At 41.4% G+C, this 141,171-nt stretch overlaps 16 protein-coding genes and 1 pseudogene across 16 annotated transcripts in view; all 17 read left to right on the top strand.

The window, feature by feature from the left end:
- The window catches only part of LOC142971980 (major histocompatibility complex class I-related gene protein-like), a 4,193-nt gene extending 1,681 nt beyond the window's left edge, over positions 1–2,512 (top strand). Inside the window, exons 3-6 of the mRNA XM_076112731.1 lie at positions 11–289; positions 1,487–1,789; positions 2,073–2,116; positions 2,387–2,512. Coding sequence (XP_075968846.1) covers positions 11–289; positions 1,487–1,789; positions 2,073–2,116; positions 2,387–2,512 — 752 coding nt within the window. The remainder of the gene's footprint in view (positions 1–10; positions 290–1,486; positions 1,790–2,072; positions 2,117–2,386) is intronic.
- Positions 2,513–4,617: 2,105 nt separating this feature from the next.
- On the top strand, positions 4,618–7,786 carry LOC142971979 (major histocompatibility complex class I-related protein 1-like). The gene is made up of 5 exons (XM_076112730.1): positions 4,618–4,666; positions 5,380–5,646; positions 5,890–6,168; positions 7,085–7,387; positions 7,671–7,786. The coding sequence occupies exons 1-5, from the start codon at positions 4,618–4,620 to the stop codon at positions 7,784–7,786; spliced, it is 1,014 nt and encodes a 337-aa protein (XP_075968845.1).
- Positions 7,787–31,440: 23,654 nt separating this feature from the next.
- On the top strand, positions 31,441–36,180 carry LOC142971978 (major histocompatibility complex class I-related protein 1-like). Its single transcript, XM_076112729.1, has 6 exons — positions 31,441–31,545; positions 32,270–32,536; positions 32,780–33,058; positions 34,173–34,475; positions 34,759–34,802; positions 36,133–36,180. The coding sequence occupies exons 1-6, from the start codon at positions 31,497–31,499 to the stop codon at positions 36,178–36,180; spliced, it is 990 nt and encodes a 329-aa protein (XP_075968844.1). The 5' UTR covers positions 31,441–31,496.
- A 1,020-nt stretch (positions 36,181–37,200) lies between these two features.
- On the top strand, positions 37,201–41,439 carry LOC142971977 (major histocompatibility complex class I-related protein 1-like; annotated as a pseudogene).
- A 604-nt stretch (positions 41,440–42,043) lies between these two features.
- On the top strand, positions 42,044–44,983 carry LOC142971976 (major histocompatibility complex class I-related protein 1-like). Its single transcript, XM_076112728.1, has 4 exons — positions 42,044–42,155; positions 42,868–43,134; positions 43,378–43,656; positions 44,589–44,983. The coding sequence occupies exons 1-4, from the start codon at positions 42,107–42,109 to the stop codon at positions 44,981–44,983; spliced, it is 990 nt and encodes a 329-aa protein (XP_075968843.1). The 5' UTR covers positions 42,044–42,106.
- Positions 44,984–50,273: 5,290 nt separating this feature from the next.
- LOC142971975 (major histocompatibility complex class I-related protein 1-like) lies at positions 50,274–53,192 on the top strand. Its single transcript, XM_076112727.1, has 4 exons — positions 50,274–50,289; positions 51,088–51,381; positions 51,625–51,903; positions 52,831–53,192. The coding sequence occupies exons 1-4, from the start codon at positions 50,274–50,276 to the stop codon at positions 53,190–53,192; spliced, it is 951 nt and encodes a 316-aa protein (XP_075968842.1).
- A 1,833-nt stretch (positions 53,193–55,025) lies between these two features.
- LOC142971974 (major histocompatibility complex class I-related protein 1-like) lies at positions 55,026–60,989 on the top strand. The gene is made up of 5 exons (XM_076112725.1): positions 55,026–55,098; positions 58,444–58,737; positions 58,981–59,259; positions 60,285–60,587; positions 60,871–60,989. Exons 1-5 carry the CDS (start codon positions 55,026–55,028, stop codon positions 60,987–60,989), a joined length of 1,068 nt encoding a protein of 355 aa, XP_075968840.1.
- Positions 60,990–63,303: 2,314 nt separating this feature from the next.
- Positions 63,304–67,563, top strand: LOC142971973 (major histocompatibility complex class I-related protein 1-like). Its single transcript, XM_076112724.1, has 5 exons — positions 63,304–63,401; positions 64,122–64,388; positions 64,632–64,910; positions 66,862–67,164; positions 67,448–67,563. The coding sequence occupies exons 1-5, from the start codon at positions 63,353–63,355 to the stop codon at positions 67,561–67,563; spliced, it is 1,014 nt and encodes a 337-aa protein (XP_075968839.1). The 5' UTR covers positions 63,304–63,352.
- Positions 67,564–70,002: 2,439 nt separating this feature from the next.
- On the top strand, positions 70,003–74,036 carry LOC142971972 (major histocompatibility complex class I-related protein 1-like). Its single transcript, XM_076112723.1, has 5 exons — positions 70,003–70,051; positions 70,767–71,033; positions 71,277–71,555; positions 73,332–73,634; positions 73,918–74,036. The coding sequence occupies exons 1-5, from the start codon at positions 70,003–70,005 to the stop codon at positions 74,034–74,036; spliced, it is 1,017 nt and encodes a 338-aa protein (XP_075968838.1).
- A 2,673-nt stretch (positions 74,037–76,709) lies between these two features.
- LOC142971970 (major histocompatibility complex class I-related protein 1-like) lies at positions 76,710–80,805 on the top strand. The gene is made up of 6 exons (XM_076112722.1): positions 76,710–76,814; positions 77,542–77,808; positions 78,052–78,330; positions 79,880–80,182; positions 80,466–80,576; positions 80,780–80,805. The coding sequence occupies exons 1-6, from the start codon at positions 76,766–76,768 to the stop codon at positions 80,803–80,805; spliced, it is 1,035 nt and encodes a 344-aa protein (XP_075968837.1). The 5' UTR covers positions 76,710–76,765.
- A 2,288-nt stretch (positions 80,806–83,093) lies between these two features.
- Positions 83,094–86,448, top strand: LOC142971969 (major histocompatibility complex class I-related protein 1-like). Its single transcript, XM_076112721.1, has 5 exons — positions 83,094–83,321; positions 84,043–84,309; positions 84,553–84,831; positions 85,744–86,046; positions 86,330–86,448. Exons 1-5 carry the CDS (start codon positions 83,147–83,149, stop codon positions 86,446–86,448), a joined length of 1,143 nt encoding a protein of 380 aa, XP_075968836.1. The 5' UTR covers positions 83,094–83,146.
- Positions 86,449–95,236: 8,788 nt separating this feature from the next.
- On the top strand, positions 95,237–98,424 carry LOC142971968 (major histocompatibility complex class I-related protein 1-like). The gene is made up of 5 exons (XM_076112720.1): positions 95,237–95,285; positions 96,002–96,268; positions 96,512–96,790; positions 97,723–98,025; positions 98,309–98,424. The coding sequence occupies exons 1-5, from the start codon at positions 95,237–95,239 to the stop codon at positions 98,422–98,424; spliced, it is 1,014 nt and encodes a 337-aa protein (XP_075968835.1).
- A 4,697-nt stretch (positions 98,425–103,121) lies between these two features.
- Positions 103,122–106,997, top strand: LOC142971967 (major histocompatibility complex class I-related protein 1-like). The gene is made up of 5 exons (XM_076112719.1): positions 103,122–103,233; positions 103,950–104,216; positions 104,460–104,738; positions 106,293–106,595; positions 106,879–106,997. The coding sequence occupies exons 1-5, from the start codon at positions 103,185–103,187 to the stop codon at positions 106,995–106,997; spliced, it is 1,017 nt and encodes a 338-aa protein (XP_075968834.1). The 5' UTR covers positions 103,122–103,184.
- A 1,851-nt stretch (positions 106,998–108,848) lies between these two features.
- LOC142971966 (major histocompatibility complex class I-related protein 1-like) lies at positions 108,849–115,464 on the top strand. Its single transcript, XM_076112718.1, has 5 exons — positions 108,849–108,990; positions 109,592–109,732; positions 112,827–113,120; positions 113,364–113,642; positions 115,103–115,464. Exons 1-5 carry the CDS (start codon positions 108,849–108,851, stop codon positions 115,462–115,464), a joined length of 1,218 nt encoding a protein of 405 aa, XP_075968833.1.
- Positions 115,465–124,550: 9,086 nt separating this feature from the next.
- Positions 124,551–130,879, top strand: LOC142972077 (major histocompatibility complex class I-related protein 1-like). The gene is made up of 5 exons (XM_076112872.1): positions 124,551–124,655; positions 125,364–125,632; positions 125,876–126,154; positions 127,085–127,405; positions 129,124–130,879. Exons 1-5 carry the CDS (start codon positions 124,579–124,581, stop codon positions 129,162–129,164), a joined length of 987 nt encoding a protein of 328 aa, XP_075968987.1. The 5' UTR covers positions 124,551–124,578; the 3' UTR covers positions 129,165–130,879.
- Positions 130,880–132,224: 1,345 nt separating this feature from the next.
- LOC142971965 (major histocompatibility complex class I-related protein 1-like) lies at positions 132,225–136,105 on the top strand. The gene is made up of 5 exons (XM_076112716.1): positions 132,225–132,336; positions 133,056–133,322; positions 133,566–133,844; positions 135,401–135,703; positions 135,987–136,105. Exons 1-5 carry the CDS (start codon positions 132,288–132,290, stop codon positions 136,103–136,105), a joined length of 1,017 nt encoding a protein of 338 aa, XP_075968831.1. The 5' UTR covers positions 132,225–132,287.
- A 1,712-nt stretch (positions 136,106–137,817) lies between these two features.
- Positions 137,818–141,171, top strand: part of LOC142931398 (major histocompatibility complex class I-related protein 1-like) — a 3,458-nt gene continuing 104 nt past the window's right edge. The window contains exons 1-5 of the mRNA XM_076075298.1: positions 137,818–137,929; positions 138,643–138,909; positions 139,153–139,431; positions 140,460–140,762; positions 141,046–141,171. The exon at positions 141,046–141,171 is cut by the window's right edge and continues 104 nt beyond it. Coding sequence (XP_075931413.1) covers positions 137,881–137,929; positions 138,643–138,909; positions 139,153–139,431; positions 140,460–140,762; positions 141,046–141,134 — 987 coding nt within the window. The 5' untranslated portion in view covers positions 137,818–137,880 and the 3' untranslated portion in view covers positions 141,135–141,171. The remainder of the gene's footprint in view (positions 137,930–138,642; positions 138,910–139,152; positions 139,432–140,459; positions 140,763–141,045) is intronic.

The raw sequence follows: 141,171 nt of genomic DNA, 5'->3' as shown, positions 1-141,171 counted from the left end.
CCTCTCTCAGGTGCCCACATTTTACAGAAGATTAACGGCTGTGAGTGGGATGATGAGACTGGAGAGGTGATTGGTTTTAGTCAGTATGGTTATGATGGAGAAGACTTCCTTGCGTTGGACCTGCAGACGATGACGTGGACTGCACCAAGACAGCAGGCGTTCAGCACCAAACTTATATGGGATGCTGACGAAGCCACATTAGAGTACGAGAAATATTTCTTCAACCACAGATGTCCTCACTGGCTGAAGACGTATCTGGACTATGGGAGGAGCTCTCTGCAGAGAACAGGTAGATTCACGTGACCTGATGCTCTTTAAAGGACACTAAAGTGTTCACACGCCTCTTCTGTTTTAATGTACAGTAAATATGGACATAGTTTCACTCACCTCACTTCATCTCTTTTATTCTTGGCGTCCTCTCCACTTTTATTTCATAACTTTATTCACTTAAAGCTACTAGAAGGAACTTTAACTTTGTGTTGATTCTGGCGGTCCATGTGGACAAAAGCGGTCGTGTTTGTGAGCACCAGGGTCCCTTTAGAAAACCTCTCATTTTACTGCAGCAGATGTCTGACAGTGTGCTCCATGCACTCCTGGTTCTGGTTCTCCCGTGACTCCATTCCCTCCAGTGGGCCCAGTAACACGGCCTGGGCCTCCAGCAGCATGGTCTGCTACATGAACACATTTAACTCCCAGTACTTCATGTTGGGATGTTAATATTAAGATAAATAATAATTTATTGATGATTACTGATACTCCGGAATATCAATGAATAGATTATTGATTTAATGATGAATGGTCCTTAAATTAAAATTCAGTACATGAAAAACATGGTTATTAAACAGTATTATTTTCACTGATTTACATATCTTTACATTTAATAAATAACACATGTTCAGCTTATAAAATACAATGCATTGTAAGGATTAAAGGCTTTGGTTTAGATTCATTACAAACAGTTGTGTCTCGGTGAGAGAGACAAACACAAAGAGACACTTCCTGTCTGAACCTCTCAAATAATTTATTTTAAATATAAACCCTCAAAATAAAACAAATTCAAATGAAATGTTCAAGGATTTTAGAGTTCAAACTATTATTCATTATTTCACAAATAAACACAGATTACAAAAACATTCTCAATGATTAATAGAGATTTGTGTAGCAGGACTTTATTTTTACTCTCTATTTACATCTCACAACCCCCAGATGTTGTCATTGTTTAATATTAAATATACTATGTATTGCAGTGCCTCACTAGTAGTAATTCGGTGTGTAGTATTATCATGAATAAGGCTCCCCCTGGTGGTGTAAGTAGACTGCATGATGTGCATTTGAATTAAATCACATGACATGTGTACTGTCCAGAGTAAGAAAGTAACGTGCATCAATATTTACTGATGCTTTTAAACTGATTTATTTCTATTGATGCATAACATGCCAGCCTAAGTCCTATACACAGTTTTCTTGTTTGTTTTTAAATCCCTAGACCTTCCCTCAGTGTCTCTCCTCCAGAAGACTCCCTCCTCCCCAGTCAGCTGCCACGCTACAGGTTTCTACCCTGACAGAGCCATGATGTACTGGAGGAAAGATGGAGAGGAGCATCACGAGGACGTGGACCACGGAGAGATCCTCCCCAACCACGATGGATCCTTCCAGATCAGTGTGGACCTGATCCTTTCATCAGTCGCACCTGAAGACTGGAGGAGGTACGACTGTGTGTTTCATCTCTCTGATGTGGAGGACGACATCGTCACCAAACTGGACAAAGCACAGATCAGGACCAACTGGGGTAAGACTGAGATCAGATGTGATGGAAGTTTAAAAACTAACGCTAGACCTGGATCATAACTTCAGAGGTTATGCCCAAAAGCATTTTGTTGTCAATTCAACAGATGAGTTGTTGTGACTTTTAAATCTTTAACCCTCCTCTTAATCCTGATAGAAGAATCAGGTTTGCAACCTCTTATCCTCTTCTTCTGACTCTTATTTTCATAGTTTGGGCAATTATTTCTATGATAACATTGTTCTCATCATCTGTGGTAGAGACAACGTGTGAATGTTTTGTGTTCCAGTTTCTCCGTCAGAGTTTCCTGCTGCTGCTGTTACTGGAGTTGTTGTAGGACTGCTGCTGCTTCTGGCACTCTGCATCGCTGGACTCTTCATCTGGAGGAGGAACAATAATAGTGAGTGAAGCCATTTTTACTCCACTGTTGGATTCAACACAGTAGAAGACGTACTGCGTATACTGTATGAGCTCTCCCACATTTACAGTCAAAGCAGAAATCAGTGAAATTAATACAAAACATGCAAAAGTGTTTTGTTGGTTTCTTTTCATAAACTCTGTATTTTCTTTAACATTTAATATTGTAACGTCTCTTTATTTCAGGATTCATTCCTGCAAACGGAGAAAAATGTCCAGAGGTGTCGTGGCAAAGTCTGCAGCATCAAACAGGTCTTCAGTCACACTGATGAACCAATGGTTGGCTCACCTTTTATCTGTTCTGACCTGTGACAGACCGGATGATGGATGGGTCCTCTTCTGTCCATGGTCCTTGAGGTCGACACGCAGACAGTATTTTGGAGGGTTTGGGGATATTTGAAGGCATACTTTGTTTTTTTCTCTGTCAGCTGCCTTTTCCAACATGAGAGAAGATATAATCAATATGTTCCTTCTTTGTTTGTGATCTTCCTGTGTCGGAGCACTCCTATGAAGTTAATGGGAACTCTTCTATGAGGTCCTCCAAGTGCTCTGAGGTTGGGTGCTTTCCAGATGTCCTCTCCTTTTTCTGGTTCAGTTTTTTGACAATGTTTACATGAACGGTCGTCAGCTCACCCCTGATGGTCCAGCAATCTATTAATGCATAAGTCAGCTTATTGATATCTTTAACAGTTTTGCAATATCACAGTTTACATTTGGTGCTGTTTTCAGAACTTTTTCTACATGTTTGATGGATGTGTAATGCAAACTGCATTATATTTTGGGTGGCCAGTTATGGCTGCATGTTTCAGTGGGATTTGCAAATTGTGGGTTATATTAATTCAATCACTGAGTGAACCTTTCTAGTTGTATCAACAATAATAAAGACATCTCTGTTACGGTACAACTGTTGTGTTGGTGTCTTTTCTATTGACTGCATCCAAAAGGTGCGCTTTAGATCAGTGCTACTTTTAAAACAGCATCACCAGGTTATCCATTAATCTGAGTCTTTGCACGCTAACATTTTCAACAGACTTGGCAAGTTTAACCATTAAATCATCATGCCCGGTGCATTTTCTTCATTATTTAACGAGCTGAAAACGTCTTTGTGGTCTTGGAAATGTTGTTTATCATATACTTCCTATGTGTAGGAATTGCCTCCATGTTGGTGTCATTACTGGGGTGCATTTTCTACAATACTCTTCTTGCCTGGGTGCAAAACGGCTTTGTGATGACAAAAGAGGTCTCACTGGAAATATCGCGAGATTTGACTCAACACACTCCCCTCAGGCTGCTGGAGGCAGCAGCAGCGGCATCCTGCAGGAGAACAGGATGTAGGTCCGTTTGTCTGCGACTTTAACAACAGCATTACAATACATTATATTTTGTATAAATATGTTTGCAGTGCTGGAATGTAACTCAGTAGTAGTAGTTACATATATTTAAGTACTGTAGGTCCTATAAGTAGTATTTGAAGTTGCCTACTTGAGTATTTCCATGTTATGCTACTTTACTCTTCTACTCCACTAGATTTCAGAGGGAAATACTGAACTACTGTTTACTTCACTATGTGTTTGACGGTTGTAGATACTTTGCAGATTACAGTTAATACAAAGTATAAATCAACTTATTATGATGTGTTATCTATTAAGCTTCCCAGCAGTATAAAGTAGTTTGACTCCATCTTTACCAGCTGCAACATTAAAGAGATAAATCAATGCATCAATAATTATAATCCAGTAATATAATATATGATTCTAAAATGGACCATTCTGCATAGAGTACCTTTACTTTTGGTACTTCATACTACAGATTGTGATGCTAATACTTTTGCACTTTTACTAAAGAAACAAATTGAATGCAGGACTTTTTACTTGTAACAGTATTTACACACTGTGGTATCGCTGCATTCACTAAAGTACAATATATGTACTTCTTCCATCTCTGTATATTTGTAGAAATATGTAGAAACATCAGAATACAAGTTTTGTAAACATATGTTTTAGTCAATAGCTGCATCATGAATGTAAAGTTATTTTAGTTGTACCTTTGTACCTGTCTATACAGAATTAGTCAAACACATAGTTACATACAAATTTGAGGTACTTGTACTACTTGAGTATTACCATTTAGAAGTATAAAGTTGCATACACTTCTACTCCACTAAATTTAAGAGGGAATTATCATACTTCTTATTTGTCTGACAGCTATAGTTACTTTTCAGATTTCAATTTCATATCTTTCCTGTCCATTGAAAACCATGTACTGTATGTCCATGTGTGGTGATGTCGATTTCGACTATTTTTGATGTTATCACTTTAATGGACACGCCACGCCTACACTGCGCATGCCCGGTATCAAAGGTGAACGTTCAATCAGCTAAGTCGCTCTTCAGCTTGATGTTTACTTATCATAACAACATGAAAACGTTATTTATGTTGCTGCTCTTCTGTCATGTTGCATCTACAGGTAAGATCACACTGTGACTCTCACCGTTACGCTGTTTCCTGTTATTATTGTCGCTGTAAAACTCGTTGCAGTCACTTTGTAAAGTGCGACATCAGGAGTCATAGTTTCACTTTCACTCCGTCACACTGTGTTTATAATAATTCCATTATTCAAACGTGTCCATCTGACACTGACTTCACATGATCAGCCTATGTATTGTTCTCATGTAGGTTACTCGTCAGTGCGTTACAGAACGACACATATGCTGCATTCATGCTTTAGTGGAGGAAAGTAAAAGTTGTTCATAACCTCTGTGTGAAGTAATGTCCGTATCTTTAGGGAGGATAGAGGCTATCCCCATATATTATTGTTTGTAAATCAAATTATATACAACTATTACAAGACGTTGACTAGCTAATAATAATAATTCCCTAAAGTACACAATCACAAATGAACAAATATCTGCTGTAAGAAGGCCAAAGTTACATGATTTAAAATAAGGCAACAATAAAACATATATTATTATTGTACACGGGCCATCTACATGACTCGTTGCTCAATGCACAAAGTCACAACATAAAATTAGTAACGTTAGTGGGTCTATGACATATTCTTCAGGTAGCTCATTGTCATTTAACATATTTTTAAATGCTCCTTTTTTTTGTAATTGACGACCATTAATACCCCCAAAATGTATACAAATGAAGTTCCAATAAACCTTCTTTGTCCTCCAGTGAAACATTCCCTGAAATATGTCCTGACTGCAACTTCTGGAGTCACAAACATTCCAGAGTTTGTGGGTCTTGTGATGGTCGATGAAGTCCAGCTGGGTTACTGTGACAGCAACAGCAAGACTGCGGAGCCCAAACAGGACTGGGTGAGAGATTTAGCAAAGGAAAACCCAAAACACATGGAGTGGTATGTTCAGAAGTGTTCTAGCAGTCAGCAGGTCTTCAGAGCCGACATTGACGGCTTGAAGCAGCGCTTAAACCAAACTGGAGGTAGGTCTGTTTATGTTCATGTTTAACGTTTAGCTGGTGAGATGTAGCTTCCTGTATGAACACATGCCAGTGCTTTTTGATGAAGAGAATATGGACTTTCACTCTGTTTTCCAGCAGATGTTGAGTGGCTTCCACAGAGCCAGTAATTGGTGGATCAGCGTGTCTCTGTGGTGAAGATGTGATGTTATGTGTTAATAATCGTCTGTGCTGCGATGTCACTTTCTCCCTCTCTACCTCTCTCAGGTGCCCACATTTTACAGAGGATGAACGGCTGTGAGTGGGATGATGAGACTGGAGAGGTGATTGGTTTTCATCAGTTTGGTTATGATGGAGAAGACTTCATTGTGTTGGACCTGCAGACGCTGACGTGGACTGCACCAAGACAGCAGGCGTTCAGCACCAAACTTAGATGGGATGCTGACAAAGCCAGATTAGAATACGAGAAATATTACTACACCCACACATGTCCTGTCTGGCTGAAGGAGTATGTGCACTATGGGAGGAGCTTTCTGCAGAGAACAGGTAGATTCACGTGACCTGATGCTCTTTAAAGGACACTAAAGTGTTCACACGCCTCTTCTGTTTTAATGTAGAGTAAATATGGACATAGTTTCACTCACCTCACTTCATCTCTTTTATTCTAGTACTTCATGTTGGGATGTTAATATTAAGATGAATAATAATTTATTGATGATTACTGATACTCAGGAATATCAATGAATAGATTATTGATTTAATGATGAATGGTCCTTCAATTAAAATTCAGTACATGAAAAACATGGTTATTAAACAGTATTATTTTCACTGATTTACATATCTTTACATTAAATAAAAAACACATGTTAAGCTTATAAAATACAATGCATTGTAAGGATTAAAGGCTTTGGTTTAGATTCATTACAAACAGTTGTGTCTAGGTGAGAGAGACAAACACAAAGAGACACTTCCTGTCTAAACCTCTCAAATAACTTAATTTAATATAAACCCTCACAATAAAAAAAATTTAAATTAACTGTTCAAGGCTTTTAGAGTTCAAACTATTATTCATTATTTCACAAATAAACACAGATTACAAAAACATTATCAATGATTAATAGAGATTTGTGTAGCAGGACTTTATTTTTATTCTCTATTTACATCTCACAACCCCCAGATGTTGTCATTGTTTAATATTAAATATACTATTTATTGCAGTGCCTCACTAGTCGTAATTCGGTACGTGTAGTGGTATTATCATGAATAAGGCTCCCCCTGGTGGTGTAAGTAGACTGCATGATGTGCATTTGAATTAAATCACATGACATGTGTACTGTCCAGGGTAAGAAAGTAACGTGCATCAATATTTACTGATGCTTTTAAACTGATTTATTTCTATTGATGCATAACATGCCAACCTAAGTCCTATACACAGTTTTCTTGTTTGTTTTTAAATCCCTAGACCTTCCCTCAGTGTCTCTCCTCCAGAAGACTCCCTCCTCCCCAGTCAGCTGCCACGCTACAGGTTTCTACCCTGACAGAGCCATGATGTACTGGAGGAAAGATGGAGAGGAGCATCACGAGGACCTGGACCACGGAGAGATCCTCCCCAACCACGATGGATCCTTCCAGATCAGTGTCGACCTGATCCTTTCATCAGTCGCACCTGAAGACTGGAGGAGGTACGACTGTGTGTTTCATCTCTCTGGTGTGGAGGACGACATCGTCACCAAACTGGACAAAGCACAGATCAGGACCAACTGGGGTAAGACTGAGATCAGATGTGATGGAAATTTAAAAACTAACGCTAGACCAGGATCATAACTTCAGAGGTTATGCCCAAAAGCATTTTGATGTCAATTCAACAGACGAGTTGTTGTGACTTTTAAATCTTTAACCCTCCTCTTAATCCTGATAGAAGAATCAGGTTTGCAACCTCTTATCCTCTTCTTCTGACTCTTATTGTCATAATTTGGGCAATTATTTCTATGATAACATTGTTCTCATCATCTGTGGTAGAGACAACGTGTGAATGTTTTGTGTTCCAGTTTCTCCGTCAGAGTTTCCTGCTGGTGTTACTGGAGTTGTTGTAGGACTGCTGCTGCTTCCGGCACTCTGCATCGCTGGACTCTTCATCTGGAGGAGGAACAATAATGGTGAGTGAAGCCATTTTTACTCCACTGTTGGATTCAACACAGTAGAAGACGTACTGCGTATACTGTATGAGCTCTCCCACATTTACAGTCAAAGCAGAAGTCAGTGAAATTCATGCTAAACATGCAAAAGTGTTTTGTTGGTTTCTTTTCATAAACTCTGTATTTTCTTTAACCTTTAATATTGTAACGTCTCTTTATTTCAGGATTCATTCCTGCAAACACAGAGTGAAATGTCCAGAGTTGTCGTGGCAAAGTCTGCAGCATCAAACAGGTCTTCAGTCACACTGATGAACCAATGGTTGGCTCACCTTTTATCTGTTCTGACCTGTGACAGACCGGATGATGGATGGGTCCTCTTCTGTCCATGGTCCTTGAGGTCGACACGCAGACAGTATTTTGGAGGGTTTGGGGATATTTGAAGACCACCCTTACTTTCGCAAGGCATACTTTACCGACTATTTATGCCTTACAAAGCATTTATTGGTAACACACTATGAAGCATTAGTTAAGTATGAGTAAACACTTAATTCATCATTTATAAAGCATTGTTCCTACATTAATAATTCATTAGTATGCAGTTCATAACAACAGTAACAAATGTTTTATTCTTGATTAATAAGCTCGTCTATTATGTGTTTCATTATTGTTAGTGGTGTATAGTGACGAAGTAGAAATACTTAGTTGCTGTACTTAAGTTGTTTTTTTTGGATATCTGTACTTTACTTTACTATTTATATTTCTGTTGACTTTCACTTTTACTTCACTACATTTTGCAAAGAAAACTGATACTTTTACTCCGATACATTTCCCCTGAAACCTTCGTTACTCGCTACAAAATCAAATCTATCTTTAGAAACAAAATGAATCATGAGACCAGCGTCGGGGACTGTGGTGGAACACAGACTGTAACAAGCAGGTTTGGTGAATCAGTGGTCCTAGCTTGCAAGTTAAATCATTGGTTAATCACGTTAATGCGCAATTGCAAACAAGTGCTCTCAAAGCCGCGGTGTTTAGGTTCCCAGTGATGCCCAGGATGCTATATGCTATAGCTAGCGAGACGACATGAGCAGAATTCCACTCTGCGATGACTGATTTCATGACGGAAGCAGAAATGGAAGCACCTGCTACTCCCGCAACACCGACGGTGGTGACGAAGACCAACACCCGTGGCCATATTTGCAAGAAATGTTTTCTTATGTTGGAGTGAAAGATTCTTCATGCCGGATGAAGTGCCTCTTATTACCCAAATCTACTGAAATATTGGCATTCAAAAACTCCCCATCCAACCTCAGGAAACACATTGAGGTAAATTAAGATGAATCCCCACAGGATTGGAGTATATCTTTGGCGGGGGAGGGGGGGAGACAGGTGTCTGATCTTCTGATTTAGCTATACATGGCGTATGTTAGGCTAACGTTCGCTAGCTATCGTAAATCAAATGAGACAATTCGTGTAGTAGACAGATCGCTGGCGAGTTAGTGAGCTGAGGAAGTGTTGACAGTTGTGAGATTGTGTTGATTTGAGTCATCTTAGCTATAATCATTGCAGCACTAGTTGGCTAACGTTAGCTAACTTAACGTTAGCTAGCCACCACACCATAGGATCGACAGGAGCCGCGAGAGCGCAGCATTAGGGTTAGCATTAGGGTTAGCATTAGGATTAGCATTAGGGTTAGCATTCGTGTTAGCATTAGTGTTAGCATTAGGGGAATCCTTCCCAGCTGTGCGCAAGCTGTGTGTGAAGCTGAACACACCTCTACCTGCCTCAGCGGCCTGTGAAAGGCTATTTAGCATCGCAGGACTAGTCTTCAGCCCAAGAAGAGTGAGACGGAATTCTCGCAATTTTGAAAAACAACTTCTTTTGAAGATGAACAGGACATTGTTCAGTTTCCAGTAATGACTGGGTTGTTACTTTGGTATTGATCATGTTTTGATATTTGAGTCATTTTGTGGATGATCAGATGGAGTTATGATGGTAGCAGTCGCCCAATTGCAGATTCAGCTTGAGACAAACCTTTGCCTATTGTGTTCAAATCAGGCCCATCAGAGTTCACAAGGCAGGTGTCCTTTCTCACAACACTGACCTGATGCATCAAGTGGATATTTTTTGCTGAACACAACATTATGCATTTGCCCTCTACATCCTCTAGTCGGAATGAGCATACTTATAAACGCACTGTTACAACTCCTTCATAGTGTCATATTGCTTTTCGGAGATTTATGATGATAAGTTCATAGTAGATGCAAAAGTATATTTATGTACAATATATTATGTTGAACATTGTTGCTCCTGGATGGATCACAGCCAACACAATTATTGTCAACACAGCTCCATGTCCTTGGTCATGGTGCCACAGCACTTAAAAGAATAAACTTCAAAATTCTGACCCTTTGCTTTTTTATTAACAGCATTTACTTGTACTTTTACTTTCAATACTTAAGTACATTTAATATCAGAAAATTACTTTTGATACTTAAGTACAATAAATATCAGATACTTTAAGACTTTTACTCAAGTAGTATTCTAACAGGTGACTTTTACTTTTACTGGAGTCTGTCAGGATCCCTGTCAGACCAGACACCTCCCATTGCCACACAGCTGCAGCCACTCCAGCCAATTCCCTCCTGCAGCCTGACACACCAGACTCAGGTCCCACTAACGATTACCTCTGGCAATATATAAACTCTGGTCCTGCAGTCTGGGGTTGTCAGGTCGTACCGTCTTTAACCGTCTTTCACCGTCTTTCACCCGCTTCAACCCTGTTGCAGCTACTCCCTCGAGCGCCTGCCTCCGGTGTCCGTCGGTCCGGGAATTCCCCTGTGCCCTCTGTGTTAACGGTCTACTCACCGCCGCTCTGCCCTCCGTGGTGTTAACGGACTACTCACCGCCGCTCTGCCCTCCGTTGTGTTAGCGGACTACACACGCCGTCAATCCGCCTGCCCTCCGGTGTGACTACACACGCCGTCAAGCTGCCAGCTCTCCAGTGTCGAGCCACGGGACTCACACCGTCGATCTGCCTACTCTCCAGTGTCGAGCCACGGGACATCTCGCCGTCAAGCTACCAGCCCTCCGGTGTCGAGCCACGGGACATCACACCGTCGAGCTACCAGCCCTCCGGTGTCGAGCCACGGGACTCACACCGTCGATCTGCTCTCTGGTGTCGGACCACGGGCTCCACACCTTCACACACCTCCTAAATAAAGTCTGTTTTGCTGTACTCTGTCTCCTGTGGTCTTGCATTTGGGTCCTATCCGTGAACTCCCGTGACAGAACGACCTGACCATAATGGACCCAGCAACCACAGGAGCAGCTACGCCGTACAGGCCTAACAGTCTGCTGGAGGAGATGAGAACTGTCACTGCTGAAGTTTCTCGGATTCGCTGTTTCATGCAGGAACTAGCCCGGACAGTCAAGTCTCCACCAGTTCCAGCACCCGCACTATTCCCTCCTGTCCTCGCTCCGCCGGTCTGGGAATCCCCCGTGCCGGCTCCGGATCCCTACGACGGAACACTGGGGAAGGGCCAGGGCTTCCTGTTGCGATGCCAACGGGTATTTGACCGTCAGCCTCAGACTTTTGACTCGGACGGGTCCAAGGTCTCCTACGTGGTTGGATTACTGCGGGGAAGGGCTTTGGACTGGGCCGTGAGAACATTGGGGTTTGATCGGCCAAATGCTGTGCTTTTCGTGGACTTTGTGGAGGATCTGAGGAGGGTTTTCGACCCTCCGGTGGACTGGGATTATATGGCTGAGCACCCTCTCAGCCGGAGACGGGGCCAAGCAAGTGTAGGGGAGCACTCGGTGGTCCGGCCAAGTCCGGCTCCCCGTATTTGGACGGCATCTCCCGTATTTGGACCGCAGCGACCTCCAGTCCCGGCCGCCGCCGTCTCCGAACCGCAGCGACCTCCAGTCCCGGCCGCCGCCGTCTCCGCACCGCAGCGACCTCCAGTCCCGGTCGCCGCCGTCTCCGCACCGCAGCGACCTCCAGTCCCGGTCGCCGCCGTCTCCGCACCGCAGCGACCTCCAGTCCCGGTCGCCGCCGTCTCCGCACCGCAGCGACCTCCAGTCCCGGTCGCCGCCGTCTCCGCACCGCAGCGACCTCCAGTCCCGGTCGCCGCCGTCTCCGAACCGCAGCGACCTCCAGTCCCGGCCGCCGCCGCCTCGGAGCAGCAGCGACCTCCAGTTCCGGCCGCCGCCGCCTCGGAGCAGCAGCGACCTCCAGTTCCGGCCGCCGCCGCCGCGGAGCAGCAGCGTCCTCCAGTTGCCGCCTCGGAGCAGCAGCGTCCTCCAGTCGCCGCCTCGGAGCAGCAGCGTCCTCCAGTCGCCGCCTCGGAGCAGCAGCGACCTCCAGTCGCCGCCTCGGAGCAGCAGCGACCTCCAGTCGCCGCCTCTCAGCAGCAGCGACCTCCAGTCGCCGCCTCTCAGCAGCAGCGACCTCCAGGGCCGGCCTCGGAGCAGCAGCGACCTCCAGGGCCTGCCGCCGTTGGACCAGCATCCTATTCCCCGGAGCCCCGACTCAGAGAGTCTGAGTCCAGGCCGCCTGAGCACCCGTGTCCGGAGCCCTTCTGCCCGCCCGGCCGTCCGCCGGAGCACCCGTGTCCGGAGCCCTTCTGCCCGCCCGGCCGTCCGCCGGAGCACCCGTGTCCGGAGCCCTTCTGCAGCCCCGTGGCCAGTCAGATCCAGTCCCCCTCCGCCCACCCTTGTTTGTTGTTCTGGACGGTGTACGTCTGGAATCCGTTCCTTGAGGGGGGGGTACTGTCAGGATCCCTGTCAGACCAGACACCTCCCATTGCCACACAGCTGCAGCCACTCCAGCCAATTCCCTCCTGCAGCCTGACACACCAGACTCAGGTCCCACTAACGATTACCTCTGGCAATATATAAACTCTGGTCCTGCAGTCTGGGGTTGTCAGGTCGTACCGTCTTTAACCGTCTTTCACCCGCTTCAACCCTGTTGCAGCTACTCCCTCGAGCGCCTGCCTCCGGTGTCCGTCGGTCCGGGAATCCCCCGTGCCCTCTGTGTTAACGGTCTACTCACCGCCGCTCTGCCCTCCGTGGTGTTAACGGACTACTCACCGCCGCTCTGCCCTCCGTTGTGTTAGCGGACTACACACGCCGTCAATCCGCCTGCCCTCCGGTGTGACTACACACGCCGTCAAGCTGCCAGCTCTCCAGTGTCGAGCCACGGGACTCACACCGTCGATCTGCCTACTCTCCAGTGTCGAGCCACGGGACATCTCGCCGTCAAGCTACCAGCCCTCCGGTGTCGAGCCACGGGACATCACACCGTCGAGCTACCAGCCCTCCGGTGTCGAGCCACGGGACTCACACCGTCGATCTGCTCTCTGGTGTCGGACCACGGGCTCCACACCTTCACACACCTCCTAAATAAAGTCTGTTTTGCTGTACTCTGTCTCCTGTGGTCTTGCGTTTGGGTCCTATCCGTGAACTCCCGTGACAGAGTCATTTTCCAGTAAGGTATCTTTACTTTTACTCAAGTATGGCTTTTGGGTACTTTATACACCACTGATTATTGTGTTTTCATATTTTATAAATAATGGATTCCCCATTTGTAAATGAAGTATTATATATTTTACAAACCAATTATTAAGGAGTTGTAGATGATTAATAAGATAATTTAGTATTTTTGATATCTTTAACAGTTTTGCAATATCACAGTTTACATTTGGTGCTGTTTTCAGAACTTGTTCTACATGTTTGATGGATGTGTAATGCAAACTGCATTATATTTTGGGCGGCCAGTTATGGCTGCATGTTCAAGAGGGATTTGCAAATGATGGGTTATATTAATTCAATCACTGAGTGAACCTTTCTAGTTGTATCAACACAAATAAAGACATCTCTGTTACGGTACAACTGTTATGTTGGTGTCTTTTCTATTGACTGCATCCAAAAGGTGCGCTTTAGATCAGTGCTACATTTAAAACAGCATCACCAGGTTATCCATTAATCCGAGTCTTTGCACGCTAACATTTTCAACAGACTTGGCAAGTTTAACCATTAAATCATCATGCCCGGTGTTTTGACAGGAAATCCCGGTGGTCTGATTTCCTCTGAAAAAACAATAAATTCTGTAACCGTGACTCAAAGCTGCTACTGATTAACCAACAGTCCATGAATCATTCATGTCATATGCATTGAATGTGTTGTAACTCTATTATGTTGTTCATTCTGTACACTTCCCTCCTCTGTTGCTCTCCCTGAGGTTTCTTACTTTTTTCTCGGCGTTAAAGGTTTTGTTTGGAGTTCTTCCTGTACCGGTGTGAGGGTCCTGGGACAGAGGATGTCGTGTGTGTACAGATTGTAAAGCCCTCTGAGGTCAATTTGTGATTTTTGGCGATACAAAATAAATTGAATTGAACAGTAAAGACAGCCCACTAAAGGGAGGAAGACAGAGACGAGCTGGGATTGTGCTTTTTGCCGGCTGAGGATGGGCAAAGCAGAAGACTCTGGGGTGGAGGAGAGACCCAAATGGGACAACAAGGTTCAGTACCTGCTGACATGTATTGGCTTTGCAGTGGGGATTGGAAACGTCTGCCGTTTTCCTTACCTGTGCCAAATCTATGGAGGAGGTGAGATGCTATAATATGATGCACCAGATTAATTAAATGTATTATATTATTGTGATATATTGTGATGCTAATACTTTTGCACTTTTACTAAAGAAATATTTTAAATGTAGGACCTTTTACTTGTAACAGTATTTACACACTGTGGTATCACTACATTGATAAATCCTCTTAAGCCCGAGAGCCCCCAAATTTGGGGGCTCTCGGGCTCACAACCCCTGAAAATCAAATGCGGAAAATAGCATGATTATTAGCCAGTAGTGTGGACGTGGCTACTTTTTTTTTTGGATGAAACAGCAACTTATGGACAACACCATCATATAAGTCACTTCGTACACACTCCAAACACAACTATAGGCTACTCATATAAGCATATATAAATCGTGGCATAAAAGCACGAAATCCTGGCCAGAAATCGGCGTTATGAGTACCGCAAATCAATGTTTGTACCCTGATGCTAGCGGCTACCAAGTCATGCAATGCATTTATTAGCATTAGCACACGTGGCCAAACACGTAACTAACTTCTGTTTTCCGATCCGTGTGAACACTGGACAGCTGTGAGTGGTCAAACGTACCTTCGTGCTGCCCTCCGCCGAAAAAAATCGTAGGTATGCGGCCAAGTTTTATGAAAAATATGGATAATAACGTCGCAGAATTTCCGTTTCAAAGCTGGAGTCATTGTTGCCAACTGCATACTGTTGACTTCCGACTTGTTTCCAGAATAAGAGCGGTCAAGCCAGCTTGGGCGAGTGGTCAGACTTCCTGCGAGCGGAAATTTACACCGGGGTACACGTGTCACTTCTGGCAACTTTATTGCTTGAAACTTTTGCCGATCAACACCAAATTCGACAGAGGCCTTCCTGAGACTCTGACGCGTCGGAGGAGGGCTTATTTACTGAAATCGACCGAGGATAGGCTGAGATCCAGCCACATACACACACATGAACTGAGAAAATCCTACAGATGACAGCCAAAACAGGCTCTGATGATGTTATGAATATGAATATGATTCCTATTATCTGTATTTGGATGTATTGAATCATATGAGTGATAAAGAAAGTGAAATATATAGTTATATAGTATATAAAAGTACAATGTAAGAGCTGCAACAGCTGGTTCGAAAATGATGACCTCGCTTGACCGCTCTCTACTAAAGCCTCTTATTCTTCACTTTATTCCACTTTATTCCACTTTAACCTTTATTCAATAACTACTGATCAGTTATGCTATGACTTGGGAAGGTTTTAGGGAGCTAGCTGCATTATTTCAATAACCTTTTATCAATGAAAGTGCTTTTTTTCCAGGCGAACCTGAATATTTTCAATTTGAGCTGTGTAATGTCTTCTTTTACTATATTAACCAGCAACATATACACAATATTACCTATCTAAACTATCTCACAGGTGTTGTGATCTGATTATATCAACAAAAATTATTAAAATCGACCTTGTAGTTACAGAACTATGGTCAGTTTTGTAGGGCTATGCCATTTTCGCTCAGAGACCTACAAATAGGCTCCGAGCTTAAGTTAAGTACAATATATGTACTTCTTCCATCTTTATATATTTGTAGAAATATGTAGAAACATCAGAATACAAGTTTTGTATAAAAATGTTTTAGTCAATAGCTGCATCATGAATGTAAAGTTATTTTTGTTGTACCTTTGTACCTGTCTATACAGTGGAGGACTGTACGCTAACTAAGCAATATTATTTAAACACAGTTACATACAAAGTTGAGGTACTTGTACTACTTGTAGTATTACCATTTAGAAGTATAAATTTGCATAAACTTCTACTTCACTAAATTTAAGAGGGAATTATCGTACTTCTTATTTGTCTGACAGCTATAGTTACTTTTCAGATTAAAATGTCATATCTTTCCTGTCCATTGAAAACCATGTAGGGGAGAGCGGGGTAATGTGAGACACTTTTTACATTTGCTCCCCTCTAGGATTACTTAGGTTTAGGTTACTCGTCAGTGCGTTACAGAACGACACATATGCTGCATTCATGCTTTAGTGTAGGAAAGTAAAAGTTGTTCATAACCTCTGTGTGAAGTAATGTCCGTATCTTTAGGGAGGATAGAGGCTATCCCCATATAGTATTGTTTGTAAATCAAATTATATACGACAACTATTACAAGACGTTGACTAGCTAATAATAATAATTCCCTAAAGTACACAATCACAAATGAACAAATATCTGCTGTAAGAAGGCCAAAGTTACATGATTTAAAATAAGGCTACAATAAAACATATATTATTATTGTACACGGGCCATCTACATGACTCGTTGCTCAATGCACAAAGTCACAACATAGAATTAGTAGCGTTAGTGGGTCTATAACATATTCTTTAGGTAGCTCATTGTGGTTTAACATATTTTTTAATTCTCCTTTTTTTTGTAATTGATGACCATTAATATCCATAAGTTGTATAACAATGAAGTTCCAATAAACCTTCTTTGTTCTGCAGTGAAACATTCCCTGAAATATTTCCTGACTGGAACTTCTGGAGTCACAAACATTCCAGAGTTTGTGGGTCTTGTGATGGTCGATGACGTCCAGATGGGTTACTGTGACAGCAACATCAAGATCGTGGAGCTCAAACAGGACTGGATGAGAGATTTGCTAAAGGATAACCCACAACACAGGGAGTTGTATACTCAGATGTGTTCTAGCAATCAGCAGTTCTTCAGAACCAACCTTGACGACTTGAAGCAGCACTTAAACCAAACTGGAGGTAGGTCTGTTAATGTTCATGTTTAACGTTTAGCTGGTGAGATGTAGCTTCCTGTATAAACACATGCCAGTGCTTTTTGATGAAGAGAATATGGACTTTCACTCTGTTTTCCAGCAGATGTTGAGTGGCTTCCACAGAGCGAGTAATTGGTGGATCAGCGTGTCTCTGTGGTGAAGATGTGATGTTATGTGTTAATAATCGTCTGTGCTGCGATGTCACTTTCTCCCTCTCTACCTCTCTCAGGTGCCCACATTTTACAGAGGATGAGCGGCTGTGAGTGGGATGATGAGACTGGAGAGGTGATTGGTTTTAATCAGTATGGTTATGATGGAGAAGACTTCATTGTGTTGGACCTGCAGACGCTGACGTGGACTGCAACAACACAGCAGGCGTTCAGCACCAAACGTATATGGGATGCTGACAAAGCCAGATTAGAATACAATAAATATTACTTCAACCACGAATGTCCTGACAGGCTGAAGAAGTATCTGCACTTTGGGAGGAGCTCTCTGCAGAGAACAGGTAGATTCACGTGATGCTTTTTAAAGGACACTAAAGTGTTCACACGCCTCTTCTGTTTTTAATGTAGAGTAAATATGGACGTAGTTTCGCTCACCTCACTTCATCTCTTTTATTCTTGGCGTCCTCTCCACTTTTATTTCATAACTTTATTCACTTAAAGCTACTAGAAGGAACTTTAACTTTGTGTTGATTCTGGCGGTCCATGTGGACAAAAGCGATCGTGTCTGTGAGCACCAGGGTCCCTTTAGAAAACCTCTCATTTTACTGCAGCAGAGGTCTGACAGTGTGCTCCATGCACTCCTGGTTCTGGTTCTCCCGTGACACCATTCCTTCCAGCGGGCCCAGTAGCCTAATACGGCCTGGGCCTCCAGCAGCATGGTGTTTGTGTTGGCTCCCAGCGGAGCAGCAAGATGAAGCGCTTCTACTGGCTGGAAGAGAAGCCGCCACTGACGGGTGCAAAGTTCTCCACCTTCCACCGACGCTGGCACAAGGCCAAAGGCTGCAGGGAAGCCGGATCATGGTCTGTCTGTGGAGCTTCTGAGGAACCTGCATGATTTCGTCTAATTTTGCGCTAAATCTGACCCGGTGGCTCAGATGACAAGCATTAAGATTCACTATATAAAAATAGCCAATGTTCCCACTCAGAGGCATCAGTATTAGACTGAGACTGTTTCATAATCAGTTAAAGTTCCTCGTTGTGACTTTAAGTGAGATCATTCACATCTGCATCTGCTACATGAACACATTTAACTCCCAGTACTTCATGTTGAGATGTTAATATTAAGATAAATAATAATTAGAGCTGGGACCAATATTTATTGATGATTACTGATACTCAGGAATATCAATGAATATATTATTGATTTAATGATGAATGGTCCTTAAATTAAAATTCAGTACATGAAAAACATGGTTATTAAACAGTGTTATTTTCACTGATTTAGATATCTTTACATTTAATAAAAAACATGTTAAGCTTATAAAATACAATGCATTGTAAGGATTAAAGGCTTTGGTTTATAACCCCTCAAAATAAAACAAATTTAAATTAACTGTTCAAGGCTTTTGGAGTTTAAACTATTATTCTTTATTTCACAAATAAACACAGATTACAAAAACATTACCAATAATTAATAGAGATTTGTGTAGCAGGACTTTATTTTTATTCTCCATTTACATCTCACAACCCCCAGATGTTGTCATTGTTTAATATTAAATATACTATTTATTGCAGTGCCTCACTAGTAGTTGTAGTGGCCATTTGTCGACTTAATCAAACTTAAACAAACAATAATCAAACGCCACTGATGCACCGTGGTCGGTATTCTTACGCAGCCAGAAGAGAGTGGATTGTCCATGCAGGATTCCGATTTTCGTGTTTATTAAATGAAGCAAACAAAACAAGCAAACGAACTAACTAACAAAACTCCTGTCGTGCTGTCTCTCCTGTGATGCATGCTGGTCCTATCCTTCTACTCATATATATAGCAACAGGTGCCCACAGTAATTACCCAAAAAACAATATAACTAAACAAATTACTATTAAAGAGAAAAATGATCTTAATATATAAAACATCTACAATAATTAAACAATACTACTTATAAATGAAATAACAAAATACAATATCAAATAAATAGCTCCAACATGTACTTCATCATCAGTTTCCAATCTCACATAAGACACAGTTCCATAGCCAACTTGACTGGCATCAGAAAAGTGGTGAAGTTGTGCTGTAGCAGGTTCTCCAAAGTCTCTGGGTTTAATACAGCGGTCCACTTTGAACTCAGACATCCTTTGCAGGTCCTCAAGCCAATTAGACCATTGTTCAGAGAAAGAGTGGGGAATAGCATCATCCCACCCCAGGTTTCTCCTACAAAGCTCCTGCAGTAACAGCTTGGCTGGCATACTGAATGGGGCTAGAAATCCCAAAGGGTCATAAAGTGAGCTGACCACTGACAAAATGCCTCTTCTGGTGTTTGGCTGTTCTTGTAATGATGTCCTGAACTTGAACTTGTCAATTTCAATGCACCACTCTAGTCCTAGTGCTCGCTCCATTGGAAGTTGGTCTGTATCCAAATCCAGTTCCACCATTTCTTTTGGTCTTTTGTCCTCAGCGATTGACAGCAGCACTGTGCGGCTGTTGCTGATCCATCTTGAAAGATTGAATCCTCCTTTATGACGGAGAGCATTCAACTCTTTGATCATTTGCAGTGCCTCCTCCTCTGACGCCATGGATTTCAGGCAGTCATCCACATAAAAATTATGTCTGACTGTATTTGTCACTTCTGGAGGGAAATGTTGGACATTATCATCTGCAGTTCTCCTCAAAGCATAATTTGCACAACTTGGTGAGGATACAGCTCCGAACAGATGTACTTTCATCCGATACTCCAGTGGAGACTGCAGTGTCACCATCAGACCACCAGAGGAAGCGGAGAAAGTTGATGTGCTTTTCTGAGACATGAACTTGATGAAACATGGCTTGGATGTCGGTCATTACTGCAACGGGCTCTTGCCTAAATCGGCCGAGGACTCTAATAAGAGTGTTAGTAAGATCAGGTCCCTGCAAGAGCTGGCAGTTCAGTGATGTCCCTTTAAAAGTTGCTCCACAATCAAAAACAACTCTGTTTGCCTTTTCTGGGATGATAGACTCCATGATGAGGGATGTACCACACCTCTCCATCACTTTGTTCGAGTTGATCAGCAGGTACCATCTCGGCATATCCTTGAGTTATCATGTTTAGGAATGCGGTGTATTCCTCCTTAAATGGAACATTCTTGACAAATTTTCTTTTCAGGCTTCGGAGGCGCTGTTCTGCAACACAGCGATTGTTAGGCAAGACACAATTTTCCTGTCTGAAAGGTAAGTCAATACAGTAATGGTCTCCAGTTAATACTGTTGTGTTGCGCATAACATTCATGAACTTGATGTCTTCTCTGGACATTTCAATCTGCTCCTCTGATCTCTCATTAAAGTCATGGTTATACTGTTTAACCAGCATTCCTTGCAGATGTTCCACAGAGATTCGGTTGGCTGTTACAGCTGGGCAGCCACTCTTACTCCTACTGCTTCCGCCACGAAGTGGACCATTAATGACCCAACCAACTCTGGTTCTGACCGCATAAGGTCCTTCATCCTGGCTGTTTATCAGCTCCCAAGGCTCCATTACTTTTGGAGCATCAGTTCCAATTAGTAGCTCCACACCTGCGTCAATGTCGTGGAGCTTAACATCCTTGAGATAAGACCATTGATCAAGATCCTCCTCTCGTGGAACCTTGAGTATAGAAACAGGCATGCTCTTTTGCGTCAAAACATCAGGTAACTCAATGAAATAATTTGTGCTCATACCAGACACTTCAATACCTGACAGAATATGTGCATTTACAATCTTCTTTTGACTCATTGTTCTCAGCAGAATACTGGTCTTTTTACCCTTCAAGTTCAGTTTTCTTGCCAAGTTCTCTGTACAGAATGTGCGGAACTCCCTGGATCCAAGAAGGCATATGTCTGCACCGTTTTGTTACCCCTCTGGCTCTTGACTTTGACAGCGACAACAGAAAAGATGGAATTATCTTCATAACCAGCCCCAATATGGCCGCATGTCTGAGACATGGTGGTTGAGACACTTGGATGGCTCACAGACTGTTGGGTTTGTTGAAAGGTTGTTATTTTATCTTGCCACTCTATGTGAAGGACTCATGGGTGCTTTTGGTGACACACATTGCAATCCAAGCGACTCCTGCAGTCTTTGCTTGTGTGGCCTACTTTCAGGCAACCAAAACAAATACCCTGTTCCTTGATAAAGTTGATTTTATCACGATGTCCTTTCACTTTAAACTGTGAGCATTTATCCAATGAGTGAGAACTTTGTGTACAAAACAGACAGTTGTGAAGAGAGGAAGACTTGGTCTTGTTTCCTGTGTACTGAGTGATGACTCCTTCTTTTACTGCAGTAAACGTTGGTGGCAAAGCTGCTTCCTTTTTTCCTTTGCTTCAAGTGACTAACGTTGGGGACCTTCAAGTTAGTAGGTTGTGAGTCCTGAACGTTGCCAAAAAGTGGATCTGAGGCAATTCTGACTTGTTTTTCAATGAAAGCAACAAGATCCTTAAACAGTGCTCTCCGGCCACTTCGCTCTTGCAGATCACAAGCAACATTTCTCCACCGTTCCCTTAATTTATAAGGAAGTTTCAAGACGATGCTCCTCATATTAGATGGTAGGTCCAGTTCCTTCATATGCATCATTTGCTCTGTTAGATTTGAGCATCAGGGAAAATGATTGCAATGCTTTAATATCTTCACTTTTAACAGGCGTCCAGCTGAGAATCTTTTCCATATTGCAGATGCAATTTTGTATTCGTTTCCAAAGTGCTCTGCTAGAAGATTTTTGGCTCGGTGGTATCCCTGATCTGAAGGTAGATGTTGACAACTGCACACCAAGTCTCTTGGCTGCCCCCTGGTGTATTGTTTGAGAAAGTGTAAACAGTCACTCCAATTAGTTGTCTTCTCCTCCACTCCATTTTCAAAAGCTCTGATGAAAGACCTGTACTGAAGAGGGTCTCCATCAAACACAGGAATATTTCTTACAGGAAGGACAGCACAGATTTTGCTGGACCAGCAGAGCAGCGATGTCATTTTGTCTTTGCATCACATTTACAATGTCATTCTGATGGGGTTGAGGTTGCACAAGTCCTGCTTGATTTTCATTCAGTTTGTGTTGCTTGAACTGGAGCATCAGTCTTTAATAGCATCTCATCAATTTGTGTGTTTGACCTTCGTTTAGGCCTAACAACTTGTGGTTGTGTTATGGAATCAGACACAGAAATAACATCCACTTTAACAGGAACAAAGGTGTAGGCATGGGGATTTAATATTCTTGCTTCTTTGGACTTGTTCCTTTCAAAATAAGAGTTCATTTTGAGCCACGCTGGGATGAATTGATTTCCAAGACATGAAGCTTTGCATTTGTAGCTGCCAATTCCGTTTCAAGTTCCAATTGTTCCTTTTCTCTCTTCAACTTATCAGTTTCTTTCTTCAACTTTTCCTTTTCTCTCTCCAACATTTCCTCTTGAGCTTCTATTAAATGTTTCCTTTTTAGAGCAGCAACACGCTCCGTCAGTGCTGCCTTGTCGGCCTCAGCTCTAATGCGTGCAGATGATGTTGATGAAATCCGTGATAGCTGGGAATGTGTCTTTACAGATGTCCTCTTTACACTTGACACATTAGAAGCACTATCTTCAGGGTTTATTTCATCTGCAACACTTTGGTCGTCGAGAGTGTCTTTATTTGGCTGCACATATGGGTGACCCATTTCAGACAGCCAGCTTTTTACCTTTTCAGTGAAGTCACAGAACATTGTCATTTTTTCTTTGAAGTACTGATTTTGCCTTGTAACTTCATCTTGAGGTAAAGGTAAGCTCACAAAAGATATGTGCATGTCATTTGCATCTTGGTAACACTTGATGAATGTAGAAAGCTCAGCATTCACTGAATTTACATTTTCATTGGAAGTCATTGAATCACTTGTGTTTCTCAAACACTTTTTGGCTTGTTTGCATTTTGCAGTCCTTTTTTTGCTGGTACATTTCCGTGTAGAACTCCAAGCCTTTAGAAGTCATTTTAATGTCTCTTCTTGCTGAAGGCTGTTGGCAACGTAGAGGAGCGTGTTTGGTTATCAGCATCTAAGAAACTAAATTCTTGACATCAATAGAATTATTAATGTCAGTAACAATTATTAATGATTATTAATAACGGGGCACCACCCTGCGAACAGGGACCAATAACCAAACAATAAAACTAAGTCTCATAATTAGCGTTCACTCATAATGTCAATAGTCTGAGTACTATTACACATTCAGAGTGAAAGTGAAGGTTTAAGTTTGAGCACAGGCCACTACATCCAGTTATTATTACACACATATGCACAAGTAATCACAGACGACTGCTCTTTAAAATATAACAGTTTATTAAATAAAATAATAAATGATCAAACCAAGTACTATCAAAATCAACAAACACTATCATACAATTATATGTCTAATACCTAAAGTCAAATGAATAAAGTGGGGTAAGGATATGTATATAGATATATGTACATGTGTGAGTGTGTGTGTGTGAGTGTGTGGAAACGAAGGGGAGGGGGGGCTACTCAAACAGTGATGGTACGTAACCTAAAAAGGGGCGTGTGAGCCTACAAGCAAAGATGGCGGAGTCTATTGACCCGCGACAAGATAGCTGAGAGGTGGCTACGTGTAACCACGTGGGACGAGAGCGAGAGCGAGAGCGAGAGCGAGAGCGAGAGCGAGAGAGAGAAGCTCCGAGCGCGGTGCTCAGCGCTGCAGTGAGAATGTGAGGAACAGCTGATCACTCGTAAACTCTGCGGTCGGATTCTGAACCGACCGGTCACGCTTGTACGGTGATAGTTGCGGTTCTAGATCTCACTCACAGAGCCGATTTAAAGAAGAGAGAATAAAACCAAACCAAATAAAATAATCCCCAAAACAAAACACATCTTTATCACTGCGGTGAGATGAGAGTATTGCTCTCTTATCACCCCGAAACTCGGTCGGCGAGACGAGGCTTCGCCACCGTGGTTTTGGTCTTTGAAGTGATAAAATCACAACCTCCACATCCACTAGCAGCGACGGATCTAATGCAAACAGTTACAGCAGGAAATACACAATATAACGGGACTCCGTGGTCCGCGATGCTTGCGCAATAACACGTTATAACACGACAGTAACTTAACGTAACAAGATGCAGGAATAACAACGACATAACGAATAGGCTAAATTAAGCTAATGCTAAGCTAAGCTAAGCTAGGCCCAGATACCAGTAACTCTTACTTGTAGAAGCTTTGCTCGGTGGGGTACGTTTCCCGTGGTGGGGATCACTCGGTCCTCGAGTAACCGCTGGCTCTCGGTGGCGCGGCCTCGGGGCTGGCTGGCGCAGACTCGGCCTCCTCGCTGCAGAGAGGGGCTTTTTAACTTCGGCTGAGGGGCGAGGTTTGGGTCGTCCTTCCCGGAAATCTTCGGCGAGGAAAGATTGTTACCTTCTGCCGGCGGTGTGTACACAAAAAGGGTGAGAGAACGGGGCATAGGAGTTATCCGTTCTCGCATTACAGGATCCAAACTCAAAATAAAACACAGTCTGTTCGACCAGCGAATGTTGCACGTGACCTGATAGGATTTGATGAGGCCGCGGTTCCTCGTGGATCTTCTTGTCCCCTGGACGAGTCCGGAGTGAAGAGGCCTTGTGGACCTCCTGACACCAGCGCGTGTCCGGGGTGAAGAGAGCCTTGTGGATCTCCTTACACCAGCGGTGTGTGGACGGAAGAGAAAGAATTCTAGCTGTGCTCAGGCTTATAAACCAGGTGGCACAACCAGTGGGGGGCCCTTTCTTGGCCAATGAGGGACCAGCATCAGGTTTCTGCTGGAGCTGGGGGGTGTGGTCATCTGGCATGAGGTTTCTTGTAGACCCCGTGTCAGGCGTTTTGGTGAAAGGAAGGAACATGGCTGCTCCTTTGTTTGAAAAGCACGTGTGAAGGTCTCAGCCAGCCAGGACAGCAGGGTCAGATCCCAACATCCCCCCTTTGGTCTGAAGAGCGGGGTGATGGCCACGGTCTTTAGAGCAAACCAAGGGCTGGCACGTGCATCCAGGTGGTGGGAAACACTGTCCAGGTATTCCTGAGAACCTGAAGAGGTTATACAGTCCAAGTATTCCGGGAACCAAAAGCAGTGGTTAAAACAGTCAGTGTTCAGAGTTCATAGGGTTCAGAGTTCATGGGGTTCAGAGTTCATAGGTTTCAGAGTTCATAGGTATCTGGGCTGATGACTAAGGTGGCATCTGGGCAGATGACTTTAACTACCTCTACCTACATCTGCTATCATACACAATTCAAATCATAGGTGAGCAAAAACATTATTCCCAAATAATTCAATCGCTAATCATGATTTTGTGATAATCCTAGCATTGCGGTATAGTGTCAAAGAAAGTAACAACCCAAATAAAACAAAACAAAACACAAAGGAGAGAAGAGAAGAATAGTTAGAATAGAAGCAGATGAGGGGAGGGGAACAGTGGTTACTGGTTCTACTCCTAGACGGGACTGGAGTCCGTTGGTGGAGCAGTCGCAGGTTGGTTAAAACGTGGGGTTACGAATAGGAGGGAATCCAGTCTGGTCTGTAGCTTCTGGATGCATTTGTACATAATATGTGCGTTTATCTCTCTCTAATCGGTAGAATTAGAGCGAGTTCTATGTCTAAGTTTTAGGATCTATTGGACTTGCGCTGCCAAGACTATAGGCCAGAGGTACCTGTGAGGGTTGCATAACAGTAGTGGTAGCAGATTTACGGATTTTGTTAACACAGTCTAGGGTGACCAGCTAGGCTGGGGTTTAGAGCGGCTCAAGCTGTTGACAGATGAGCTGTTCTTTGATGAGGTCCTGCATTAAATTTGACTGCTACGGCATAGGTTATGTCTTCCTTGGTCACTTCTGGTAGAGTCTCTAAAGCATGCAAAGGGTTATTTATGAGAGTGGAGCATAAGTTTACAGTCACAATGAAAGTTTTTCAGGTCTTGTAAATGTTCTGGTTGAAGTTGGATTTGTTAGCGGTTAGTGCATGCCTACAGGGCGAGTTGAAGCATGCAGTTAAACGTTAGTAGTCAATGATAAGCCGGATTTTCTGGTTGGTTTCAACACTGGCTAGATTGGCGAGTTGCACTCCCTGCGAAGTGCATCTCTCTAAGTTTCTGTTGTCAGAGCCTTCACCCCTCGAGCTGTTCAAGTGGCGAAGGCGCATACCACCACGTCACCGCCAGCACTCAGGGAAGCGTCGCGAACGGCTTCATTCTGTAGTGTGTCGTGGCGGGCAATGTTGACATTTCCCCCGCCCCTCCCCCCTAATTAGAGATGGAGACAGGTCCCCCGTGCAAATCAAGTTCAGTTCCCTAAAGCGGGGCAGGAGCTGGAAGAAAAACCTTGTGCACTAGGCATCTTCTGTCCCCTGCGGCACTGGCGACTTGACACGCCCGGTCGATGACTCGGCTGAAAGAAGGCGGTGGCTTCGTTGAACAAACTGGAGGTGGATCACGCTGACAGAGCAGGATAAACAAGGCTTAGCTGACAAAGGATTTTCCGAACTAGGGTGCTGGAAGGGCCTCTAAGGTTGTGGTACCCTAGAGGTGAATGCGAAAGGTGGGGGGGGACACATTAGGTTCGTTTCTGACCTGGAATCGAGTAGAGCAAGTGTGTTCTGGCCCCCCAGTACGACTGAAATATATATATATATATATATATATATATATATATATATATACACACAACGGGCATCGTCTTTGTGAACAAGGTCGCCCAAGAAGGTTAAAGAACAGGGGGGGGCGCGCAATTGGGAGTGGTCGTTTCAGGGAGTGTGCTGAGTTCTCTTCCCCACCCTACTAAGGTAGACTTGGCAGCAGAGGGGAAGGTCACTTGGCTTAGTCAGGTGGGCTGCGAGTCGGTGTCGGGTTTTCTGACGAGTGCGGTGGCATTACCTGATTTGGACCCTGAGACAGTCATCAATACTCGAGTAGCGAATATTTGGATCGAAGCGCTCTACGTCCTTCGTGCGGGACTCTATGTGATAGGTGCGCAGGCCCTGCGCGCGGAGAGGGCCTAAACCGTCTGAATCGCCATAATTATTAAAATCAAGGGGAGGGTGATCTACCTCTCCCCGCGTGGGAGAGGGCGTTCGTTCTAGGCGTACACTTGACATATGCGGAATGTCTTGCTCGCCTGTGGAAGTGGGCTCGGACCCACTTAGGTCACTCAGGACCTGGGAGTACTCCCCCTTAATGTGTGTGTGTGTGAGAGAGAGAGTCAGAGTGAGAGTGAGAGTGAGAGTGAGAGAGTGAGAGAGAGAGAGAGAGAGAGAGAGAGAGAGAGAAGCTGAGAATGTGAGGAACAGCTGATCACTCGTAAACTCTGCGGTCGGATTCTGAACCGACCGGTCACGCTTGTACGGTGATAGTTGCGGTTCTAGATCTCACTCACAGAGCCGATTTAAAGAAGAGAGAATAAAAACAAAATAAAATAAAATAATCCCCAAAACAAAACACATCTTTATCACTGCGGTGAGATGCGAGTATTGCTCTCCTATCACGCCGAAACTCGGTCGGCGAGACGAGGCTTCGCCACCGTGGTTTTGGTCTTTGAAGTGATAAAATCACAACCTCCACATCCACTAGCAGCGACGGATCTAATGCAAACAGTTACAGCAGGAAATACACAATATAACGGGACTCCGTGGTCCGCGATGCTTGCGCCATAACACGTTATAACACGACAGTAACTTAACGTAACAAGATGCAGGAATAACAACGACATAACTAATAGGCTAAATTAAGCTAATGCTAAGCTAAGCTAAGCTAGGCCCAGATACCAGTAACTCTTACTTGTAGAAGCTTTGTTCGGTAGGGTACGTTTCCCGTGGTGGGGATCACTCGGTCCTTGAGTAGCCGCTGGCTCTCGGTGGCGCGGCCTCGGGGCTGGCTGGCGCAGACTCGGCCTCCTCGCTGCAGAGAGGGGCTTTTTAACTTCGGCTGAGGGGCGAGGTTTGGGTCGTCCTTCCCGGAAATCTTCGGCGAGGAAAGATTGTTACCTTCTGCCGGCGGTGTGTACACAAAAAGGGTGGGAGAACGGGGCATAGGAGTTATCCGTTCTCGCACTACAGGATCCAAAACTCAAAATAAAACACAGTCTGTTCGACCAGCGAATGTTACATGTGACCTGATAGGATTTGATGAGGCCGCGGTTCCTCGTGGATCTTCTTGTCCCCTGGACGAGTCCGGAGTGAAGAGAGGTTTCTGCTGGAGCTGGGGGGTGTGGTCATCTGGCATGAGGTTTCTTGTAGACCCCATGTCAGGCGTTTTGGTGAAAGGAAGGAACATGGCTGCTCCTTTGTTTGAAAAGCACATGTGAAGGTCTCAGCCAGCCAGGACAGCAGGGTCAGATCCCAACAGTTTTGTGTTCCAGTTTCTCCGTCAGAGTTTCCTGCTGGTGTTACTGGACTTGTTGTAGGACTGCTGCTGCTTCTGGCACTCTGCATCGCTGGACTCTTCATCTGGAGGAGGAACAATAATGGTGAGTGAAGCCATTTTTACTCCACTGTTGGATTCAACACAGTAGAAGACGTAGTGCGTATACTGTATGAGCTCTCCCACATTTACAGTCAAAGCAGAAGTCAGTGAAATTCATTCTAAACATGCAAAAGTGTTTTGTTGGTTTCTTTTCATAAACTCTGTATTTTCTTCAACATTTAATATTGTAACGTCTCTTTATTTCAGGATTCATTCCTGCAAACACAGAGTGAAATGTCCAGAGTTGTCGTGGCAAAGTCTGCAGCATCAAACAGGTCTTCAGTCACACTGATGAACCAATGGTTGGCTCACCTTTTATCTGTTCTGACCTGTGACAGACCGGATGATGGATGGGTCCTCTTCTGTCCATGGTCCTTGAGGTCGACACGCAGACAGTATTTTGGAGGGTTTGGGGATATTTGAAGACCACCCTTACTTTCGCAAGGCATACTTTACAGACTATTTATGCCTTACAAAGCATTTATTAAGTATTTTCTGATTTTCTCTCAATCCTGTTACCCCTGATGGTCCAGCATCTATTAATACAAATTAATACAAATTAATAAAAACCATCCTGTTACTTTTGGGGTCAATTTGACCCCGTTCAATGTTTAACGTCTCCAAATAAATGATATACATAATTTTGTTTGCTTTATATTTAATGACTTTTCCTAATTTAATGGGGACAACTGGGTATACATAAAATGAACATGATAATATGTTTTCAATGTCCTGTACACATGCTGTACGCATCGGTGTTCTTTGGGGTCAATTTGACCCCAGGCTGTTTTAGCTGTATAAAACTATAAGAAATATCAACATTTTACACACATTTGTTTTGGTTGTTTTGGATGATATTGAGGTCACTATAACATGCAATTTTATAATCTTCAAAAAGCTTTAGGGCCCTAACCTAACATAAGCATAACTGTAGTAGTGCGAGAACCACTGATAGTTCACACGAGATGGGGGCGGAGCAAACACTTGCACACTAAACCCTTTCTCTTGGTGCTCTGTGTGCTCTCTCTTTCTGCTCTCTCTCAACTGAAAATTAATTGTAAGGAAAGGTTTTCTGTCAATGAGGTGTTGTCTCATCTCTTTGACCATGAAAGTGACATAGAGGAGAATGTGTCTGAGACAGAGCATGATGTTGAGGAGGACCCTGATTATGAGGCATCCTCCTCTGATGAGAATGAGACCCTCAGTGTTGACCCTCCTGTTGTCTCTCAAGCACCAGCAAACACATTCAACTTCCAAAAATGGAAAGTTATTACGGTCCGTCTCCCCACTTGAACAACAGGGTAGACTTAGTGCTGCTAATGTCATCAAAATGGTTCCAGGCCACATGATACGCTGTCAGCCATGTCCAAGACATACAATCAGCATTTGAGCTCTTCATAACACCATCAATCGAAAAGGATATACCTGAGATGACAAATTTAGAGGGGAGGCACGTGTATGCGGACAGTTGGAAAGACTTGGATGTGACCCACTTGCAGGCCTACATTGGGTTGCTCATTTTGGCAGGAGTGTACAAGTCAAAAGGCGAAGCAGCAGCAAGCCTTTGGGCTGCTGACACTGGAAAGGCAATATTTACAGCCACCATGTCTCTAAACACATTCCATGTTTTCTCCCGGGTCATACGCTTTGATGACAGAGAAACAAGGCAGGGCCGACGAGAGCGTCACAAACTCGCAGCAATACGGGAAGTGGGTTCAGCGATTACCCTTTGTTTACAATCCAGGCCCTCGCATGACTGTGGATGAATGTCTGGTTGCGTTTCGTGGGCGCTGTCCATTCAGACAATACTGAAATTGTGTTTGTTTTTCCTGGGGTCAACTTGACCCCGAACATAATACATGTTACTATTCTTGATAACAGAAATTGTTTTTCATTCCAAATGTTATAGATAAGAATATGTACTTAGAAATAATATAAAGCCATTAAAACACCAAAAAGATATCTCTTTCCAATTTTAGGTCAATCAGTGAGATTTTATGGTGATCTGCATATTTCTCCAGAGTCACATAACAGGTATTCTGGATGTATAAGGGAGGTGGGGGGGGGGGGGGGGTATTTAAGGCTATTTAGGTAGTCAACAAACAAACATAAAGTACCTGACACATAAACTTGGGAAACAATTTTAATTATGATAATTTTCTGGAGGTTTAAATTGCTGGGGTCAAATTGACCACAAGGATAACAGATGTTAATAAATTTGAAGGTAACAGGAGGGTTAAGTACAATATATGTACTTCTTCCATCTCTGTATATTTGTAGAAATATGTAGAAACATCAGAATATAAGAATTGTAAAAACATGTTTTAGTCAATAGCTGCATCATGAATGTAAAGTTATTTTTGTTGTACCTTTGTACCTGTCTATACAGTGGACTGTACGCTAACTAAGCAATATTATTCAAACATATAGGCTTCATACAAAGTTGAGCTACTTGTACTACTTGAGTATTACCATTTAGAAGTATAAAGTTGCATATACAGTACTTCTACTTCACCAAATTTAAGAGGGAATTATCATACTTCTTATTTGTCTGACAACTATAGTTACTTTTCGGATTAAAATTCTTCATACTTCCTGTTCATTGAAAACCATGTACTGTATGTCCATATGTGGTGATGTTATGACTCTAAAGGTAACGCCACGCCTACACTGCGCATGCCCGGTATCACAGGTGAACGTTCATTCACCTGACTCGCTCTTCAGCTTGAGGTTTACTTATCATAACAACATGAAAACGTTATTTATGTTGCTCCTCTTCTGTCATGTTGCATCTACAGGTAAGATCACACTGTGACTCTCACCGTTACGCTGTTTCCTGTTATTATTGTCGCTGTAAAACTCGTTGCAGTCACTTTGTAAAGAGCGACATCAGGAGTCATAGTTTCACTTTCACTCCGTCACACGTGTTTATAATAATTCCATTTTTCAAACGTGTCCATCTGACACTGACTTCACATGATCAGCCTATGTATTGTTCTCATGTAGGTTACTCGTCAGTGCGTTACAGAACGACACATATGCTGCATTCATGCTTTAGTGTAGGAAAGTAAAAGTTGTTCATAACCTCTGTGTGAAGTAATGTCCGTATCTTTAGGGAGGACAGAGGCTATCCCCATATATTATTGTTTGTAAATCAAATTATATAGACAACTATTACAAGACGTTGACTAGCTAATAATAATAATAATAATAATTCCCTAAAGTACACAATCACAAATGAACAAATATCTGCTGTAAGAAGGCCAAAGTTACATGATTTAAAATAAGGCTACAATAAAACATATATTATTATTGTACACGGGCCATCTACATGACTCGTTGCTCAATGCACAAAGTCACAACATACAATTAGTAACGTTAGTGGGTCTATAACATATTCTTTAGGTAGCTCATTGTGATTTAACATATTTTTAAATACTCCCTTTATTTTGTAATTGACGACCATTAATATCCATAATCTGTATAAAAATTCAGTTCCAATAAACCTTCTTTGTTCTGCAGTGAAACATTCCCTGAAATTTTTCATGACTGCAACTTCTGGAGTCACAAACATTCCAGAGTTTGTGGGTCTTGCGATGGTCGATGAAGTCCAGGTGGGTTACTGTGACAGCAACATCAAGATCGCAGAGCCTAAACAGGACTGGATGAGAGATTTTATAAAGGATAACCCACAACACAGGGAGTTGTATACTCAGATGTGTTTTAGCGAGCAGCAGTTCCTCAGAGCCAACCTTGACGACTTGAAGCAGCGCTTAAACCAAACTGGAGGTAGGTCTGTTTATGTTCATGTTTAACGTTTAGCTGGTGAGATGTAGCTTCCTGTATGAACACATGCCAGTGCTTTTTGATGAAGAGAAAATGGACTTTCACTCTGTTTTCCAGCAGATGTTGAGTGGCTTCCACAGAGCCAGTAATTGGTGGATCAGCGTGTCTCTGTGGTGAAGATGTGATGTTATGTGTTAATAATCGTCTGTGCTGCGATGTCACTTTCTCCCTCTCTACCTCTCTCAGGTGCCCACATTTTACAGAAGATGAACGGCTGTGAGTGGGATGACGAGACTGGAGAGGTGATTGGTTTGAGTCAGTTTGGTTATGATGGAGAAGACTTCCTTGTGTTGGACCTGCAGACGCTGACGTGGACTGCACCAAGACAGCAGGCGTTCAGCACCAAACTTATATGGGATGCTGACGAAGACAGATTAGAATACGAGAAATATTACTTCAACCACGAATGTCCTGACAGGCTGAAGAAGTATGTGGACTATGGGAGGAGCTTTCTGCAGAGAACAGGTAGATTCACGTGACCTGATGCTCTTTAAAGGACACTAAAGTGTTCACACGCCTCTTCTGTTTTTAATGTACAGTAAATATGGACATAGTTTCTCTCACCTCACTTCATCTCTCTAATTCTAGTACTTCATGTTGGGATGTTAATATTAAGATAAATAATAATTAGGACTGGGACCAATATTTATTGATGATTACTGATACTCAGGAATATCAATGAATAGATTATTGATTTAATGATGAATGGTCCTTAAATTAAAATTCAGTACATGAAAAACATGGTTATTAAACAGTATTATTTTCACTGATTTACATATCTTTACATTCAATAAAAAGCACATGTTAAGCTTATAAAATACAATGCATTGTAAGGATTAAAGGCTTTGGTTTAGATTCATTACAAACAGTTGTGTCTAGGTGAGAGAGACAAACACAAAGAGACACTTCCTGTCTCAACCTCCACAACCCCAAGATGTTGTCAATGTTGTCAATGTTTAATATTAAATATACTATTTATTGCAGTGCCTCACTAGTAGTAATTCGGTAAGTGTAGTATTATCATGAATAAGGCTCCCCCTGGTGGTGTAAGTAGACTGCACGATGTGCATTTGAATTAAATCACATGACATGTGTACTGTCCAGGGTAAGAAAGTAACGTGCATCAATATTTACTGATGCTTTTAAACTGATTCATTCATTCATTATCCAAACCGCTTATCCTGTTCAGGGTCGCAGGGCGCTGGAGCCGATCCCAGCTGACATTGGGCGAGGACAGGTTGCCAGTTCATTGCAGGGCACATGTAGAGACAGACAAACATTCACGCTCACATTCACACCTACGGGCAATTTCGAGTCTCCAAATAACCTAAGCTGCATGTCTTTGGACTGTGGGAGGAAGCCGGAGAACCCACGCTGCAACGGGGAGAACATGCAAACTCCACACAGAAGGACCACCCGGGATCGGGGATCGAACCCGGGCCCCTCTTGCTGTGAGGTGATAGTGCTAGCCACTACACCACCGTGCAGCCCTGCTTTTAAACTGATTTATTTCTATTGATGCATAACATGCCAGCCTAAGTCCTATACACAGTTTTCTTGTTTGTTTTTAAATCCCTAGACCTTCCCTCAGTGTCTCTCCTCCAGAAGACTCCCTCCTCCCCAGTCAGCTGCCACGCTACAGGTTTCTACCCTGACAGAGCCATGATGTACTGGAGGAAAGATGGAGAGGAGCATCACGAGGACGTGGACCACGGAGAGATCCTCCCCAACCACGATGGATCCTTCCAGATCAGTGTGGACCTGATCCTTTCATCAGTCGCACCTGAAGACTGGAGGAGGTGCGACTGTGTGTTTCATCTCTCTGGTGTGGAGGACGTCATCGTCACCAAACTGGACAAAGCACAGATCAGGACCAACTGGGGTAAGACTGAGATCAGATGTGATGGAAGTTTAAAAACTAACGCTAGACCTGGATCATAACTTCAGAGGTTATGCCCAAAAGCATTTTGTTGTCAATTCAACAGACGAGTTGTTGTGACTTTTAAATCTTTAACCCTCCTCTTAATCTTGATAGAAGAATCAGGTTTGCAACCTCTTATCCTCTTCTTCTGACTCTTATTGTCATAGTTTGGGCAATTATTTCTATGATAACATTGTTCTCATCATCTGTGGTAGAGACAACGTGTGAATGTTTTGTGTTCCAGTTTCTCCGTCAGAGTTTCCTGCTGCTGGTGTTACTGCAGTTGTTGTAGGACTGCTGCTGCTTCTGGCACTCTGCATCGCTGGACTCTTCATCTGGAGGAGGAACAATAATGGTGAGTGAAGCCATTTTTACTCCACTGTTGGATTCAACACAGTAGAAGACGTACTGCGTATACTGTATGAGCTCTCCCACATTTACAGTCAAAGCACAAATCAGTGAAATTAATACAAAACATGCAAAAGTGTTCTTTTGGTTTCTTTTCATAAACTCTGTATTTTCTTCAACATTTAATATTGTAACGTCTCTTTATTTCAGGATTCATTCCTGCAAACACAGAGTGAAATGTCCAGAGTTGTTGTGGCAAAGTCTGCAGCATCAAACAGGTCTTCAGTCACACTGATGAACCAATGGTTGGCTCACCTTTTATCTGTTCTGACCTGTGACAGACCGGATGATGGATGGGTCCTCTTCTGTCCATGGTCCTTGAGGTCGACACGCAGACAGTATTTTGGAGGGTTTGGGGATATTTGAAGACCACCCTTACTTTCGCAAGGCATACTTTACCGACTATTTATGCCTTACAAAGCATTTATTAAGTATTTTCTGATTTTCTCTCAATCCAATTACCCCTGATGGTCCAGCATCTATTAATACAAATTAATGCAAATTAAGATATGGCTGCATGTTCAAGTGGGATTTGCAAATTGTGGGTTATATTTATTCAATCACCGAGTGCACCTTTCTAGTTGTATCAACAAAACAATGTTCACTTTAGTCACAATATTTTTAACAAATACTATTTGGTTAAATTGTAAATACCTTCTTCCCCTTTTTTTCTCTCTGTTTGTGCAATAAATGTACATTTTTTCTTTAGTTTGTCACCCGCATGCTTTCACTCTTGTTAAACACTCCCTGTTTAATTTCAATGTGTAAACTTTGCTGTATGAATTAAGTTTGATTAATTCAATAAAGACATCTCTGTTACGGTACAACTGTTGTGTTGGTGTCTTTTCTATTGACTGCATCCAAAAGGTGCGCTTTAGATCAGTGCTACATTTAAAACAGCATCACCAGGTTATCCATTAATCTGAGTCTTTGCACGCTAACATTTTCAACAGACTTGGCAAGTTTAACCATTAAATCATCATGCCCGGTGCATTTTCTTCATTATTTAACGAGCTGAAAACGTCTTTGTGGTCTTGGAAATGTTGTTTATCATATACTTCCTATGTGTAGGAATTGCCTCCATGTTGGTGTCATTACTGGGGTGCATTTTCTACAATACTCTTCTTGCCTGGGTGCAAAACGGCTTTGTGATGACAAAAGAGGTCTCACTGGAAATATCGCGAGATTTGACTCAACACACTCCCCTCAGGCTGCTGGACGCAGCAGCAGCGGCATCCTGCAGGAGAACAGGATGTAGGTCCGTTTGTCTGCGACTTTAACAACAGCATTACAATACATTATAATTTGTATAAATATGTTTGCAGTGCTGGAATGTAACTCAGTAGTAGTAGTAGCTACATTTGCTTAACTGTAGGTCCTACTTAAGTAGTATTTAAAGTTGCCTACTTGAGTATTTCCATGTTATGCTACTTTACTCTTCTACTCCACTAGATTTCAGAGGGAAATACTGAACTACTGTTTACTTCACTATGTGTTTGACGGTTGTAGATACTTTGCAGATTCAGGTGATTACAAAGTATAAATCAACTTATTATGACAAAAGAGATAAATCAATGCATCAATAATTATAATACAGTAATATAATATATGATTCTAAAATGGACCATTCTGCATAGAGTACCTTTACTTTTGGTACTTCATACTACAGATTGTGATGCTAATACTTTTGCAATTTTACTAAAGAAACAAATTGAATGCAGGACTTTTTACTTGTAACAGTATTTACACACTGTGGTATCGCTACATTCACTAAAGTACAATATATGTACTTCTTCCATCTCTGTATATTTGTAGAAATATGTAGAAACATCAAAATAAAAGTTTTTTAAACATATGTTTTAGTCAATAGCTGCATCATGAATGTAAAGTTATTTTAGTTGTACCTTTGTACCTGTCTATACAGAATTATTCAAACACATAGTTACATACAAATTTGAGGTACTTGTACTACTTGTAGTATTACCATTTAGAAGTATAAAGTTGCATAAACTTCTACTCCACTAAATTTAAGAGGGAATTATCATACTTCTTATTTGTCTGACAGCTATAGTTACTTTTCAGATTTCAATGTCATATCTTTCCTGTCCATTGAAAACCATGTACTGTATGTCCATGTGTGGTGATGTCGATTTCGACTATTTTTGATGTTATCACTTTAATGGACACGCCACGCCTACACTGCGCATGCCCGGTATCACAGGTGAACGTTCAATCAGCTAACTCGCTCTTCAGCTTGAGGTTTACTTATCATATCAACATGAAAACGTTATTTATGTTGCTCCTCTTCTGTCATGTTGCATCTACAGGTAAGATCACACTGTGACTCTCACCGTTACGCTGTTTCCTGTTATTATTGTCGCTGTAAAACTCGTTGCAGTCACTTTATAAAGAGCGACATCAGGAGTCATAGTTTCACTTTCACTCCGTCACACTGTGTTTATAATAATTCCATTATTCAAACCATCTGACACTGACTTCACATGATCAGCCTATGTATTGTTCTCATGTAGGTTACTCGTCAGTGCGTTACAGAACGACACATATGCTGCATTCATGCTTTAGTGGAGGAAAGTAAAAGTTGTTCATAACCTCTGTGTGAAGTAATGTCCGTATCTTTAGGGAGGATAGAGGCTATCCCCATATATTATTGTTTGTAAATCAAATTATATACGACAACTATTACAAGACGTTGACTTGCTAATAATAATAATTCCCTAAAGTACACAATCACAAATGAACAAATATCTGCTGTAAGAAGGCCAAAGTTACATGATTTAAAATAAGGCTACAATAAAATATATATTATTATTGTACACGGGCCATCTACATGACTCGTTGCTCAATGCACAAAGTCACAACATAAAATTAGTAACGTTAGTGGGTCTACAACATATTCTTTAGGTAGCTCATTGTGATTTAACATTTTTAAATACTCCCTTTTTTTAATTGACGACCATTAATATCCATAATCTGTATACAAATTCAGTTCCAATAAACCTTCTTTGTTCTGCAGTGAAACATTCCCTGAAATATGTCCTGACTGCAACTTCTGGAGTCACAAACATTCCAGAGTTTGTGGGTTTTGCGATGGTCAATGAAGTCCAGATGGGTTACTGTGACAGCAACATCAAGACCGTGGAGGTCAAACAGGACTGGATGAGAGATTTTATAAAGGATAACCCAAAATACATGGAGTTGTATACTCAGATGTGTTTTAGGGAGCAGCACGTCTTCAGAGCCGACATTGACAGCTTGAAGCAGCGCTTAAACCAAACTGGAGGTAGGTCTGTTTATGTTCATGTTTAACGTTTAGCTGGTGAGATGTAGCTTCCTGTATGAACACATGCCAGTGCTTTTTGATGAAGAGAATATGGACTTTCACTCTGTTTTCCATCAGATGTTGAGTGGCTTCCACAGAGCCAGTAATTGGTGGATCAGCGTGTCTCTGTGGTGAAGATGTGATGTTATGTGTTAATAATCGTCTGTGCTGCGATGTCACTTTCTCCCTCTCTACCTCTCTCAGGTGCCCACATTTTACAGACCATGAGCGGCTGTGAGTGAGATGATGAGACTGGAGAGGTGATTGGTTTTAGTCAGTTTGGTTATGATGGAGAAGACTTCATTGCGTTGGACCTGCAGACGCTGACGTGGACTGCACCAAGACAGCAGGCGTTCATCACCAAACTTAGATGGGATGCTGACAAAGCCAGATTAGAAAACAGTAAATATCACTGCATCCACGAATGTCCTGTCTGGCTGAAGAAGTATCTGCACTATGGGAGGAGCTCTCTGCAGAGAACAGGTAGATTCACGTGACCTGATGCTCTTTAAAGGACACTAAAGTGTTCATACGCCTCTTCTGTTTTAATGTACAGTAAATATGGACATAGTTTCTCTCACCTCACTTCATCTCTTTTATTCCAGTACTTCATGTTGGGATGTTAATATTAAGATAAATAATAATTCGAGCTGGGACCAATATTTATTGATGATTACTGATACTCAGCAATATCAATGAATAGCTTATTGATTTAATGATGAATGGTCCTTAAATTAAAATTCAGTACATGAAAAACATGGTTATTAAACAGTATTATTTTCACTGATTTACATATCTTTACATTTAATAAAAAAACACATGTTAAGCTTATAAAATACAATGCATTGTAAGGATTAAAGGCTTTGGTTTAGATTCATTACAAACAGTTGTGTCTAGGTGAGAGAGACAAACACAAAGAGACACTTCCTGTCTAAACCTCTCAAATAACTTAATTTAATATAAACTCTCAAAATAAAACAAATTTAAATTAACTGTTCAAGGCTTTTTGTTCTGCATTTACATCTCACAACCCCCAGATGTTGTCAATGTTTAATATTAAATACACTATTTATTGCAGTGCCTCACTCGTACTAATTCGGTAAGTGTAGTATTATCATGAATAAGGCTCCCCCTGGTGGTGTAAGTAGACTGCATGATGTGCATTTGAATTAAATCACATGATATGTGTACTGTCCAGGGTAAGAAAGTAACGTGCATCAATATTTACTGATGCTTTTAAACTGATTTATTTTTATTGATGCATAACATGCCAGCCTAAGTCCTATACACAGTTTTCTTGTTTGTTTTTAAATCCCTAGACCTTCCCTCAGTGTCTCTCCTCCAGAAGACTCCCTCCTCCCCAGTCAGCTGCCACGCTACAGGTTTCTACCCTGACAGAGCCATGATGTACTGGAGGAAAGATGGAGAGGAGCATCACGAGGACCTGGACCACGGAGAGATCCTCCCCAACCACGATGGATCCTTCCAGATCAGTGTGGACCTGATCCTTTCATCAGTCGCACCTGAAGACTGGAGGAGGTACGACTGTGTGTTTCATCTCTCTGGTGTGGAGGACGACATCGTCACCAAACTGGACAAAGCACAGATCAGGACCAACTGGGGTAAGACTGAGATCAGATGTGATGGAAGTTTAAAAACTAACGCTAGACCTGGATCATAACTTCAGAGGTTATGCCCAAAAGCATTTTGTTGTCAATTCAACAGACGAGTTGTTGTGACTTTTAAATCTTTAACCCTCCTCTTAATCCTGATAGAAGAATCAGGTTTGCGACCTCTTATCCTCTTCTTCTGACTCTTATTTTCATAGTTTTGGCAATTATTTCTATGATAACATTGTTCTCATCATCTGTGGTAGAGACAACGTGTGAATGTTTTGTGTTCCAGTTTCTCCGTCAGAGTTTCCTGCTGGTGGTGTTACTGCAGTTGTTGTAGGACTGCTGCTGCTTCTGGCACTCTGCATCGCTGGACTCTTCATCTGGAGGAGGAACAATAATGGTGAGTGAAGCCATTTTTACTCCACTGTTGGATTCAACACAGTAGAAGACGTACTGCGTATACTGTATGAGCTCTCCCACATTTACAGTCAAAGCACAAATCAGTGAAATTAATACAAAACATGCAAAAGTGTTTTGTTGGTTTCTTTTCATAAACTCTGTATTTTCTTTAACATTTAATATTGTAACGTCTCTTTATTTCAGGATTCATTCCTGCAAACACAGAGTGAAATGTCCAGAGTTGTCGTGGCAAAGTCTGCAGCATCAAACAGGTCTTCAGTCACACTGATGAACCAATGGTTGGCTCACCTTTTATCTGTTCTGACCTGTGACAGACCGGATGATGGATGGGTCCTCTTCTGTCCATGGTCCTTGAGGTCGACACGCAGACAGTATTTTGGAGGGTTTGGGGATATTTGAAGACCACCATTACTTTCGCAAGGCATACTTTACCGACTATTTATGCCTTACAAAGCATTTATTGGTAACACACTATGAAGCATTAGTTAAGTATGAGTACTTACTTAATTCATCATTTATAAAGCATTGTTCCAACATTAATAATTCATTAGTATGCAGTTCATAACAACAGTAATGTAACACATGTTTTATTCTTGATTAATAAGCTCGTCTATTATGTGTTTCATTATTGTGTTTTCATACTTTGTAAATTAAGTATTATATATTTTACAAACCAATTATTAAGGAGTTGTAGATGATTAATAAGATAATTTAGTATTTTTGATATCTTTAACAGTTTTGTAATATCACAGTTTACATTTGGTGCTGTTTTCATAACTTTTTCTACATGTTTGATGGATGTGTAATGCAAACTGCATTATATTTTGGGTGGTCAGTTATGGCTGCATGTTTCAGTGGGATTTGCAAATTGTGGGTTATATTAATTCAATCACTGAGTGAACCTTTCTAGTTGTATCAACAATAATAAAGACATCTCTGTTACAGTACAACTGTTGTGTTGGTGTCTTTTCTATTGACTGCATCCAAAAGGTGCGCTTTAGATCAGTGCTACATTTAAAACAGCATCACCAGGTTATCCATTAATCTGAGTCTTTGCACGCTAACATTTTCAACAGACTTGGCAAGTTTAACCATTAAATCATCATGCCCGGTGTTTTGACAGGAAATCCCGGTGGCCTGATTTCCTCTGAAAAAACAATAAATTCTGTAACCGTGACTCAAAGCTGCTACTGATTAACCAACAGTCCATGAATCATTCATGTCATATGCATTGAATGTGTTGTAACTCTATTATGTTGTTCATTCTGTACACTTCCCTCCTCTGTTGCTCTCCCTGAGGTTTCTTACTTTTTTCTCGCCGTTAAAGGTTTTGTTTGGAGTTCTTCCTGTACCGGTGTGAGGGTCCTGGGACAGAGGATGTCGTGTGTGTACAGATTGTAAAGCCCTCCGAGGTCAATTTGTGATTTCGGGCGATACAAAATGAATTGAATTGAACAGTAAAGACAGCCCACTAAAGGGAGGAAGACAGAGACGAGCTGGGATTGTGCTTTTTGCCGGCTGAGGATGGGCAGAGCAGAAGACTCTGGGGTGGAGGAGAGACCCAAATGGGACAACAAGGTTCAGTACCTGCTGACATGTATTGGCTTTGCAGTGGGGATTGGAAACGTCTGGCGTTTTCCTTACCTGTACTGTATGTCCAAATGTGGTGATTTTGATTTCGACTATTTTTTACGTTATGACTCAACGGACACGCCGCACCCTACATACACTGCGCATGCCCGGTATCACAGGTGAACGTTCATTCGCCTGACTCGCTCTTCAGCTTGAGGTTTACTTATCATATCAACATGAAAACGTTATTTATATTGCTGCTCTTCTGTCATGTTGCATCTACAGGTAAGATCACACTGTGACTCTCACCGTTACGCTGTTTCCTGTTATTATTGTCGCTGTAAAACTCGTTGCAGTCACTTTGTAAAGAGCGACATCAGGAGTCATAGTTTCACTTTCACTCCGTCACACTGTGTTTATAATAATTCCATTATTCAAACGTGTCCATCTGACACTGACTTCACATGATCAGCCTATGTATTGTTCTCATGTAGGTTACTCGTCAGTGCGTTACAGAACGACACATATGCTGCATTCATGCTTTAGTGGAGGAAAGTAAAAGTTGTTCATAACCTCTGTGTGAAGTAATGTCCGTATCTTTAGGGAGGATAGAGGCTATCCCCATATATTATTGTTTGTAAATTTAATTATATACGACAACTATTACAAGACGTTGACTAGCTAATAATAATAATTCCCTAAAGTACACAATCACAAATTAACAAATATCTGCTGTAAGAAGGCCAAAGTTACATGATTTAAAATAAGGCTACAATAAAACATATATTATTATTGTACACGGGCCATCTACATGACTCGTTGCTCAATGCACAAAGTCACAACATAGAATTAGTAACGTTAGTGGGTCTATAACATATTCTTTAGGTAGCTCATTGTGATTTAACATATTTTAAAATTCTTTTTTTGTAATTGACGACCATTAATATCCATAATTTGTATAAAAATTAAGTTCCAATAAACCTTCTTTGTTCTGCAGTGAAATACTCCCTGAAATTTTTCCTGACTGCAACTTCTGGAGTCACAAACATTCCAGAGTTTGTGGGTTTTGGGATGGTCGATGAAGTCCAGGTGGGTTACTGTGACAGCAACATCAAGACCGCGGAGCCCAAACAGGACTGGATGAGAGATTTCAATAAGAATAACCCACAACACAGGGAGTTGTATACTCAGAGGTGTTTGAGTGAGCACCAGTTCTTCAGAACCAACATTGACGGCTTGAAGCAGCGCTTAAACCAAACTGGAGGTAGGTCTGTTTATGTTCATGTTTAATGTTTAGCTGGTGAGATGTAGCTTCCTGTATGAACACATGCCAGTGCTTTTTGATGAAGAGAATATGGACTTTCACTCTGTTTTCCAGCAGATGTTGAGTGGCTTCCACAGAGCCAGTAATTGGTGGATCAGCGTGTCTCTGTGGTGAAGATGTGATGTTATGTGTTAATAATCGTCTGTGCTGCGATGTCACTTTCTCCCTCTCTACCTCTCTCAGGTGCCCACATTTTACAGAGGATGAACGGCTGTGAGTGGGATGATGAGACTGGAGAGGTTACTGGTTTTCATCAGTATGGTTATGATGGAGAAGACTTCATTGTGTTGGACCTGCAGACGCTGACGTGGACTGCACCAAGACAGCAGGCGTTCAGCACCAAACTTAGATGGGATGCTGACGAAGCCAGATCAGAATACGATAAATATTACTGCTTCCAGGAATGTCCTCACTGGCTGAAGAAGTATGTGCACTATGGGAGCAGCTCTCTGCAGAGAACAGGTAGATTCACGTGACCTGATGCTCTTTAAAGGACACTAAAGTGTTCATACGCCTCTTCTGTTTTAATGTAGAGTAAATATGGACATAGTTTCACTCACCTCACTTCATCTCTTTTATTCTAGTACTTCATGTTGGGATGTTAATATTAAGATAAATAATAATTAGGACTGGGACCAATATTTATTGATGATTACTGATACTCAGGAATATCAATGAATAGATTATTGATTTAATGATGAATGGTCCTTAAATTAAAATTCAGTACATGAAAAACATGGTTATTAAACAGTATTATTTTCACTGATTTAGATATCTTTACATTTAATAAATAACACATGTTAAGCTTATACAATACAATGCATTGTAAGGATTAAAGGCTTTGGTTTAGATTCATTACAAACAGTTGTGTCTAGGTGAGAGAGACAAACACAAAGAGACACTTCCTGTCTAAACCTCTCAAATAACTTAATTTAAATATAAACCCTCAAAATGAAACAAATTCAAATTAACTGTTCAAGGCTTTTGGAGTTCAAACTATTATTCATTACTTCACAAATAAACACAGATTACAAAAACATTCTCAATGATTAATAGAGATTTGTGTAGCAGGACTTTATTTTTACTCTCTATTTACATCTCACAACCCCCAGATGTTGTCATTGTTTAATATTAAATACACTATTTATTGCAGTGCCTCACTAGTACTAATTCGGTAAGTGTAGTATTATCATGAATAAGGCTCCCCCTGGTGGTGTAAGTAGACTGCATGATGTGCATTTGAATTAAATCACATGACATGTGTACTGTCCAGGGTAAGAAAGTAACGTGCATCAATATTTACTGATGCTTTTAAACTGATTTATTTCTATTGATGCATAACATGCCAGCCTAAGTCCTATACACAGTTTTCTTGTTTGTTTTTAAATCCCTAGACCTTCCCTCAGTGTCTCTCCTCCAGAAGACTCCCTCCTCCCCAGTCAGCTGCCACGCTACAGGTTTCTACCCTGACAGAGCCATGATGTACTGGAGGAAAGATGGAGAGGAGCATCACGAGGACGTGGACCACGGAGAGATCCTCCCCAACCACGATGGATCCTTCCAGATCAGTGTGGACCTGATCCTTTCATCAGTCGCACCTGAAGACTGGAGGAGGTACGACTGTGTGTTTCATCTCTCTGGTGTGGAGGACGTCATCGTCACCAAACTGGACAAAGCACAGATCAGGACCAACTGGGGTAAGACTGAGATCAGATGTGACCAGGATCATAACTTCAGAGGTTATGCCCAAAAGCATTTTGTTGTCAATTCAACAGACGAGTTGTTGTGACTTTTAAATCTTTAACCCTCCTCTTAATCCTGATAGAAGAATCAGGTTTGCGACCTCTTATCCTCTTCTTCTGACTCTTATTTTCATAGTTTTGGCAATTATTTCCATGATAACATTGTTCTCATCATCTGTGGTAGAGACAACGTGTGAATGTTTTGTGTTCCAGTTTCTCCGTCAGAGTTTTCTCCTGCTGGTGTTACTGGAGTTGTTGTAGGACTGCTGCTGCTTCTGGCACTCTGCATCGCTGGACTCTTCATCTGGAGGAGGAACAATAATGGTGAGTGAAGCCATTTTTACTCCACTGTTGGATTCAACACAGTAGAAGACGTACTGCGTATACTGTATGAGCTCTCCCACATTTACAGTCAAAGCTGAAATCAGTGAAATTCATGCTAAACATGCAAAAGTGTTTTGTTGGTTTCTTTTCATAAACTCTGTATTTGCTTCAACATTTAATATTGTAACGTCTCTTTATTTCAGGATTCATTCCTGCAAACACAGAGTGAAATGTCCAGAGTTGTCGTGGCAAAGTCTGCAGCATCAAACAGGTCTTCAGTCACACTGATGAACCAATGGTTGGCTCACCTTTTATCTGTTCTGACCTGTGACAGACCGGATGATGGATGGGTCCTCTTCTGTCGAGGATCCTTGAGGTCGACACGCAGACAGTATTTTGGAGAGTTTGGGGATATTTGAAGACCACCCTTACTTTCACAAGGCATACTTTACCGACTATTTATGCCTTACAAAGCATTTATTAAGTATTTTAAATAGACCTCATCTAAAGTGAGGACTATTTATGCCTTACAAAGCATTTATTGGTAACACACTATGAAGCATTAGTTAAGTATGAGTAAACACTTAATTCATCATTTATAAAGCATTGTTCCTACATTAATAATTCATTAGTATGCAGTTCATAACAGTAACAAATGTTTTATTCTTGATTAATATGCTTGTCTATTATGTGTTTCATTATTGTTAGTGGTGTACAGTAACGAAGTAGAAATACTTCGTTGCTGTACTTAAGTCATTTTTTTGGATATCTGTACTTTACTTTACTATTCATATTTCTGTTGACTTTTACTTTTACTTCACTACCTTTTGCAAAGAAAACTGATACTTTTACTCCGATACATTTCCCCTGAAACCTTCGTTACTCGCTACAAAATCAAATCTATCTTCAGAAACAAAATGAATCATGAGACCAGCGTCGGGGACTGTGGTGGAACACAGACTGTAACAAGCAGGTTTGGTGAATCAGTGGTCCGAGCTTGCAAGTTAAATCATTGGTTAATCACGTTAATGCGCAATTGCAAACAAGTGCTCTCAAAGCCGCGGTGTTTAGGTTCCCAGTGATGCCCAGGATGCTACATGCTATAGCTAGCGAGACGACATGAGCAGAATTCCACTCTGCGATGACTGATTTCATGACGGAAGCAGAAATGGAAGCACCTGCTACTCCCGCAACAAACTACGGTGGTGACGAAGACCAACACCCGTGGCCATATTTGCAAGAAATGTTTTCTTATGTTGGAGTGAAAGATTCTTCATACCGGATGAAGTGCCTCTTATTACCCATCCATCCATTATCCAAACCGCTTATCCTGTTGAGGGTCGCGGGGCGCTGGAGCCGATCCCAGCTAACATTGGGCGAAGGCAGGGTACACCCTGGACAGGTCGCCAGTTCATCGCAGGGCACATATAGAGACAGACAAACATTCACGCTCACATTCACACCTACGGGCAATTTCGAGTCTCCAAATAACCTAAGCTGCATGTCTTTGGACTGTGGGAGGAAGCCGGAGAACCCGGAGGGAACCCACGCTGCAACGGGGAGAACGTGCAAACTCCACACAGAAGGACCACCCGGGATCGGGGGTCGAACCCGGGTCCCTCTTGCTGTGAGGTGACAGTGCAGCCTCTTATTACCCAAATCTACTGAAATATTGGCATTCAAAAACTCCCCATCCAACCTCAGGAAACACATTGAGGTAAATTAAGATGAATCCCCACAGGATTGGAGTATATCTTTGGCGGGGGAGGGGGGGAGACAGGTGTCTGATCTTCTGATTTAGCTATACATGGCGTATGTTAGGCTAACGTTCGCTAGCTATCGTAAATCAAATGAGACAATTAGTGTAGTAGACAGATCGCTGACGAGTTAGTGAGCTGAGGAAGTGTTGACAGTTGTGAGATTGTGTTGATTTGAGTCATCTTAGCTATAATCATTGCAGCACTAGTTGGCTAATGTTTGCTAACTTAACGTTAGCTAGCCACCACACCATAGGATTGACAGGAGCCGCGAGAGCGCAGCATTAGGATTAGCATTAGTGTTAGCATTAGGGTTAGCATTAGTGTTAGCATTAGGGGAATCCTTCCCAGCTGTGCGCAAGCTGTCTGTGAAGCTGAACACACCTCTACCTGCCTCAGCGGCCTGTGAAAGGCTAGTTAGCATCGCAGGACTAGTCTTCAGCCCAAGAAGAGCGAGACGGAATTCTCGCAATTTTGAAAACCAACTTCTTTTGAAGATGAACAGGACATTGTTCAGTTTCAAGTAATGACTGGGTTGTTACTTTAGTATTGATCATGTTTTGATATTTGAGTCGTTTTGTGGATGATCAGATGGAGTTATGATGGTAGCAGTCGCCCAATTGCAGATTCAGCTTGAGACAAACCTTTGCCTATTGTGTTCAAATCAGGCCCATAGGAGTTCACAAGGCAGGTGTCCTTTCTCACAACACTGACCTGATGCATCAAGTGGATATTTTCTGCTGAACACAACATTATGCATTTGCCCTCTACATCCTCTAGTCGGAATGAGCATACTTATAAACGCACTGTTACAACTCCTTCATAGTGTCATATTGCTTTTCGGAGATTTATGATGATAAGTTCATTGTAGATGCAAAAGTATATTTATGTACAATATATTATGTTGAACATTGTTGCTCCTGGATGGATCACAGCCAACACAATTATTGTCAACACAGCTCCATGTCCTTGGTCATGGTGCCACAGCACTTAAAAGAATAAACTTCATAATTCTCAAAATTCTGACCCTTTGCTTTGTTATTAACAGCATTTACTTGTACTTTTACTTTCAATACTTAAGTACATTTAATATCAGAAAATTACTTTTGATACTTAAGTACAGTAAATATTAGATACTTTAAGACTTTTACTCAAGTAGTATTCTAACAGGTGACTTTTACTTTTACTGGAGTCATTTTCCAGTAAGGTATCTTTACTTTTACTCAAGTATGGCTTTTGGGTACTTTATACACCACTGATTATTGTGTTTTCATACTTTATAAATAATGGATTCCCCATTTGTAAATGAAGTATTATATATTTTACAAACCAATTATTAAGGAGTTGTAGATGATTAATAAGATCATTTAGTATTTTTGATATCTTTAACAGTTTTGCAATATCACAGTTTACATTTGGTGCTGTTTTCAGAACTTTTTATACATGTTTGATGGATGTGTAATGCAAACTGCATTATATTTTGTGGGGCCAGTTATGGCTGCATGTTCAAGAGGGATTTGCAAATTGTGGGTTATATTAATTCAATCACCGAGTGCACCTTTCTAGTTGTATCAACAAAAAAAGGTTCACTTTAGTCACTATATTTTTAACGAATACTATTTGGTTAAATTGTAAATACCTTCTTCCCCTTTTTTCTCTCTGTTTGTGCAATAAATGTACATTTTTTCTTTAGTTTGTCACCCGCATGCTTTCACTCTTGTTAACCACTCCCTGTTTAATATCAATGTGTAAACTTTGCTGTATGAATTAAGTTTGATTAATTCAATAAAGACATCTCTGTTACGGTACAACTGTTGTGTTGGTGTCTTTTCTATTGACTGCATCCAAAAGGTGCGCTTTAGATCAGTGCTACATTTAAAACAGCATCACCAGGTTATCCATTAATCTGAGTCTTTGCACGCTAACATTTTCAACAGACTTGGCAAGTTTAACCATTAAATCATCATGCCCGGTGCATTTTCTTCATTATTTAACGAGCTGAAAACGTCTTTGTGGTATTGGAAATGTTGTTCATCATATACTTCCTATGTGTAGGAATTGCCTCCATGTTGGTGTCATTACTGGGATGCATTTTCTACAATACTCTTCTTGCCTGGGTGCAAAACTGCTTTGTGATGACAAAAGAGGTCTCACTGGAAATATCGCGAGATTTGACTCAACACACTCCCCTCAGGCTGCTGGAGGCAGCAGCAGCGGCATCCTGCAGGAGAACAGGATGTAGGTCCGTTTGTCTGCGACTTTAACAACAGCATTACAATACATTATATTTTGTATAAATATGTTTGCAGTGCTGGAATGTAACTCAGTAGTAGTAGTTACATATACTTAAGTACTGTAGGTCCTATAAGTAGTATTTGAAGTTGCCTACTTGAGTATTTCCATGTTATGCTACTTTACTCTTCTACTCCACTAGATTTCAGAGGGAAATACTGAACTACTGTTCACTTCACTATGTGTTTGACGGTTGTAGATACTTTGCAGATTCAGGTGATTACAAAGTATAAATCAACTTATAATGATGTGTTATCTATTAAGCTTCCCAGCAGTATAAAGTAGTTTGACTCCATCTTTACCAGCTGCAACATTAAAGAGATGAATCAATGCATCAATAATTATTATACAGTAATATAATATATGATTCTAAAATGGACCATTCTGAATAGAGTACCTTTACTTTTGGTACTTAATACTACAGATTGTGATGCTAATACTTTTCCACTTTTACTAAAGAAACAAATTGAATGCAGGACTTTTTACTTGTAACAGTATTTACACACTGTGGTATCGCTGCCTTCACTAAAGTACAATATATGTACTTCTTCCATCTCTGTATATTTGTAGAAATATGTAGAAACATCAGAATAAAAGTTTTGTAAAAATATGTTTTAGTCAACAGCTGCATCATGAATGTAAAGTTATTTTTGTTGTACCTTTGTACCTGTCTATACAGTGGAGGACTGTAGGCTAACTAAGCAATATTATTCAAACACATAGTTACATACAAAGTTGAGGTACTTGTACTACTTGTAGTATTACCATTTAGAAGTATAAAGTTGCATAAACTTCTACTCCACTAAATTTAAGAGGGAATTATCATACTTCTTGTTAGTCTGACAACTATAGTTACTTTTCAGATTAAAATGTCATATCTTTCCTGTCCATTGAAAACCATGTACTGTATGTCCATGTGTGGTGATGTTATGACTCTAAAGGTAACGCCACGCCTACACTGCGCATGCCCGGTATCACAGGTGAACGTTCATTCACCTGACTCGCTCTTGAGCTTGAGGTTTACTTATCATATCAACATGAAAAAGTTATTTATGTTGTTCCTCTTCTGTCATGTTGCATCTACAGGTAAGATCACACTGTGACTCTCACCGTTACGCTGTTTCCTGTTATTATTGTCGCTGTAAAACTCGTTGCAGTCACTTTGTAAAGTGCGACATCAGGAGTCATAGTTTCACTTTCACTCCGTCACACTGTGTTTATAATAATTCCATTATTCAAACGTATCCATCTGACACTGACTTCACATGATCAGCCTATGTATTGTTCTCATGTAGGTTACTCGTCAGTGCGTTACAGAACGACACATATGCTGCATTCATGCTTTAGTGGAGGAAAGTAAAAGTTGTTCATAACCTCTGTGTGAAGTAATGTCCGTATCTTTAGGGAGGATAGAGGCTATCCCCATATATTATTGTTTGAAAATCAAATTATATACGACAACTATTAAAAGACATTGACTCGCTAATAATAATAATTCCCTAAAGTACACAATCGCAAATGAACAAATATCTGCTGTAAGAAGGCCAAAGTTACATGATTTAAAATAAGGCTACAATAAAACAATATATTATTATTGTACACGGGCCATCTACATGACTCGTTGCTCAATGCACAAAGTCACAACATAAAATTAGTAACGTTAGTGGGTCTATAACATATTCTTTAGATAGCTCATTGTGATTTAACATATTTTTAAATTCTCCCTTTTTTAAATTAATTGACGACCATTAATATCCATAATTTGTATAACAATTAAGTTCCAATAAACCTTCTTTGTTCTGCAGTGAAACACTCCCTGAAATATTTTGTGACTGCAACTTCTGGAGTCACAAACCTTCCACAGTTTGTGGGTCTTGGGATGGTCGATGAAGTCCAGGTGGGTTACTGTGACAGCAACATCAAGACCGCGGAGCCTAAACAGGACTGGATGAGAGATTTTATGAAGGATAACCCAAAACACATTGGGTGGTATGTTCAGAAGTGTTCTAGCGAGCAGCATATCTTCAGAGCCAACCTTGACGCCTTGAAGCAGCGCTTAAACCAAACTGGAGGTAGGTCTGTTTATGTTCATGTTTAACGTTTAGCTGGTGAGATGTAGCTTCCTGTATGAACACATGCCAGTGCTTTTTGATGAAGAGAATATGGACTTTCACTCTGTTTTCCAGCAGATGTTGAGTGGCTTCCACAGAGCCAGTAATTGGTGGATCAGCGTGTCTCTGTGGTGAAGATGTGATGTTATGTGTTAATAATCGTCTGTGCTGCGATGTCACTTTCTCCCTCTCTACCTCTCTCAGGTGCCCACATTTTACAGAGGATGAGCGGCTGTGAGTGGGATGATGAGACTGGAGAGGTGACTGGTTTTAATCAGTATGGTTATGATGGAGAAGACTTCATTGTGTTGGACCTGAAGACGCTGACGTGGACTGCAACAAGACAGCAGGCGTTCAGCACCAAACTTAGATGGGATGCTGAGAAAGCCAGATTAGAAAACAATAAATATTACTTCAACCACACATGTCCTGACAGGCTGAAGGAGTATGTGCACTATGGGAGGAGCTTTCTGCAGAGAACAGGTAGATTCATGTGACCTGATGCTCTTTAAAGGACACTAAAGTGTTCACACGCCTCTTCTGTTTTAATGTAGAGTAAATATGGACATAGTTTCTCTCACCTCACTTCATCTCTTTTATTCTCGTACTTCATGTTGGGATGTTAATATTAAGATAAATAATAATTGGGACTTGGACCAATATTTATTGATGATTGCTGATACTCAGGAATATCAATGAATAGATTATTGATTTAATGATGAATGGTCCTTAAATTAAAATTCAGTACATGAAAAACATGTTTATTGAACAGTAGTATTTTCACTGATTTACATATCTTTACATTTAATAAATAACACATGTTAAGCTTATAAAATACAATGCATTGTAAGGATTAAAGGCTTTGGTTTAGATTCATTACAAACAGTTGTGTCTAGGTGAGAGAGACAAACACAAAGAGACACTTCCTGTCTCAACCTCTCAAATAATTTAATTTAAATATAAACCCTCGAAACAAATTTAAATGAAATGTTCAAGGCTTTTTGAGTTCAAACTATTATTCATTATTTCACAAATAAACACAGATTACAAAAACATTCTCAATGATTAATAGAGATTTGTGTAGCAGGACTTTATTTTTATTCTCTATTTACATCTCACAACCCCCAGATGTTGTCATTGTTTAATATTAAATACACTATTTATTGCAGTGCCTCACTAGTACTAATTCGGTAAGTGTAGTATTATCATGAATAAGGCTCCCCCTGGTGGTGTAAGTAGACTGCATGATGTGCATTTGAATTAAATCACATGACATGTGTACTGTTCAGGGTAAGAAAGTAACGTGCATCAATATTTACTGATGCTTTTAAACTGATTTATTTGTATTGATGCATAACATGCCAGCCTAAGTCCTATACACAGTTTTCTTGTTTGTTTTTAAATCCCTAGACCTTCCCTCAGTGTCTCTCCTCCAGAAGACTCCCTCCTCCCCAGTCAGCTGCCACGCTACAGGTTTCTACCCTGACAGAGCCATGATGTACTGGAGGAAAGATGGAGAGGAGCATCACGAGGACCTGGACCACGGAGAGATCCTCCCCAACCACGATGGATCCTTCCAGATCAGTGTGGACCTGATCCTTTCATCAGTCGCACCTGAAGACTGGAGGAGGTACGACTGTGTGTTTCATCTCTCTGGTGTGGAGGACGTCATCGTCACCAAACTGGACAAAGCACAGATCAGGACCAACTGGGGTAAGACTGAGATCAGATGTGATGGAAGTTTAAAAACTAACGCTAGACCTGGATCATAACTTCAGAGGTTATGCCCAAAAGCATTTTGTTGTCAATTCAACAGACGAGTTGTTGTGACTTTTAAATCTTTAACCCTCCTCTTAATCCTGATAGAAGAATCAGGTTTGCGACCTCTTATCCTCTTCTTCTGATTCTTATTTTCATAGTTTTGGCAATTATTTCTATGATAACATTGTTCTCATCATCTGTGGTAGAGACAACGTGTGAATGTTTTGTGTTCCAGTTTCTCCGTCAGAGTTTCCTGCTGCTGGTGTTACTGGAGTTGTTGTAGGACTGCTGCTGCTTCTGGCACTCTGCATCGCTGGACTCTTCATCTGGAGGAGGAACAATAATGGTGAGTGAAGCCATTTTTACTCCACTGTTGGATTCAACACAGTAGAAGACGTACTGCGTATACTGTATGAGCTCTCCCACATTTACAGTCAAAGCTGAAATCAGTGAAATTCATGCTAAACATGCAAAAGTGTTTTGTTGGTTTCTTTTCATAAACTCTGTATTTTCTTTAACATTTAATATTGTAACGTCTCTTTGTTTCAGGATTCATTCCTGCAAACACAGAGTGAAATGTCCAGAGTTGTCGTGGCAAAGTCTGCAGCATCAAACAGGTCTTCAGTCACACTTATGAACCAATGGTTGGCTCACCTTTTATCTGTTCTGACCTGTGACAGACCGGATGATGGATGGGTCCTCTTCTGTCCATGGTCCTTGAGGTCGACACGCAGACAGTATTTTGGAGGGTTTGGGGATATTTGAAGACATACTTTGTTTTTTTCTCTGTCAGCTGCCTTTTCCAACATGAGAGAGGATATAATCAATATGTTCCTTCTTTGCTTGTGATCTTCCTGTGTCGGAGCACTCCTATGAAGTTAATGGGAACTCTTCTATGAGGTCATCCAAGTGCTCTGAGGTTGGGTGCTTTCCAGATGTCCTCTCCTTTTTCTGGTTCAGTTTTTTGACAATGTTTACATGAACGGTCGTCAGCTCACCCCTGATGGTCCAGCAATCTATTAATGCATAAGTCATCTTTTTGATATCTTTAACAGTTTTGCAATATCACAGTTTACATTTTGTTGCTGTTTTCAGAACTTTTTCTACATGTTTGATGGATGTGTAATGCAAACTGCATTATATTTTGGGTGGCCAGTTATGGCTGCATGTTCAAGTGGGATTTGCAAATTATGCATTATATTTATTCAATCACTGAGTGAACCTTTCTAGTTGTATTAACAATAATAAAGACATCTCTGTTACGGTACAACTGTTGTGTTGGTGTCTTTTCTATTGACTTCATCCAAAAGGTGCGCTTTAGATCAGTGCTACATTTAAAACAGCATCACCAGGTTATCCATTAATCTGAGTCTTTGCACGCTAACATTTTCAACAGACTTGGCAAGTTTAACCATTAAATCATCATGCCCGGTGTTTTGACAGGAAATCCCGGTGGCCTGATTTCCTCTTAAAAAACAATAAATTCTGTAACCGTGACTCAAAGCTGCTACTGATTAACCAACAGTCCATGAATCATTCATGTCATATGCATTGAATGTGTTGTAACTCTATTATGTTGTTCATGCTGTACACTTCCCTCCTCTGTTGCTCTCCCTGAGGTTTCTTACTTTTTTCTCATCGTTAAAGGTTTTGTTTGGAGTTCTTCCTGTACCGGTGTGAGGGTCCTGGGACAGAGGATGTCGTGTGTGTACAGATTGTAAAGCCCTCTGAGGTCAATTTGTGATTTTGGGCGATACAAAATAAATTGAATTGAACAGTAAAGACAGCCCACTAAAGGGAGGAAGACAGAGACGAGCTGGGATTGTGCTTTTTGCCGGCTGAGGATGGGCAAAGCAGAAGACTCTGGGGTGGAGGAGAGACCCAAATGGGACAACAAGGTTCAGTACCTGCTGACATGTATTGGCTTTGCAGTGGGGATTGGAAACGTCTGGTGTTTTCCTCGAGTGGAATTCAGAGCCACATATTCAAAATAAGTAAAATGACCAAAGGTCTGCTTGCATTGAAGAGAATCATTAAATAAAATAGCAACTCCACCTCCTTTCTTATGCACTCTTGTTTCACTCATGAAACTGAAGTTATGAGGTGTTGATTCAATAAGACCAGCTGCACTGTTATCTTGGTTTTACCAAGTTTCAGTTAAAAACAAAATGTCCAGTTTGTGCCAAACAATAAAATCATGATTTTTAAATCCAATAATAATTTCTATGAGGAATTTAAGAAACTATTAAAAGAATGCAATTTCAGTAAAGAGGTAATTATTATGGGTGATTGGGAGGACAAATCATCTAGAAAGAATCTTAAACTGATAACTGATGACTTTGACCTTGTGCAGTTGATCAGTGGGCCCACAAGAATAACAAATTCCTCCAGGACCCAAATTGATTTAATATTTAGTAATATGCCTGAGAGAGTTCTAAAATCTCTCAATATGGTAACTGGTCTTTCCACAATCTGACTCTGGTAGCCAGGAAACTAACCAGCAAGCGTTTTAGGCCTTCTGTCAGAGATGATGAATCTTTTAGAATTCCCAAAAACAATCAAGAAGATTTTAAAAACACTGTTCAACTAATTGACTGGGATGAACTACTGTTGGGAATAGACATTGAGGAAGACAGTCAAAAATTCTCAAAGAAATTAGAGAACACTATTAAGGATTTTAATCGCAATTTTACGCATAAAAATATCAAACACTGTTCCTTGGATTAATGATGATATCTTAAAATTAATGAAAGAACGGGATTGTGTCTTAAAAACTGCAAAAATAAATCGAGCCATGACAGAACATTTTGCTATGCTGAGGAACAAAGTGGTAAAGAAATTAAGAAAAGCTAAGGCAGATTTTTTCCTGACTATAATAGAAAAGGCAAGAGGTAATACTAAAATGATCTGGGATCAGTTACACAAGCTAACGGGACATTTCAACAAAGTAAGGAAGCTGCAGCAACTTAACAGAAATGGAAAGCTGTCAAATAACCCACGGAAGTAGCAACAGCTTTCAATCACTATTTCATTGATTCTGTAGCTACTATTGCTAAATGTTTCTCCTCTGAGAAAACACACGTCTGTACAGTAAATTCATTGGAGCTGACCTTCAGCATAAGAAATGTCACTCAATCAGAGGTCACGAGAATAATCAGGTCTCTTAAACCTTCCAAAGCAAAGGATGTATTTGGTATGGATGCAGTTATGCTCAAAGAACTTAACACAACACTAACAGATCCCATCAGCAAAATCATCAACCTCTCAATCTCTCAGAGCATGTTTCCCAGTGTTTGGAAGTCGGCTGCTGTTGTTCCAGTATTCAAAGATGGAGATCCCCTTTCTACCTGTAATTACAGACCCATCAGTATCCTGCCAACAATATCAAAAGTTGCAGAGAAGTTGGTAGCTGAGCAAATGATCTGCCATTTGAATACCAGTTATTTTGCCCTTCACCCAATGCAATTCGGCTTCAGAGTCAATTATTCTACTGAGACAGCCACCTGTTTCTTCACAGAAAAAAATCAAATTTCTAATGGACAAAGGGGGAGTTGTTGCAGTTGTGTTTCTTGATCTCAAGAAGGCATTTGACACTGTTAACCATAGCATTCTTTTGTCTAAGTTGCACGGCTACAATTTCTCCTCAGGTACACTTAAATGGATTGAATCGTATTTGCTAAATAGATCACAGTATGTCCAAATACAGAACTATCAATCTACCGCCCTCCACTTGTCCACAGGCGTCCCACAAGGATCTGTCCTGGGCCCACTGCTGTTCTCTTTATATATCAATGATCTGCCATCAGCATGCCCTGACACCAACATCCAAATGTATGCAGATGACACTGTGATGTACTTGCATGGAGCAAAATGGGACAAGTGGCAAATTAACTCACTAACTCCATGGTTCATGTAACTGCATGGTTAAAGCAATGCTGTTTACAACTAAATGTATCCAAAACAGTGTGTATGTTGTTTACCAAAACAAACTCTGGAAGTGTAGAGCCGGATGTTTTTGTATCTGGGAAGAGGCTACGGGTTGTATCTCACTACAAGTATCTCGGAGTACTTTTTGATTCCAAATTGTCATTCAAATCTCAGGTGAAAAAAGTCTGTAACCGGGTCAAATTTAATCTATCAAATTTCAGGTTCACACGAAACTACATGTCAACAGAGGCAGCTAAGACATACATGCTTGCTATGGTCGTTTCCCAGATCACTTACTGTTTAACAACCTGGTCACAGGCTAGCACCACTACTCTGAAGCCACTGCAGTCATTGTATAAACGAACACTCAAAATCCTTGATAAAAAATTTGTTCTTTCTCATCATTGCCCTATACTAAAAATATATAACTTGTTTAGTTGGGAGAACATGATTAAATATGTGAATGTCTGTCTCATGTACAAAATTATACATGGCTTGACCTCTCCTCCGCTTAAACAATTTGTGATCACAAGAACAACTGGATATCGGCTCACAAGAGGAGCAGCAAGAGGGGATTGCATTATCCCACTCAGGAAAAGTGCTTTCAGTCAGTCTGCATTTTCAGTACAAGCTGCACCACAATGGAACTCCATCCCAGTGACCATTAGAGAACTACACACATACAGGTCATTTAAATCTCACTTACAGAAATGGTTAGTTAGTACCCAGCTCTGTCAGCACTAGATTGTAACTGTTTCTCTGTCTGTGTTGAACTTCCCTCGATCTGTCTGTTGTCACCTTTCTGTCTTTCTTTAAATTGCCGGTCGACCGTCAACTACCTGCATGCTTGTCTTTTATTGTTGTTTAGCTGTGTCTGACTGATTTATGTATTTCACATACTCTGCATGCTTTTATGTTTTGTGCCTCTGATGTGGATGTTTTTTAGTTTCTAAACAACTACAGCATAATACTGTTTTAGTCCATGTTTCTATTTTAACATAGTTATCCTTCTTTTGATTTGCTTTGTGTGTGCTGACTTTGATAGCCTCTGTGTTGCATGTCTTGTCTGTACTTGACAATGTATAACAGTTTTATTCTCACTTTTTTCATTGTTTGTGCACGCATTGTTAAGTGTCAATATTGTATAACCTTTTAACTTTAATCTTACATTGTTTTTAGTTTTATTTTTTAACATCTGCCTCTTGGGACTACAGATGAAAAATTGCCTTTTGGCTAACTCTGGCGCATTTGCAGAAATATTTTTATTAATGTGCACTGTCCTGTTCAAATAAACCAATAAATAAATAAATATACATAATTTGAATAAAAATTCAGTTCCAATTAACCTTCTTTGTTCTGCAGTGAAACACTCCCTGAAATATTTCATCACTGCAACTTCTGGAGTCCCAAACCTTCCAGAGTTTGTGAGTTTTGGGATGGTCAATGAAGTCCAGCTGGTTTACTGTGACAGCAACATCAAGATCGTGGATCCCAAACAGGACTGGATGAGAGATTTTATAAAGGATGATCCACAACACATGGAGTGGTATGTTCAGATGTGTTTCAGCTATCAGCAGTTCTTCAGAGCCCACCTTGACGCCTTGAAGCAGCGCTTAAACCAAACTGGAGGTAGGTCTGTTTATGTTCATGTTTAACGTTTAGCTGGTGAGATGTAGCTTCCTGTATAAACACATGCCAGTGCTTTTTGATGAAGAGAATATGGACTTTCACTCTGTTTTCCAGCAGATGTTGAGTGGCTTCCACAGAGCCAGTAATTGGTGGATCAGCGTGTCTCTGTGGTGAAGATGTGATGTTATGTGTTAATAATCGTCTGTGCTGCGATGTCACTTTCTCCCTCTCTACCTCTCTCAGGTGCCCACATTTTACAGAGGATGAACGGCTGTGAGTGGGATGATGAGACTGGAGAGGTGATTGGTTTTCATCAGTATGGTTATGATGGAGAAGACTTCATTGTGTTGGACCTGCAGACGCTGACGTGGACTGCACCAAGACAGCAGGCATTCAGCACCAAACTTAGATGGGATGCTGACAAAGCCAGATTAGAATACGAGAAATATTACTTCAACCACGAATGTCCTGACTGGCTGAAGACGTATGTGCACTATGGGAGGAGCTCTCTGCAGAGAACAGGTAGATTCACATGACCTGATGCTCTTTAAAGGACACTAAAGTGTTCACACGCCTCTTCTGTTTTTAATGTAGAGTAAATATGGACATAGTTTCTCTCACCTCACTTCATCTCTTTCATTCTTGGCGTCCTCTCCACTTTTATTTCATAACTTTATTCACTTAAAGCTCATTAAAGTTCCTCACGGTGACTCTAAGTGACATCATTCACATCTGCTACATGAACACATTTAACTCCCAGTACTTCATGTTGAGATGTTAATATTAAGATAAATAATAATTTATTGATGATTACTGATACTCAGGAATATCAATGAATATATTATTGATTTAATGATGAATGGTCCTTAAATTAAAATTCAGTCCCTGAAAAACATGGTTATTAAACAGTAGTATTTTCACTGATTTACATATCTTTACATTAAATAAATAACATGTCAAGCTTATAAAATACAATGCATTGTAAGGATCAAAGGCTTTGGTTTAGATTCATTACAAATAGTTGTGTCTTGGTGAGAGAGACAAACACAAAGAGACACTTCCTGTCTAAACCTCTCAAATAATTTATTTAAATTATAAACCCTCAAAATAAAACAAATTTAAATTAACTGTTCAAGGCTTTTGGAGTTCAAACTATTACTCATTATTTCACAAATAAACACAGATTACAAAAACATTCTCAATGATTAATAGAGATTTGTGTAGCAGGACTTTATTTTTACTATCTATTTACATCTCACAACCCCCAGATGTTGTCATTGTTTAATATTAAATACACTATTTATTGCAGTGCCTCACTAGTAGTAATTCGGTAAGTGTAGTATTATCATGAATAAGGCTCCCCCTGGTGGTGTAAGTAGACTGCATGATGTGCATTTGCATTAAATCACATATGTGTACTGTCCAGGGTAAGAAAGTAACGTGCATCAATATTTACTGATGCTTTTAAACTGATTTATTTGTATTGATGCATAACATGCCAGCCTAAGTCCTATACACAGTTTTCTTGTTTGTTTTTAAATCCCTAGACCTTCCCTCAGTGTCTCTCCTCCAGAAGACTCCCTCCTCCCCAGTCAGCTGCCACGCTACAGGTTTCTACCCTGACAGAGCCATGATGTACTGGAGGAAAGATGGAGAGGAGCATCACGAGGACGTGGACCACGGAGAGATCCTCCCCAACCACGATGGATCCTTCCAGATCAGTGTGGACCTGATCCTTTCATCAGTCGCACCTGAAGACTGGAGGAGGTACGACTGTGTGTTTCATCTCCCTGGTGTGGAGGACGTCATCGTCACCAAACTGGACAAAGCACAGATCAGGACCAACTGGGGTAAGACTGAGATCAGATGTGATGGAAGTTTAAAAACTAACGCTAGACCTGGATCATAACTTCAGAGGTTATGCCCAAAAGCATTTTGTTGTCAATTCAACAGACGAGTTGTTGTGACTTTTAAATCTTTAACCCTCCTCTTAATCCTGATAGAATAATCAGGTTTGCAACCTCTTATCCTCTTCTTCTGACTCTTATTGTCATAATTTGGGCAATTATTTCTATGATAACATTGTTCTCATCATCTGTGGTAGAGACAACGTGTGAATGTTTTGTGTTCCAGTTTCTCCGTCAGAGTTTCCTGCTGCTGGTGTTACTGGAGTTGTTGTAGGACTGCTGCTGCTTCTGGCACTCTGCATCGCTGGACTCTTCATCTGGAGGAGGAACAATAATGGTGAGTGAAGCCATTTTTACTCCACTGTTGGATTCAACACAGTAGAAGACGTACTGCGTATACTGTATGAGCTCTCCCACATTTACAGTCAAAGCAGAAGTCAGTGAAATTAATACAAAACATGCAAAAGTGTTTTGTTGGTTTCTTTTCATAAACTCTGTATTTTCTTTAACATTTAATATTGTAACGTCTCTTTGTTTCAGGATTCATTCCTGCAAACACAGAGTGAAATGTCCAGAGGTGTCGTGGCAAAGTCTGCAGCATCAAATAGGTCTTCAGTCACACTGATGAACCAATGGTTGGCTCACCTTTTATCTGTTCTGACCTGTGACAGACCGGATGATGGATGGGTCCTCTTCTGTCCATGGTCCTTGAGGTCGACACGCAGACAGTATTTTGGAGGGTTTGGGGATATTTGAAGACATACTTTGTTTTTTTCTCTGTCAGCTGCCTTTTCCAACATGAGAGAGGATATAATCAATATGTTCCTTCTTTGTTTGTGATCTTCCTGTGTCGGAGCACTCCTATGAAGTTAATGGGAACTCTTCTATGAGGTCATCCAAGTGCTTTGAGGTTGGGTGCTTTCCAGATGTCCTCTCCTTTTTCTGGTTCAGTTTTTTGACAATGTTTACATGAACGGTCGTCAGCTCACCCCTGATGGTCCAGCAATCTATTAATGCATAAGTCAGCTTTTTGATATCTTTAACAGTTTTGTAATATCACAGTTTACATTTGTTGCTGTTTTCATAACTTTTTCTACATGTTTGATGGATGTGTAATGCAAACTGCATTATATTTTGGGTGGCCAGTTATGGCTGCATGTTCAAGTGGGATTTGCAAATTGTGGGTTATATTAATTCAATCACTGAGTGAACCTTTCTAGTTGTATCAACAATAATAAAGACATCTCTGTTACAGTACAACTGTTGTGTTGGTGTCTTTTCTATTGACTGCATCCAAAAGGTGCGCTTTAGATCAGTGCTACATTTAAAACAGCATCACCAGGTTATCCATTAATCTGAGTCTTTGCACGCTAACATTTTCAACAGACTTGGCAAGTTTAACCATTAAATCATCATGCCCGGTGTTTTGACAGGAAATCCCGGTGGCCTGATTTCCTCTTAAAAAACAATAAATTCTGTAACCGTGACTCAAAGCTGCTACTGATTAACCAACAGTCCATGAATCATTCATGTCATATGCATTGAATGTGTTGTAACTCTATTATGTTGTTCATTCTGTACACTTCCCTCCTCTGTTGCTCTCCCTGAGGTTTCTTACTTTTTTCTCACCGTTAAAGGTTTTGTTTGGAGTTCTTCCTGTACCGGTGTGAGGGTCCTGGGACAGAGGATGTCGTGTGTGTACAGATTGTAAATCCCTCTGAGGTCAATTTGTGATTTTGGGCGATACAAAATAAATTGAATTGAACAGTAAAGACAGCCCACTAAAGGGAGGAAGACAGAGACGAGCTGGGATTGTGCTTTTTGCCGGCTGAGGATGGGCAAAGCAGAAGACTCTGGGGTGGAGGAGAGACCCAAATGGGACAACAAGGTTCAGTACCTGCTGACATGTATTGGCTTTGCAGTGGGGATTGGAAACGTCTGGCGTTTTCCTTACCTGTGCCAAATCTATGGAGGAGGTGAGATGCTATAATATGATGCACCAGATTAAATAACTTTGCTGGTTAAGTTTTATCACACGTGTTATTTTTTCACTTTATTTAGATTGTGATGCTAATACTTTTGCACTTTTACTAAAGAAACAAATTGAATGCAGGACTTTTTACTTGTAACAGTATTTACACACTGTGGTATCGCTACATTCACTAAAGTACAATATATGTACTTCTTCCATCTCTGTATATTTGTAGAAATATGTAGAAACATCAGAATACAAGTTTGTAAAAATATGTTTTAGTCAATAGCTGCATCATGAATGTAAAGTTATTTTTGTTGTACCTTTGTACCTGTCTATACAGTGGAGGACTGTACGCTAACTAAGCAATATTATTCAAACACAAGGCTGCATACAAAGTTGAGGTACTTGTACTACTTGAGTATTACCATTTAGAAGTATAAAGTTGCATATACTTCTACTCCACTAAATTTAAGAGGGAATTATCGTACTTCTTATTTGTCTGACAGCTATAGTTACTTTTCAGATTAAAATTCTTCATACTTACTGTTCATTGAAAACCATGTACTGTATGTCTTTATGTGGTGATGTTATGACTCTAAAGGTAACGCCACGCCTACCTTGGTATATACCAGTGTATGCCCTACCGGGCATACACTGCGCATGCCCGGTATCACAGGTGAACGTTCAGTCACCTGACTCGCTCTTCAGCTTGAGGTTTACTTATCGTATCAACATGAAAACGTTATTTATGTTGCTCCTCTTCTGTCATGTTGCATCTACAGGTAAGATCACACTGTGACTCTCACCGTTACGCTGTTTCCTGTTATTATTGTCGCTGTAAAACTCGTTGCAGTCACTTTGTAAAGAGCGACATCAGGAGTCATAGTTTCACTTTCACTCCGTCACACGTGTTTATAATAATTCCGTTATTCAAACGTGTCCATCTGACACTGACTTCACATGATCAGCCTATGTATTGTTCTCATGTAGGTTACTCGTCAGTGCGTTACAGAACGACACATATGCTGCATTCATGCTTTAGTGGAGGAAAGTAAAAGTTGTTCATAACCTCTGTGTGAAGTAATGTCCGTATCTTTAGGGAGGATAGAGGCTATCCCCATATATTATTGTTTGTAAATCAAATTATATACGACAACTATTACAAGACGTTGACTAGCTAATAATAATAATTCCCTAAAGTACACAATTGCAAATAAACACATATCTGCTGTAAGAAGGCCAAAGTTACATGATTTAAAATAAGGCTACAATAAAACATATATTATTATTGTACACGGGCCATCTACATGACTCGTTGCTCAATGCACAAAGTCACAACCTAAAATTAGTAACGTTAGTGGGTCTATAACATATTCTTTAGGTAGCTCATTGTGATTTAACATATTTTTAAATTCTCATATTACTTTTTTTTAAATTGATGACCATTAATATCCATAATTTGTATAAAAATTCAGTTCCAATAAACCTTCTTTGTTCTGCAGTGAAACACTCCCTGAAATATTTCCTGACTGCAACTTCTGGAGTCACAAACATTCCAGAGTTTGTGGCTTTTCTGATGGTCGATGAAGTCCAGGTGGGTTACTGTGACAGCAACATCAAGATCGCGGATCCCAAACAGGACTGGATGAGAGATTTTATGAAGGATAACCCACAACACATTGATTGGTATACTCAGAGGTGTTCTAGCAATCAGCAGTTCTTCAGAGCCCACCTTGACGCCTTGAAGCAGCGCTTAAACCAAACTGGAGGTAGGTCTGTTTATGTTCATGTTTAACGTTTAGCTGGTGAGATGTAGCTTCCTGTATGAACACATGCCAGTGCTTTTTGATGAAGAGAATATGGACTTTCACTCTGTTTTCCAGCAGATGTTGAGTGGCTTCCACAGAGCCAGTAATTGGTGGATCAGCGTGTCTCTGTGGTGAAGATGTGATGTTATGTGTTAATAATCGTCTGTGCTGCGATGTCACTTTCTCCCTCTCTACCTCTCTCAGGTGCCCACATTTTACAGAGGATGAACGGCTGTGAGTGGGATGATGAGACTGGAGAGGTGATTGGTTTTAATCAGTATGGTTATGATGGAGAAGACTTCATTGTGTTGGACCTGCAGACGCTGACGTGGACTGCACCAAGACAGCAGGCGTTCACCACCAAACTTAGATGGGATGCTGACAAAGCCAGATCAGAATTCAATAAATATTACTGCTTCCACGAATGTCCTCACTGGCTGAAGACGTATGTGCACTATGGGAGGAGCTCTCTGCAGAGAACAGGTAGATTCACGTGACCTGATGACACTAAAGTGTTCACACGCCTCTTCTGCTTTTAATGTAGAGTAAATATGGACATAGTTTCACTCACCTCACTTCATCTCTTTTATTCTTGGCGTCCTCTCCACTTACCTTTTGGTGACGACAGAACCCTAGCCCTATTTTTAGGCCTCTGCTCGAAAATTGCATACCCATACTCAAGAGAGTCCACAGCTCTAACTACAAGGTCTATTAGAATAATCTTGATGCTAGAATACAGGTAACACTTGTGACATGTGTTGAGATGTGTAAATATTGTGTATATGTTACTGGTTAATATTGAATGAAGATGGTACACAGCTCAAATTGAAAAAGTTTCAGGTTCACCTGAAAAAAAGCACTTGTATTGAAAATATTTATTTGAAATAATGCAGATCAAAGCCTAAAAATACGCCACAGTCATAGCACAATGTGTTTTACAGTCTCCACAACAAATCTTACTTCGATTGAGTGAAGCAGGCCAGTATAAATGAGGTCTGAGTCAAGCCAAATTCTCATTTTTGGAACCAGCTGTTGCGCTGCTCTATTCTAATTTGATATACTATATAACTATATATTAACTATACATTCACTTGTCTTATCACTAAGAGTGTTCAATAATCCTAATAAAGCAGTTTAGCATCATTTTGAGTCATTTTCAGCTGTCATATCTCTCTTCCATAAAATATTCTCCTCCCAGTCCGTGTCTCTTTAAGCCTTTGTAAGGCCTGTGATTGGCGTATTTCATCATGTGAGACCTTGTTGAATGCGGAAGAGCCTAACAAAAGCAGTAGGCGCGTTATTTAGAAGATTGACAGCCTTTTTGCCACTACAAATCTCGATATGCTTGGCACAACCCCCATGTCTAAATTCATTGGTCAAGCTGACTGAATGTTGGCCATTTAGTCCCAGAACCTCCCAGAAACGCCATTTTCACACGGGCAGACAGCCGGGTGGAGGGACTACATTCTGGCGTGGATTTGAATGGATTAGCTGCGTTTTTCTTCACGAAAATCACCAAAAGGTACGCTGAGTTCCAATTTCTTTTTCTGTGGATGGTAGTTAAAGTTCTTCAAAGTGACTCTAAGTGAGATCGTTCACATCTGCTACATGAACACATTTATCTCCCAGTACTTCATGTTGGGATGTTAATATTAAGATAAATAATAATTGGGGCTGGGACCAATATGTATTGATGATTACTGATACTCAGGAATATCAATGAATAGATTATTGATTTCATGATGAATGGTCCTTCAATTAAAATTCAGTACATGAAAAACATGGTTATTAAACAGTATTATTTTCACTGATTTACATATCTTTACATTTAATAAAAAACATGTTAAGCTTATAAAATACAATGCATTGTAAGGATTAAAGGCTTTGGTTTAGATTCATTACAAACAGTTGTGTCTAGGTGAGAGAGACAAACACAAAGAGACACTTCCTGTCTAAACCTCTCAAATAATTTAATTTAAATATAAACCCTCAAAATAAAACAAATTTAAATTAACTGTTCAAGGCTTTTAGAGTTCAAACTATTCATTATTTCACAAATAAGCACAGATTACAAAAACATTCTCAATGATTAATAGAGATTTGTGTAGCAGGACTTTATTTTTACTCTCTATTTACATCTCACAACCCTCAGATGTTGTCATTGTTTAATATTAAATATACTATTTATTGCAGTGCCTCACTAGTACTAATTCGGTAAGTGTAGTAGTATCATGAATAAGGCTCCCCCTGGTGGTGTAAGTAGACTGCATGATGTGCATTTGAATTAAATCACATGACATGTGTACTGTCCAGGGTAAGAAAGTAACGTGCATCAATATTTACTGATGCTTTTAAACTGATTTATTTGTATTGATGCATAACATGCCAGCCTAAGTCCTATACACAGTTTTCTTGTTTGTTTTTAAATCCCTAGACCTTCCCTCAGTGTCTCTCCTCCAGAAGACTCCCTCCTCCCCAGTCAGCTGCCACGCTACAGGTTTCTACCCTGACAGAGCCATGATGTACTGGAGGAAAGATGGAGAGGAGCATCACGAGGACGTGGACCACGGAGAGATCCTCCCCAACCACGATGGATCCTTCCAGATCAGTGTCGACCTGATCCTTTCATCAGTCGCACCTGAAGACTGGAGGAGGTACGACTGTGTGTTTAATCTCTCTGGTGTGGAGGACGTCATCATCACCAAACTGGACAAAGCACAGATCAGGACCAACTGGGGTAAGACTGAGATCAGATGTGATGGAAGTTTAAAAACTAACGCTAGACCAGGATCATAACTTCAGAGGTTATGCCCAAAAGCATTTTGTTGTCAATTCAACAGATGAGTTGTTGTGACTTTTAAATCTTTAACCCTCCTCTTAATCCTGATAGAAGAATCAGGTTTGCAACCTCTTATCCTCTTCTTCTGACTCTTATTTTCATAGTTTTGGCAATTATTTCTATGATAACATTGTTCTCATCATCTGTGGTAGAGACAACGTGTGAATGTTTTGTGTTCCAGTTTCTCCGTCAGAGTTTCCTGCTGGTGTTACTGGAGTTGTTGTAGGACTGCTGCTGCTTCTGGCACTCTGCATCGCTGGACTCTTCATCTGGAGGAGGAACAATAATAGTGAGTGAAGCCATTTTTACTCCACTGTTGGATTCAACACAGTAGAAGACGTACTGCGTATACTGTATGAGCTCTCCCACATTTACAGTCAAAGCAGAAGTCAGTGAAATTCATGCTAAACATGCAAAAGTGTTTTGTTGGTTTCTTTTCATAAACTCTGTATTTTCTTTAACATTTAATATTGTAACGTCTCTTTGTTTCAGGATTCATTCCTGCAAACACAGAGTGAAATGTCCAGAGTTGTCGTGGCAAAGTCTGCAGCATCAAACAGGTCTTCAGTCACACTGATGAACCAATGGTTGGCTCACCTTTTATCTGTTCTGACCTGTGACAGACCGGATGATGGATGGGTCCTCTTCTGTCCATGGTCCTTGAGGTCGACACGCAGACAGTATTTTGGAGGGTTTGGGGATATTTGAAGTCATACTTTGTTTTTTTCTCTGTCAGCTGCCTTTTCCAACATGAGAGAGGATATAATCAATATGTTCCTTCTTTGTTTGTGATCTTCCTGTGTCGGAGCACTCCTATGAAGTTAATTGGAACTCTTCTATGAGGTCCTCCAAGTGCTTTGAGGTTGGGTACTTTCCAGATGTCCTCTCCTTTTTCTGGTTCAGTTTTTTGACAATGTTTACATGAACGGTCGTCAGCTCACCCCTGATGGTCCAGCAATCTATTAACGCATAAGTCAGCTTTTTGATATCTTTTACAGTTTTGCAATATCACAGTTTACATTTGGTGCTATTTTCAGAACTTTTTCTACATGTTTGATGGATGTGTAATGCAAACTGCATTATATTTTGGGTGGCCAGTTATGGCTGCATGTTTAAGTGGGATTTGCAAATTGTGGGTTATATTAATTCAATCACTGAGTGAACCTTTCTAGTTGTATCAACACAAATAAAGACATCTCTGTTACGGTACAACTGTTGTGTTGGTGTCTTTTCTATTGACTGCATCCAAAAGGTGCGCTTTAGATCAGTGCTACATTTAAAACAGCATCACCAGGTTATCCATTAATCTGAGTCTTTGCACGCTAACATTTTCAACAGACTTGGCAAGTTTAACCATTAAATCATCATGCCCGGAGCATTTTGTTCATTATTTAACGAGCTGAAAACGTCTTTGTGGTATTGGAAATGTTGTTTATCATATACTTCCTATGTGTAGGAATTGCCTCCATGTTGGTGTCATTACTGGGGTGCATTTTCTACAATACTCTTCTTGCCTGGGTGCAAAACGGCTTTGTGATGACAAAAGAGGTCTCACTGGAAATATCGCAAGATTTGCCTCAACACACTCCCCTCAGGCTGCTGGAGGCAGCAGCAGCGGCATCCTGCAGGAGAACAGGATGTAGGTCCGTTTGTCTGCGACTTTAACAACAGCATTACAATACATTATAATTTGTATAAATATGTTTGCAGTGCTGGAATGTAACTCAGTAGTAGTAGTAGCTACATTTGCTTAACTGTAGGTCCTACTTAAGTAGTATTTAAAGTTTCCTACTTGAGTATTTCCATGTTATGCTACTTTACTCTTCTACTCCACTAGATTTCAGAGGGAAATACTGAACTACTGTTTACTTCACTATGTGTTTGACGGTTGTAGATACTTTGCAGATTCAGGTGATTACAAAGTATAAATCAACTTATTATGATGTGTTATCTATTAAGCTTCCCAGCAGTATAAAGTAGTTTGACTCCATCTTTACCAGCTGCAACATTAAAGAGATAAATCAATGCATCAATAATTATTATACAGTAATATAATATATGATTCTAAAATAGACCATTCTGCATAGAGTACCTTTACTTTTGGTACTTCATATTACAGATTGTGATGCTAATACTTTTGCACTTTTACTAAAGAAACAAATTATTGAATGCAGGACTTTTTACTTGTAACAGTATTTACACACTGTGGTATCGCTGCCTTCACTAAAGTACAATATATGTACTTCTTCCATCTCTGTATATTTGTAGAAATATGTAGAAACATCAGAATACAAGTTTTGTATAAAAATATGTTTTAGTCAATAGCTGCATCATGAATGTAAAGTTATTTTTGTTGTACCTTTGTACCTGTCTATACAGTGGAGGACTGTACGCTAACTAAGCAATATTATTCAAACACAAGGCTGCATACAAAGTTGAGGTACTTGTACTACTTGTAGTATTACCATTTAGAAGTATAAAGTTGCATAAACTTCTACTCCACTAAATTTAAGAGGGAATTATCATACTTCTTATTAGTCTGACAACTATAGTTACTTTTCAGATTAAAATTGTTCATACTTCCTGTTCATTGAAAACCATGTACTGTATGTCCATATGTGGTGATGTTATGACTCAAAGGTAACGCCACACCTACACTGCGCATGCCCGGTATCAAAGGCGAACTTTCATTCACCTGACTCGCTCTTCAGCTTGATGTTTACTTATCATAACAACATGAAAACGTTATTTATGTTGCTGCTCTTCTGTCATGTTGCATCTACAGGTAAGATCACACTGTGACTCTCACCGTTACGCTGTTTCCTGTTATTATTGTCGCTGTAAAACTCGTTGCAGTCACTTTATAAAGAGCGACATCAGGAGTCATAGTTTCACTTTCACTCCGTCACACGTGTTTATAATAATTCCGTTATTCAAACGTGTCCATCTGACACTGACTTCACATGATCAGCCTATGTATTGTTCTCATGTAGGTTACTCGTCAGTGCGTTACAGAACGACACATATGCTGCATTCATGCTTTAGTGTTGGAAAGTAAAAGTTGTTCATAACCTCTGTGTGAAGTAATGTCCGTATCTTTAGGGAGGATAGAGGCTATCCCCATATATTATTGTTTGTAAATCAAATTATATACGACAACTATTACAAGACGTTGACTAGCTAATAATAATAATTCCCTAAAGTACACAATTGCAAATGAACAAATATCTGCTGTAAGAAGGCCAAAGTTACATGATTTAAAATAAGGCTACAATAAAACATATATTATTATTGTACACGGGCCATCTACATGACTCGTTGCTCAATGCACAAAGTCACAACATACAATTAGTAGCGTTAGTGGGTCTATAACATATTCTTTATGTAGCTCATTGTGATTTAACATATTTTTAAATACTCCTTTTTTTTGTAATTGACGACCATCAATATCCACAAAATGTATACAAATTCAGTTCCAATAAACCTTCTTTGTTCTGCAGTGAAACACTCCCTGACATATGTCGTGACTGCAACTTCTGGAGTCACAAACATTCCAGAGTTTGTGGGTTTTGGGATGGTCGATGAAGTCCAGGTGGGTTACTGTGACAGCAACAGCAAGATCGTGGAGCCTAAACAGGACTGGATGAGAGATTTTATAAAGGATGATCCACAACACATGGAGTGGTATGTTCAGATGTGTTCTATCAATCATCAGTTCTTCAGAACCAACCTTGACGGCTTGAAGCAGCGCTTAAACCAAACTGGAGGTAGGTCTGTTTATGTTCATGTTTAACGTTTAGCTGCTGAGATGTAGCTTCCTGTATGAACACATGCCAGTGCTTTTTGATGAAGAGAATATGGACTTTCACTCTGTTTTCCAGCAGATGTTGAGTGGCTTCCACAGAGCCAGTAATTGGTGGATCAGCGTGTCTCTGTGGTGAAGATGTGATGTTATGTGTTAATAATCGTCTGTGCTGCGATGTCACTTTCTCCCTCTCTACCTCTCTCAGGTGCCCACATTTTACAGACCATGAGCGGCTGTGAGTGGGATGATGAGACTGGAGAGGTGATTGGTTTTAGTCAGTTTGGTTATGATGGAGAAGACTTCCTTGTGTTGGACCTGCAGACGCTGACGTGGACTGCACCAAGACAGCAGGCGTTCAGCACCAAACTTAGATGGGATGCTGACAAAGCCACATTAGAATACAATAAATATTTCTACACCCACACATGTCCTCACTGGCTGAAGAAGTATGTGCACTATGGGAGGAGCTCTCTGCAGAGAACAGGTAGATTCACGTGACCTGATGACACTAAAGTGTTCACACGCCTCTTCTGTTTTTAATGTAGAGTAAATATGGACATAGTTTCTCTCACCTCACTTCATCTCTTTTATTCTTGGCGTCCTCTCCACTTTTATTTCATAACTTTATTCACTTAAAGCTACTAGAAGGAACTTTAACTTTGTGTTGATTCTGGCGGTCCATGTGGATAAAAGCGGTCGTGTTTGTGAGCACCAGGGTCCCTTTAGAAAACCTCTCATTTACTGCAGCAGAGGTCTGACAGTGTGCTCCATGCACTCCTGGTTCTGGTTCTCCCGTGACTCCATTCCCTCCAGCGGGCCCAGTAACACGGCCTGGGCCTCCAGCAGCATGGTGTTTGTGTTGGCTCCCAGCGGAGCAGCAAGATGAAGCGCTTCTACTGGCTGGAAGAGAAGCCGCCGCTGACGGGTGCAAAGTTCTCCACCTTCCACCGACGCTGGCTCAAGGCCAAAGGCTGCAGGGAAGCCGGATCATGGTCTGTCCGTGGAGCTTCTGATGAACCTGCATGATTTTGTCTAAATTTGCGTTAAATCTGACCCGGTGGCTCAGATGACAAGCATTAAGATTCACTATATAAAAATAGCCAATGTTCCCACTCAGAGGCATCAGTATTAGACTGAGACTGTTTCATAATCAGTTAAAGTTCCTCATCGTGACTTTAAGTGAGATCATTCACATCTGCATCTGATACATGAACACATGTAACTCCCAGTACTTCATGTTGGGATGTTAATATTAAGATAAATAATAATTAGAGCTGGGACCAATATTTATTGATGATTACTGATACTCAGGAATATCAATGAATAGATTATTGATTTAATGATGAATGGTCCTTAAATTAAAATTCAGTACATGAAAAACATGGTTATTAAACAGTATTATTTTCACTGATTTAGATATCTTTACATTTAATAAATAACATGTCAAGCTTATAAAATGCAATGCATTGTAAGGATTAAAGGCTTTGGTTTAGATTCATTACAAACAGTTGTGTCTAGGTGAGAGAGACAAACACAAAGAGACACTTCCTGTCTAAACCTCTCAAATAATTTATTTTAAATATAAACCCTCAAAATGAAACAAATTCAAATGAAATGTTCAAGGCTTTTTGAGTTCAAACTATTATTCATTATTTCACAAATAAACACAGATTACAAAAACATTCTGAATGATTAATAGAGATTTGTGTAGCAGGACTTTATTTTTACTCTCTATTTACATCTCACAACCCTCAGATGTTGTCATTGTTTAATATTAAATATACTATTTATTGCAGTGCCTCACTAGTACTAATTAGGTAAGTGTAGTATTATTGTAAGCGTCGTGGGTGTATGATAAAGGAATTAATCATTCCAACACGTTTTGGGTTTTTCTCATAACTTTAGTCAAGCTTCCACGGAACCGCACCAAGTCAGATCACCGTCTCTCGCTACTCTCCTTCTACTCCCGTCACCTCCTCCCCATCACATCAAACCCCGTATACAGTGCCAACTAGTGGTCATACTTGATCAACACAGGATTTCAGTCTTACATTATTATGAATAAGGCTCCCCCTGGTGGTGTAAGTAGACTGCATGATGTGCATTTGAATTAAATCACATGACATGTGTACTGTCCAGGGTAAGAAATTAACGTGCATCAATATTTACTGATGGTTTTAAACTGATTTATTTGTATTGATGCATAACATGCCAGCCTAAGTCCTATACACAGTTTTCTTGTTTGTTTTTAAATCCCTAGACCTTCCCTCAGTGTCTCTCCTCCAGAAGACTCCCTCCTCCCCAGTCAGCTGCCACGCTACAGGTTTCTACCCTGACAGAGCCATGATGTACTGGAGGAAAGATGGAGAGGAGCATCACGAGGACCTGGACCACGGAGAGATCCTCCCCAACCACGATGGATCCTTCCAGATCAGTGTGGACCTGATCCTTTCATCAGTCGCACCTGAAGACTGGAGGAGGTACGACTGTGTGTTTCATTTCTCTGGTGTGGAGGACGTCATCGTCACCAAACTGGACAAAGCACAGATCAGGACCAACTGGGGTAAGACTGAGATCAGATGTGATGGAAGTTTAAAAACTAACGCTAGACCTGGATCATAACTTCAGAGGTTATGCCCAAAAGCATTTTGTTGTCAATTCAACAGATGAGTTGTTGTGACTTTTAAATCTTTAACCCTCCTCTTAATCCTGATAGAAGAATCAGGTTTGCGACCTCTTATCCTCTTCTTCTGACTCTTATTGTCATAGTTTGGGCAATTATTTCTATGATAACATTGTTCTCATCATCTGTGGTAGAGACAACGTGTGAATGTTTTGTGTTCCAGTTTCTCCGTCAGAGTTTCCTGCTGCTGGTGTTACTGGAGTTGTTGTAGGACTGCTGCTGCTTCTGGCACTCTGCATCGCTGGACTCTTCATCTGGAGGAGGAACAATAATGGTGAGTGAAGCCATTTTTACTCCACTGTTGGATTCAACACAGTAGAAGACGTACTGCGTATACTGTATGAGCTCTCCCACATTTACAGTCAAAGCAGAAATCAGTGAAATTCATGCTAAACATGCAAAAGTGTTTTGTTGGTTTCTTTTCATAAACTCTGTATTTTCTTCAACATTTAATATTGTAACGTCTCTTTGTTTCAGGATTCATTCCTGCAAACACAGAGTGAAATGTCCAGAGTTGTTGTGGCAAAGTCTGCAGCATCAAACAGGTCTTCAGTCACACTGATGAACCAATGGTTGGCTCACCTTTTATCTGTTCTGACCTGTGACAGACCGGATGATGGATGGGTCCTCTTCTGTCCATGGTCCTTGAGGTCGACACGCAGACAGTATTTTGGAGGGTTTGGGGATATTTGAAGACCACCCTTACTTTCGCAAGGCATACTTTACACACTATTTATGCCTTACAAAGCATTTATTAAGTATTTTCTGATTTTCTCTCAATCCTGTTACCCCTGATGGTCCAGCATCTATTAATACAAATTAATACAAATTAATAAAAACCATCCTGTTACTTTTGGGGTCAATTTGACCCCGTTCAATGTTTAACGTCTCCAAATAAATGATATACATAATTTTGTTTGCTTTATATTTAATGACTTTTCCTAATTTAATGGGGACAACTGGGTATACATAAAATGAACATGATAATATGTTTTCAATGTCCTGTACACATGCTGTTCGCACCGGTGTTCTTTGGGGTCAATTTGACCCCAGGCTGTTTTAGCTGTATAAAACTATAAGAAATATCAACATTTTACACACATTTGTTTTGGTTGTTTTGGATGATATTGAGGTCACTATAACATGCAATTTTATAACCTTCAAAAAGCTTTAGGGCCCTAACCTAACATAAGCATAACTGTAGTAGTGCGAGAACCACTGATAGTTCACACGAGATGGGGGCGGAGCAAACACTTGCACACTAAACCATTTCTCTTGGTGCTCTGTGTGCTCTCTCTTTCTGCTCTCTCTCAACTGAAAATGAATTGTAAGGAAAGGTTTTCTGTCAATGAGGTGATGTCTCATCTCTTTGACCATGAAAGTGACATCGAGGAGAATGTGTCTGAGACAAAGCATGATGTTGAGGAGGACCCTGATTATGAGGCATCCTCCTCTGATGAGAATGAGACCCTCAGTGTTGACCCTCCTGTTGTCTCTCAAGCACCAGCAAACACATTCAACTTCCAAAAATGGAAAGTTATTACGGTCCGTCTCCCCACTTGAACAACAGGGTAGACTTAGTGCTGCTAATGTCATCAAAATGGTTCCAGGCCACATGATACGCTGTCAGCCATGTCCAAGACATACAATCAGCATTTGAGCTCTTCATAACACCATCAATCGAAAAGGATATACCTGAGATGACAAATTTAGAGGGGAGGCACGTGTATGCGGACAATTGGAAAGACTTGGATGTGACCCACTTGCAAGCCTACATTGGGTTGCTCATTTTGGCAGGAGTGTACAAGTCAAAAGGCGAAGCAGCAGCAAGCCTTTGGGCTGCTGACACTGGAAGGGCAATATTTACAGCCACCATGTCTCTAAACACATTCCATGTTTTCTCCCGGGTCATACGCTTTGATGACAGAGAAACAAGGCAGGGCCGACGAGAGCGTGACAAACTCGCAGCAATACGGGAAGTGGGTTCAGCGATTACCCTTTGTTTACAATCCAGGCCCTCGCATGACTGTGGATGAATGTCTGGTTGCGTTTCGTGGGCGCTGTCCATTCAGACAATACTGAAATTGTGTTTGTTTTTCCTGGGGTCAACTTGACCCCGAACATAATACATGTTACTATTCTTGATAACAGAAATTGTTTTTCATTCCAAATGTTATAGATAACAATATGTACTTAGAAATAATATAAAGCCATTAAAACACCAAAAAGATATCTCTTTCCAATTTTAGGTCAATCAGTGAGATTTTATGGTGATCTGCATATTTCTCCAGAGTCACATAACAGGTATTCTGGATGTATAAGGGAGGTGGGGGGGGGGGGGGTATTTAAGGCTATTTAGGTAGTCAACAAACAAACATAAAGTACCTGACACATAAACTTGGGAAACAATTTTAATTATGATAATTTTCTGGAGGTTTAAATTGCTGGGGTCAAATTGACCACAAGGATAACAGATGTTAGTAAATTTGAAGGTAACAGGAGGGTTAAGTACAATATGTACTTCTTCCATCTCTGTATATTTGTAGAAATATGTAGAAACATCAGAATATAAGTATTGTAAAAACATGTTTTAGTCAATAGCTGCATCATGAATGTAAAGTTATTTTTGTTGTACCTTTGTACCTGTCTATACAGTGGAGGACTGTACGCTAACTAAGCAATATTATTCAAACACAGTTACATACAAAGTTGAGGTACTTGTACTACTTGTAGTATTACCATTTAGAAGTATAAAGTTGCATAAACTTCTACTCCACTAAATGTAAGAGGGAATTATCGTACTTCTTGTTTGTCTGACAGCTATAGTTACTTTTCGGATTAAAATTCTTCATACTTCCTGTTCATTGAAAACCATGTACTGTATGTCCATATGTGGTGATGTTATGACTCTAAAGGTAACGCCACGCCTACACTGCGCATGCCCGGTATCACAGGTGAACGTTCAATCACCTGACTCGCTCTTCAGCTTGAGGTTTACTTATCATATCAACATGAAAACGTTATTTATGTTGCTGCTCTTCTGTCATGTTGCATCTACAGGTAAGATCACACTGTGACTCTCACCGTTACGCTGTTTCCTGTTATTATTGTCGCTGTAAAACTCGTTGCAGTCACTTTGTAAAGAGCGACATCAGGAGTTATAGTTTCACTTTCACTCCGTCACACGTGTTTATAATAATTCCATTATTCAAACGTGTCCATCTGACACTGACTTCACATGATCAGCCTATGTATTGTTCTCATGTAGGTTACTCGTCAGTGCGTTACAGAACGACACATATGCTGCATTCATGCTTTAGTGGAGGAAAGTAAAAGTTGTTCATAACCTCTGTGTGAAGTAATGTCCGTATCTTTAGGGAGGATAGAGGCTATCCCCATATATTATTGTTTGTAAATCAAATTATATAGACAACTATTACAAGACGTTGACTAGCTAATAATAATAATAATAATAATTCCCTAAAGTACACAATCACAAATGAACAAATATCTGCTGTAAGAAGGCCAAAGTTACATGATTTAAAATAAGGCTACAATAAAACAATATATATTATTATTGTACACGGGCCATCTACATGACTCGTTGCTCAATGCACAAAGTCACAACATAAAATTAGTAACGTTAGTGGGTCTATAACATATTCTTTAGATAGCTCATTGTGATTTAACATATTTTTAAATACTCCCTTTATTTTGTAATTTACGACCATTAATATCCACAAAATGTTTACAAATTCAGTTCCAATAAACCTTCTTTGTTCTGCAGTGAAACACTCCCTGAAATTTTTCCTGACTGGAACTTCTGGAGTCACAAACATTCCAGAGTTTGTGGGTCTTGGGATGGTCGATGACGTCCAGGTGGGTTACTGTGACAGCAACAGCAAGACTGCGGAGCTCAAACAGGACTGGATGAGAGATTTGATGAAGAATAACACACAACACATGGAGTCGTATACTCAGAGGTGTTTTAACAATCAGCAGTTCTTCAGAGCCAACCTTGACGACTTGAAGCAGCGCTTAAACCAAACTGGAGGTAGGTCTGTTTATGTTCATGTTTAACGTTTAGCTGGTGAGATGTAGCTTCCTGTATGAACACATACCAGTGCTTTTTGATGAAGAGAATATGGACTTTCACTCTGTGTTCCAGCAGATGTTGAGTGGCTTCCACAGAGCCAGTAATTGGTGGATCAGCGTGTCTCTGTGGTGAAGATGTGATGTTATGTGTTAATAATCGTCTGTGCTGCGATGTCACTTTCTCCCTCTCTACCTCTCTCAGGTGCCCACATTTTACAGAGGATGAACGGCTGTGAGTGGGATGATGAGACTGGAGAGGTGATTGGTTTTCATCAGTATGGTTATGATGGAGAAGACTTCCTTGTGTTGGACCTGCAGACGCTGACGTGGACTGCACCAAGACAGCAGGCGTTCAGCACCAAACTTAGATGGGATGCTGACAAAGCCAGATTAGAATACGATAAAAATTACTGCATCTACACATGTCCTGTCTGGCTGAAGAAGTATGTGCACTATGGGAGGAGCTCTCTGCAGAGAACAGGTAGATTCACGTGACCTGATGACACTAAAGTGTTCACACGCCTCTTCTGTTTTTAATGTAGAGTAAATATGGACATAGTTTCACTCACCTCACTTCATCTCTTTTATTCTTGGCGTCCTCTCCACTTTTATTTCATAACTTTATTCACTTAAAGCTACTAGAAGGAACTTTAACTTTGTGTTGATTCTGGCGGTCCATGTGGATAAAAGCGGTCGTGTTTGTGAGCACCAGGGTCCCTTTAGAAAACCTCTCATTTTACTGCAGCAGAGGTCTGACAGTGTGCTCCATGCATTCCTGGTTCTGGTTCTCCCGTGACTCCATTCCCTCCAGCGGGCCCAGTAACACGGCCTGGGCCTCCAGCAGCATGGTGTTTGTGTTGGCTCCCAGCGGAGCAGCAAGATGAAGCGCTTCTACTGGCTGGAAGAGAAGCCGCCGCTGACGGGTGCAAAGTTCTCCACCTTCCACCGACGCTGGCTCAAGGCCAAAGGCTGCAGGGAAGCCGGATCATGGTCTGTCTGTGGAGCTTCTGAGGAACCTGCATGATTTTGTCTAAATTTGCGTTAAATCTGACCCGGTGGCTCAGATGACAAGCATTAAGATTCACTATATAAAAATAGCCAATGTTCCCACTCAGAGGCATCAGTATTAGACTGAGACTGTTTCATAACCAGTTAAAGTTCCTCATCGTGACTTTAAGTGAGATCATTCACATCTGCATCTGCTACATGAACACATTTAACTCCCAGTACTTCATGTTGAGATGTTAATATTAAGATAAATAATAATTAGAGCTGGGACCAATATTTATTGATGATTACTGATACTCAGGAATATCAATGAATAGATTATTGATTTAATGATGAATGGTCCTTAAATTAAAATTCAGTACATGAAAAACATGGTTATTAAACAGTATTATTTTCACTGATTTAGATATCTTTACATTTAATAAATAACATGTTAAGCTTATAAAATACAATGCATTGTAAGGATTAAAGGCTTTGGTTTAGATTCATTACAAACAGTTGTGTCTAGGTGAGAGAGACAAACACAAAGAGACACTTCCTGTCTAAACCTCTCAAATAACTTAATTTAAATATAAACCCTCAAAACAAATTTAAATGAACTGATCAAGGCTTTTGGAGTTCAAACTATTATTCATTATTTCACAAATAAACACAGATTACAAAAACATTCTCAATGATTAATAGAGATTTGTGTAGCAGGACTTTATTTTTACTCTCTATTTACATCTCACAACCCCCAGATGTTGTCATTGTTTAATATTAAATACACTATTTATTGCAGTGCCTCACTAGTAGTAATTCGGTAAGTGTAGTATTATCATGAATAAGGCTCCCCCTGGTGGTGTAAGTAGACTGCATGATGTGCATTTGAATTAAATCACATGACATGTGTACTGTCCAGGGTAAGAAAGTAACGTGCATCAATATTTACTGATGCTTTTAAACTGATTTATTTATATTGATGCATAACATGCCAGCCTAAGTCCTATACACAGTTTTCTTGTTTGTTTTTAAATCCCTAGACCTTCCCTCAGTGTCTCTCCTCCAGAAGACTCCCTCCTCCACAGTCAGCTGCCACGCTACAGGTTTCTACCCTGACAGAGCCATGATGTACTGGAGGAAAGATGGAGAGGAGCATCACGAGGACGTGGACCACGGAGAGATCCTCCCCAACCACGATGGATCCTTCCAGATCAGTGTGGACCTGATCCTTTCATCAGTCGCACCTGAAGACTGGAGGAGGTACGACTGTGTGTTTCATCTCTCTGGTGTGGAGGACGACATCGTCACCAAACTGGACAAAGCACAGATCAGGACCAACTGGGGTAAGACTGAGATCAGATGTGATGGAAATTTAAAAACTAACGCTAGACCTGGATCATAACTTCAGAGGTTATGCCCAAAAGCATTTTGTTGTCAATTCAACAGACGAGTTGTTGTGACTTTTAAATCTTTAACCCTCCTCTTAATCCTGATAGAAGAATCAGGTTTGCAACCTCTTATCCTCTTCTTCTGACTCTTATTGTCATAATTTGGGCAATTATTTCTATGATAACATTGTTCTCATCATCTGTGGTAGAGACAACGTGTGAATGTTTTGTGTTCCAGTTTCTCCGTCAGAGTTTTCTGCTGCTGGTGTTACTGGAGTTGTTGTAGGACTGCTGCTGCTTCCGGCACTCTGCATCGCTGGACTCTTCATCTGGAGGAGGAACAATAATGGTGAGTGAAGCCATTTTTACTCCACTGTTGAATTCAACACAGTAGAAGACGTACTGCGTATACTGTATGAGCTCTCCCACATTTACAGTCAAAGCAGAAGTCAGTGAAATTCATGCTAAACATGCAAAAGTGTTTTGTTGGTTTCTTTTCATAAACTCTGTATTTTCTTTAACATTTAATATTGTAACGTCTCTTCATTTCAGGATTCATTCCTGCAAACGCAGAGTGAAATGTCCAGAGTTGTCGTGGCAAAGTCTGCAGCATCAAACAGGTCTTCAGTCACACTGATGAACCAATGGTTGGCTCACCTTTTATCTGTTCTGACCTGTGACAGACCGGATGATGGATGGGTCCTCTTCTGTCCATGGTCCTTGAGGTCGACACGCAGACAGTATTTTGGAGGGTTTGGGGATATTTGAAGTCATACTTTGTTTTTTTCTCTGTCAGCTGCCTTTTCCAACATGAGAGAAGATATAATCAATATGTTCCTTCTTTGTTTGTGATCTTCCTGTGTCGGAGCACTCCTATGAAGTTAATGGGAACTCTTCTATGAGGTCCTCCAAGTGGTCTGAGGTTGGGTACTTTCCAGATGTCCTCTCCTTTTTCTGGTTCAGTTTTTTGACAATGTTTACATGAACGGTCGTCAGCTCACCCCTGATGGTCCAGCAATCTATTAATGCATAAGTCAGCTTTTTGATATCTTTAACAGTTTTGCAATATCACAGTTTACATTTGGTGCTGTTTTCATAACTTTTTCTACATGTTTGATGGATGTGTAATGCAAACTGCATTATATTTTGGGTGGCCAGTTATCGCTGCATGTTTAAGTGGGATTTGCAAATTGTGGGTTATATTAATTCAATCACTGAGTGAACCTTTCTAGTTGTATTAACAATAATAAAGACACATCTCTGTTACGGTACAACTGTTGTGTTGGTGTCTTTTCTATTGACTGCATCCAAAAGGTGCGCTTTAGATCAGTGCTACATTTAAAACAGCATCACCAGGTTATCCATTAATCTGAGTCTTTGCACGCTAACATTTTCAACAGACTTGGCAAGTTTAACCATTAAATCATCATGCCCGGTGTTTTGACAGGAAATCCCGGTGGCCTGATTTCCTCTTAAAAAAACAATAAATTCTGTAACTATGACTCAAAGCTGCTACTGATTAACCAACAGTCCATGAATCATTCATGTCATATGCATTGAATGTGTTGTAACTCTATTATGTTGTTCATTCTGTACACTTCCCTCCTCTGTTGCTCTCCCTGAGGTTTCTTACTTTTTTCTCGCCGTTAAAGGTTTTGTTTGGAGTTCTTCCTGTACCGGTGTGAGGGTCCTGGGACAGAGGATGTCGTGTGTGTACAGATTGTAAAGCCCTCTGAGGTCAATTTGTGATTTTGGGCGATACAAAATAAATTGAATTGAACAGTAAAGACAGCCCACTAAAGGGAGGAAGACAGAGACGAGCTGGGATTGTGCTTTTTGCCGGCTGAGGATGGGCAAAGCAGAAGACTCTGGGGTGGAGGAGAGACCCAAATGGGACATGTTGAGGCTGGAACTTCCCAGGGGAATGCCAGGCCGCAGGAATTCCGCTGCTGCTAACTTTCGGCAGCAAAGTCGTACTAAAAAATGAGCTGGTTCACTTTATGATCAAAAAAGGTATTTAATAATTAACAAAAGCTAAAACAGTTACAAACTGAATTAATCTATCGATAGTATGACGTTCCAGGAAAGGAGACCACACGCGTTCTCACCAACAGTCCGATGGGTTTCGGTCAGCTGTAAGAGGGAAGACACATGGACTGAATAATTTCCTGTAGAACAGTGTCCTTTGAGTTCTGTAAGTGTCTGAAAGTATCTCAAAGTGTCCGAAAGTGTCTGAAAGTGTCCGTATCAGCTCAGTGACTGGCTGAAATCCAATAGTCCCCTCCTGGCTTCGGGCTCCGCCTGCCCTCTGCTCCGATGGTCAGCCTTTCTCGTCTGACCACTTCCTGTTGACTCGGTGCAGTCGATTCTCCGCTTGTTCTGAAAAGCCTCACTCAGAAATCCCTTTCTGGCCCTCACGACTATTCTTTACAGTGTTTAATACATACAGTGACTATGCTTTTTAGTTTAATACATTCAATGATTATGCTTTGATGGTTTAATAACACTTTGTGGTATATTGATCACATTACGTTATATGGTTGAAATGAGTACAAATTATTTTTGGACCTCAGTGAACACTGTCCTTTCATAGTAACTGTAGCGCGCATGCGCAGTACGGACTTAAGTGTTTTCCATGGCCGAATAAAGTAACTAACGCTACATGTGCGTCCGCCTCGTGAATACACCAGACACTTCTATGAGTAAATATACTGTAACATATAATATCCTCTATAGGTACACATATTGTGACATTTGATATATTGTAACATTTTATATCCACCACTAGGGGTGCTATTAATCATACTAAAAAAACTTTTAAACTTAAATTCCTCAGACAACAAGGTTCAGTACCTGCTGACATGTATTGGCTTTGCAGTGGGAATTGGAAACGTCTGGCGTTTTCCTTACCTGTGCTGTATGTCCAAATGTACTGGTTTTGATTTCGACAATTTTTTACGTTATGACTCAAAGATCACGCCGCGCCAACACTGCGCATGTCCGGTGTCAAAAGCGAACGTTCAATCAGCTGACTCGCTCTTAAACATGAAAACGTTATTTATGTTGCTGCTCTTCTGTCATGTTGCATCTACAGGTAAGATCACACTGTGACTCTCACCGTTACGCTGTTTCCTGTTATTATTGTCGCTGTAAAACTCGTTGCAGTCACTTTGTAAAGAGCGACATCAGGAGTCATAGTTTCACTTTCACTCCGTCACACTGTGTTTATAATAATTCCATTATTCAAACGTGTCCATCTGACACTGACTTCACATGATCAGCCTATGTATTGTTCTCATGTAGGTTACTCGTCAGTGCGTTACAGAACGACACATATGCTGCATTCATGCTTTAGTGGAGGAAAGTAAAAGTTGTTCATAACCTCTGTGTGAAGTAATGTCCGTATCTTTAGGGAGGATAGAGGCTATCCCCATATATTATTGTTTGTAAATCAAATTATATACGACAACTATTACAAGACGTTGACTAGCTAATAATAATAATAATAATAATTCCCTAAAGTACACAATCACAAATGAACAAATATCTGCTGTAAGAAGGCCAAAGTTACATGATTTAAAATAAGGCTACAATAAAACATATATTATTATTGTACACGGGCCATCTACATGACTCGTTGCTCAATGCACAAAGTCACAACATAAAATTAGTAACGTTAGTGGGTCTATAACATATTCTTTAGGTATCTCATTGTGATTTAACATTTTTAAATACTCCCTTTTTTTAATTGACGACCATTAATATCCATAATCTGTATACAAATTAAGTTCCAATAAACCTTCTTTGTTCTGCAGTGAAACACTCCCTGAAATATGTCCTGACTGCAACTTCTGGAGTCACAAACATTCCAGAGTTTGTGACTTTTGGGATGGTCGATGAAGTCCAGATGGGTTACTGTGACAGCAACATCAAGACCGTGGAGCTCAAACAGGACTGGATGAGAGATTTTATAAAGGATAACCCAAAATACATGGAGTTGTATACTCAGATGTGTTTGAGTGAGCAGCAGTTCTTCAGAGCCAACATTGACGCCTTGAAGCAGCGCTTAAACCAAACTGGAGGTAGGTCTGTTTATGTTCATGTTTAACGTTTAGCTGGTGAGATGTAGCTTCCTGTATAAACACATGCCAGTGCTTTTTGATGAAGAGAATATGGACTTTCACTCTGTTTTCCATCAGATGTTGAGTGGCTTCCACAGAGCCAGTAATTGGTGGATCAGCGTGTCTCTGTGGTGAAGATGTGATGTTATGTGTTAATAATCGTCTGTGCTGCGATGTCACTTTCTCCCTCTCTACCTCTCTCAGGTGCCCACATTTTACAGACCATGACCGGCTGTGAGTGGGATGATGAGACTGGAGAGGTGATTGGTTTTAGTCAGTTTGGTTATGATGGAGAAGACTTCATTGTGTTGGACCTGCAGACGCTGACTTGGACTGCACCAAGACAGCAGGCGTTCACCACCAAACTTAGATGGGATGCTGACAAAGCCAGATTAGAATACAGTAAATATCACTGCATCCACGAATGTCCTCACTGGCTGAAGAAGTATGTGCACTATGGGAGGAGCTCTCTGCAGAGAACAGGTAGATTCACGTGACCTGATGCTCTTTAAAGGACACTAAAGTGTTCATACGCCTCTTCTGTTTTAATGTACAGTAAATATGGACATAGTTTCTCTCACCTAACTTCATCTCTTTTATTCCAGTACTTCATGCTGGGATGTTAATATTAAGATAAATAATAATTTATTGATGATTACTGATACTCAGGAATATCAATAAAAAGATTATTGATTTAATGATGAATGGTCCTTAAATTAAAATTCAGTACATGAACAACATGGTTATTAAACAGTATTATTTTCACTGATTTAGATATCTTTACATTTAATAAATAACATGTTAAGCTTATAAAATACAATGCATTGTAAGGATTAAAGGCTTTGGTTTAGATTCATTACAAACAGTTGTGTCTAGGTGAGAGAGACAAACACAAAGAGACACTTCCTGTCTAAACCTCTCAAATAATTTAATTTAAATATAAACCCTCAAAATGAAACAAATTTAAATGAAATGTTCAAGGCTTTTTGAGTTCAAACTATTATTCATTATTTCACAAATAAGCACAGATTACAAAAACATTCTCAATGATTAATAGAGATTTGTGTAGCAGGACTTTATTTTTACTCTCTATTTACATCTCACAACCCCCAGATGTTGTCATTGTTTAATATTAAATACACTATTTATTGCAGTGCCTCACTCGTACTAATTCGGTAAGTGTAGTATTATCATGAATAAGGCTCCTCCTGGTGGTGTAAGTAGACTGCATGATGTGCATTTGAATTAAATCACATGACATGTGTACTGTCCAGGGTAAGAAAGTAACGTGCATCAATATTTACTGATGCTTTTAAACTGATTTATTGTTATTGATGCATAACATGCCAGCCTAAGTCCTATACACAGTTTTCTTGTTTGTTTTTAAATCCCTAGACCTTCCCTCAGTGTCTCTCCTCCAGAAGACTCCCTCCTCCCCAGTCAGCTGCCACGCTACAGGTTTCTACCCTGACAGAGCCATGATGTACTGGAGGAAAGATGGAGAGAAGCATCACGAGGACCTGGACCACGGAGAGATCCTCCCCAACCACGATGGATCCTTCCAGATCAGTGTGGACCTGATCCTTTCATCAGTCGCACCTGAAGACTGGAGGAGGTACGACTGTGTGTTTCATCTCTCTGGTGTGGAGGACGACATCGTCACCAAACTGGACAAAGCACAGATCAGGACCAACTGGGGTAAGACTGAGATCAGATGTGATGGAAGTTTAAAAACTAACGCTAGACCTGGATCATAACTTCAGAGGTTATGCCCAAAAGCATTTTGTTGTCAATTCAACAGACGAGTTGTTGTGACTTTTAAATCTTTAACCCTCCTCTTAATCCTGATAGAAGAATCAGGTTTGCGACCTCTTATCCTCTTCTTCTGACTCTTATTTTCATAGTTTTGGCAATTATTTCTATGATAACATTGTTCTCATCATCTGTGGTAGAGACAACGTGTGAATGTTTTGTGTTCCAGTTTCTCCGTCAGAGTTTCCTGCTGCTGGTGTTACTGGAGTTGTTGTAGGACTGCTGCTGCTTCTGGCACTCTGCATCGCTGGACTCTTCATCTGGAGGAGGAACAATAATGGTGAGTGAAGCCATTTTTACTCCACTGTTGGATTCAACACAGTAGAAGACGTACTGCGTATACTGTATGAGCTCTCCCACATTTACAGTCAAAGCAGAAGTCAGTGAAATTAATACAAAACATGCAAAAGTGTTTTTTTGGTTTCTTTTCATAAACTCTGTATTTTCTTTGACATTTAATATTGTAACGTCTCTTTATTTCAGGATTCATTCCTGCAAACACAGAGTGAAATGTCCAGAGTTGTCGTGGCAAAGTCTGCAGCATCAAACAGGTCTTCAGTCACACTGATGAACCAATGGTTGGCTCACCTTTTATCTGTTCTGACCTGTGACAGACCTGATGATGGATGGGTCCTCTTCTGTCCATGGTCCTTGAGGTCGACACGCAGACAGTATTTTGGAGGGTTTGGGGATATTTGAAGTCATACTTTGTTTTTTTTCTCTGTCAGCTGCCTTTTCCAACATGAGAGGATATAATCAATATGTTCCTTCTTTGTTTGTGATCTTCCTGTGTCGGAGCACTCCTATGAAGTTAATGGGAACTCTTCTATGAGGTCATCCAAGTGCTTTGAGGTTGGGTACTTTCCAGATGTCCTCTCCTTTTTCTGGTTCAGTTTTTTGACAATGTTTACATGAACGGTCGTCAGCTCACCCCTGATGGTCCAGCAATCTATTAATGCATAAGTCAGCTTTTTGATATCTTTAACAGTTTTGCAATATCACAGTTTACATTTGGTGCTGTTTTCATAACTTTTTCTACATGTTTAATGGATGTGTAATGCAAACTGCATTATATTTTGGGTGGCCAGTTATGGCTGCATGTTCAAGGGGGATTTGCAAATTGTGGGTTATATTAATTCAATCACTGAGTGAACCTTTCTAGTTGTATTAACAATAATAAAGACATCTCTGTTACGGTACAACTGTTGTGTTGGTGTCTTTTCTATTGACTGCATCCAAAAGTTGCGATTTAGATCAGTGCTACATTTAAAACAGCATCACCAGGTTATCCATTAATCTGAGTCTTTGCACGCTAACATTTTCAACAGACTTGGCAAGTTTAACCATTAAATCATCATGCCCGGTGTTTTGACAGGAAATCCCGGTGGCCTGATTTCCTCTTAAAAAACAATAAATTCTGTAACCGTGACTCAAAGCTGCTACTGATTAACCAACAGTCCATGAATCATTCATGTCATATGCAATGAATGTGTTGTAACTGTCGTATCTTTCATGCGACAGTGCTGTTGAAGTGATGAGGAAGGATGCTCCGTGGACACTGTTCTTGCTGGTATAATAAAGTTTAATACAAACAAGCAACACATGCCATTACGGACGTCTAGATCGTCCGGAGGTCTCAAGTCGAATCTGAAAGTCCCTCCTCTAGGGCTCTCGCTTCATCTTTATATAGGATACATGTTATGTTTACATCTGGGCGGAACGTAAGAGAATGTATGTGGCCTCCTCATTCTACACATCCCCCCTTCTGCCCCTGGTCTCCTGCACATCTGGTTTTCATCTAAGACAAATACACTTGGGGTCTTCGCTGTATCGTGCAAGACCTGAAAATATACCACATAACTCTATTATGTTGTTCATTCTGTACACTTCCCTCCTCTGTTGCTCTCCCTGAGGTTTCTTACTTTTTTCTCACCGTTAAAGGTTTTGTTTGGAGTTCTTCATGTACCGGTGTGAGGGTCCTGGGACAGAGGATGTCGTGTGTACAGATTGTAAAGCCCTCCGAGGTCAATTTGTGATTATGGGCGATACAAAATGAATTGAACAGTAAAGACAGCCCACTAAAGGGAGGAAGACAGAGATGAGCTGGGATTGTGCATTTTGCCGGCTGAGGATGGGCAAAGCAGAAGACTCTGGGGTGGAGGAGAGACCCAAATGGGACAACAAGGTTCAGTACCTGCTGACATGTATTGGCTTTGCTGTGGGGATTGGAAACGTCTGGTGTTTTCCTTACCTGTGCCAAATCTATGGAGGAGGTGAGATGCTATAATATGATGCACCAGATTAAATAACTTTGCTGGTTAAGTTTTATCACACGTTATTTTTTCACTTTACTTATAACATTTTTCAGACTATTTTTGGGATTATGAGATACTGAATTGAAATGCAAACACTGTGGATTCTTTCTGCCTCAGTTAGTCATTAACAAATGGACTCGGCCAGTCAATAACAAAAGTATTAACTTTATCTGTGTTTGATTGATCGCGGTGAACATTAGGGAGTGTTTCCTGTGTTTACTTCCTGATAGTTCCAGACAAAATCCTAAATGACCTGATTCAGGCGTAACTGAATAAAACTGCCCAAAAAATACAGTGATCACTTAGTGTCTAAATGTATTAATATTTCTGGAGATATTTTAGTATTGCAGTGCACCAATTCGCATAACCTGTAATCTCCCTTACATAGCTTGATTAAGGTAATAATAACGCATTTGTTTAACATGGTTCAAACAAGTGTTGTAGTCAAGACCACTAAAACGAAACCAAATCATGAGCAAGACCAGAGTGCAGCGAGACAAGACCAAGACTTTGAGGGGTTGACTAACTGTGAGGTCAACGTTTGCTTCATGCCTTCAGGTGCATTCCTCATCCCCTACCTGATAGCGCTGGTGTTTGAGGGTACCTGGAGCTGGCTTTAGGACAGAGGTTCCGCATGGGCAGCATCGGTGTCTGGAACTCCATCTCACCATGTAACGGGTTTGTATATGGACCCAAATGCAACACACCGGATTCCAGAGATCTTTGGCTTTTATTACCAACTTCAAATAGGGCTGGTCAGGATGGCGGCGGTGAAACTCCCTGATGAGAGGGGCATCCAAAACGTGACGAGCTGGGACCCAGGATCTTTCTTCTGGACCGTAGCCCTCCCAGTCGACCAGGTATTGCAGGCCTCTCCCACGGCGGCGGGAACGAAGCAGGCGGCGAACCGTGTAGGTAAGCCCTCCATCGATGAATCGAGGTGGTGGCGGAGGCTGTACAGCAGGAACCAGTGTGCACTCTCGAACCGGCTTCAACTTGGAGACGTGGAATGACGGGTGGACCCGCATGGTCCGGGGCAGCTTGAGCCTCACTGCCGCTGGATTGATGACCTTCAGGATCTCGAATGGCCCAATGAACCTGGGTGCCAACTTCTTAGACTCTACCCACAAGGGTAGGTCCTAGGTCGATAGCCACACTTTCTGACCAGCCTGGTAGATGGGGGCTTTGGAGCGACGCCGGTTGACTGCTGTGGAGTACCGGTTGGCTGATCGGACGAGCGCAACTCTGGCCTCGGTCCAGGTACGGCGGCAGCGCCGGACGAAGGGGAGAGGGGCAGGAAACCTCTTTCTCCAGGGCCGAAAACAGTGGCGGTTGAAAACTGTAGGCGCACTGAAACGGGGACATTCCAGTGGCAGAGCTGGTCAGGGTGTTGTGGGCGTACTCCACCCACAGGAGCTGCTGGGACCAGGACGATGGATGCTTGGAGACCAAGCACCGTAGAGCCGTCTGCATCTCCTGGTTCTTGCGCTCAGTCTGGCCGTTAGATTGAGGGTGGTATCCAGATGACAGGCTGGCTGTGGCCCCGATGAGTGTGCAGAACTCCCTCCAGAACACGGATGTAAACTGAGGTCCCCGGTCAGAAACCACGTCAGTGGGGAGACCATGGAGCCGGAAGACATGCAGCAGGACCAGCTCAGCAGTCTCTTTAGCCGAGGGGAGCTTGGGCAAGGGTACAAAGTGGGCCATCTTGCTGAACCGATCTACCACTGTCAGGATGGTGGTATGTTTGTTGGACAGTGGTAGACCGATAACAAAGTCCAAGGAGATGTGGGACCAGGGCCGATGGGGCACAGACAGAGGTTGCAGGAAACCAGCGGGAGCCTGGTGGGATGGCTTGTGCTGGTTGCAGACAGGACAGGCATTGACGAACTCCCGGGTGTCTTTCTCCAGAGTAGCCCACCAGAACCTCTGCCGCAGAGCATCCCTGGTACGCTGGCTCCCGGGGTGGCAAGTGAGTTTGGAGCTGTGGGCCCACTGGAGGACGTCGGACCTCAGGGTCTGAGGGACGAACAGGCGGTCAGGAGGGCAGGAGCTAGGACCGGGCTGGTCCTCCAGGGCGGCCTTGACTCTCTCCTCTACCTCCCAGGTGACTGAAGCAACCAAGACAGGGGCAGAAAGGATATTGTCATTGCAAGGGGGTGGAATCGCCCTTATCAACAAACTGGCGGGACAGGGCGTCAGGCTTGATGTTGCGGGTACCGGGCCGGTAACAGAGGGAAAAGTTGAATCGGGTAAAAAACAGGGACCATCTGGCTTGCCGAGAGTTCAGTCTCTTGGCAGACTGAATGTACTTGAGGTTCTTGTGATCAGTCCATACCAAAAAGGGCAGGCTGGTCCCCTCAAGCCAGTGACGCCACTCCTCAAGGGCCAGCTTAACAGCTAGCAGCTCTCGGTTACCAATGTCATAGTTTCTTTCAGCAGGTGAGACCCGCCTAGAAAAGAAGGCACAGGGGTGGAGTTTCTGGTCGCTGGCAGCCCGCTGGGATAGGATGGCCCCCACCCCAACATCGGAGGCATCCACCTCCACAACGAACTGTCTCTCTGGGTCAGGAACTTGGAGGATAGGGGCAGAGGTAAACCGGGCCTTAAGGTTCTGGAAGGCCTCCTCAGCCGAGGGTGACCACTGGAACAGCACTTTGGATGAGGTAAGGGCCGTGAGTGGGGCAGCCACGGTGCTATAGCCACGGATGAACCTCCGGTAGAAGTTAGCAAACCCCAGGAATCATTGCAGCTGTTTACGCGAGTCAGGGACGGGCCAGGACGTAACAGCTTCACACTTCTCTGCCTTAATGAACAGAGAATTATTTAGGAGGCGTTGAAGGACTGCTTGGACATGGTGAATGTGCTCCTCTTGGGACCTGGAGAAAATCAGAATGTCGTCAAGGTAGACGAACACCTGCTTGTTTAACATGTCTCTCAGCACATCATTCACCAGGGCCTGGAAGACAGCTGGGGCATTGGTGAGACCGAAGGGCATGACCAGGTATTCATAATGTCCAGTGGGGGTGTTGAAAGCCGTCTTCCACTCGTCACCCTCTCGGATCCGGACCAAATGATAGGCGTTACGCAGGTCTAGCTTGGTGAAGATGGTAGCCCCCCGCAGCAACTCAAAGGCAGAAGAGATGAGTGGGAGTGGGTAGCGGTTCTTGATGGTAATGTCGTTGAGGCCCCTGTAGTCAATGCAAGGCCTCAGTGACTTGTCCTTCTTTCCCACGAAGAAGAACCCCGCACCAGCAGGTGAAGAAGAGGGACGGATGATCCCAGCAGCTAGAGAGGAATTTATGTATGCCTCCATGGTCTCTCTTTCAGGTGCAGATAAGGAATACAGGCGACCCCTGGGTGGAGTGGTACCTGGTTGCAGGTCAATGGCGCAATCGTAGGGGCGATGTGGAGGCGGAGATGAGGCCCTGACCTTACTGAATACCTCCCGATAGTCATGGTATTCAGTAGGCACCCCTGACAGGTCCGAAGCAGAGCTGGAACAGACTGACTGCCGGGGTGCAGCAGCTTGTTTCAGGCAAATCAGGTGACAGGATGAGCTCCACCCCAGGATGGCTCCTGTGGCCCAGTCTATGTGGGGGTTATGGCGGCGGAGCCAGGAGTAACCCAGGATTAATGGATGCTGGGGTGACAGCAGGACAAGAAACCGGATAGTCTCATGGTGGTTACCAGACAGGAGCATACGGATTGGCATGGTCTGGTGAGTCACTGTCCCCAGTAGGTGGCCATCCAGGGCGCTGGCAGGAATAGGGCATGGCAGAGGTACCCGGTTGATACCCAGCTGACGGGCTAGGTCCTCATCAATGATGCTGTCATCAGCGCCAGAGTCAATGAGCGTAGTGAGGGTCTGGGATCCGTTCGCGAGCAGAAGCTGAACGTGGCAAAGGGGTCTTTGGTTGGGAGAGAGTCTTGTGGTTCGGCTCACCAGTACCTCCCCTACTACTGGCGAGCCATGCCCTTTTGCTGGGCACCGGGATATAAAGTGACCAGCCTGGCCACAGTACAGGCAAAGATTTCCCCGGTGGCGACGCTCACGCTCCTCTGGAGTGACACTGGTGCGCCCCACCTGCATGGGTTCAATGCCCCCAGGTTGAGGCCCTGGGATGATGCTGGTAGCTGCTGGAGGACCTCGAGGCCGGATGGAAGACTGGCGATCTGTCTCTCCCTTGCGTCGCTCCTGTCGCCTTGCCTGTGTGCGTCTGTCCACTCGGGAAGTCAGTTCAATTAAGCCATCCAGGTTGGCAGTTAAATCAAAAGAAATCAGTTCATCTTTAATATACCCAGCGAGTCCAGCCAAAAAAACCTCACACTGTGCTGCCGAGTTCCAGTCGCTAAGGCGTGCTCTCGTACGAAACTCAATGTCATAGTCAGCAACTGTCCGGTCTCCCTGACGCAGTTCCATAAGTCCCCCGTTAGGATCAGGACCCTTGGAGACCGCCCCGAACACCTTGCGTAGCTCCGCAGAAAAAGCCAGGAACGAAGAGCAGGCTGGCGTGCGCCTCTCCCATTCAGCGGTGCCCCAGAGTCATGCTCTGCCTGTCAGGTGGTTGATTGTGAAGGCTACTTTAGCTTCCTCCGAGGCAAACGTGTAGGGCTGTAGGGAAAACAAGATGGAGCAGTTGGTGACGAATGGGTTGCAGCCCGCAGGTTCTCCAGCATAGCGCTCTGGGGTTCCCACACGGGGCTCGTGTGCTGGAGCAGGCGTCGGAGGGGCAGGAGGCGAAGCTGAGACTACATGCTGGGTCAGGGCTGCTGTTAGTTGTTGGACCTGAGTGGCTAATGCAGCCATAGCTTGCTCCTGTGTTGCTGCTGACTGACGTGTCTCAGTGGCGATGTTGGTCATCAGTGCCTCATGCTGCTGGAGAGCCCCCTCGATACTCTCGAAACGGCTCACTGGTGCAGGGGTGTGTGCTGGGTCCATGACTGGCCAGATTGTAATGTAACGGGTTTGTATATGGACCCAAATGCAACACACCGGATTCCAGAGATCTTTGGCTTTTATTACCAACTTGAAATATGGCAGGCAGAGTTCAAACAGGGTCAGGATCAGAAGGCTGGTGGGTTTACCGGGAGTCAGGCAAGGCGGGTAGAACAGGGGCAGGCAGGATCGGTAACAGGAGATCAGTCCGTGAGAGTGTGCTGGAGAGTCTGGCATAGAACCGAAGAACAATCTGGCAAATGTGTCTGGGAGTCAGGAGTCTATATAGGGGCTTGATTACTGATCAGAGGCAGGTGAGTGAACAGGTGAAGGGAGTTTAGACTAATGAGGAGGGAGTGACTGACAATAAGAGTGAGGAGGGTGTGGAGCTGAACTGTGACACACCACTCCTGGGAGGAGTCGGTGGGTGGCCGAGAATCATTTGTGACATTTAATAGGATTTTTTATTTTATCATTTTCTTCATTATTTAACGAGCTGAAAACGTCTTTGTGGTATTGGAAATGTTGTTTATCGTATACTTCCTATGTGTAGGAATTGCCTCCATGTTGGTGTCATTACTGGGGTGCATTTTCGACAATACTCTTCTTGCCTGGATGCAAAACGGCTTTGTGATGATATAAGAGGTCTCACTGGAAATATCGCGAGATTTGACTCAACACACTCACCTCAGGCTGCTGGAGGCAGCAGCAGCGGCATCCTGCAGGAGAACAGAATGTAGGTCCGTTTGTCTGCGACTTTAACAACAGCATTACAATACATTATAATTTGTATAAATATGTTTGCAGTGCTGGAATGTAACTCAGTAGTTGTAGTTACATATATTTAAATACTGTAGGTCCTATATTTGAAGTTGCCTACTTGAGTATTTCCATGTTATGCTACTTTACTCTTCTACTCCACTAGATTTCAGAGGGAAATACTGAACTACTGTTTACTTCACTATGTGTTTGACGGTTGTAGATACTTTGCAGATTCAGGTGATTACAAAGTATAAATCAACTTATAATGATGTGTTATCTATTAAGCTTCCCAGCAGTATAAAGTAGTTTGACTCCATCTTTACCAGCTGCAACATTAAAGAGATAAATCAATGCATCAATAATTATAATACAGTAATATAATATATGATTCTAAAATGGACCATTCTGCATAGAGTACCTTTACTTTTGGTACTTCATACTACAGATTGTGATGCTAATACTTTTGCACTTTTACCAAAGAAACAAATAGAATGCAGGACTTTTTACTTGTAACAGTATTTACACACTGTGGTATCGCTGCATTCACTAAAGTACAATATCTGTACTTCTTCCAGCTCTGTATATTTGTAGAAATATGTAGAAACATCAGAATACAAGTTTTGTTAAAATATGTTTTAGTCAATAGCTGCATCATGAATGTAAAGCTATTTTTGTTGTACCTTTGTACCTGTCTATACAGTGGAGGACTGTACGCTAACTAAGCAATATTATTCAAACACATAGTTACATACAAAGCTGAGGTACTTGTACTACTTGTAGTATTACCATTTAGAAGTATAAAGTTGCATAAACTTCTACTCCACTAAATTTAAGAGGGAATTATCATACTTCTTATTAGTCTGACAGCTATAGTTACTTTTTAGATTACAATTGTTCATACTTCCTGTTCATTGTTTATCCAAATGTGGTGATTTTGACTATTTTTTTCGTTGTGACTCAAAGGTCACGCCACACCCTACACTGCGCATGCCCGGTATCAAAGGTGAACGTTCATTCACCTGACACGCTCTTCACCTTGAGGTTTACTTATCATATCAACATGAAAACGTTATTTATGTTGCTGCTCTTCTGTCATGTTGCATCTACAGGTAAGATCACACTGTGACTCTCACCGTTACGCTGTTTCCTGTTATTATTGTCGCTGTAAAACTCGTTGCAGTCACTTTATAAAGTGCGACATCAGGAGTCATAGTTTCACTTTCACTCCGTCACACTGTGTTTATAATAATTCCGTTATTCAAACGTGTCCATCTGACACTGACTTCACATGATCAGCCTATGTATTGTTCTCATGTAGGTTACTCGTCAGTGCGTTACAGAACGACACATATGCTGCATTCATGCTTTAGTGGAGGAAAGTAAAAGTTGTTCATAACCTCTGTGTGAAGTAATGTCCGTATCTTTAGGGAGGATAGAGGCTATCCCCATATATTATTGTTTGTAAATCAAATTATATACGACAACTATTACAAGACGTTGACTAGCTAATAATAATAATTCCCTAAAGTACACAATCGCAAATGAACAAATATCTGCTGTAAGAAGGCCAAAGTTACATGATTTAAAATAAGGCTACAATAAAACATACATTATTATTGTACACGGGCCATCTACATGACTCGTTGCTCAATGCACAAAGTCACAACATACAATTAGTAACGTTAGTGGGTCTATAACATATTCTTTAGGTAGCTCATTGTGATTTAACATATTTTTAAATTCTCCTTTTTTTTGTAATTGACGACCATTAATATCCATCATTTGTATACAAATTAAGTTCCCATAAACCTTCTTTGTTCTGCAGTGAAACACTCCCTGAAATATGTCCTGACTGCAACTTCTGGAGTCACCAACATTCCAGAGTTTGTGGGTTTTGGGATGGTCAATGAAGTCCAGATGGGTTACTGTGACAGCAACAGCAAGAACCCGGAGCCCAAACAGGACTGGATGAGAGATTTGCTAAAGGATAACCCACAACACATGGAGTGGTATGTTCAGATGTGTTTGAGTGAGCAGCAGTTCTTCAGCGCCAACCTTGACGACTTGAAGCAGCGCTTAAACCAAACTGGAGGTAGGTCTGTTGATGTTCATGTTTAACGTTTAGCTGCTGAGATGTAGCTTCCTGTATGAACACATGCCAGTGCTTTTTGATGAAGAGAATATGGACTTTCACTCTGTTTTCCAGCAGATGTTGAGTAGCTTCCACAGAGCCAGTAATTGGTGGATCAGCGTGTCTCTGTGGTGAAGATGTGATGTTATGTGTTAATAATCGTCTGTGCTGCGATGTCACTTTCTCCCTCTCTACCTCTCTCAGGTGCCCACATTTTACAGAGGATGAACGGCTGTGAGTGGGATGATGAGACTGGAGAGGTGATTGGTTTTCATCAGTATGGTTATGATGGAGAAGACTTCATTGTATTGGACCTGCAGACGCTGACGTGGACTGCACCAAGACAGCAGGCGTTCAGCACCAAACTTAGATGGGATGCTGACAAAGCCAGCTTAGAATACGAGAAACATTACTTCAACCACGAATGTCCTCACTGGCTGAAGACGTATGTGCACTGTGGGAGGAGCTCTCTGCAGAGAACAGGTAGATTCACGTGACCTGATCCTCTTTAAAGGACACTAAAGTGTTCATACGCCTCTTCTGTTTTAATGTACAGTAAATATGGACATAGTTTCACTCACCTCACTTCATCTCTTTCATTCTTGGCGTCCTCTCCACTTTTATTTCATAACTTTATTCACTTAAAGCTAATTAAAGTTCTTCAAAGTGACTCTAAGTGAGATCATTCACATCTGGTACATGAACACATTCATCTCCCAGTACTTCATGTTGGGATGTTAATATTAAGATAAATAATAATTTATTGATGATTGCTGATACTCAGGAATATCAATGAATAGATTATTGATTTAATGATGAATGGTCCTTAAATTAAAATTCAGTACATGAAAAACATGGTTATTAAACAGTATTATTTTCACTGATTTACATATCTTTACATTTAATAAAAAACACATGTTAAGCTTATAAAATACAATGCATTGTAAGGATTAAAGGCTTTGGTTTAGATTCATTACAAACAGTTGTGTCTAGGTGAGAGAGACAAACACAAAGAGACACTTCCTGTCTAAACCTCTCAAATAACTTAATTTAATATAAACCCTCAAAATAAAACAAATTTAAATTAACTGTTCAAGGCTTTTTGTTCTGCATTTACATCTCACAACCCCCAGATGTTGTCATTGTTTAATATTAAATATACTATTTATTGCAGTGCCTCACTAGTAGTAATTCGGTAAGTGTAGTATTATCATGAATAAGGCTCCCCCTGGTGGTGTAAGTAGACTGCATGATGTGCATTTGAATTAAATCACATGACATGTGTACTGTCCAGGTTAAGAAAGTAACGTGCATCAATATTTACTGATGCTTTTAAACTGATTTATTTTTATTGATGCATAACATGCCAGCCTAAGTCCTATACACAGTTTTCTTGTTTGTTTTTAAATCCCTAGACCTTCCCTCAGTGTCTCTCCTCCAGAAGACTCCCTCCTCCCCAGTCAGCTGCCACGCTACAGGTTTCTACCCTGACAGAGCCATGATGTACTGGAGGAAAGATGGAGAGGAGCATCACGAGGACGTGGACCACGGAGAGATCCTCCCCAACCACGATGGATCCTTCCAGATCAGTGTGGACCTGATCCTTTCATCAGTCGCACCTGAAGACTGGAGGAGGTACGACTGTGTGTTTCATCTCTCTGGTGTGGAGGACGACATCGTCACCAAACTGGACAAAGCACAGATCAGGACCAACTGGGGTAAGACTGAGATCAGATGTGATGGAAGTTTAAAAACTAACGCTAGACCTGGATCATAACTTCAGAGGTTATGCCCAAAAGCATTTTGTTGTCAATTCAACAGACGAGTTGTTGTGACTTTTAAATCTTTAACCCTCCTCTTAATCCTGATAGAAGAATCAGGTTTGGGACCTCTTATCCTCTTCTTCTGATTCTTATTTTCATAGTTTGGGCAATTATTTCTATGATAACATTGTTCTCATCATCTGTGGTAGAGACAACGTGTGAATGTTTTGTGTTCCAGTTTCTCCGTCAGAGTTTCCTGCTGGTGTTACTGGAGTTGTTGTAGGACTGCTGCTGCTTCTGGCACTCTGCATCGCTGGACTCTTCATCTGGAGGAGGAACAATAATGGTGAGTGAAGCCATTTTTACTCCACTGTTGGATTCAACACAGTAGAAGACGTACTGTGTATACTGTATGAGCTCTCCCACATTTACAGTCAAAGCTGAAATCAGTGAAATTCATGCTAAATATGCAAAAGTGTTTTGTTGGTTTCTTTTCATAAACTCTGTACTTTCTTCAACATTTAATATTGTAACGTCTCTTTATTTCAGGATTCATTCCTGCAAACACAGAGTGAAATGTCCAGAGGTGTCGTGGCAAAGTCTGCAGCATCAAACAGGTCTTCAGTCACACTGATGAACCAATGGTTGGCTCACCTTTTATCTCTTCTGACCTGTGACAGACCGGATGATGGATGGGTCCTCTTCTGTCCATGGTCCTTGAGGTCGACACGCAGACAGTATTTTGGAGGGTTTGGGGATATTTGAAGACCACCCTTACTTTCACAAGGCATACTTTACCGACTATCTATGCCTTACAAAGCATTTATTAAGTATTTTAAATAGACCTCATCTAAAGTGAGGACTATTTATGCCTTACAAAGCATTTATTGGTAACACACTATGAAGCATTAGTTAAGTATGAGTAAACACTGAATTTATCATTTATAAAGCATTGTTCCTACATTAATAATTAATTTGTATGCAGTTCATAACAGTAACAAATGTTTTATTCTTGATTAATAAGCTTGTCTATTATGTGTTTCATTATTGTTAGTGGTGTATAGTAACGAAGAAGAAATACTTTGTTACTGTACTTAAGTCGTTTTTTTGGATATCTGTACTTTACTTTACTATTTATATTTCTGTTGACTTTCACTTTTACTTCACTACATTTTGCAAAGAAAACTGATACTTTTACTCCGATACATTTCCCCTGAAACCTTCGTTACTCTCTACAAAATCAAATCAATCTTTAGAAACAAAATTAATCATGAGACCAGCGTCGGGGACTGTGGTGGAACAGAGACTGTAACAAGCAGGTTTGGTGAATCAGTGGTCCTAGCTTGCAGGTTAAATCATTGGTTAATCACGTTAATGCGCAATTGCAAACAAGTGCTCTCAAAGCCGCGGTGTTTAGGTTCCCAGTGATGCCCAGGATGCTATATGCTATAGCTAGCGAGACTACATGAGCAGAATTCCACTCTGCGATGACTGATTTCATGACGGAAGCAGAAATGGAAGCACCTGCTACTCCCGCAACAAACTACGGTGGTGACGAAGACCAACACCCGTGGCCATATTTGCAAGAAATGTTTTCTTATGTTGGAGTGAAAGATTCTTCATACCGGATGAAGTGCCTCTTCTTACCCATCCATCCATTATCCAAACCGCTTATCCTGTTGAGGGTCGCGGGGCGCTGGAGCCGATCCCAGCTAACATTGGGCGAAGGCAGGGTACACCCTGGACAGGTCGCCAGTTCATCGCAGGGCACATATAGAGACAGACAAACATTCACGCTCACATTCACACCTACGGGCAATTTCGAGTCTCCAAATAACCTAAGCTGCATGTCTTTGGACTGTGGGAGGAAGCCGGAGAACCCGGAGGGAACCCACGCTGCAACGGGGAGAACGTGCAAACTCCACACAGAAGGACCACCCGGGATCGGGGGTCGAACCCGGGTCCCTCTTGCTGTGAGGTGACAGTGCAGCCTCTTATTACCCAAATCTACTGAACTATTGGCATTCAAAAACTCCCCATCCAACCTCAGGAAACACATTGAGGTAAATTAAGATGAATCCCCACAGGATTGGAGTATATCTTTGGCGGGGGAGGGGGGGAGACAGGTGTCTGATCTTCTAATTTAGCTATACATGGTGTATGTTAGGCTAACGTTCGCTAGCTATCGTAAATCAAATGAGACAATTAGTGTAGTAGACAGATCGCTGGCGAGTTAGTGAGCTGAGGAAGTGTTGACAGTTGTGAGATTGTGTTGATTTGAGTCATCTTAGCTATAATCATTGCAGCACTAGTTGGCTAACGTTAGCTAACTTAATGTTAGCTAGCCACCACACCATAGGATCGACAGGAGCCGCGAGAGCGCAGCATTAGTGTTAGCATTAGTGTTAGCATTAGGGTTAGCATTAGGGTTAGCATTAGGGGAATCCTTCCCAGCTGTGCGCAAGTTGTCTGTGCAGCTGAACACACCTCTACCTGCCTCAGCGGCCTGTGAAAGGCTAGTTAGCATCGCAGGACTAGTCTTCAGCCCAAGAAGAGCGAGACGGAATTCTCGCAATTTTGAAAACCAACTTCTTTTGAAGATGAACAGGACATTGTTCAGTTTCAAGTAATGACTGGGTTGTTACTTTAGTATTGATCATGTTTTGATATTTGAGTCGTTTTGTGGATGATCAGATGGAGTTATGATGGTAGCAGTCGCCCAATTGCAGATTCAGCTTGAGACAAACCTTTGCCTATTGTGTTCAAATCAGGCCCATAGGAGTTCACAAGGCAGGTGTCCTTTCTCACAACACTGACCTGATGCATCAAGTGGATATTTTCTGCTGAACACAACATTATGCATTTGCCCTCTACATCCTCTAGTCGGAATGAGCATACTTATAAACGCACTGTTACAACTCCTTCATAGTGTCATATTGCTTTTCGGAGATTTATGATGATAAGTTCATAGTAGATGCAAAAGTATATTTATGTACAATATATTATGTTGAACATTGTTGCTCCTGGATGGATCACAGCCAACACAATTATTGTCAACACAGCTCCATGTCCTTGGTCATGGTGCCACAGCACTTAAAAGAATAAACTTCATAATTCTCAAAATTCTGACCCTTTGCTTTATTAACAGCATTTACTTGTACTTTTACTTTCAATACTTAAGTACATTTAATATCAGAAAATTACTTTTGATACTTAAGTACAATAAATATCAGATACTTTAAGACTTTTACTCAAGTAGTATTCTAATAGGTGACTTTTACTTTTACTGGAGTCATTTTCCAGTAAGGTATCTTTACTTTTACTCAAGTATGGCTTTTGGGTACTTTATACACCGCTGATTATTGTGTTTTCATATTTTATAAATAATGGATTCCCCATTTGTAAATGAAGTATTATATATTTTACAAACCAATTATTAAGGAGTTGTAGATGATTAATAAGATAATTTAGTATTTTTGATATCTTTAACAGTTTTGCAATATCACAGTTTACATTTGGTGCTGTTTTCATAACTTTTTCTACATGTTTAATGGATGTGTAATGCAAACTGCATTATATTTTGGGTGGCCAGTTATGGCTGCATGTTCAAGAGGGATTTGCAAATGATGGGTTATATTAATTCAATCACTGAGTGAACCTTTCTAGTTGTATTAACAATAATAAAGACATCTCTGTTACAGTACAACTGTTGTGTTGGTGTCTTTTCTATTGACTGCATCCAAAAGGTGCGCTTTAGATCAGTGCTACATTTAAAACAGCATCACCAGGTTATCCATTAATCTGAGTCTTTGCACGCTAACATTTTCAACAGACTTGGCAAGTTTAACCATTAAATCATCATGCCCGGTGTTTTGACAGGAAATCCCGGTGGCCTGATTTCCTCTGAAAAAACAATAAATTCTGTAACCGTGACTCAAAGCTGCTACTGATTAACCAACAGTCCATGAATCATTCATGTCATATGCATTGAATGTGTTGTAACTCTATTATGTTGTTCATTCTGTACACTTCCCTCCTCTGTTGCTCTCCCTGAGGTTTCTTACTTTTTTCTCGGCGTTAAAGGTTTTGTTTGGAGTTCTTCCTGTACCGGTGTGAGGGTCCTGGGACAGAGGATGTCGTGTTTGTACAGATTGTAAAGCCCTCTGAGGTCAATTTGTGATTTTGGGCGACACAAAATAAATTGAATTGAACAGTAAAGACAGCCCACTAAAGGGAGGAAGACAGAGACGAGCTGGGATTGTGCTTTTTGCCGGCTGAGGATGGGCAAAGCAGAAGACTCTGGGGTGGAGGAGAGACCCAAATGGGACAACAAGGTTCAGTACCTGCTGACATGTATTGGCTTTGCAGTGGGGATTGGAAACGTCTGGTGTTTTCCTTACCTGTGCCAAATCTATGGAGGAGGTGAGATGCTATAATATGATGCACCAGATTAATTAAATGTATTATATTATTGTGATCTATTGTGATGCTAATACTTTTGCACTTTTACTAAAGAAATATTTTAAATGTAGGACTTTTTACTTGTAACAGTATTTACACACTGTGGTATCACTACATTGATTTAAGTACAATATATGTACTTCTTCCATCTCTGTATATTTGTAGAAATATGTAGAAACATCAAAATAAAAGTATTGTAAAAAATATGTTTTAGTCAATAGCTGCATCATGAATGTAAAGTTATTGTTGTTGTACCTTTGTACCTGTCTATACAGTGGAGGACTGTACGCTAACTAAGCAATATTATTCAAACACAAGGCTGCATACAAAGTTGAGGTACTTGTACTACTTGTAGTATTACCATTTAGAAATGGCATGACACATTTAGAAGTATAAAGTTGCATAAACTTCTACTCCACTAAATTTAAGAGGGAATTATCATACTTCTTATTAGTCTGACAGCTATAGTTACTTTTCAGATTAAAATTTTTCATACTTCCTGTTCATTGAAAACCATGTACTGTATGTCCATATGTGGTGATGTTATGACTCTAAAGGTAACGCCACGCCTACACTGCGCATGCCCGGTATCACAGGTGAACGTTCATTCACCTGACTCGCTCTTCAGCTTGAGGTTTACTTATCATATCAACATGAAAACGTTATTTATGTTGCTGCTCTTCTGTCATGTTGCATCTACAGGTAAGATCACACTGTGACTCTCACCGTTACGCTGTTTCCTGTTATTATTGTCGCTGTAAAACTCGTTGCAGTCACTTTGTAAAGTGCGACATCAGGAGTCATAGTTTCACTTTCACTCCGTCACACTGTGTTTATAATAATTCCATTATTCAAACGTGTCCATCTGACACTGACTTCACATGATCAGCCTATGTATTGTTCTCATGTAGGTTACTCGTCAGTGCGTTACAGAACGACACATATGCTGCATTCATGCTTTAGTGGAGGAAAGTAAAAGTTGTTCATAACCTCTGTGTGAAGTAATGTCCGTATCTTTAGGGAGGATAGAGGCTATCCCCATATATTATTGTTTGTAAATCAAATTATATACGACAACTATTGCAAGACGTTGACTAGCTAATAATAATAATTCCCTAAAGTACACAATCAAAAATGAACAAATATCTGCTGTAAGAAGGCCAAAGTTACATGATTTAAAATAAGGCTACAATAAAACATATATTATTATTGTACACGGGCCATCTACATGACTCGTTGCTCAATGCACAAAGTCACAACATACAATTAGTAACGTTAGTGGGTCTATAACATATTCTTTAGGTAGCTCATTGTGATTTAACATATTTTTAAATACTCCCTTTTTTTGCAATTGACGACCATTAATATCCATAATTTGTATAAAAATTCAGTTCCAATAAACCTTCTTTGTTCTGCAGTGAAACACTCCCTGAAATATGTCCTGACTGCAACTTCTGGAGTCACAAACATTCCAGAGTTTGTGGGTATTGGGATGGTCGATGAAGTCAAGATGGGTTACTATGACAGCAACATCAAGACCGCGGAGCCCAAACAGGACTGGGTGAGAGATTTTATAAAGGATAACCCACAACACATGGAGTTGTATACTCAGAGGTGTTTTAGCAATCAGCAGGTCTTCAGAGCCAACCTTGACGGCTTGAAGCAGCGCTTAAACCAAACTGGAGGTAGGCCTGTTTATGTTCATGTTTAACGTTTAGCTGGTGAGATGTAGCTTCCTGTATGAACACATGCCAGTGCTTTTTGATGAAGAGAATATGGACTTTCACTCTGTTTTCCAGCAGATGTTGAGTGGCTTCCACAGAGCCAGTAATTGGTGGATCAGCGTGTCTCTGTGGTGAAGATGTGATGTTATGTGTTAATAATCGTCTGTGCTGCGATGTCACTTTCTCCCTCTCTACCTCTCTCAGGTGCCCACATTTTACAGAGGATGAACGGCTGTGAGTGGGATGATGAGACTGGAGAGGTGATTGGTTTTCATCAGTATGGTTATGATGGAGAAGACTTCCTTGTGTTGGACCTGCAGACGCTGACGTGGACTGCACCAAGACAGCAGGCGTTCAGCACCAAACTTAGATGGGATGCTGACAAAGCCAGATTAGAATACGATAAAAATTACTGCATCTACACATGTCCTGACTGGCTGAAGAAGTATCTGCACTATGGGAGGAGCTTTCTGCAGAGAACAGGTAGAGTCACGTGACCTGATGACACTAAAGTGTTCACACGCCTCTTCTGTTTTTAATGTACAGTAAATATGGACATAGTTTCTCTCACCTCACTTCATCTCTTTTATTCTTGGCGTCCTCTCCACTTTTATTTCATAACTTTATTCACTTAAAGCTACTAGAAGGAACTTTAACTTTGTGTTGATTCTGGCGGTCCATGTGGACAAAAACGGTCGTGTTTGTGAGCACCAGGGTCCCTTTAGAAAACCTCTCATTTTACTGCAGCAGAGGTCTGACAGTGTGCTCCATGCACTCCTGGTTCTGGTTCTCCCGTGACTCCATTCCCTCCAGCGGGCCCAGTAACACGGCCTGGGCCTCCAGCAGCATGGTGTTTGTGTTGGCTCCCAGCGGAGCAGCAAGATGAAGCGCTTCTACTGGCTGGAAGAGGAGCCGCCGCTGACGGGTGCAAAGTTCTCCACCTTCCACCGACGCTGGCTCAAGGCCAAAGCCTGCAGGGAAGCCGGATCATGGTCTGTCTGTGGAGCTTCTGAGGAACCTGCATGATTTTGTCTAAATTTGCGCTAAATCTGACCCGGTGGCTCAGATGACAAGCATTAAGATTCACTATATAAAAATAGCCAATGTTCCCACTCAGAGGCATCAGTATTAGACTGAGACTGTTTCATAATCAGTTAAAGTTCCTCATCGTGACTTTAAGTGAGATCATTCACATCTGCATCTACTACATGAACACATTTAACTCCCAGTACTTCATGTTGAGATGTTAATATTAAGATAAATAATAATTAGAGCTGGGACCAATATTTATTGATGATGACTGATACTCAGGAATATCAATTAATAGATTATTGATTTAATGATGAATGGTCCTTAAATTAAAATCTAGTGCATGAAAAACATGGTTATTAAACAGTATTATTTTCACTGATTTACATATCTTTACATTTAATAAATAACATGTTAAGCTTATAAAATACAATGCATTGTAAGGATTAAAGGCTTTGGTTTAGATTCATTACAAACAGTTGTGTCTAGGTGAGAGAGACAAACACAAAGAGACACTTCCTGTCTAAACCTCTCAAATAACTTATTTTAAATATAAACCCTCAAAATAAAACAAATTTAAATTCACTGTTCAAGGCTTTTGGAGTTCAAACTATTATTCATTATTTCACAAATAAGCACAGATTACAAAAACATTCTCAATGATTAATAGAGATTTGTGTAGCAGGACTTCATTTTTACTCTCTATTTACATCTCACAACCCCCAGATGTTGTCATTGTTTAATATTAAATATACTATTTATTGCAGTGCCTCACTAGTAGTAATTCGGTAAGTGTAGTATTATCATGAATAAGGCTCCCCCTGGTGGTGGAAGTAGACTGCATGATGTGCATTTGAATTAAATCACATGACATGTGTACTGTCCAGGGTAAGAAAGTAACGTGCATCAATATTTACTGATGCTTTTAAACTGATTTATTTATATTGATGCATAACATGCCAGCCTAAGTCCTATACACAGTTTTCTTGTTTGTTTTTAAATCCCTAGACCTTCCCTCAGTGTCTCTCCTCCAGAAGAATCCCTCCTCCCCAGTCAGCTGCCACGCTACAGGTTTCTACCCTGACAGAGCCATGATGTACTGGAGGAAAGATGGAGAGGAGCATCACGAGGACCTGGACCACGGAGAGATCCTCCCCAACCACGATGGATCCTTCCAGATCAGTGTGGACCTGATCCTTTCATCAGTCGCACCTGAAGACTGGAGGAGGTACGACTGTGTGTTTCATCTCTCTGGTGTGGAGGACGTCATCGTCACCAAACTGGACAAAGCACAGATCAGGACCAACTGGGGTAAGACTGAGATCAGATGTGATGGAAGTTTAAAAACTAACGCTAGACCTGGATCATAACTTCAGAGGTTATGCCCAAAAGCATTTTGTTGTCAATTCAACAGACGAGTTGTTGTGACTTTTAAATCTTTAACCCTCCTCTTAATCCTGATAGAAGAATCAGGTTTGCGACCTCTTATCCTCTTCTTCTGACTCTTATTGTCATAGTTTTGGCAATTATTTCTATGATAACATTGTTCTCATCATCTGTGGTAGAGACAACGTGTGAATGTTTTGTGTTCCAGTTTCTCCGTCAGAGTTTCCTGCTGCTGGTGTTACTGGAGTTGTTGTAGGACTGCTGCTGCTTCTGGCACTCTGCATCGCTGGACTCTTCATCTGGAGGAGGAACAATAATGGTGAGTGAAGCCATTTTTACTCCACTGTTGGATTCAACACAGTAGAAGACGTACTGCGTATACTGTATGAGCTCTCCCACATTTACAGTCAAAGCTGAAATCAGTGAAATTCATGCTAAACATGCAAAAGTGTTTTGTTGGTTTCTTTTCATAAACTCTGTATTTTCTTTAACATTTAATATTGTAACGTCTCTTTGTTTCAGGATTCATTCCTGCAAACACAGAGTGAAATGTCCAGAGTTGTCGTGGCAAAGTCTGCAGCATCAAACAGGTCTTCAGTCACACTGATGAACCAATGGTTGGCTCACCTTTTATCTGTTCTGACCTGTGACAGACCGGATGATGGATGGGTCCTCTTCTGTCCATGGTCCTTGAGGTCGACACGCAGACAGTATTTTGGAGGGTTTGGGGATATTTGAAGACATACTTTGTTTTTTTCTCTGTCAGCTGCCTTTTCCAACATGAGAGAAGATATAATCAATATGTTCCTTCTTTGCTTGTGATCTTCCTGTGTCGGAGCACTCCTATGAAGTTAATGGGAACTCTTCTATGAGGTCATCCAAGTGCTCTGAGGTTGGGTGCTTTCCAGATGTCCTCTCCTTTTTCTGGTTCAGTTTTTTGACAATGTTTACATGAACGGTCGTCAGCTCACCCCTGATGGTCCAGCAATCTATTAATGCATAAGTCATCTTTTTGATATCTTTAACAGTTTTGCAATATCACAGTTTACATTTTGTTGCTGTTTTCAGAACTTTTTCTACATGTTTGATGGATGTGTAATGCAAACTGCATTATATTTTGGGTGGCCAGTTATGGCTGCATGTTCAAGTGGGATTTGCAAATTATGCATTATATTTATTCAATCACTGAGTGAACCTTTCTAGTTGTATTAACAATAATAAAGACATCTCTGTTACGGCACAACTGTTGTGTTGGTGTCTTTTCTATTGACTGCATCCAAAAGGTGCGCTTTAGATCAGTGCTACATTTAAAACAGCATCACCAGGTTATCCATTAATCTGAGTCTTTGCACGCTAACATTTTCAACAGACTTGGCAAGTTTAACCATTAAATCATCATGCCCGGTGTTTTGACAGGAAATCCCGGTGGCCTGATTTCCTCTTAAAAAACAATAAATTCTGTAACCGTGACTCAAAGCTGCTACTGATTAACCAACAGTCCATGAATCATTCATGTCATATGCATTGAATGTGTTGTAACTGTCGTATCTTTCATGCGACAGTGCTGTTGAAGTGATGAGGAAGGATGCTCCGTGGACACTATTCTTGCTGGTATAATAAAGTTTAATACAAACAAGCAACACATGCCATTACGGACGTCTAGATCGTCCGGAGGTCTCAAGTCGAATCTGAAAGTCCCTCCTCTAGGGCTCTCGCTTCATCTTTATATAGGATACATGTTATGTTTACATCTGGGCGGAACGTAAGAGAATGTATGTGGCCTCCTCATTCTACACATCCCCCCTTCTGCCCCTGGTCTCCTGCACATCTGGTTTTCATCTAAGACAAATACACTTGGGGTCTTCGCTGTATCGTGCAAGACCTGAAAATATACCACATAACTCTATTATGTTGTTCATTCTGTACACTTCCCTCCTCTGTTGCTCTCCCTGAGGTTTCTTACTTTTTTCTCACCGTTAAAGGTTTTGTTTGGAGTTCTTCATGTAACGGTGTGAGGGGTCCTGGGACAGAGGATGTCGTGTGTACAGATTGTAAAGCCCTCCGAGGTCAATTTGTGATTATGGGCGATACAAAATGAATTGAATTGAACAGTAAAGACAGCCCACTAAAGGGAGGAAGACAGAGATGAGCTGGGATTGTGCATTTTGCCGGCTGAGGATGGGCAAAGCAGAAGACTCTGGGGTGGAGGAGAGACCCAAATGGGACAACAAGGTTCAGTACCTGCTGACATGTATTGGCTTTGCTGTGGGGATTGGAAACGTCTGGTGTTTTCCTTACCTGTGCCAAATCTATGGAGGAGGTGAGATGCTATAATATGATGCACCAGATTAAATAACTTTGCTGGTTAAGTTTTATCACACGTGTTATTTGTTCACTTTACTTATAACATTTTTCAGACTATTTTGGGATTATGAGACACTGAATAGAAATGCAAACACTGTGGATTCTTTCTGCCTCAGTTAGTCATTAACAAATGGACTCGGCCAGTCAATAACAAAAGTATTAACTTTATCTGTGTTTGATTGATCGCGGTGAACATTAGGGAGTGTTTCCTGTGTTTACTTCCTCATAGTTCCAGACAAAATCCTAAATGACCTGATTCAGGTGTAACTGATTAAAACAGCCCAAAAAATACAGTGATCACTTAGTGTCTAAATGTATTTATATTTCTGGAGATATTTTAGTATTGCAGTGCACCAATTAGCATAACCAGAAATCTCCCTTACATAGCTTGATTAAGGTAATAATAACGCATTTGTTTAACATGGTTCAAACAAGTGTTGTAGTCAAGACCACTAAAACGAGACCAAATCATGAGCAAGACCAGAGTGCAGCGAGACAAGACCAAGACTTTGAGGGGTTGACTAACTGTGAGGTCAACGTTTGCTTCATGCCTTCAGGTGCATTCCTCATCCCCTACCTGATAGCGCTGGTGTTTGAGGGCCTCCCTCTGCTCTACCTGGAGCTGGCTATAGGACAGAGGTTCCGCATGGGCAGCATCGGTGTCTGGAACTCCATCTCACCACTCCTGGGAGGAGTCGGTGGGTGGCCTAGAATCATTTGTGACATTTAATAGGATTTTTTATTTGTCATTTTCTTCATTACTTAACGAGCTGAAAACGTCTTTGTGGTCTTGGAAATGTTGTTTATCATATACTTCCTATGTGTAGGAATTGCCTCCATGTTGGTGTCATTACTGGGGTGCATTTTCTACAATACTCTTCTTGCCTGGGTGCAAAACGGCTTTGTGATGACAAAAGAGGTCTCACTGGAAATATCGCGAGATTTGACTCAACACACTCCCCTCAGGCTGCTGGACGCAGCAGCAGCGGCATCCTGCAGGAGAACAGGATGTAGGTCCGTTTGTCTGCGACTTTAACAACAGCATTACAATACATTATAATTTGTATAAATATGTTTGCAGTGCTGGAATGTAACTCAGTAGTAGTAGTAGCTACATTTGCTTAACTGTAGGTCCTACTTAAGTAGTATTTGAAGTTGCCTACTTGAGTATTTCCATGTTATGCTACTTTACTCTTCTACTCCACTAGATTTCAGAGGGAAATACTGAACTACTGTTTACTTCACTATGTGTTTGACGGTTGTAGATACTTTGCAGATTCAGGTGATTACAAAGTATAAATCAACTTATTATGATGTGTTATCTATTAAGCTTCCCAGCAGTATAAAGTAGTTTGACTCCATCTTTACCAGCTGCAACATTAAAGAGATAAATCAATGCATCAATAATTATAATGACTTTTAGCGGTGATATAACAACATCACACTACTTCCTTTGTCAGGAAAACATAAACACAGGCGATTTTGAGCAGAGGAAATGCCCAAATATCTTTTTGTTTGCCTGCTGTTCTTCTTCTCCAAGCATTTTTCGGCTACTGTCTTAAAGGCTCTGTCCACACAAATTCCACAAAACATATTTTACAACTTACCTCTAGTGGCATCTAGCTATGCAAATAGTTTTAGAAACCAGATTACTCTGAACACTCTGGTTCAGTGACAGCATGACTGAATGTTACAGTCACATGTTCAGTTGTGGGAACTAACTCATGTTGACTTTTAGAAGTCCCTTTGTGTCAGTTTTTTTAATGAGAATGTGTAGCCATGTGTAATGATTGTTTTCCTTTTATCCTTCCGCTCAGCTGTCATCGCCATATTCCCCTGTCTGAAGTCTTTATCATGCACCTTTAAAAAGCTGATTCCGCTACCAGTAATACGAGAACATGGCTACGAAGTAAGCTCAGGAATCATGTTTTTCTGATCTCCGATTCCGATTTTCCTAAACGTTTCACCAACTATGCAACTCGTAAGCTTTATAGTCTGGACGGGGATCATTTCGAAAACGATGCTGAAACGCCGTGTGGACGGAGATTGTTTTTGTTTTAAAACGAAAACGGATTAGTGTGGATGTAGCCTTAGTCTGAAAAGGGAAGTCGTTTGAGAGAGTAACCACTTTTGCACCAGTTTCCTGTTGCAGCTTTGTGCTCAGTTGCATCGTGTATTTGCCCGTCACATTTCTACAACCTCCTCATGTTTATCTAATAAGCAAAGAGTTGACAGGATCAGACCTGATCTTGGCAGGCAGGACTTGTAAAGGTTGTCTAATGGAGGTTTAGAGGGGGGTGGGGTGAGGGTTGGTTCGTTGTTGGCCAAATGGAACCGCTGGAGCACAACACAGCTCACACCAAGAGACCCAGGAATCTGAGAGCTGGCCCTCCCCTCCCATGCACACACAGACATTAGGAGAGAAGCAGCACCTCGAGCACACTGTGATGCTAATACTTTTGCACTTTTACTAAAGAAACAAATTGAATGCAGGACTTTTTACTTGTAACAGTATTTACACACTGTGGTATCGCTACATTCACTAAAGTACAACATATGTATTTCTTCCATCTCTGTATATTTGTAGAAATATGTAGAAACATCAGAATACAAGTTTTGTAAATATGTTTTAGTCAATAGCTGCATCATGAATGTAAAGTTATTTTAGTTGTACCTTTGTACCTGTCTATACAGTGGAGGACTGTACGCTAACTAAGCAATATTATTCAAACACAAGGCTGCATACAAAGCTGAGGTACTTGTACTACTTGTAGTATTACCATTTAGAAGTATAAAGTTGCATAAACTTCTACTCCACTAAATTTAAGAGGGAATTATCGTACTTCTTATTTGTCTGACAGCTATAGTTACTTTTCAGATTACAATTTTTCATACTTCCTGTTCATTGAAAACCATGTAGGCTACTGTATGTCCAAATATGGCGATGTTATGACTCTAAAAGGTAACGCCACGCCTACACTGCGCATGCCCGGTATCAAAGGCGAACGTTCAATCACCTGACTCGCTCTTCAGCTTGAGGTTTACTTATCATATCAACATGAAAACGTTATTTATGTTGCTGCTCTTCTGTCATGTTGCATCTACAGGTAAGATCACACTGTGACTCTCACCGTTACGCTGTTTCCTGTTATTATTGTCGCTGTAAAACTCGTTGCAGTCACTTTGTAAAGTGCGACATCAGGAGTCATAGTTTCACTTTCACTCCGTCACACTGTGTTTATAATAATTCCATTATTCAAACGTGTCCATCTGACACTGACTTCACATGATCAGCCTATGTATTGTTCTCATGTAGGTTACTCGTCAGTGCGTTACAGAACGACACATATGCTGCATTCATGCTTTAGTGGAGGAAAGTAAAAGTTGTTCATAACCTCTGTGTGAAGTAATGTCCGTATCTTTAGGGAGGATAGAGGCTATCCCCATATATTATTGTTTGTAAATCAAATTATATACGACAACTATTACAAGACGTTGACTAGCTAATAATAATAATTCCCTAAAGTACACAATCACATGAACAAATATCTGCTGTAAGAAGGCCAAAGTACATGATTTAAAATAAGGCTACAATAAAACAATATATTTTTATTGTACACGGGCCATCTACATGACTCGTTGCTCAATGCACAAAGTCACAACATAAAATTAGTAACGTTAGTGGGTCTATAACATATTCTTTAGGTAGCTCATTGTGATTGAACATATTTTTAAATACTCCCTGTTTTTAATTGACGACCATTAATATCCATAATTTCTATACAAATTAAGTTCCAATAAACCTTCTTTGTTCTGCAGTGAAACACTCCCTGAAATATTTCCTGACTGCAACTTCTGGAGTCACAAACATTCCAGAGTTTGTGGGTCTTACGATGGTCAATGAAGTCCAGATGGGTTACTATGACAGCAACATCAATATCATGGCTCCCAAACAGGACTGGATGAGAGATTTGATGAAGGAAAACCCACAACACATTGAGGGGAATGCTCAGAAGTGTTTTGGCATTCATCAGTTCTTCATAGCCTACATTAACGACTTGAAGCAGCGCTTAAACCAAACTGGAGGTAGGTCTGTTTATGTTCATGTTTAACGTTTAGCTGGTGAGATGTAGCTTCCTGTATGAACACATGCCAGTGCTTTTTGATGAAGAGAATATGGACTTTCACTCTGTTTTCCAGCAGATGTTAAGTGGCTTCCACAGAGCCAGTAATTGGTGGATCAGCGTGTCTCTGTGGTGAAGATGTGATGTTATGTGTTAATAATCGTCTGTGCTGCGATGTCACTTTCTCCCTCTCTACCTCTCTCAGGTGCCCACATTTTACAGAAGATGAGCGGCTGTGAGTGGGATGATGAGACTGGAGAGGTGATTGGTTTTAGTCAGTATGGTTATGATGGAGAAGACTTCATTGTGTTGGACCTGCAGACGCTGACGTGGACTGCAACAAGACAGCAGGCGTTCACCACCAAACTTAGATGGGATGCTGACAAAGCCAAATTAGAATACGATAAAAATTACTACATCCACGAATGTCCTGACAGGCTGAAGATGTATCTGCAATTTGGGAGGAGCTCTCTGCAGAGAACAGGTAGATTCACGTGACCTGATGACACTAAAGTGTTCACACGCCTCTTCTGTTTTTAATGTAGAGTAAATATGGACATAGTTTCTCTCACCTCACTTCATCTCTTTTATTCTTGGCGTCCTCGCCACTTTTATTTCATAACTTTATTCACTTAAAGCTACTACAATGAACTTTAACTTTTTGTTGATTCTGGCGGTCCATGTGGACAAAAGCGGTCGTGTTTGTGAGCACCAGGGTCCCTTTAGAAAACCTCTCATTTTACTGCAGCAGAGGTCTGACAGTGTGCTCCATGCACTCCTGGTTCTGGTTCTCTCGTGACTCCATTCCCTCCAGCGGGCCCAGTAACACGGCCTGGGCCTCCAGCAGCATGGTGTTTGTGTTGGCTCCCAGCGGAGCAGCAAGATGAAGCGCTTCTACTGGCTGGAAGAGAAGCCGCCGCTGACGGGTGCAAAGTTCTCCACCTTCCAACGACGCTGGCTCAAGGCCAAAGCCTGCAGGGAAGCCGGATCATGGTCTGTCCGTGGACCTTCTGAAGAACCTGCATGATTTTGTCAAATTCTGCGCTAAATCTGACCCGGTGGCTCAGATGACAAGCATTAAGATTCACTATATAAAAATAGTCAATGTTCCCACTCAGAGGCATCAGTATTAGACTGAGACTGTTTCATAATCAGTTAAAGTTCCTCAAAGTGACTCTAAGTGAGATCATTCACATCTGCATCTGATACATGAATACATTTAACTCCCAGTACTTCATGTTGGGATGTTAATATTAAGATAAATAATAATTAGAGCTGGGACCAATATTTATTGATCATGACTGATACTCAGGAATATCAATGAATAGATTATTGATTTAATGATGAATGGTCCTTAAATTAAAATTCAGTACATGAAAAACATGGTTATTAAACAGTATTATTTTCACTGATTTACATATCTTTACATTTAATAAAACACATATGTTAAGCTTATAAAATACAATGCATTGTAAGGATTAAAGGCTTTGGTTTAGATTCATTACAAACAGTTGTGTCTAGGTGAGAGAGACAAACACAAAGAGACACTTCCTGTCTAAACCTCTCAAATAATTTAATTTAAATATAAACCCTCAAAATAAAACAAATTTAAATTAACTGTTCAAGGCTTTTTGTTCTCTATTTACATCTCACAACCCCCAGATGTTGTCATTGTTTAATATTAAATATACTATTTATTGCAGTGCCTCACTAGTATTAATTCGGTAAGTGTAGTATTATCATGAATAAGGCTCCCCCTGGTGGTGTAAGTAGACTGCATGATGTGCATTTTAATTAAATCACATGACATGTGTACTGTCCAGGGTAAGAAAGTAACGTGCATCAATATTTACTGATGCTTTTAAACTGATTTATTTGTATTGATGCATAACATGCCAGCCTAAGTCCTATACACAGTTTTCTTGTTTGTTTTTAAATCCCTAGACCTTCCCTCAGTGTCTCTCCTCCAGAAGACTCCCTCCTCCCCAGTCAGCTGCCACGCTACAGGTTTCTACCCTGACAGAGCCATGATGTACTGGAGGAAAGATGGAGAGGAGCATCACGAGGACGTGGACCACGGAGAGATCCTCCCCAACCACGATGGATCCTTCCAGATCAGTGTGGACCTGATCCTTTCATCAGTCGCACCTGAAGACTGGAGGAGGTACGACTGTGTGTTTCATTTCTCTGGTGTGGAGGACGTCATCGTCACCAAACTGGACAAAGCACAGATCAGGACCAACTGGGGTAAGACTGAGATCAGATGTGATGGAAGTTTAAAAACTAACGCTAGACCTGGATCATAACTTCAGAGGTTATGCCCAAAAGCATTTTGTTGTCAATTCAACAGACGAGTTGTTGTGACTTTTAAATCTTTAACCCTCCTCTTAATCCTGATAGAAGAATCAGGTTTGCGACCTCTTATCCTCTTCTTCTGACTCTTATTTTCATAGTTTTGGCAATTATTTCTATGATAACATTGTTCTCATCATCTGTGGTAGAGACAACGTGTGAATGTTTTGTGTTCCAGTTTCTCCGTCAGAGTTTCCTGCTGCTGGTGTTACTGGAGTTGTTGTAGGACTGCTGCTGCTTCTGGCACTCTGCATCGCTGGACTCTTCATCTGGAGGAGGAACAATAATGGTGAGTGAAGCCATTTTTACTCCACTGTTGGATTCAACACAGTAGAAGACGTACTGCGTATACTGTATGAGCTCTCCCACATTTACAGTCAAAGCAGAAGTCAGTGAAATTAATACAAAACATGCAAAAGTGTTTTGTTGGTTTCTTTTCATAAACTCTGTATTTTCTTTAACATTTAATATTGTAACGTCTCTTTATTTCAGGATTCATTCCTGCAAACACAGAGTGAAATGTCCAGAGTTGTCGTGGCAAAGTCTGCAGCATCAAACAGGTCTTCAGTCACACTGATGAACCAATGGTTGGCTCACCTTTTATCTGTTCTGACCTGTGACAGACCGGATGATGGATGGGTCCTCTTCTGTCCATGGTCCTTGAGGTCGACAAGCAGACAGTATTTTGGAGGGTTTGGGGATATTTTAAGGCATACTTTGTTTTTTTCTCTGTCAGCTGCCTTTTCCAACATGAGAGAGGATATAATCAATATGTTCCTTCTTTGTTTGTGATCTTCATGTGTCGGAGCACTCCTATGAAGTTAATGGGAACTCTTCTATGAGGTCATCCAAGTGCTTTGAGGTTGGGTACTTTCCAGATGTCCTCTCCTTTTTCTGGTTCAGTTTTTTGACAATGTTTACATGAACGGTCGTCAGCTCACCCCTGATGGTCCAGCAATCTATTAATGCATAAGTCAGCTTTTTGATATCTTTAACAGTTTTGCAATATCACAGTTTACATTTTGTTGCTGTTTTCAGAACTTTTTCTACATGTTTGATGGATGTGTAATGCAAACTGCATTATATTTTGGGTGGCCAGTTATCACTGCATGTTTAAGTGGGATTTGCAAATTGTGGGTTATATTAATTCAATCACTGAGTGAACCTTTCTAGTTGTATTAACAATAATAAAGACATCTCTGTTACAGTACAACTGTTGTGTTGGTGTCTTTTCTATTGACTGCATCCAAAAGGTGCGCTTTAGATCAGTGCTACATTTAAAACAGCATCACCAGGTTATCCATTAATCTGAGTCTTTGCACGCTAACATTTTCAACAGACTTGGCAAGTTTAACCATTAAATCATCATGCCCGGTGTTTTGACAGGAAATCCCGGTGGCCTGATTTCCTCTTAAAAAAACAATAAATTCTGTAACCGTGACTCAAAGCTGCTACTGATTAACCAACAGTCCATGAATCATTCATGTCATATGCATTGAATGTGTTGTAACTGTCGTATCTTTCATGCGACAGTGCTGTTGAAGTGATGAGGAAGGATGCTCCGTGGACACTATTCTTGCTGGTATAATAAAGTTTAATACAAACAAGCAACACATGCCATTACGGACGTCTAGATCGTCCGGAGGTCTCAAGTCGAATCTGAAAGTCCCTCCTCTAGGGCTCTCGCTTCATCTTTATATAGGATACATGTTATGTTTACATCTGGGCAGAACGTAAGAGAATGTATGTGGCCTCCTCATTCTACACATCCCCCCTTCTGCCCCTGGTCTCCTGCACATCTGGTTTTCATCTAAGACAAATACACTTGGGGTCTTCGCTGTATCGTGCAAGACCTGAAAATATACCACATAACTCTATTATGTTGTTCATTCTGTACACTTCCCTCCTCTGTTGCTCTCCCTGAGGTTTCTTACTTTTTTCTCACCGTTAAAGGTTTTGTTTGGAGTTCTTCCTGTACCGGTGTGAGGGGTCCTGGGACAGAGGATGTCGTGTGTACAGATTGTAAAGCCCTCCGAGGTCAATTTGTGATTATGGGCGATACAAAATGAATTGAATTGAACAGTAAAGACAGCCCACTAAAGGGAGGAAGACAGAGATGAGCTGGGATTGTGCATTTTGCCGGCTGAGGATGGGCAAAGCAGAAGACTCTGGGGTGGAGGAGAGACCCAAATGGGACAACAAGGTTCAGTACCTGCTGACATGTATTGGCTTTGCAGTGGGGATTGGAAACGTCTGGTGTTTTCCTTACCTGTGCCAAATCTATGGAGGAGGTGAGATGCTATAATATGATGCACCAGATTAAATAACTTTGCTGGTTAAGTTTTATCACACGTTATTTTTTCACTTTACTTATAACATTTTTCAGACTATTTTTGGGATTATGAGATACTGAATTGAAATGCAAACACTGTGGATTCTTTCTGCCTCAGTTAGTCATTAACAAATGGACTCGGCCAGTCAATCACAAAAGTATTAACTTTATCTGTGTTTGATTGATCGCGGTGAACATTAGGGAGTGTTTCCTGTGTTTACTTCCTGATAGTTCCAGACAAAATCCTAAATGACCTGATTCAGGCGTAACTGAATAAAACTGCCTAAAAAATACAGTGATCACTTAGTGTCTAAATGTATTAATATTTCTGGAGATATTTTAGTATTGCAGTGCACCAATTCGCATAACCTGTAATCTCCCTTACATAGCTTGATTAAGGTAATAATAACGCATTTGTTTAACATGGTTCAAACAAGTGTTGTAGTCAAGACCACCAAAACGAAACCAAATCATGAGCAAGACCAGAGTGCAGCGAGACAAGACCAAGACTTTGAGGGGTTGACTAACTGTGAGGTCAACGTTTGCTTCATGCCTTCAGGTGCATCCCTCATCCCCTACCTGATAGCGCTGGTGTTTGAGGGTACCTGGAGCTGGCTTTAGGACAGAGGTTCCGCATGGGCAGCATCGGTGTCTGGAACTCCATCTCACCATGTAACGGGTTTGTATATGGACCCAAATGCAACACACCAGATTCCAGAGATCTTTGGCTTTTATTACCAACTTCAAATAGGGCTGGTCAGGATGGCGGCGGTGAAACTCCCTGATGAGAGGGGCATCCAAAACGTGACGAGCTGGGACCCAGGATCTTTCTTCTGGACCGTAGCCCTCCCAGTCGACCAGGTATTGCAGGCCTCTCCCACGGCGGCGGGAACGAAGCAGGCGGCGAACCGTGTAGGTAAGCCCTCCATCGATGAATCGAGGTGGTGGCGGAGGCTGTACAGCAGGAACCAGTGTGCACTCTCGAACCGGCTTCAACTTGGAGACGTGGAATGACGGGTGGACCCGCATGGTCCGGGGCAGCTTGAGCCTCACTGCCGCTGGATTGATGACCTTCAGGATCTCGAATGGCCCAATGAACCTGGGTGCCAACTTCTTAGACTCTACCCACAAGGGTAGGTCCTGGGTCGATAGCCACACCTTCTGACCAGCCTGGTAGATGGGGGCTTTGGAGCGACGCCGGTTGACTGCTGTGGAGTACCGGTTGGCTGATCGGACGAGCGCAACTCTGGCCTCGGTCCAGGTACGGCGGCAGCGCCGGACGAAGGGGAGAGGGGCAGGAAACCTCTTTCTCCAGGGCCGAAAACAGTGGCGGTTGAAAACTGTAGGCGCACTGAAACGGGGACATTCCAGTGGCAGAGCTGGTCAGGGTGTTGTGGGCGTACTCCACCCACAGGAGCTGCTGGGACCAGGACGATGGATGCTTGGAGACCAAGCACCGTAGAGCTGTCTGCATCTCCTGGTTCTTGCGCTCAGTCTGGCCGTTAGATTGAGGGTGGTATCCAGATGACAGGCTGGCTGTGGCCCCGATGAGTGTGCAGAACTCCCTCCAGAACACGGATGTAAACTGAGGTCCCCGGTCAGAAACCACGTCAGTGGGGAGACCATGGAGCCGGAAGACATGCAGCAGGACCAGCTCAGCAGTCTCTTTAGCCGAGGGGAGCTTGGGCAAGGGTACAAAGTGGGCCATCTTGCTGAACCGATCTACCACTGTCAGGATGGTGGTATGTTTGTTGGACAGTGGTAGACCGGTAACAAAGTCCAAGGAGATGTGGGACCAGGGCCGATGGGACACAGATAGAGGTTGCAGGAAACCAGCGGGAGCCTGGTGGGATGGCTTGTGCTGGTTGCAGACAGGACAGGCATTGACGAACTCCCGGGTGTCTTTCTCCAGAGTAGCCCACCAGAACCTCTGCCGCAGAGCATCCCTGGTACGCTGGCTCCCGGGGTGGCAAGTGAGTTTGGAGCTGTGGGCCCACTGGAGGACGTCGGACCTCAGGGTCTGAGGGACGAACAGGCGGTCAGGAGGGCAGGAGCTAGGACCGGGCTGGTCCTCCAGGGCGGCCTTGACTCTCTCCTCTACCTCCCAGGTGACTGAAGCAACCAAGACAGGGGCAGAAAGGATATTGTCATTGCAAGGGGTGGAATCGCCCTTATCAACAAACTGGCGGGACAGGGCGTCAGGCTTCATGTTGCGGGTACCGGGCCGGTAACAGAGGGAAAAGTTGAATCGGGTAAAAAACAGGGACCATCTGGCTTGCCGAGAGTTCAGTCTCTTGGCAGACTGAATGTACTTGAGGTTCTTGTGATCAGTCCATACCAAAAAGGGCAGGCTGGTCCCCTCAAGCCAGTCACGCCACTCCTCAAGGGCCAGCTTAACAGCTAGCAGCTCTCGGTTACCAATGTCATAGTTTCTTTCAGCAGGTGAGACCCGCCTAGAAAAGAAGGCACAGGGGTGGAGTTTCTGGTCGCTGGCAGCCCGCTGGGATAGGATGGCCCCCACCCCAACATCGGAGGCATCCACCTCCACAACGAACTGTCTCTCTGGGTCAGGAACTTGGAGGATAGGGGCAGAGGTAAACCGGGCCTTAAGGTTCTGGAAGGCCTCCTCAGCCGAGGGTGACCACTGGAACAGCACTTTGGATGAGGTAAGGGCCGTGAGTGGGGCAGCCACGGTGCTATAGCCACGGATGAACCTCCGGTAGAAGTTAGCAAACCCCAGGAATCATTGCAGCTGTTTACGCGAGTCAGGGACGGGCCAGGACGTAACAGCTTCACACTTCTCTGCCTTAATGAACAGAGAATTATTTAGGAGGCGTTGAAGGACTGCTTGGACATGGTGAATGTGCTCCTCTTGGGACCTGGAGAAAATCAGAATGTCGTCAAGGTAGACGAACACCTGCTTGTTTAACATGTCTCTCAGCACATCATTCACCAGGGCCTGGAAGACAGCTGGGGCATTGGTGAGACCGAAGGGCATGACCAGGTATTCATAATGTCCAGTGGGGGTGTTGAAAGCCGTCTTCCACTCGTCACCCTCTCGGATCCGGACCAAATGATAGGCGTTACGCAGGTCTAGCTTGGTGAAGATGGTAGCCCCCCGCAGCAACTCAAAGGCAGAAGAGATGAGTGGGAGTGGGTAGCGGTTCTTGATGGTAATGTCGTTGAGGCCCCTGTAGTCAATGCAAGGCCTCAGTGACTTGTCCTTCTTTCCCACGAAGAAGAACCCCGCACCAGCAGGTGAAGAAGAGGGACGGATGATCCCAGCAGCTAGAGAGGAATTTATGTATGCCTCCATGGTCTCTCTTTCAGGTGCAGATAAGGAATACAGGCGACCCCTGGGTGGAGTGGTACCTGGTTGCAGGTCAATGGCGCAATCGTAGGGGCGATGTGGAGGCGGAGATGAGGCCCTGACCTTACTGAATACCTCCCGATAGTCATGGTATTCAGTAGGCACCCCTGACAGGTCCGAAGCAGAGCTGGAACAGACTGACTGCCGGGGTGCAGCAGCTTGTTTCAGGCAAATCAGGTGACAGGATGAGCTCCACCCCAGGATGGCTCCTGTGGCCCAGTCTATGTGGGGGTTATGGCGGCGGAGCCAGGAGTAACCCAGGATTAATGGATGCTGGGGTGACAGCAGGACAAGAAACCGGATAGTCTCATGGTGGTTACCAGACAGGAGCATACGGATTGGCATGGTCTGGTGAGTCACTGTCCCCAGTAGGTGGCCATCCAGGGCGCTGGCAGGAATAGGGCATGGCAGAGGTACCCGGTTGATACCCAGCTGACGGGCTAGGTCCTCATCAATGATGCTGTCATCAGCGCCAGAGTCAATGAGCGTAGTGAGGGTCTGGGATCCGTTCGCGAGCAGAAGCTGAACGTGGCAAAGGGGTCTTTGGTTGGGAGAGAGTCTTGTGGTTCGGCTCACCAGTACCTCCCCTACTACTGGCGAGCCATGCCCTTTTGCTGGGCACCGGGATATAAAGTGACCAGCCTGGCCACAGTACAGGCAAAGATTTCCCCGGTGGCGACGCTCACGCTCCTCTGGAGTGACACTGGTGCGCCCCACCTGCATGGGTTCAATGCCCCCAGGTTGAGGCCCTGGGATGATGCTGGTAGCTGCTGGAGGACCTCGAGGCCGGATGGAAGACTGGCGATCTGTCTCTCCCTTGCGTCGCTCCTGTCGCCTTGCCTGTGTGCGTCTGTCCACTCGGGAAGTCAGTTCAATTAAGCCATCCAGGTTGGCAGTTAAATCAAAAGAAATCAGTTCATCTTTAATATACCCAGCGAGTCCAGCCAAAAAAACCTCACACTGTGCTGTCGAGTTCCAGTCGCTAAGGCGTGCTCTCGTACGAAACTCAATGTCATAGTCAGCAACTGTCCGGTCTCCCTGACGCAGTTCCATAAGTCCCCCGGTAGGATCAGGACCCTTGGAGACCGCCCCGAACACCTTGCGTAGCTCCGCAGAAAAAGCCAGGAACGAAGAGCAGGCTGGCGTGCGCCTCTCCCATTCAGCGGTGCCCCAGAGTCGTGCTCTGCCTGTCAGGTGGTTGATTGTGAAGGCTACTTTAGCTTCCTCCGAGGCAAACGTGTAGGGCTGTAGGGAAAACAAGATGGAGCAGTTGGTGACGAATGGGTTGCAGCCCGCAGGTTCTCCAGCATAGCGCTCTGGGGTTCCCACACGGGGCTCGTGTGCTGGAGCAGGCGTCGGAGGGGCAGGAGGCGAAGCTGAGACTACATGCTGGGTCAGGGCTGCTGTTAGTTGTTGGACCTGAGTGGCTAATGCAGCCATAGCTTGCTCCTGTGTTGCTGCTGACTGACGTGTCTCAGTGGCGATGTTGGTCATCAGTGCCTCATGCTGCTGGAGAGCCCCCTCGATACTCTCGAAACGGCTCACTGGTGCAGGGGTGTGTGCTGGGTCCATGACTGGCCAGATTGTAATGTAACGGGTTTGTATATGGACCCAAATGCAACACACCGGATTCCAGAGATCTTTGGCTTTTATTACCAACTTCAAATATGGCAGGCAGAGTTCAAACAGGGTCAGGATCAGAAGGCTGGTGGGTTTACCGGGAGTCAGGCAAGGCGGGTAGAACAGGGGCAAGCAGGATCGGTAACAGGAGATCAGTCCGTGAGAGTGTGCTGGAGAGTCTGGCATAGAACCGAAGAACAATCTGGCAAATGTGTCTGGGAGTCAGGAGTCTATATAGGGGCTTGATTACTGATCAGAGGCAGGTGAGTGAACAGGTGAAGGGAGTTTAGACTAATGAGGAGGGAGTGACTGACAATAAGAGTGAGGAGGGTGTGGAGCTGAACTGTGACACACCACTCCTGGGAGGAGTCGGTGGGTGGCCTAGAATCATTTGTGACATTTAATAGGATTTTTTATTTTATCATTTTCTTCATTATTTAACGAGCTGAAAACGTCTTTGTGGTATTGGAAATGTTGTTTATCGTATACTTCCTATGTGTAGGAATTGCCTCCATGTTGGTGTCATTACTGGGGTGCATTTTCGACAATACTCTTCTTGCCTGGATGCAAAACGGCTTTGTGATGATATAAGAGGTCTCACTGGAAATATCGCGAGATTTGACTCAACACACTCACCTCAGGCTGCTGGAGGCAGCAGCAGCGGCATCCTGCAGGAGAACAGGATGTAGGTCCGTTTGTCTGCGACTTTAACAACAGCATTACAATACATTATATTTTGTATAAATATGTTTGCAGTGCTGGAATGTAACTCAGTAGTTGTAGTTACATATATTTAAATACTGTAGGTCCTATATTTGAAGTTGCCTACTTGAGTATTTCCATGTTATGCTACTTTACTCTTCTACTCCACTAGATTTCAGAGGGAAATACTGAACTACTGTTCACTTCACTATGTGTTTGACGGTTGTAGATACTTTGCAGATTCAGGTGATTACAAAGTATAAATCAACTTATTATGATGTGTTATCTATTAAGCTTCCCAGCAGTATAAAGTAGTTTGACTCCATCTTTACCAGCTGCAACATTAAAGAGATAAATCAATGCATCAATAATTATAATACAGTAATATAATATATGATTCTAAAATGGACCATTCTGCATAGAGTACCTTTACTTTTGATACTTCATACTACAGATTGTGATGCTAATACTTTTACACTTTTACCAAAGAAACAAATAGAATGCAGGACTTTTTACTTGTAACAGTATTTACACACTGTGGTATCGCTGCATTCACTAAAGTACAATATCTGTACTTCTTCCAGCTCTGTATATTTGTAGAAATATGTAGAAACATCAGAATACAAGTTTTGTTAAAATATGTTTTAGTCAACAGCTGCATCATGAATGTAAAGTTATTTTAGTTGTACCTTTGTACCTGTCTATACAGTGGAGGACTGTACGCTAACTAAGCAATATTATTCAAACACATAGTTACATACAAAGCTGAGGTACTTGTACTACTTGTAGTATTACCATTTAGAAGTATAAAGTTGCATAAACTTCTACTCCACTAAATTTAAGAGGGAATTATCGTACTTCTTATTAGTCTGACAGCTATAGTTACTTTTTAGATTAAAATTGTTCATACTTCCTGTTCATTGAAAACCATGGACTGTATGTCCATATGTGGTGACGTTATGACTACAGGTAACGCCACGCCTACACTGCGCATGCTCGGTATCACAGGTGAACGTTCATTCACCTGACTCGCTCTTCAGCTTGATGTTTACTTATCATATAAACATGAAAACGTTATTTATGTTGCTCCTCTTCTGTCATGTTGCATCTACAGGTAAGATCACACTGTGACTCTCACCGTTACGCTGTTTCCTGTTATTATTGTCGCTGTAAAAGTCGTAACAGTCACTTTGTAAAGAGCGACATCAGGAGTCATAGTTTCACTTTCACTCCGTCACACTGTGTTTATAATAATTCCATTATTCAAACGTGTCCATTTGACACTGACTTCACATGATCAGCCTATGTATTGTTCTCATGTAGGTTACTCGTCAGTGCGTTACAGAACGACACATATGCTGCATTCATGCTTTAGTGGAGGAAAGTAAAAGTTGTTCATAACCTCTGTGTGAAGTAATGTCCGTATCTTTAGGGAGGATAGAGGCTATCCCCATATATTATTGTTTGTAAATCAAATTATATACGACAACTATTACAAGACGTTGACTAGCTAATAATAATAATTCCCTAAACTACACAATCACAAATGAACAAATATCTGCTGTAAGAAGGCCAAAGTTACATGATTTAAAATAATGCTACAATAAAACATATATTATTATTGTACACGGGCCATCTACATGACTCGTTGCTCAATGCACAAAGTCACAACATAAAATTAGTAACGTTAGTGGGTCTATAACATATTCTTTAGGTAGCTCATTGTGATTTAAAATAATTTTAAATTCTCCCTTTTTATTGTAATTGACGACCATTAATATCCATAATTTGTATAAAAATTAAGTTCCAATAAACCTTCTTTGTTCTGCAGTGAAACACTCCCTGAAAGTGTTACTGACTGCAACTTCTGGAATCACAAACATTCCAGAGTTTGTGAATTTTGGGATGGTCGATGAAGTCGAGATGGCTTACTATGACAGCAACATCAAGATCGTGGAGACCAAACAGGACTGGATGAGAGATTTTATGAAGGATAACCCAAAACACATGGAGTGGTATACTCAGATGTGTTTTAAATATCAGCAGGTCTTCAGAGCCTACATTGACGACTTGAAGCAGCGCTTAAACCAAACTGGAGGTAGGTCTGTTTATGTTCATGTTTAACGTTTAGCTGGTGAGATGTAGCTTCCTGTATGAACACATACCAGTGCTTTTTGATGAAGAGAATATGGACTTTCACTCTGTTTTCCAGCAGATGTTGAGTGGCTTCCACAGAGCCAGTAATTGGTGGATCAGCGTGTCTCTGTGGTGAAGATGTGATGTTATGTGTTAATAATCGTCTGTGCTGCGATGTCACTTTCTCCCTCTCTACCTCTCTCAGGTGCCCACATTTTACAGGCTATGAGCGGCTGTGAGTGGGATGATGAGACTGGAGAGGTGATTGGTTTTAGTCAGTTTGGTTATGATGGAGAAGACTTCATTGCGTTGGACCTGCAGACGATGACGTGGACTGCAACAAGACAGAAGGCGTTCACCACCAAACTTATATGGAATGCTGACAAAGCCAGCTTAGAATACAGTAAATATTACTTCAACCATGAATGTCCTCACTGGCTGAAGGAGTATGTGCACTATGGGAGGAGCTCTCTGCAGAGAACAGGTAGATTCACGTGACCTGATGCTCTTTAAAGGACACTAAAGTGTTCATACGCCTCTTCTGTTTTAATGTACAGTAAATATGGACATAGTTTCTCTCACCTCACTTCATCTCTTTTATTCTAGTACTTCATGTTGGGATGTTAATATTAAGATAAATAATAATTAGGACTTGGACCAATATTTATTGATGATTACTGATACTCAGGAATATCAATGAATAGATTATTGATTTAATGATGAATGGTCCTTAAATTAAAATTCAGTACATAAAAAACATGGTTATTAAACAGTATTATTTTCACTGATTTAGATATCTTTACATTTAATAAATAACATGTTAAGCTTATAAAATACAATGCATTGTAAGGATTAAAGGCTTTGGTTTCGATTCATTACAAACAGTTGTGTCTAGGTGAGAGAGACAAACACAAAGAGACACTTCCTGTCTGAACCTCTCAAATAATTTAATTTAAATATAAACCCTCAAAATGAAACAAATTTAAATTAACTGTTCAAGGCTTTTGGAGTTCAAACTATTATTCATTATTTCACAAATAAACACAGATTACCAAAACATTCTCAATGATTAATAGAGATTTGTGTAGCAGGACTTTATTTTTACTCTCTATTTACATCTCACAACCCCCAGATGTTGTCAATGTTTAATATTAAATATACTACTTATTGCAGTGCCTCACTAGTACTAATTCGGTAAGTGTAGTATTATCATGAATAAGGCTCCCCCTGGTGGTGTAAGTAGACTGCATGATGTGCATTTGAATTAAATCACATGACATGTGTACTGTCCAGGGTAAGAAAGTAACGTGCATCAATATTTACTGATGCTTTTAAACTGATTTATTTCTATTGATGCATAACATGCCAGCCTAAGTCCTATACACAGTTTTCTTGTTTGTTTTTAAATCCCTAGACCTTCCCTCAGTGTCTCTCATCCAGAAGACTCCCTCCTCCCCAGTCAGCTGCCACGCTACAGGTTTCTACCCTGACAGAGCCATGATGTACTGGAGGAAAGATGGAGAGGAGCATCACGAGGACCTGGACCACGGAGAGATCCTCCCCAACCACGATGGATCCTTCCAGATCAGTGTGGACCTGATCCTTTCATCAGTCGCACCTGAAGACTGGAGGAGGTACGACTGTGTGTTTAATCTCTCTGGTGTGGAGGACGACATCGTCACCAAACTGGACAAAGCACAGATCAGGACCAACTGGGGTAAGACTGAGATCAGATGTGATGGAAGTTTAAAAACTAACGCTAGACCAGGATCATAACTTCAGAGGTTATGCCCAAAAGCATTTTGTTGTCAATTCAACAGACGAGTTGTTGTGACTTTTAAATCTTTAACCCTCCTCTTAATCCTGATAGAAGAATCAGGTTTGCGACCTCTTCTCCTCTTCTTCTGACTCTTATTTTCATAGTTTGGGCAATTATTTCTATGATAACATTGTTCTCATCATCTGTGGTAGAGACAACGTGTGAATGTTTTGTGTTCCAGTTTCTCCGTCAGAGTTTCCTGCTGGTGTTACTGGAGTTGTTGTAGGACTGCTGCTGCTTCTGGCACTCTGCATCGCTGGACTCTTCATCTGGAGGAGGAACAATAATGGTGAGTGAAGCCATTTTTACTCCACTGTTGGATTCAACACAGTAGAAGACGTACTGCGTATACTGTATGAGCTCTCCCACATTTACAGTCAAAGCACAAATCAGTGAAATGAATACAAAACATGCAAAAGTGTTTTGTTGGTTTCTTTTCATAAACTCTGTATTTTCTTCAACATTTAATATTGTAACGTCTCTTTGTTTCAGGATTCATTCCTGCAAACACAGAGTGAAATGTCCAGAGTTGTCGTGGCAAAGTCTGCAGCATCAAACAGGTCTTCAGTCACACTGATGAACCAATGGTTGGCTCACCTTTTATCTGTTCTGACCTGTGACAGACCGGATGATGGATGGGTCCTCTTCTGTCCATGGTCCTTGAGGTCGACACGCAGACAGTATTTTGGAGGGTTTGGGGATATTTGAAGACCACCCTTACTTTCACAAGGCATACTTTACCGACTATTTATGCCGTACAAAGCATTTATTGGTTACACACTATGAAGCATTAGTTAAGTATGAGTAAACACTTAATTCATCATTCATAAAGCATTGTTCCTACATTAATAATTCATTAGTATGCAGTTCATAACAGTAACAAATGTTTTATTCTTGATTAATAAGGTCGTCTATTATGTGTTTCATTATTGTTAGTGGTGTACAGTAACGAAGTAGAAATACTTAGTTGCTGTACTTAAGTCGTTTTTTTGGATATCTGTACTTTACTTTACTATTTATATTTCTGTTGACTTTCACTTTTACTTCACTACATTTTGCAAAGAAAACTGATACTTTTACTCCGATACATTTCCCCTGAAACCTTCGTTACTCGCTACAAAATCAAATCTATCTTTAGAAACAAAATGAATCATGAGACCAGCGTCGGGGACTGTGGTGGAACACAGACTGTAACAAGCAGGTTTGGTGAATCAGTGGTCCTAGCTTGCAGGTTAAATCATTGGTTAATCACGTTAATGCGCAATTGCAAACAAGTGCTCTCAAAGCCGCGGTGTTTAGGTTCCCAGTGATGCCCAGGATGCTATATGCTATAGCTAGCGAGACTACATGAGCAGAATTCCACTCTGCGATGACTGATTTCATGACGGAAGCAGAAATGGAAGCACCTGCTACTCCCGCAACAAACTACGGTGGTGACGAAGACCAACACCCGTGGCCATATTTGCAAGAAATGTTTTCTTATGTTGGAGTGAAAGATTCTTCATGCCGGATGAAGTGCCTCTTATTACCCAAATCTACTGAAATATTGGCATTCAAAAACTCCCCATCCAACCTCAGGAAACACATTGAGGTAAATTAAGATGAATCCCCACAGGATTGGAGTATATCTTTGGCGGGGGAGGGGGGGAGACAGGTGTCTGATCTTCTGATTTAGCTATACATGGTGTATGTTAGGCTAACGTTCGCTAGCTATCGTAACTCAAATGAGACAATTCGTGTAGTAGACAGATCGCTGGCGAGTTAGTGAGCTGAGGAAGTGTTGACAGTTGTGAGATTGTGTTGATTTGAGTCATCTTAGCTATAATCATTGCAGCACTAGTTGGCTAACGTTAGCTAACTTAACGTTAGCTAGCCACCACACCATAGGATTGACAGGAGCCGCGAGAGCGCAGCATTAGGGTTAGCATTAGTGTTAGCATTAGTGTTAGCATTAGGGTTAGCATTAGTGTTAGCATTAGGGTTAGCATTAGTGTTAGCATTACTGTTAGCATTAGGGTTAGCATTAGTGTTAGCATTAGGGTTAGCATTAGTGTTAGCATTAGGGTTAGCATTAGGGTTAGCATTAGTGTTAGCATTAGGGTTAGCATTAGTGTTAGCATTAGGGGAATCCTTCCCAGCTGTGCGCAAGCTGTGTGTGAAGCTGAACACACCTCTACCTGCCTCAGCGGCCTGTGAAAGGCTAGTTAGCATCGCAGGACTAGTCTTCAGCCCAAGAAGAGCGAGACGGAATTCTCGCAATTTTGAAAACCAACTTCTTTTGAAGATGAACAGGACATTGTTCAGTTTCAAGTAATGACTGGGTTGTTACTTTAGTATCGATCATGTTTTGATATTTGAGTCGTTTTGTGGATGATCAGATGGAGTTATGATGGTAGCAGTCGCCCAATTGCAGATTCAGCTTGAGACAAACCTTTGCCTATTGTGTTCAAATCAGGCCCATAGGAGTTCACAAGGCAGGTGTCCTTTCTCACAACACTGACCTGATGCATCAAGTGGATATTTTTTGCTGAACACAATATGATGCATTTGCCCTCTACATCCTCTAGTCGGAATGAGCATACTTATAAACGCACTGTTACAACTCCTTCATAGTGTCATATTGCTTTTCGGAGATTTATGATGATAAGTTCATAGTAGATGCAAAAGTATATTTATGTACAATATATTATGTTGAACATTGTTGCTCCTGGATGGATCACAGCCAACACAATCATTGTCAACACAGCTCCATGTCCTTGGTCATGGTGCCACAGCACTTAAAAGAATAAACTTCATAATTCTCAAAATTCTGACCCTTTGCTTTATTAACAGCATTTACTTGTACTTTTACTTTCAATACTTAAGTACATTTAATATCAGAAAATTACTTTTGATACTTAAGTACAATAAATATCAGATACTTTAAGACTTTTACTCAATTAGTATTCTAATAGGTGACTTTTACTTTTACTGGGGTCATTTTCCAGTAAGGTATCTTTACTTTTACTCAAGTATGGCTTTTGGGTACTTTATACACCGCTGATTATTGTGTTTTCATATTTTATAAATAATGGATTCCCCATTTGTAAATGAAGTATTATATATTTTACAAACCAATTATTAAGGAGTTGTAGATGATTAATAAGATAATTTAGTATTTTTGATATCTTTAACAGTTTTGCAATATCACAGTTTACATTTGGTGCTGTTTTCATAACTTTTTCTACATGTTTGATGGATGTGTAATGCAAACTGCATTATATTTTGGGTGGCCAGTTATGGCTGCATGTTCAAGGGGGATTTGCAAATTGTGGGTTATATTAATTCAATCACTGAGTGAACCTTTCTAGTTGTATCAACAATAATAAAGACATCTCTGTTACAGTACAACTGTTGTGTTGGTGTCTTTTCTATTGACTGCATCCAAAAGGTGCGCTTTAGATCAGTGCTACATTTAAAACAGCATCACCAGGTTATCCATTAATCTGAGTCTTTGCACGCTAACATTTTCAACAGACTTGGCAAGTTTAACCATTAAATCATCATGCCCGGTGTTTTGACAGGAAATCCCGGTGGCCTGATTTCCTCTGAAAAAACAATAAATTCTGTAACCGTGACTCAAAGCTGCTACTGATTAACCAACAGTCCATGAATCATTCATGTCATATGCATTGAATGTGTTGTAACTCTATTATGTTGTTCATTCTGTACACTTCCCTCCTCTGTTGCTCTCCCTGAGGTTTCTTACTTTTTTCTCACCGTTAAAGGTTTTGTTTGGAGTTCTTCCTGTACCGGTGTGAGGGTCCTGGGACAGAGGATGTCGTGTGTGTACAGATTGTAAAGCCCTCTGAGGTCAATTTGTGATTTCGGGCGATACAAAATAAATTGAATTGAACAGTAAAGACAGCCCACTAAAGGGAGGAAGACAGAGACGAGCTGGGATTGTGCTTTTTGCCGGCTGAGGATGGGCAAAGCAGAAGACTCTGGGGTGGAGGAGAGACCCAAATGGGACAACAAGGTTCAGTACCTGCTGACATGTATTGGCTTTGCAGTGGGGATTGGAAACGTCTGGTGTTTTCCTTACCTGTGCCAAATCTATGGAGGAGGTGAGATGCTATAATATGATGCACCAGATTAATTAAATGTATTATATTATTGTGATCTATTGTGATGCTAACACTTTTGCACTTTTACTAAAGAAATATTTTAAATGTAGGACTTTTTACTTGTAACAGTATTTACACACTGTGGTATCACTACATTGATTTAAGTACAATATCTGTACTTCTTCCATCTCTGTATATTTGTAGAAATATGTAGAAACATCAAAATAAAAGTATTGTAAAAAATATGTTTTAGTCAATAGCTGCATCATGAATGTAAAGTTATTGTTGTTGTACCTTTGTACCTGTCTATACAGTGGAGGACTGTACGCTAACTAAACAATATTATTCAAACACAAGGCTGCATACAAAGTTGAAGTACTTGTACTACTTGTAGTATTACCATTTAGAAATGGCATGACACATTTAGAAGTATAAAGTTGCATAAACTTCTACTCCACTAAATTTAAAAGGGAATTATCATACTTCTTATTAGTCTGACAGCTATAGTTACTTTTCAGATTAAAATTTTTCATACTTCCTATTCATTGAAAACCATGTACTGTATGTCCATATGTGGTGATGTTATGACTCTAAAGGTAACGCCACGCCTACACTGCGCATGCCCGGTATCACAGGTGAACGTTCATTCACCTGACTCGCTCTTCAGCTTGAGGTTTACTTATCATATCAACATGAAAACGTTATTTATATTGCTGCTCTTCTGTCATGTTGCATCTACAGGTAAGATCACACTGTGACTCTCACCGTTACGCTGTTTCCTGTTATTATTGTCGCTGTAAAACTCGTTGCAGTCACTTTGTAAAGAGCGACATCAGGAGTCATAGTTTCACTTTCACTCCGTCACACTGTGTTTATAATAATTCCGTTATTCAAACGTGTCCATCTGACACTGACTTCACATGATCAGCCTATGTATTGTTCTCATGTAGGTTACTCGTCAGTGCGTTACAGAACGACACATATGCTGCATTCATGCTTTAGTGGAGGAAAGTAAAAGTTGTTCATAACCTCTGTGTGAAGTAATGTCCGTATCTTTAGGGAGGATAGAGGCTATCCCCATATATTATTGTTTGTAAATCAAATTATATAGACAACTATTACAAGACGTTGACTAGCTAATAATAATAATTCCCTAAAGTACACAATCACAAATGAACAAATATCTGCTGTAAGAAGGCCAAAGTTACATGATTTAAAATAAGGCTACAATAAAACAATATATATTATTATTGTACACGGGCCATCTACATGACTCGTTGCTCAATGCACAAAGTCACAACATAAAATTAGTAACGTTAGTGGGTCTATAACATATTCTTTAGATAGCTCATTGTGATTTAACATATTTTTAAATACTCCCTTTATTTTGTAATTTACGACCATTAATATCCACAAAATGTTTACAAATTCAGTTCCAATAAACCTTCTTTGTTCTGCAGTGAAACACTCCCTGAAATTTTTCCTGACTGGAACTTCTGGAGTCACAAACATTCCAGAGTTTGTGGGTCTTGGGATGGTCGATGACGTCCAGGTGGGTTACTGTGACAGCAACAGCAAGACTGCGGAGCCCAAACAGGACTGGATGAGAGATTTTATAAAGGATAACCCACAACACATGGAGTCGTATACTCAGAGGTGTTTTAACAATCAGCAGTTCTTCAGAGCCAACCTTGACGACTTGAAGCAGCGCTTAAACCAAACTGGAGGTAGGTCTGTTTATGTTCATGTTTAACGTTTAGCTGGTGAGATGTAGCTTCCTGTATGAACACATGCCAGTGCTTTTTGATGAAGAGAATATGGACTTTCACTCTGTTTTCCAGCAGATGTTGAGTGGCTTCCACAGAGCCAGTAATTGGTGGATCAGCGTGTCTCTGTGGTGAAGATGTGATGTTATGTGTTAATAATCGTCTGTGCTGCGATGTCACTTTCTCCCTCTCTACCTCTCTCAGGTGCCCACATTTTACAGAGGATGAACGGCTGTGAGTGGGATGATGAGACTGGAGAGGTGATTGGTTTTCATCAGTATGGTTATGATGGAGAAGACTTCCTTGTGTTGGACCTGCAGACGCTGACGTGGACTGCACCAAGACAGCAGGCGTTCAGCACCAAACTTAGATGGGATGCTGACAAAGCCAGATTAGAATACGATAAATATTACTGCAACCACACATGTCCTCACTGGCTGAAGAAGTATCTGCACTATGGGAGGAGCTATCTGCAGAGAACAGGTAGATTCACGTGACCTGATGACACTAAAGTGTTCACACGCCTCTTCTGTTTTTAATGTAGAGTAAATATGGACATAGTTTCACTCACCTCACTTCATCTCTTTTATTCTTGGCGTCCTCTCCACTTTTATTTCATAACTTTATTCACTTAAAGCTACTAGAAGGAACTTTAACTTTGTGTTGATTCTGGCGGTCCATGTGGACAAAAACGGTCGTGTTTGTGAGCACCAGGGTCCCTTTAGAAAACCTCTCATTTTACTGCAGCAGAGGTCTGACAGTGTGCTCCATGCACTCCTGGTTCTGGTTCTCCCGTGACTCCATTCCCTCCAGTGGGTCCAGTAATACGGCCTGGGCCTCCAGCAGCATGGTGTTTGTGTTGGCTCCCAGCGGAGCAGCAAGATGAAGCGCTTCTACTGGCTGGAAGAGAAGCCGCCGCTGACGGGTGCAAAGTTCTCCACCTTCCACCGACGCTGGCTCAAGGCCAAAGCCTGCAGGGAAGCCGGATCATGGTCTGTCTGTGGAGCTTCTGATGAACCTGCATGATTTTGTCTAAATTTGCGTTAAATCTGACCCGGTGGCTCAGATGACAAGCATTAAGATTCACTATATAAAAATAGCCAATGTTCCCACTCAGAGGCATCAGTATTAGACTGAGACTGTTTCATAATCAGTTAAAGTTCCTCATCGTGACTTTAAGTGAGATCATTCACATCTGCATCTACTACATGAACACATTTAACTCCCAGTACTTCATGTTGAGATGTTAATATTAAGATAAATAATAATTAGAGCTGGGACCAATATTTATTGATGATTACTGATACTCAGGAATATCAATGAATAGATTATTGATTTAATGATGAATGGTCCTTAAATTAAAATTCAGTTCATGAAAAACATGGTTATTAAACAGTATTATTTTCACTGATTTACATATCTTTACATTTAATAAAAAACATATGTTAAGCTTATAAAATACAATGCATTGTAAGGATTAAAGGCTTTGGTTTAGATTCATTACAAACAGTTGTGTCTAGGTGAGAGAGACAAACACAAAGAGACACTTCCTGTCTAAACCTCTCAAATAACTTAATTTAAATATAAACCCTCAAAATAAAACAAATTTAAATGAAATGTTCAAGGCTTTTGGAGTTCAAACTATTATTCATTATTTCACAAATAAACACAGATTACAAAAACATTCTCAATGATTAATAGAGATTTGTGTAGCAGGACTTTATTTTTACTCTCTATTTACATCTCACAACCCCCAGATGTTGTCATTGTTTAATATTAAATACACTATTTATTGCAGTGCCTCACTAGTAGTAATTCGGTAAGTGTAGTATTATCATGAATAAGGCTCCCCCTGGTGGTGTAAGTAGACTGCATGATGTGCATTTGAATTAAATCACATGACATGTGTACTGTCCAGGGTAAGAAAGTAACATGCATCAATATTTACTGATGCTTTTAAACTGATTTATTTCTATTGATGCATAACATGCCAGCCTAAGTCCTATACACAGTTTTCTTGTTTGTTTTTAAATCCCTAGACCTTCCCTCAGTGTCTCTCATCCAGAAGACTCCCTCCTCCCCAGTCAGCTGCCACGCTACAGGTTTCTACCCTGACAGAGCCATGATGTACTGGAGGAAAGATGGAGAGGAGCATCACGAGGACGTGGACCACGGAGAGATCCTCCCCAACCACGATGGATCCTTCCAGATCAGTGTGGACCTGATCCTTTCATCAGTCGCACCTGAAGACTGGAGGAGGTACGACTGTGTGTTTCATCTCTCTGGTGTGGAGGACGACATCGTCACCAAACTGGACAAAGCACAGATCAGGACCAACTGGGGTAAGACTGAGATCAGATGTGATGGAAATTTAAAAACTAACGCTAGACCTGGATCATAACTTCAGAGGTTATGCCCAAAAGCATTTTGATGTCAATTCAACAGACGAGTTGTTGTGACTTTTAAATCTTTAACCCTCCTCTTAATCCTGATAGAAGAATCAGGTTTGCGACCTCTTATCCTCTTCTTCTGACTCTTATTGTCATAATTTGGGCAATTATTTCTATGATAACATTGTTCTCATCATCTGTGGTAGAGACAACGTGTGAATGTTTTGTGTTCCAGTTTCTCCGTCAGAGTTTTCTGCTGCTGGTGTTACTGGAGTTGTTGTAGGACTGCTGCTGCTTCCGGCACTCTGCATCGCTGGACTCTTCATCTGGAGGAGGAACAATAATGGTGAGTGAAGCCATTTTTACTCCACTGTTGGATTCAACACAGTAGAAGACGTACTGCGTATACTGTATGAGCCCTCCCACATTTACAGTCAAAGCAGAAGTCAGTGAAATTCATGCTAAACATGCAAAAGTGTTTTGTTGGTTTCTTTTCATAAACTCTGTATTTTCTTTAACATTTAATATTGTAACGTCTCTTTATTTCAGGATTCATTCCTGCAAACACAGAGTGAAATGTCCAGAGTTGTCGTGGCAAAGTCTGCAGCATCAAACAGGTCTTCAGTCACACTGATGAACCAATGGTTGGCTCACCTTTTATCTGTTCTGACCTGTGACAGACCGGATGATGGATGGGTCCTCTTCTGTCCATGGTCCTTGAGGTCGACACGCAGACAGTATTTTGGAGGGTTTGGGGATATTTTAAGTCATACTTTGTTTTTTTCTCTGTCAGCTGCCTTTTCCAACATGAGAGAGGATATAATCAATATGTTCCTTCTTTGTTTGTGATCTTCCTGTGTCGGAGCACTCCTATGAAGTTAATGGGAACTCTTCTATGAGGTCCTCCAAGTGGTCTGAGGTTGGGTACTTTCCAGATGTCCTCTCCTTTTTCTGGTTCAGTTTTTTGACAATGTTTACATGAACGGTCGTCAGCTCACCCCTGATGGTCCAGCAATCTATTAATGCATAAGTCAGCTTTTTGATATCTTTAACAGTTTTGCAATATCACAGTTTACATTTGGTGCTGTTTTCATAACTTTTTCTACATGTTTGATGGATGTGTAATGCAAACTGCATTATATTTTGGGTGGCCAGTTATCGCTGCATGTTTAAGTGGGATTTGCAAATTGTGGGTTATATTAATTCAATCACTGAGTGAACCTTTCTAGTTGTATCAACAATAATAAAGACACATCTCTGTTACAGTACAACTGTTGTGTTGGTGTCTTTTCTATTGACTGCATCCAAAAGGTGCGCTTTAGATCAGTGCTACATTTAAAACAGCATCACCAGGTTATCCATTAATCTGAGTCTTTGCACGCTAACATTTTCAACAGACTTGGCAAGTTTAACCATTAAATCATCATGCCCGGTGTTTTGACAGGAAATCCCGGTGGCCTGATTTCCTCTGAAAAAACAATAAATTCTGTAACCGTGACTCAAAGCTGCTACTGATTAACCAACAGTCCATGAATCATTCATGTCATATGCATTGAATGTGTTGTAACTCTATTATGTTGTTCATTCTGTACACTTCCCTCCTCTGTTGCTCTCCCTGAGGTTTCTTACTTTTTTCTCGCCGTTAAAGGTTTTGTTTGGAGTTCTTCCTGTACCGGTGTGAGGGTCCTGGGACAGAGGATGTCGTGTGTGTACAGATTGTAAAGCCCTCCGAGGTCAATTTGTGATTTTGGGCGATACAAAATGAATTGAATTGAACAGTAAAGACAGCCCACTAAAGGGAGGAAGACAGAGACGAGCTGGGATTGTGCTTTTTGCCGGCTGAGGATGGGCAGAGCAGAAGACTCTGGGGTGGAGGAGAGACCCAAATGGGACAACAAGGTTCAGTACCTGCTGACATGTATTGGCTTTGCAGTGGGGATTGGAAACGTCTGGTGTTTTCCTTACCTGTGCTGTATGTCCAAATGTGGTGATTTTGATTTCGACTATTTTTTATGTTATGACTCAAAGGTCACGCCGCACCCTACATACACTGCGCATGCCCGGTATCACAGGTGAACGTTCATTCACCTGACTCGCTCTTCAGCTTGAGGTTTACTTATCATATCAACATGAAAACGTTATTTATGTTGCTGCTCTTCTGTCATGTTGCATCTACAGGTAAGATCACACTGTGACTCTCACCGTTACGCTGTTTCCTGTTATTATTGTCGCTGTAAAACTCGTTGCAGTCACTTTGTAAAGAGCGACATCAGGAGTAGTTTCACTTTCACTCCGTCACACGTGTTTATAATAATTCCGTTATTCAAACGTGTCCATCTGACACTGACTTCACATGATCAGCCTATGTATTGTTCTCATGTAGGTTACTCGTCAGTGCGTTACAGAACGACACATATGCTGCATTCATGCTTTAGTGGAGGAAAGTAAAAGTTGTTCATAACCTCTGTGTGAAGTAATGTCCGTATCTTTAGGGAGGATAGAGGCTATCCCCATATATTATTGTTTGTAAATCAAATTATATACGACAACTATTACAAGACGTTGACTAGCTAATAATAATAATTCCCTAAAGTACACAATCACAAATGAACAAATATCTGCTGTAAGAAGGCCAAAGTTACATGATTTAAAATAAGGCTATAATAAAACATATATTATTATTGTACACGGGCCATCTACATGACTCGTTGCTCAATGCACAAAGTCACAACATAAAATTAGTAACGTTAGTGGGTCTACAACATATTCTTTAGGTAGCTCATTGTGATTTAACATATTTTTAAATTCTCCCTTTTTATTGTAATTGACGACCATTAATATCCATAATTTGTATAAAAATTAAGTTCCAATAAACCTTCTTTGTTCTGCAGTGAAACACTCCCTGAAATATGTCCTGACTGCAACTTCTGGAGTCACAAACATTCCAGAGTTTGTGGGTTTTGGGATGGTCGATGAAGTCCAGATGGGTTACTGTGACAGCAACAGCAATATCCCGGAGCCCAAACAGGACTGGATGAGACATTTGCTAAAGGATGACCCACAACACATTGAGTGGTATACTCGGAGGTGTTTGAGTGAGCAGCAGTTCTTCAGAGCCAACATTGACGGCTTGAAGCAGCGCTTAAACCAAACTGGAGGTAGGTCTGTTTATGTTCATGTTTAACGTTTAGCTGGTGAGATGTAGCTTCCTGTATGAACACATGCCAGTGCTTTTTGATGAAGAGAATATGGACTTTCACTCTGTTTTCCAGCAGATGTTGAGTGGCTTCCACAGAGCCAGTAATTGGTGGATCAGCGTGTCTCTGTGGTGAAGATGTGATGTTATGTGTTAATAATCGTCTGTGCTGCGATGTCACTTTCTCCCTCTCTACCTCTCTCAGGTGCCCACATTTTACAGAGGATGAACGGCTGTGAGTGGGATGATGAGACTGGAGAGGTGATTGGTTTTCATCAGTATGGTTATGATGGAGAAGACTTCATTGTGTTGGACCTGCAGACGCTGACGTGGACTGCACCAAGACAGCAGGCATTCAGCACCAAACTTAGATGGGATGCTGACAAAGCCAGATTAGAATACGAGAAATATTACTTCAACCACGAATGTCCTGACTGGCTGAAGACGTATGTGCACTATGGGAGGAGCTCTCTGCAGAGAACAGGTAGATTCACATGACCTGATGCTCTTTAAAGGACACTAAAGTGTTCACACGCCTCTTCTGTTTTTAATGTAGAGTAAATATGGACATAGTTTCTCTCACCTCACTTCATCTCTTTCATTCTTGGCGTCCTCTCCACTTTTATTTCATAACTTTATTCACTTAAAGCTCATTAAAGTTCCTCACGGTGACTCTAAGTGACATCATTCACATCTGCTACATGAACACATTTAACTCCCAGTACTTCATGTTGAGATGTTAATATTAAGATAAATAATAATTTATTGATGATTACTGATACTCAGGAATATCAATGAATATATTATTGATTTAATGATGAATGGTCCTTAAATTAAAATTCAGTCCCTGAAAAACATGGTTATTAAACAGTAGTATTTTCACTGATTTACATATCTTTACATTAAATAAATAACATGTCAAGCTTATAAAATACAATGCATTGTAAGGATCAAAGGCTTTGGTTTAGATTCATTACAAATAGTTGTGTCTTGGTGAGAGAGACAAACACAAAGAGACACTTCCTGTCTAAACCTCTCAAATAATTTATTTAAATTATAAACCCTCAAAATAAAACAAATTTAAATTAACTGTTCAAGGCTTTTGGAGTTCAAACTATTATTCATTATTTCACAAATAAACACAGATTACAAAAACATTCTCAATGATTAATAGAGATTTGTGTAGCAGGACTTTATTTTTACTCTCTATTTACATCTCACAACCCCCAGATGTTGTCATTGTTTAATATTAAATACACTATTTATTGCAGTGCCTCACTAGTAGTAATTCGGTAAGTGTAGTATTATCATGAATAAGGCTCCCCCTGGTGGTGTAAGTAGACTGCATGATGTGCATTTGCATTAAATCACATGACATGTGTACTGTCCAGGGTAAGAAAGTAACGTGCATCAATATTTACTGATGCTTTTAAACTGATTTATTTCTATTGATGCATAACATGCCAGCCTAAGTCCTATACACAGTTTTCTTGTTTGTTTTTAAATCCCTAGACCTTCCCTCAGTGTCTCTCCTCCAGAAGACTCCCTCCTCCACAGTCAGCTGCCACGCTACAGGTTTCTACCCTGACAGAGCCATGATGTACTGGAGGAAAGATGGAGAGGAGCATCACGAGGACGTGGACCACGGAGAGATCCTCCCCAACCACGATGGATCCTTCCAGATCAGTGTGGACCTGATCCTTTCATCAGTCGCACCTGAAGACTGGAGGAGGTACGACTGTGTGTTTCATCTCCCTGGTGTGGAGGACGTCATCGTCACCAAACTGGACAAAGCACAGATCAGGACCAACTGGGGTAAGACTGAGATCAGATGTGATGGAAGTTTAAAAACTAACGCTAGACCTGGATCATAACTTCAGAGGTTATGCCCAAAAGCATTTTGTTGTCAATTCAACAGACGAGTTGTTGTGACTTTTAAATCTTTAACCCTCCTCTTAATCCTGATAGAATAATCAGGTTTGCAACCTCTTATCCTCTTCTTCTGACTCTTATTGTCATAATTTGGGCAATTATTTCTATGATAACATTGTTCTCATCATCTGTGGTAGAGACAACGTGTGAATGTTTTGTGTTCCAGTTTCTCCGTCAGAGTTTTCTGCTGCTGGTGTTACTGGAGTTGTTGTAGGACTGCTGCTGCTTCCGGCACTCTGCATCGCTGGACTCTGAATCTGGAGGAGGAACAATAATGGTGAGTGAAGCCATT

Source organism: Anarhichas minor, unplaced genomic scaffold, assembly GCF_050575085.1.
Source record: "Anarhichas minor isolate MPS153535 unplaced genomic scaffold, ASM5057508v1 ptg000051l, whole genome shotgun sequence".
Taxonomy (NCBI): domain Eukaryota; kingdom Metazoa; phylum Chordata; class Actinopteri; order Perciformes; family Anarhichadidae; genus Anarhichas; species Anarhichas minor.
Note: the sequence above shows the minus strand (reverse complement) of the source record. Positions and strands in the feature narration are given on the sequence as shown.

Coding starts and splice junctions, on each gene's coding strand:
- LOC142971979 (XM_076112730.1), top strand. CDS start 4,618: ATGAAAACGTTATTTATGTTGCTGCTCTTCTGTCATGTTGCATCTACA. Junction 5,647..5,889: donor GCGCTTAAACCAAACTGGAG/GTAGGTCTGTTT, acceptor TACCTCTCTCAG/GTGCCCACATTTTACAGAGG. Junction 7,388..7,670: donor ACAGATCAGGACCAACTGGG/GTAAGACTGAGA, acceptor TTTGTGTTCCAG/TTTCTCCGTCAGAGTTTCCT.
- LOC142971978 (XM_076112729.1), top strand. CDS start 31,497: ATGAAAACGTTATTTATGTTGCTCCTCTTCTGTCATGTTGCATCTACA. Junction 31,546..32,269: donor CTGTCATGTTGCATCTACAG/GTAAGATCACAC, acceptor TTTGTTCTGCAG/TGAAACATTCCCTGAAATTT. Junction 33,059..34,172: donor GAGCTTTCTGCAGAGAACAG/GTAGATTCACGT, acceptor TTAAATCCCTAG/ACCTTCCCTCAGTGTCTCTC.
- LOC142971976 (XM_076112728.1), top strand. CDS start 42,107: ATGAAAACGTTATTTATATTGCTGCTCTTCTGTCATGTTGCATCTACA. Junction 42,156..42,867: donor CTGTCATGTTGCATCTACAG/GTAAGATCACAC, acceptor TTTGTTCTGCAG/TGAAATACTCCCTGAAATTT. Junction 43,657..44,588: donor CAGCTCTCTGCAGAGAACAG/GTAGATTCACGT, acceptor TTAAATCCCTAG/ACCTTCCCTCAGTGTCTCTC.
- LOC142971975 (XM_076112727.1), top strand. Junction 51,382..51,624: donor GCGCTTAAACCAAACTGGAG/GTAGGTCTGTTT, acceptor TACCTCTCTCAG/GTGCCCACATTTTACAGAGG. Junction 51,904..52,830: donor GAGCTTTCTGCAGAGAACAG/GTAGATTCATGT, acceptor TTAAATCCCTAG/ACCTTCCCTCAGTGTCTCTC.
- LOC142971974 (XM_076112725.1), top strand. CDS start 55,026: ATGGGCAAAGCAGAAGACTCTGGGGTGGAGGAGAGACCCAAATGGGAC. Junction 58,738..58,980: donor GCGCTTAAACCAAACTGGAG/GTAGGTCTGTTT, acceptor TACCTCTCTCAG/GTGCCCACATTTTACAGAGG. Junction 59,260..60,284: donor GAGCTCTCTGCAGAGAACAG/GTAGATTCACAT, acceptor TTAAATCCCTAG/ACCTTCCCTCAGTGTCTCTC.
- LOC142971973 (XM_076112724.1), top strand. CDS start 63,353: ATGAAAACGTTATTTATGTTGCTCCTCTTCTGTCATGTTGCATCTACA. Junction 64,389..64,631: donor GCGCTTAAACCAAACTGGAG/GTAGGTCTGTTT, acceptor TACCTCTCTCAG/GTGCCCACATTTTACAGAGG. Junction 67,165..67,447: donor ACAGATCAGGACCAACTGGG/GTAAGACTGAGA, acceptor TTTGTGTTCCAG/TTTCTCCGTCAGAGTTTCCT.
- LOC142971972 (XM_076112723.1), top strand. CDS start 70,003: ATGAAAACGTTATTTATGTTGCTGCTCTTCTGTCATGTTGCATCTACA. Junction 71,034..71,276: donor GCGCTTAAACCAAACTGGAG/GTAGGTCTGTTT, acceptor TACCTCTCTCAG/GTGCCCACATTTTACAGACC. Junction 71,556..73,331: donor GAGCTCTCTGCAGAGAACAG/GTAGATTCACGT, acceptor TTAAATCCCTAG/ACCTTCCCTCAGTGTCTCTC.
- LOC142971970 (XM_076112722.1), top strand. CDS start 76,766: ATGAAAACGTTATTTATGTTGCTGCTCTTCTGTCATGTTGCATCTACA. Junction 80,183..80,465: donor ACAGATCAGGACCAACTGGG/GTAAGACTGAGA, acceptor TTTGTGTTCCAG/TTTCTCCGTCAGAGTTTTCT. Junction 80,577..80,779: donor CTGGAGGAGGAACAATAATG/GTGAGTGAAGCC, acceptor TCTTCATTTCAG/GATTCATTCCTGCAAACGCA.
- LOC142971969 (XM_076112721.1), top strand. CDS start 83,147: ATGTCCAAATGTACTGGTTTTGATTTCGACAATTTTTTACGTTATGAC. Junction 83,322..84,042: donor CTGTCATGTTGCATCTACAG/GTAAGATCACAC, acceptor TTTGTTCTGCAG/TGAAACACTCCCTGAAATAT. Junction 84,310..84,552: donor GCGCTTAAACCAAACTGGAG/GTAGGTCTGTTT, acceptor TACCTCTCTCAG/GTGCCCACATTTTACAGACC.
- LOC142971968 (XM_076112720.1), top strand. CDS start 95,237: ATGAAAACGTTATTTATGTTGCTGCTCTTCTGTCATGTTGCATCTACA. Junction 96,269..96,511: donor GCGCTTAAACCAAACTGGAG/GTAGGTCTGTTG, acceptor TACCTCTCTCAG/GTGCCCACATTTTACAGAGG. Junction 98,026..98,308: donor ACAGATCAGGACCAACTGGG/GTAAGACTGAGA, acceptor TTTGTGTTCCAG/TTTCTCCGTCAGAGTTTCCT.
- LOC142971967 (XM_076112719.1), top strand. CDS start 103,185: ATGAAAACGTTATTTATGTTGCTGCTCTTCTGTCATGTTGCATCTACA. Junction 104,217..104,459: donor GCGCTTAAACCAAACTGGAG/GTAGGCCTGTTT, acceptor TACCTCTCTCAG/GTGCCCACATTTTACAGAGG. Junction 106,596..106,878: donor ACAGATCAGGACCAACTGGG/GTAAGACTGAGA, acceptor TTTGTGTTCCAG/TTTCTCCGTCAGAGTTTCCT.
- LOC142971966 (XM_076112718.1), top strand. CDS start 108,849: ATGGGCAAAGCAGAAGACTCTGGGGTGGAGGAGAGACCCAAATGGGAC. Junction 109,733..112,826: donor ACCACTCCTGGGAGGAGTCG/GTGGGTGGCCTA, acceptor ATACAAATTAAG/TTCCAATAAACCTTCTTTGT. Junction 113,121..113,363: donor GCGCTTAAACCAAACTGGAG/GTAGGTCTGTTT, acceptor TACCTCTCTCAG/GTGCCCACATTTTACAGAAG.
- LOC142972077 (XM_076112872.1), top strand. CDS start 124,579: ATGTTTACTTATCATATAAACATGAAAACGTTATTTATGTTGCTCCTC. Junction 124,656..125,363: donor GTTGCATCTACAGGTAAGAT/CACACTGTGACT, acceptor TCTTTGTTCTGC/AGTGAAACACTCCCTGAAAG. Junction 125,633..125,875: donor GCGCTTAAACCAAACTGGAG/GTAGGTCTGTTT, acceptor TACCTCTCTCAG/GTGCCCACATTTTACAGGCT.
- LOC142971965 (XM_076112716.1), top strand. CDS start 132,288: ATGAAAACGTTATTTATATTGCTGCTCTTCTGTCATGTTGCATCTACA. Junction 133,845..135,400: donor GAGCTATCTGCAGAGAACAG/GTAGATTCACGT, acceptor TTAAATCCCTAG/ACCTTCCCTCAGTGTCTCTC. Junction 135,704..135,986: donor ACAGATCAGGACCAACTGGG/GTAAGACTGAGA, acceptor TTTGTGTTCCAG/TTTCTCCGTCAGAGTTTTCT.